Raw genomic sequence first — 143198 nt, forward strand, 5'->3', positions numbered from 1 at the left:
TTTTGGGCTAAGTTAATTAGTAGGAACTATTACAAGCCCATCATATCAACAAACACAAACGCCATCTTAGCTACGTTCTGTCTTCTCCTCTATTGATCATCCACGCCGGAGAATAAACTTTAGATGATGACCGAATCATGAGTTCAACAGATTAAAATGGTCGGTGGGTATCGGGTTCTCTATTGGCCGGTGATTAGATTAAGAGGTATAAAGAAGCTCTAATAATTTACCTTCTTCTATTGGCTTGTGAGGTGTACTCTGTCCCTTGCGTTAGGCTTGACCTCCTGACTGTCTTATATAGCAGTTGATTGAATTTATTATGAAATTAGGTAAAAGACTCATGCATGCGCCATGCATGAACAAAACATGTACCGTATGCTTCGTACAGTAGTGGCTTGCACATTATCTCATTACATTTTAGAAGGAAGAGACCAACTGGCACGTTACGCCGGGATACATCATGCATCTAACCGCTACGACCAATAAAATCTCAGTCAAAACTAATCTGCTCTCGTAAAAGTGATTATATAGAACCTTGTTGAGGTGGTTGATGGATCCATTAACAAATTACTGTGAATGGTCTACTGATAGGGAAAACTGCTTTAAAAACATGCAGTTTGATTGAACTAGGAATGAATTTTTGTTTATGGAATGGAAGTGCCTGCAACTTAAGAGCAATCTGGTTACTCACAGGATTAAAAGGCTTTAATAACATGCAATTTGATCATCCAAGAAATGAATCTCCACATATAGAATGGAAATGCTGACATCTAAAGTTATCTTTTTATAGATTCAAACATCTCTCTCTCTATATATATGTATATATATTGAGAGAGACAGTAGCATGCAAGTCATTCTTATGTCAAAAAGCACTTCTGTGCAGTATCTTTTGAACTTGCACAGGTCATACTGACGCATCATTCGCTTATGCCCGTTTCAGAGTAATTGAGATTACTCTGTAAGCTAGGATGATATTGTTCCATTTCTCCCAGCCTATATCTATGAACCAATAGATCATATCCAAAGACAGATAGAGTACGGGATGAATACAAATGTAACCATGCAGCATTTGGCGAGAATCTTTTTCTTTTGGGATCCCTAGCTCGTCAATGAAACGCCTTTTCAGATTGAGCCCGTTAATTCCCCAATAAAATTAAAATGCTTTAGGGACAGTGCACGTCAGTCTTGGATTATAGGTGAATAGATCACTTATGCTCAGTCACGGATTATTTTCTTTATACGATCATTGTGTGATATAATTATAAGAATAATCAGGAGTTGACCTTGAAAGGGTTTTACTTTTAGGTTCAAGAAAGTACCATAGATGGTAGGCAAGTGGATTTATTTATTTTTTTTAAAAAAAAATGGAGCTGACATATGATTAGAATTATTATTATGGCTAGGGAAACCGACCATCGATCCTTCTCATTTCAGTAATCGGTTTTGGAATGTGCAACATGAAACAAATTTCTCTAGTTGACCATAAAAATTTATCTAAAGTATTCCCAACCGCCACCATCGACGTTAGCTTAGTTTTATCATCTTGGTTTATAATCATGAAAGAGGTTTTGCACGACCAGCTTAGTTTAGTAGAAACACAGGCAATGCATTATTGGTTTGAGAAATTATCATTGCCTAGCTCATCAGAAACGTAAGCTAGTAAGGCTGTCCCGATACTCATTTTCTTTTCTTTTAATCTTGAGGTGTTGTTACATAAAATAAAATTAATACAAAGACACAAGAATGTAGCATATGATCAAAGAATATAAAGTATAAACGCATGGTAGAAAGTAATTCCTCTTGTCCAAACACATCAAATTAAGATATTTTTGTAAGAAAATATAAAATATATAAATAAATCTACCTCATCCTATCAGCTTAAGCTTTTAGAATAAGTGGTGATTTCTACACTTTTAGGTGAACATCATGTGTTCTCCTTTGCATGAAAATGTACGGTAGGGTACGGGGGTTTCATTGGATTTTATTCAAAGCCTGTATTCATTGTCCATATAGTAATGATGATTTAAACCAGTTCCCAGTATTGTGCAAAATTGGACTTGATCATAATGATTTTAGTAAAAACGACGGTCGAAGAGTCTGGAACTAAATGCATAAAACTGTTCTCCATCAGAAACTCTTAGCTTGTTCTTAACCAATAGATAATGCTAGACAACTAACTCTTTCTTTGGAAAGTACTCTTTCCTCCTCTGATTCAGTCTGGTCATGAAGTAGTTCTGAGACTATAATCACAATCATGCATCCATACCACCTTTCACTTTACATCACATCAGTATTATTGTTTGTATGCAACAAATTAATTATTTCTTCAAATAGAAAGGAAAACCGGCAAAAATAAGTTAAACAAAAGGAAAGTTAATTATTCTTGTGAATTCCCAAAACTTAAGAAACAACACCTCTGCCTAGCTACTCTCTCTCTCTCTCCCTCTCTCTATCTATCTATCTATCTATCTATCTATCTCTAACCTCACCTTTCTTTTGTATTTATTTGTTTATTTTTCATTGGCAAAGGAAAGGGGACTCATCTTAACAAGAAAACAAAGGAGAAACAGCTGTACCTTAGAAAAATAGCTAGACAGCTCTAGGCATCCCCTTGAGTTGCCAACAATACCTATGCTGGGCTGCTCTACTTGACAAGTATGATTGGCTGAGAGTTTAACACACACGAACACCTTATTGACCCTTCTCCTCTTGTTTCAACTGATCGTAATAGAAGAGTTAAAAAAAAAAAAAAAATCCTGATTGGATCGCAGAGCCATCTTCTAACCATATTTCCAGCCAACGTCCTCTTTTTTTATTTATAATCTCTCTTTAATGAAACTAAACTGTGATGCATGCATTCATTCACTTGTATTTGTATAGATGAGAAAGCTCCCTGCAAACTGAGAAAAGGGAAAGAGAAAAAAAGAAAAAAGAAAAAGAATGAAATAAAATGAGATGTCAGGTTTTGTAAGGTTTGTTCTTCGTAGAAGAAGACTATACAGTCTTTGGAGGTTGGCTAAGCGAAACAGGATAGGAAAAGTTCATAGCAATCCTTCGCCCATGCTTTTCCTCACATCCATGGCATGTGAAGATTGACCGAAAGTAAAGGAAGATCCTCATGAGCCTCCTTTGCCTCTCACTCCCCAAGTTGGCACCATTCGTGGTGGAGGTTGGAATGGGTCTATTCCATGGGACCGGCTAACCTTTTGCTCGGGTTGCATGGTCGAATTGGCCAACCTCTCCATGCCTCACATCTCTTGTCGTCGACTGCATAAGTAGGGAGGGGTCCAGGGTCCATACTGCCGGGAACTCAAGATTGGCATCTCTTTATCCCCTGATGGTGTCGGCTATTCCTTGCGGGTTATCGTGAAATAAAGAAAAATTATTCTTCCTCTATTCCTGGTTATTCCATCAAGCAATGTTTAACAATCCACTTTAAGATATAGGAGTTAAAGGAACACGAAAAGAAAACGAAAAATATCATTTTACCATTAATGCATAATAAATTCGTTCTGTATTTTCTTCGATTTGAACTAAAGTTATTTTGAGTCTATCAGTCTTCCTGCAGCCAAACAAAACTTTACGGAAGAACCTTCCGGGAAGGCAGCGATGATGAATTAGGCTACCAAGTAAACTATCGGTGATCTAATTAGATAGAAAGCCAATTAATTCGAAAATGAAAATGATGATTTTTTTTTTTTTTGATCGATTGTCGGGAAAAGAGGACCATTACTATTGCTACAACCTGATACAATCTGCAGGCCAAGATTGATTCGGTCTATGGATCGAGAACCCGCACGAGATGTACTTTCTAAGGACTTGCTCCTCAGGCTATACTAAGCGGCCTTCGTAGATCTACTATTTCGACGATCTGCATTATACCAATCGCAGTAATTAATTTGAATGTAGTGTAATCGAGCAGTTGTTGTTAGTACAGTACTCTTTAACCATATCCAAAATATAAAATCACAAATTATATGGATTTTTTCAATTGGAGAATTATGATGTTCAAGAAATCTATCCAGTATTATTGGATTATCGATCTGAATCTAAACAAACCATATTTTTCAGAAAAAAAGAAATCCAATCTACCATCGAATTGGATCCGGAACTCAGACTTGCTTAGATTCAATCAATTTGCATCCTTAAAAGAGCGACATAGTTCACCCGACCGGCGCCTTTCTAGGTATTGCCCACACATGCCACAAAGACTATAAGAATGAAATCCATCAGCCTAATGAATTGAGTGCGAGCATGGGCAAGACACACAGCATTCAATAAAGAAACCCTCTCCTGGCCAAGCACCACATCTGCTATATTTGAAGCATCATCAATGATAGGTCTTTAATATCGTGCCGGCCTTACCTTTTAGCTCAGGCATGGCCAAGTATTGAAGTCAGATTTCATCTAATTGGCATCACATAATGCCTTGGATCATTCTTTCGGCCTAAGTAGTGGGAAGAACTGCAAACGATAGCAACATCTCTCCCTCCCTCCCTTGGTCTTCAGGTAAGACCTTCCCCAACTATATCTGCTCCATCAGTTGACCTTGTGGTAGCCATTGCAGGTTATGTTACTATTCCCACCCAAAATATACCATCACACAATAGTTTGCCTTACCCACTCGGAAAACAGGTGTATGGACGTTAGTGATGCACTTGATAACAATCCTATTCACTTGTAGCCATCTGATTTCCCTTTCACTCTTTGTTTCTCCAACACCCACCCCAAGAACTTCGTGGTCCCAAATCATGCACTGTTTGCTTCCATTCCTCCGTTCTCGATCCGCAATCATTGGAGGCATTGCTAAGGCCGGAAGCAATCGAAGCCGAGCACAGCTTTGGACTGTTCGAGTTTTGCTCATTAATTTTACCATCGAACAAGCTTGTTATCTAGTGGAATCGAGCCCTCATGTGAGAGTTGAGCTTGACCTCCTAGTAAATCTAGTTCGAATTCACTTGTGATCAAATCGAGCCTCAATTATTCATGAGCAGTTCGTGTCATTTGTAGCACTACATACAGCCAACCTACAACAAACAAGATATATAAACAGAGCAGGATCGAGGATGATGTTGATTTACGTCTATTGAACTTTGATCCATCTTACGCCACGTGAAACACATTAATTAGTAGGCATAGATAAAGATTAATTTCAGGTGAAGTTAGAAGAGAACATAGTTCCAAACACTAACTGAAATGCTTGTCACTATCCAAAGGATTGGCATGTTTATGAGCATGCTCGCACTTCATAGGAGCTGACATTTCCTAGAGAAGGACTTGTGAGAAGAAGTTATTGATTGGACCAGATCTCCCCCAGTTCAGTGGTGGACCAGTCCAACCACGAAGCGACGTACACATACAGGAAAAAAAAAAGAAACAAAAGGAAAAGAGCGCAATATAGATGTGTCGCTTCGTGGTTGTACTGATCCATCGTTGAGCTGATGAACCTGATTTGGAGCGAAAAATTTTCAAAGCGTACCATGGATGTGGCATTTGTCGCCTATCCATCGCGCTAGGGTTGGCCCCGGGGTCACCATTTTCCGCGCGTGAAGCCAAAAGAGTGGGGAGATGCTCCCAAATATGTGGTTTCTATGCACTAGGGCCGTACTTGGAACGTGCACTGTCCCCTTTGTGAAGGTTTTGGAGAGAATCCCCTTTGTGAAAGTTGACTCCTATGCTTCCCTATCAAGGATGGGGAAAAAATTGGAAGAGAAGTGTTTGTTGATTGCCTTGGCCAAAGAAAATAAAGACTATGTAAATGCAACAATCTGAAGTCTCACATTTCATGGAGAACAAGTCACTTCCCATTGACAATTTAACATAGACTGAGTGAAGCGAGGTAGAAGCTTAGGTATCAGTAATTGACACTAGATTAAATGGGAAAAAAAATCTTAGTATGTCTTATTTATGTTACCGGTCATCCACAATGAATCAGTTTTTATATATGTTATCAAATTTAGAAGCATTATGAAAAAAAAAATCACTAGAAAGGTACAGGGACTGACAAGTGTACAGATTATGAATCTCAGATATTTTTGATATTATAAATAATGAGTTGTGCATGTCATGTCATTTCTTAGTAACTTCTAAATAATTTCTATTAAGGACTCATTTGGTTCGTAGAAAAAGAAGAGAGAAAAGTATGGACAAGAGAAAAACAAAAAAAAATACCTCTTATTTGGTTGGAGTTTTCAAATGAGAAATATGAAAAAATAATATTCCCATGAAAATAAGAATCGCATATTTCACGAGAAAGAGAAATTCAGAGAGGATATGAAAAACTAATTTTTCACTGGTTGAAAATTAGAATTTTTTTTTCAAAAGTACCAAAAGTATCTTTAAGCCATCAAAATCTATAGATAAGGTTTTTTTCTTTATTAAGGGTATAATAGATATTTCATACAACTTTTTCAGAAAAATACATACTCAACCAAATATAAGCCACTTTGAAATGTACCACTTTTTTATGATCAACCAAACATGCTAAAACTATTTTTTCCAACATTGTATTTTTAAAAATATTCTTTCCAAAAGAAAATTAGTAAAAAAAAAATTCTGCATACCAAATGAGTCCAGAGAAAACATGCTTTAGTGATTTCTAATCGGTGAAAGAAGAATGCCCCGCTGCATCACCCCAAAAAAAAATAAATCTATCAAATGTTAAACACGTCTACCTCCTTTAATTTCTTTTTCTCTAATGTCACTTTCAACTTTCAATCCTTCTCCCACTTTAAATTTTTATGCTCCCTTTGAGGTGCTAGTTTATGTGTTTTTTTTAATTATAAAGTGATAATATTTTAAAATATTGTGATTTAGAAAATTTATTGTATAATATAAATTCTGATGTTGATGTGAAAGATTTACGTACTTAGATATAATGTTTTACCTAAATTGTTTGAATGAAGAGTTCTTTTGCTTATACATGCAACGTTTTGCCAATTTTGCATATTAGACCTTCATATATTTCTATTTGCAAATCGACTCAGATAATATTTTATTTATTTGCAAAATACTCATTTCTTTTAGGCTTCTGACCCCCATACTAATTACATCCCAGAGTAAGTTAACTAGTCTTGCTAGTTTTTTTGGAGCCTACCCCACTGTAGAACCCTAACCCCCTCCCCTTTATTGCTTCCTAATATCAACTCCACTTGCACCGCCCTTGGCCTTATCCTCTTCGTACTCAAGGTCATTTTGTACATAAATATTATATTATCTGAGTTGATTTGGAGATAAAAATGAGGTAGGTTTAATATGTAATATCTAATGAATAACCAAAAACATATTAGCATTTTTAAATAAAATTAGAACATTTACTATTTAGAGAAAAATGCAATATATATAATTTTCTCATTAATAGTTTTTGAATTAAAATTCATGCAATATTTATATAATAATAGATGTGTTGTCTTTTGCATAATGTACTTTCATTTTACTATCCTAAAACATGATCCATGGAAATTTAGTATATTATCTACTACTGTGATGCAATGTTCACGAATTAAGTAAACTTATTTAATATCTAAACTCTCTATTATATCTATAATAAATAATCAATGTTGTGCTAGTTTGTAGACTTTTGCGTGTAACTGAACTTGGTAAAAGAATTCGAATATTGTTACTAAATTATAATCAATATCTTATGAAAATGTGTATAATGCATCACCGCAGATGTACTATTAGATTGTAAACAAAGAGAATTTTGCGTCACTTCCTTCAAAAGACAAAAGTTATAATGGTAAATAACATCAAAAAGTTATTAAAAGTTTTCAATTGGTTACAAGTATGTAATGTCGGTAGTAGACAATTTCTTAATTTTCTTTTACGATAGTCTGACTGGTATTAATTAGTCATTCGTATCTTTTTTGAACTTTCCGCAATGTTAGCAGAATCAATTACTTATATGGTTTCTAGTAATTTCTATCACATAATTTTTGTATGATTGCATTTCATGAGAAAGCTCTATATATCTTTCTCAAGATAACGGAAAATTTCATATATCATGAAATTAAATATTGAAATTATCTTTGCAAAAATTAAAATTGATAGATATTTTAGCAAACTTTCCTCTATATATAAGATATGTTGCAACAACTTTTCCCAGTCTATATGTCTTTGAAATTGATTAATACTAATAGTCCTCAAAAAATCATTGCAACCTAGAAGTATAACTTTGGATGAGTCTGCCTTACTCTATTGACATGACAAAAGCTCAAAAATGTGACTGGCATGAGAAAATGATAAAAATCTTGACCGTCCTGCATCATACGTGTTTGTATGCCATAAAAGTTTATATTTACAATTTAACAGCATAAATAACTTCATCTCTAATCAATATTATCTTAATTCTCCTCAACAGTGCATTTTGTGAAGGAATCTTCACTTTTCATAACTATAGTCTCGAATTTTCTACCAAAAAATGTTATGATGGAGGCTCCCATATCAAAAAGGATTGAACCTGTCAACTGGCTGCCTAAACTCAAAAGTTGTGTCACAAAGTGCAAACATATGGTGGCTCCTTTCTGCCAAATCTTGCAAAGCTTATTATCGTGGACTCTAGGCTTTGTATATATACACCAAAACTTGATTAACCTAGTTGAACAGAACATGTTTAAATAATGAAGAACTCATGCCATGTGAATGAGAAGCAAGCTAAATATTTCAAGCAACCTGAACCTTGCTCCACTCGAGTGTTTGTAATGATTGTAATTACTAGCTTAGCAATGGTGAACATATCTAACTTAGCCTTTTGGTTACCCATCTTACTTTCAAAAAAGGTGCCATGGAAACCAATGGAAAAGAGGTATCTCATGAGATTCCCCCCAGTGTTACACTTGGCCATTCGGTGATAGCTCACTCCACTATGTTATAATAATATACATAAATTTTGCAACCTTTCTTGTCACAGAACGTTGCTAAGGAGGAGTGCACCTTCTTCTGCCAACAAAGCTAAAATGTTTCACCACAAAAATGAAAGATTATCGGACGACACGGCTGGAAGATCTTGATGACCGGCCAAATCACCGTAAATCCGCGGGCGTCAGCCTGCCCAAGCCCAAACCCAAATCCAAACCCGCGTTGCTGCCAAGGAAAGTGCCATTGATTGGCCACCCTTGGCCAGGCCTAACCATCCCAATCCCATGCTCATTCTTTAAGGCCTTAAACTAAAGGCCTCATCAATCCGAAGGATCCCATCCTTGGATTTCGAAAAAGGTAAGGTAAGACGTGGAAGATCCGAAAGATCACATAAAAATCATCCAATTAGGATCACTTCGGAGATAAATAGCTAGGATCTACTGGCTTTGAATAAAAAAATATTGACAAACAGTGTAAATTGGATGGCATTTCTTGCGACTCACCACTTCGGAGGTTTTATTTAGGATAATCATTTCTTGGTTCTGTCTTCATTGTACTCTCTCATCCTTTTTGATCTTATGAGCGACACTCGTACCACTCTGTGTGAGTCGCGTTGTATCAAAATAATAATAATAATAATAATAATTGAAGGAAATGGACATATTGTGGTGGTCCCTAGTCATTGGTGACACAGTGACCAAGCTGACCAGTTTTCTGGGCTTCTTTATGTACATGGCATGGTATACTTCGGTGCCTTTCCCTTCTACAAATAGAGGGCTATAGGAACGCCAGAAAGCACAAAGCCAATTGAGCTCGGAGGGTGCTTTAGAGTTAGAGCTAATAGAGAGAGAGAGAGAAAGATGGCTTCCTTTCCAAGGCCTACCCGCTCCAATGAGATCCATGACATGGCCACACCTCAAAACCCCATTACCTCGAGACCTCCTCAGTACAAATCACTTGAAGATCTCTTCCCACCCTTTCTCCTTAAAAAGGTAGTGATCCAGTCTTTCTCAATACATGATGATGCCTCGGCAATTTTTTTTTTCTTCCTCTTCTCGTCTTTTCTTTTCCTGAGAAGACTCTTCTAGTAATGTTTATCTTTTTCTTTTGTTAGTTTGGCAGAAGTATTTAGTGAGCAAAACTTGACGTTTCTGAAGAAACATAGGTTGATGATTCTTCTTTATTTTGTTTCGTGGCCTCTTTGTGTTTTTGATGGAATTGCAGGTCGTTGCCGAGATGATATCTACATTTCTACTAGTATTTGTGACCTGCGGCGCGGCTGCGTTGTACGGTAGCGACAACAGCCGGATTTCACAGCTGGGGCAATCAGTGGCCGGAGGACTGATCGTGACGGTGATGATATATGCCGTTGGGCATATCTCGGGTGCGCACATGAACCCAGCCGTCACCTTGGCTTTCGCTGTGTTGAGGCATTTCCCTTGGATTCAGGTTAGCTTTCCTGTACCCCTCCATAGCTTTCGTTGTGATCTATATGGACATATGTTTCTTTGGGTGAAAGCTAGTGTAGCCGATTCCTAGTTTCCATGCCATGGAAAGTATGCTACTGTATTCTTCCTCTAGTAATAAGGCCCATCATGGCCACCAACTCCTGATTCCTGTTGGTTAACGCGATTTAATGAATTTATTTTCATTCCATGCGTTTATTTTTCTGTTTTTCAGCAGATAAGTGTTTATGTTTTCTCCCGATCGAACTCCATTTTTGTGCCTTTTGCAACTAGATATGATTCGAAACTGATCAGATGGGAGGCAATAAAATAGAGAGCTTAACAGGGAGAAAAGAAAGTCAAATGTTTGGGTGGCGAGTTATTGCACCCCGAGCATGCCGCATGTTTTAATTAAATAATAATGTTTTCTGTTCACCTCTGTATTTTAAAATACCATCTTTTCGTCGAGCTTTTCTGATCCGCTGCGCTGGCATGAGCTTGAAAAAATCAGCTGAACAATTTGAAGCCTTCCATGCCTTCCTTCTTTTTCTTTCGTTCTCTTGCGTAAGAGTGCTAGCTGCAATGGTTAAGAGTTGTCATCACAACTATGTGGGCTTCTTCCATGCGTTCTTGGACAAAGAGATTCGCATGGCCTTTGCTTGCCGTGCTACTCCATATAAACGCAGGTGCACCACCTTCTTCCTGGTGCCATGCTATAACTTGGGAGGTTTATCTCTTCCAATTCTTAAAGTCATAACGCACTCAGACTATCTGTCTTTATAAAACCATTACTTGTTTCGAAAGGAACATCAAAAATGATAAGCTTATAATAATTCTATAATATATATATATATATATATATCCAAATGCACTCTCATTTATTTAGTTATTTATTTTGTTGCTTAAGCCTTGCTTACTTTAAGCTCCAACGGGAAAGTAGAATCCATAAACCTAACCCCAATTAGAGTTGTTGAGATAAGGCTTCCCTTACTATTTGTAAAACACATTATAGACAACATGAGGGTTTAGCTTACTCAATAATGCCACGTTCTGATTCTTTAATTATTTGAAAGGGAGAGAGAAGAAATGTTCTTTTATCACTATTCTTTCTTTCGTCACTATTCTTTCTCCATGAAGCCATTTCCAAACTAGAGAGTATAAAAAATCTCTATCAAATATTCAATCATCCAACAGTACAGCATATGACCTGGTATAATAGGCCAATTCGATCGGCAACCGACGACAGCAAGGACAATACAAGGGTCCTATCAGCCATGTATGGTTCAAAGAACCTTATCATGGAAGAAGATGCTCATGTTTCAGAACCTCTGGCAATTATTCTGGCAATTGGATGGTGCAGCGATAAGGATAGGGTAGGTGCCCTCAATGGGCTGTCACAGTTATGCATCGCATGTTGGGAGCGGAAGGCATCTTCTGAGGCCTTGATCTCCTATGAACGTAGGAAGCCCTTTTGGTGCTTCAGGTAGATTGATTTGACCCAGAAATTAAAGAAGACAAAAACTATGCTTGGCTGTATTTATGAAAAAATAGGGAGTGATAAGGCTATAAATAATTAGCTCTAGGCTACCTTGAGGAGGCTAAGTTGATAGATAAGGATGTTTTCTTAATTAGTTTTAATTCCTAGAAGTCTAAGATGTTGAACAATCTCCAAGTCCTTATTATCTGAAAAAAAAATCAACTAAACAGTACTCATCTACTTCTCTGTGAGATGGTAGAACTAGAAACAGTTGACAATCAAAGTAGGTAAATGAAAAACAGTTCAAAGACTTTATTTTAAGAAAAAATTCTGGAGAGTCAGAGCTACCCATACCAAAATAAGCTGAGCACAGCTAACTTGTAAAGCAAACAGCTAGCCGAAGTAGTTCCAAACAGGACGAGTCAGAGAAGGCATGCAGAACCAACCTGTAGTGAGCCCAATCCACCACTCTTCTCAATCAGGCTCGGGACCAGGTTGGATATGATCCTAATGGTGCTTCAACAGGGCCCAAATCTCACCTGTCCGCACGCGGATCTGAAAGCTTTAATCCATTCCACCAAGCGTGCATGCATGCCTCCGACATGGTCAGACAAGTCACGTCATGGCTAACCTTTGCCAGTTAGTGACTCGTGATGCCTTTAGGCCAGAAAGGGGCCTTTGGACCCCAACGAATATCTAGATTCCTTCAATCTTTGCTTTGTAGCGATATAGCATGGTTACAATAAAACGTAAGAGTACTATATATACTACCAGTTTCTATGCACCTCTTGATTGAAAGTAGAATTGATTTGAATTTTGGAAACTGCTTCCAATCATGCACTGCTATATCATCCTCCTGAAAAGTGAAAACTATGCATTGGCATGACATTACTCTTTTATATTCATTAGTTCTCACTGTGTACATGTTTATATCTGGGAGTAGGATAAAAATTTGGGACTTACGTGCATCTCGCCAATTACACTTGTAGGTCCCCTTCTACTGGTCAGCTCAGATCTCAGGGGCTGTAATCGCCTCATTCATCCTCCGCCAATTGCTCCATCCGATCACCAATCTTGGAACCACGACGCCGTCGGGTACACCATGGCAAGCATTGGTCATGGAGATCGTTGTCACATTCTGCATGATGTTTGTCACGTTAGCGGTGGCGACGGACACAAAAGCTGTAAGTCTTTCAAAGATTTCTACTTCTAGTTACGTAATTTTATACAGATCTTCCTTATGTTTCTTTTTTTTTCTCTTGATTCATATAAATGCAGGTAGGGGAGTTGGCAGGCTTAGCAGTTGGATCATCAGTTTGCATTACTTCTATCCTAGCTGGGTAAAAAATAGAAATATCGCACTTTGATCTAACAGTAAAGTGAATTAGTTTAGGAACATTTCAGGATTATAACTCATAACTCAAGCCCAAACTTAGTCCAGAACCATATATATAAATGCACCCAATATAACCAAATCCTGACAATCAGCTGGATTACTTGATTCAACCCACTTCATTTTTTTTACAGTTTAGATGAATAGGGCAATTATTGGGCACATATTACTAAAGAGTGATGCATATAATTATTGGTTCGAGTTAAGCAGCCTCTTCCAGGCTACTTAATTAACCTCAAAATGGGTATATTGCAGCCCTTGATTTACTTCCAAAAGGAATTATACTAAAAAGACTTTGGCATTTTGCCAATGCCGACATACATATACCCATCTTGAGATCAACTCATTATCATTTGGAAGGAAGACACCTTATCTCCAACATATTGACCTAAATTTTAGGGAGTCTATGAGGCCCAACCCATGGCCTTACTGGACCCGGGCTTCTTGGGATTCCCAGCTTAAGAAGGCCATGGGTACAGCACATTGGCATCTATAAGTTCACAAATTGGGTGTATTGCAGAAGGCACTATAACCCCATTGATAATGCCACTTATAAAGACAGTCCAAGCCTAACAACAGAATATCATGGAATCAGGTTTTGTGCTATAACCTCAAAATCATGTATGCATGACCATTAATTTGCAATCCAACCATAGACATCGAACTTAACCCAATAGATTCTAATGTGCAAGTGTAGTCCTAAAACTTGAACCTAGCCTAATCTAGCTGCTACAAACTTAATTATTAACCTTTAAACCATGAAAATGCTTAAAAATTAAATTCTTAATGTAAGAAATGTAGCATGATAAGGGAGTAGCTAGGTTCACGTGTCTTAAGATGAAATCGAGTTGTGCAGGCCGGTATCAGGAGGATCGATGAACCCGGCAAGGACATTAGGACCTGCGATCGCGAGCAAGAGGTACAATTCGCTTTGGGTGTACTTCCTAGGCCCAGTGTTGGGTACACTATCTGGGGGGTCAGCCTACACTTTCATACGTTTAGCTGACTCCAAGTTGCAAGATGGCAGTCAGAGATCATCTTCACTCAAGATGCGCCGTTTACAGAGGCAAGGTTCATCTAATATCGATGAAGATGTTGAACTGGTAGACGTATGATGGATCTAAGGGCTTCAATCCTGGAGGCCACTTTCTAAGGGCTTAGCCCAAGAAATAACATGGCGTGGCCAACCATCTTTGTATGCAGTTGTGTCTCTTGGATGGAAAGATCTTGGTTAAAGAGACCTCCATCCCTGAAACTATTGTAAAATGTCAGCTTTAAGGCATTAAGATATATCTCTTTGCTTGTTAAGGCATTAAAAAGAGAACTCCTTTTTTTTCCGGTGGAAGTAACAATATCTCTCTGCTTTTTAAGGCATTAAGATATATCATTTTGCTGCTTATTCTAAAACTTAAACCTTGTGGATTGCTATCGTCCGACATTTTTGCACCTCCGGTTCCCATCTCGTTATTTCGTATTAAGGGCTTGTTTGGATGTTGCTGCAGGATTGAGCTAAAAATTCTATAGGTACCGGATCTGGCCCATCCAGAACATATCTTCTTAATAATATGCATAAATTATGTCTAATGTTATCGAATATGAAGCCTAGCACAATTCATATCAATTGGATCTCTTTCAGTTCGATCCTGTAGGGTGGAAAGAAAGATCGAGTAAGATCATTTCTTTCTTTCTATGAGATTCGAATTTGCCTACTTGGAAAAAATATTTGTGAATACTGTGAAATGAGTCTTGTCTGTCCTAATTGTTGCGAAGCCTGTTGGACTGCACCAGATTATCCAAACAGGCCCTAAACTTTGGGGTGATTCTTTTATTTATTTTCTCATTTTTTCTTCAATGAATTGAGCATTGACATAATCATAAGTAGCATATGAAGGTGGATATTTTAGGCAACTTTAGTTTCATGCTCTTATGGTGACAGGATGAGATGACGAAAGGGAATAACAATATTATTATATCAGCAAAATTGCCTTATACCTGGGTTATTGGTTATCTCCACGAGCTTTCCTATAATTTTAAATCTAGACTCCAACTAAACATAGTCGGTCAATTAGGCCCATAGATTCAGAAAATAGACTTACATTGTGATTTCCGGCATCTTGACCATCCCTATTGGAAACGCGTTTCTAATTCTATTTCAAACTATATCATTGAACGTGTCAAAATAATTTTTTTTGATGATAGAATGTGTCAAAAGAAATGAAAAATGTAATTGGAGATTTCACCAAGATAAGGGTGATCGCTGTCATCTCAATTGGTTGGCATCGAAGCTCTCCATTGAAGAGGTCTCGAGTTTGGTCTTGAGCAGCAATGAATAACCACTATAGTATCGAAAAAGATATGCAAACTTTGTATTTTCTAACGTTTTTATTAAACGTGACAAGACTTTCCCAAGTTAGGTACTTAGGCCCATGAATTTAACAGTAGAGGCCAAGACTGACAATCCTCGCATCTCAGCCATCTCATTTGGACTTTCAAACCATATTATAAGGCATGTTAGCGGACATGAAAATATATGTGGAGACTTCTCCAAGAGAAAGGAGATATTTGAAGCTTGTAACGAATAATTATTAGCAATAATCACTATACACATATATTGCTTCTTGCATTGGAACGATATTCAAAATTTATTATTTTAAAAATTTATTATTAAATATAAGAAGCTATTTTTAGGGTTTGCATTGTACACAAAAGTTAGCAATATTTTATTTTAGAAAATAATTAATTTTTTTTAATTTTTAAGAACATATTTGATTTGTAATTAGAATCGAAATTCGAATGATTAATGTGAGAATTAAAATAGCTGATATATTTGGCCGGTGGTAGTCGAGATAGAATTATAATTAAAATAAAATTTAAATATTAAGAATATAAAAATTAAATTTTAGAGAATTAAAATATATATTTTTTTGGGTTGAAGTAGGGAGGAAATTTTCTTCAACCAAATAGCCAAAAAAAAAAGCCACTCATTTTCGTTCTCAGAGTACAACTTCTTCAACCACTTATACCCTAAAAGTTTATAAAGCAAGTCTTCGATAAGAGTTTTTAAATAAATAAATTTAAAAAAAAAAAAAAAAAAAACTCCACAGAAAACGTGTGGGCTCCGTAGTCCGAGAATTGGTCAAAGAAAACCTCTCCCTCGGGCGCGTTGGTCTTGATCTTCTTCGAAGGTCCCTCCCAGCCCACACAACCAAGCGCACGGTCCAACGGGTACAAATGGGGGCCCACCCGAACCTCTCCTCTCCATACCGGACTGATGCCTCCGTTAGGCACCAACCTGGCGTCTTATGTGATAATAATGTAGTAGTTATATTTGCAGTAATTCTTTTTTTTTTTTTTTTGGAAAAGAGGGGTTGGAAATTACGAGTACAAAAAGAAAATGAGTAGAAAAGGTATTGTCACCCCTTAAATAGAGTGGTATTAATATTACTCTTTACCCTTATACTTCTTCCTAATCTATGTACACTATCATTGTCAAGATAAAAATATTAAAATAAAATAATTTAATTAATAATAATAATATTTTATATGTATCTATTTTGGAATTTTAATAATTCTCTATGGCTTCGAAACTAACTTGTTGATGCGGTGCTATCATCCTTGACTGCCTAACGAAGAAACTTGTTTGTGTTATGACTGCATTGTTAATGGCCAACCTATTAGCATGGTCTTCCAAAAGGCAATACTCTAAACATGATAACTTGTTACAATTATACTCGTAAAGTCCAATGTTTAAGGTTAATGCATCTCTCTTGGAGATTTTTATCGAATACGTCCTGTACATGTGTTCTAGGCAAGGATGTTGAAGTAAAGGGCAAATTTGGGGGCATGGACATGGATCAGTTAACCAAAAGCGGACAATAGAGAACATATCCATTGAGGTAGTTTTAACGCTGATCTAGTTACTATATTATGCTTCTCTATGTAGGTATACGCCTACTAATCAAGCCTAAGCACACACTCGTATGCTCACCACGAGATTTGGCTCCTTGTCAAGCAAGGCTCTTTATCATGCCCAGCACGAGTTACGAGCCAGCTCTATTATCATGGAGGGTGACTCTACCACGGTTATTACTTGGATTCAAAGGGGTCCAAGCTGTGACCACCCATTGCTCCGAGATATCTGGCCAATGTTAAAGGACGGAGGGATTTTTCAGGCCAAGTATGTGTTCCGAGAAGCCAATGGAGCTGCGGATTGGGTGGCTGCTTATGTGGCCAGTCATTCCGGTAGTACCTTATGGGCTGGAGATTGGGAGTTGTTCTGGGCACTCCAAGGTATTTTGTTTTCTGACTTTTTTGGGTGCATCCATACTCGTCAGGTATGATCTACCTGCTTTAGGAAAAAAAGAAGAGAATTCGCAAGTATTTTGATAAAAGTACTACCAAATTCCACTCATTAAGTCTCCACCCTGCTCATTGGTAGGTTTTATGTAGGAGTTAAGGTCTGGGGGGATACGCTAGGAGTGGATGGTTTGGTAGGGTTTTAACATTATTCTGCTAATCATGGGCTGCCATATGAGATTGATGAACCGACCAGCCTTGGTTTCTATCATAGGAAACTAATGCATAAATAATGCAATAAGAAAATGGAAATGAATGGTGCTATCATTTGTCATAGAGCATTTCAATCACGGTTTATGGTCTAACTCTACCTGTACTCTAGGATTTCATGGTATTTTATTTTTTGATTTTTCTGAATGTACTCATGCTCGTTAGATATGAACAATCCAATTTAACAAAAATAAAAAAAGAAAAGAAAAATGGAGGTTAAAAAGATTCTAATAGAAATGGCGGGTTCTTCCATGTGTTGAGCATTGATTCTTTTTTTTTAAGAAAAAAAATGCTAATCACTCTTTATCATGGAATCAGACTTACAAATTACTATATGTAACTCATAGGTAGAATGGAACGCCAAAATCAAAAAAAAAAAAAAATACTAGAATTGTTTTAAATGGATTTCTATAGATTTCTCAAGTAGAGATCAATTTGGCAAGCTATAAATTAATTCATGAATATTGGTGAAGGCTTCTCTTTCACTAATACTTCTCTTTTTATAAAAGTTAAATAAAATCAGTATTTTATTTAATGATTTTAATAGGATCATCAAGAGAAATCTTTGATTTAGATTTTTTTTCCTCCTTATCTCCTACCACTATGTCTTCTCTTGCTATGCCCTTATTTTCTCTTTTCTTTTTTTCTTTTTTTTTTTTGCTAAGGTTGGTGGATCATACCAGACGAGTACAGATGCACCCAATAAAATCAAAAAACAAAATACTTCGAAGTGCCGAGGGCAACTTTCCATCTCCAGCCTATAGGATACTATCCGAGTAACTGGCTACATAAGCAGTTACCCAGTTCGCAGCCCTATTAGCTTCACGGAAGACATATTTGACCTAGAAGACCCCTCCATCCCTCACAATTGTCTAGATATCTCAGAGCAAAGGGTGGACGCAACAGTTACCCCTTGGACCCCCCCGAATCTAGCTGATGATCGTGGTCGAGTCCTCCTCCACGACGATGGAACTAGCCCTCTCTTCATAGCTTATTCTTTGAAGCTCAATATGGATGTTTCTTTTCTTTCTAAATACAGATTTGCTGAATTTTGAAAAAAAAACTGATTTTCTAATTCTATTTCCTGAAAAACCTTCTACTTGAATAGCAGAATAGGTAGGGGTGTCTGGAAACCAGACAGGTAAAGTTTACCATCATCCTTTTGTAAATGGTCTAGGATTTGTATTTATATCTTTTTCTGCTGTCAAACATGCCACATGATATCCGAGTTGATATCCAATTATATTACGGCCAGCCCCGGCTCTGCTCTATTCTTGATGTGCATGCATAATGGCTGGGCCAGATCATAGCCTGCTCAACCTAGCCCATATCGTAAGTAGACTCGGCCAATATTTCTATGGGCTGGGCAATTTGGGTCTAAACTCTGTCGGCCAATTGTAACTCGGCCCGAGGTTCGGCCAGATTTTACGATGTCGATAGCCCAGCTCGGCTCAATCTGAACTCTATGTTACATGTATATTAGACATATATATTGCATGTATATTATGAAAACATATGAATAGATATTGCCTCTCATATAAGAAAAGGCAATTAATTGGTTTAAGAAGTATTCTTCAAATCAAGCTTCGTATATAAATTTAGTGAAACTTATCTGGAAATATAAATGTAATTGAAGAGAGGAAATGAGAAGCATTTTTTGTTTTGAATTTTGATTTGTTTACTAAAAACAGAATCCTAATTCATTTATAAATTTAAAATTAATTCGAAGTGCCTCGATAGGCAACCCGAGAAGCCTAACCGGGCTAATATCGGCGAGTCCTATTTCAACTTGAGGTTGCCTATGGCTTCTTGGGTGAGCTTGGGTCCACAAATTGTGGTTTAAGTATGAGCTGGGCTGAATTGAGCGTAAGAATTTGGTAATTTGGCCTGAGACCGACACCATCTGTATCCCGGTCCAACCAGCCCGATGTGCATCCTAAACCTTTTGATCAGGATCCGGATTTATCCACTCCCATAAATACAGTTAAGATCCGTGCGCGGTCACGATACGCTCCGACCCGAATCCAACCTGTGGATTCGGTGGACCCACCAAGCGCCTCCCCACGGTCTCCCCTATAGAAATTGTCGTATGCTTGCGGTATCATCACCAAAGAGAGGGACCCTAGAAATCATTCAACGGTCTGATGGCCCCGATGTCTTTCAACTTCTTTTTAAGGATGAGGAGATGAACGTACCTGGAAGTGAATGTATCTCCAGCTAGCTTTACCGGGTTACGTTTCCGCGTGTCCCCACGTGTATGCTTATCTTTCTCTGGTACAAAGTACCCTTTCTACTTAGAAAAATAACAAGGCATACCATTACACTCTGTCCTATTATCCTAAGCTTGATGATCTTCTCGATATTTATAGAATAATGCGAGGGTAATTTCGTAATAGAAGAAGAGACCGCTCCATAGTTGACGGGGGGCAATAGAGACGACTCACTGCGGTCGTTAGTCCAGTTGCCCAACCGTCTCTCTAGAAGGATGCTAACCGGACGTTACCGAACCTAGAGGCTCGGAGGCTCCGAGCCTCGGACGAACGTTACCCGAGCTTAGATAAAACGGAGTTCTCCTTTCTCCCTTTCTCACGAACAGAGAGAGAAGACGAAGACGCGAGTTTGGGACTTATATTCCAAGGTACGTCGATTCTCGTTTTCTCCCCTTTTAAACGTCTAAAGATTGGATTGTCTCTGACGATCGCATGTTTTGATGGATTCTAGAGAAGAAGCTTTTCGATTTGGTGCAAGTTTTGTTACAGATCGACCGTTTTAGGGTCTAATTTCTGCCATTAGAGTTTTCTAGGGTTTGAGCACGTTTGCATGAAAACGTTTCCCCGTCCTTTGTTTCTATTTATTTGAAGATTATTTTTTTAAAAAAATGATTAGAACTTAGGATTTTTTTCCCTTGGAAAAGCTTGCGGTTAAGGGTTTTCCATTAGATTTTTTTTCCCGTTTTTGTTTAACGCCCGATGATTTTCTCGCTTCTTTTTTTCCCTGGAAAAAAGATTTTAGCTTTCTCTGGAAGTCGAATACTTTACCTAAGTTGGGGCCTTTTCCGCATGCAGGAAGGTGAATATTAGGTTATTGATACCTAGGTTGGTGATTTCGAGCTTCAAAAAGGAATCTCTGTGGCGAAGCAATAGAAAAGAGGGAATTTTATTGTGAATTTTGCTGAGCTTGTATAACACAAGGTTTATTTTGGTAATGGGGGGCCATCTTGTGTTGAATGTTGACCGTCTCGTAACGTCACAACCCACTGAAACAAAAGAAGAAAAGGAGGGTTCGAGTTCCTCAGAAGAAGCTGCACATGGTCCCTCCGATCCTTCGCCTTTGCCGGTTGGTTCTAACAAGGGTAAGGAGGAGGAACGTATAGATGACGATGAGGAGGAGCCTCTAATTCAGATGGTGGAGTGTCGTATTTGCCAGGAGGAGGATCACATTAAAAATCTAGAGACCCCTTGTGCATGTAGTGGCAGTCTGAAGGTCTTTATCCTCGAAACCATTTCATCTTGTTAGTTTAGATTACCAAGTTCTTGTGGATAAAGGTAGTCGATGGCAAATGATTAAGTGTTTTCACTGAAAAATCACTTTTTTCTTAGATAAATGATATGGATGTTATGCTTGGCGTTGAAGGTCATATGCAGATTATTGTGATACAAATATTTTAAGTCTGTGTTGCATTATTCTGTAAAGTCTGGTGATGGTAGGTGAATTACTATGGCAGCATTAAATTTATGGGGCCAAGGATCACCCTTAAAATGTGCTTCTTTTTGTTTAAGATTTGCTGCAGAGTTCCCACTTATAATGTATGAGTTTTTCTCTTCTATACCCTCATTGTTTCCTTTATGGAGAAGCTGGATTAAGACCTTTGATTAAAGGATGATGTTTTACATTTCTGGGTCTTGTCATGATATGTTATATCTTTAGATTTGCCATGGTTTTTTATTTGTCAAGAATGTCCAGTTAATTACTATTGTTGTTTAGGTATATGGTCTCTTCTTCTTATGACCTATTAGTTGTTTTAGTTAATTGTATGATGAATATTTTTATTCAATATCCACTGCAACATTTGGATATTGTGTTGCTTTTGAATGAATTCAATGTTGTTAGGTTGTCCTTGATCGGTTCCTCTTGTTTACTATGTTTTGTATAAATACTCACACTAGTTTTTCCCTGGTTATCAAACATGATCATGTACAGTGGCACGATAACATCAGTTGTGACATATTGTAGTTTGTCCCTATCTATGACTTTTGCTTGACGTTTGCATGCTTTATGTTCTTTGTCCTGTTTTAATGCATGATCAGAATGTTGTGCATTGTGAAGGACTTGTGAATGAAATTTGATAGAAAAAAATGTTAGAAGTGGCACAACAAGGAACTAAGAAAAAAGTGGCACCAATAGGAGGCAGGTTTTCGTCTTGGCTGAGATATTGGTTTATTTGCTATTGGTAACCCACTGGTGATATATGTTTAGAATCTTGGCTTTTTATTTTATTCAATGCAAACTGATATAACCTGAGATGTCAGCCAATAAGATATCTATATGTCATGCAAGATTTTTCTCTCTATGTTATTGCCTTTTATAGATTTTTAATCATTAACATCTAAATAAAAGGCGCTGTTTACGTCTGCTGCAAGATGGAAACATGGTTTCTGCTAGGGGCCCATCTCTCAAGAGTGTCGTTTAGATGGAAACGTAGTTTCTGCTACAGGCCTGCCTGAAAATACATGGCTGACTTTTGGATTCATGTTTGCATGTTCTCAGAAGAGATGAAATTTACCAGCTGGCCGTGCGATTCTCAAAGTCTTCCTGTCTTACAGGTGGTCTAGCAGAAACTGATTTTGCTTCGCAGCAGATCCAAACCAAACCCCTAAATTAATATCTTGAAGTTTTAGCTAATCTTGATTTTACTATGTTGGCTAAATGCTATATTTTGGTCTTTCAATATGTCTAAGATTTCGCAAATCTCTCATATCTTCCCATGGTTTCCACATGTACCATATTGGCTGAGATAAATTGAGATCCTGATTCCTCCCAATGTGGGTCACTCACAGAGATGACCTAAACCTAAGGTTTTAAAGCTCGCTTCTGGTTTTGGTTTTGGTCTAGTGTTTTGGCCTCAGCAGTTCTGTTGTTTCTGTAGTTTTGCTGTGAGTGTCTATCAAAAATCCAAAAAATATGAAAATTAAGGAAAAAAAGAAAGAAACCAAGATAACCTATTTCACATCGTCGTGGTGTGTTATGAGTTAGTTAAGATCATAAATTATGTAGTTTGGATAGTTTTAAGTAGAAATTTAACTATACTGGAGCTTAATGCCTTAACTAAAAGATATCTTTTCAGTCCAAATGGTTGCATAGTTGCATTGCTATCTTTACGAGTTGCAATATTCTTCAAATTTAATATGTGCATGCATCTTTGTCGTTGACATCTTACAATGCTTTTTCACTAAACAAACTACTTTCAGACAATCCTAAGTTATGCTGCAACCTTTCAAATCTGAGATCACATAAACATGTTGATAGCTGATGCCTTGATAGAAATGTCTAATTGAATAAGCATATTGGTGAATAATATTAATGAATAGTGCTTGTAAAAAAATAGAGTAGCAGACACATTACCTTAAATAATAAACACATATTTATAGCTATAAAGATTTTAATTGTTTAAAAAAATAGAACAGTAAACACATTACTCTCTTTTTTAATTAAAAAAAGAAAACACTTTCAGTTGGTTTTGGCCAAAACCGATCAAAACCAGCCAAAATTGGCTGGGATTGACCGAAATGGAAAATTTTGGCCAGTTTCAGATTGGTCTTGGCCAAAATTGGAACTTTAAAACCTTACCTAAATCTTAGCATTTGGAAACTTTGGGAGGAGGATAAAGTGGCGACTGCTGTGCCATATATTATGGATGGCCTTAGCAGACAGGAAGGAGGGGGACAAAAGAAGGCTTGGACAGCTATAGTGAATATTGATATGAAATTTAAATCCCAAAAGAGGTCTGGCTACTCAGAAAAAGGATAGACTGGGGAAACAGATATAGCCCCAACGGTTGCAACTGGAGGGTTTCAGAGGTTGGCATCATTGTGATTCGGCAGTGGCTGGGTTTCGATCATGGTCGTTGCAAGTTCAAAGTCTTTCATCGCTTTCACTAGAACCAGAGTCATAGGGGCACTTTTACTTTTGGCTTCCCGAGTAGTGCCTTGTAAAACATGTCGGCATTGATGATGTAGAACTTCGCCTCTGACTGGAGACTGGCCAGCTTCCTTAGTGCCATATTAACATCTAGCAAGACTTGTTACCCACTGAGCTGAAAATTCTCGCTGCTTGAAATTGAGTGTAACAATTATGTGTGCTTATGATTTCAGAATTAAAATAATCTTTGGTTTAAGTTTTTTGTAATGTAGATTTTATAAAAAATCATGTCATGTCCATTTGTTCCATACTTTTGGCCATCTCTTTGTCGGACTAAATACCAGACTTAGACTTTCTTCTGTGTGTAGTGTATTTTTCTGTACAAAATTTGCTTTTCTGTTTTAGGTGTCTTTTATGTCTTGGAAATTTTGCTTTTGCTAGGATTCTTCTGGACTTAAAATCTACTGCTTACTATCTCTTATCTTTTTTAACTCTCGCTGTTTATTATTTTAGTGGTGTGGAATTTGAACTGTATTTATGATTTCCCTCCGATGTCATACATGGATTTGGCATAAACAACAATTTTCAAATGTTCTTTTCTTTATGGTATGTATGACATGGATGTTGGATCTTACTTTACAATTTTGTCATATGCAGTATGCTCATAGGGCATGTGTGCAGCGCTGGTGCAATGAGAAAGGAGATATAACCTGTGAGATCTGCCATGAGGTGAGTATCTTACTGTAGTTTCTGAACATCCAACTCTAATTTGTGTGCTATCATTATATCTATAAATGTTAAAAGAACAGGAATCTCTCTCTCTCTCTCTCTCTCTCTCTCTTATATAGTACATGTCCTCATGCCTGATTACTTTTAAGGAATGCTCAACCAGTCATTTGATGCCTAAATTATTAATTTGGTGTCTCCACCACTTCTCTCTTTATTACACAATGTAGAATTTGAACGCATTAAGCAGTAACATTTTCTGTATGACAATATTCATTCATATTGTAATACTGCATATTTCGAATGGCATGGTATTTACTGTTTTGACTTGACTTGTATAAGCTAATATACATACCATGATAAACATCATGATATGAATTATTAAATAATTGCTGATTATGGATTGTTCTTTTGATAAAGCAATACAAGCCTGGGTACACTGCACCTCCTCAAGTCCACCCTGATGAGACCACTATTGACATCAGGCAAGTCGCTTCTATGTGTATCATTGGCCCACTCAAATGTTGACAGTGAACTATTTAACATTTTTAAATCAAGCATGTCTTCCCTTGCAGTATCATGTTGATCATAGATCAGTACCATATGTATCTGAATTTCAATTGTCATGTGTGAAATATTTTATTCTGATGATATTTTTTGTTGGAATTGTAGTGGAGATTGGAACATCACTGGTGCCCCGTTGGATCTGCATGACCATCGGATCCTTGCGATGGCAACGGCGCAGCGCCACTTCCTTGAAGCTGAGTATGATGACTATGCTGATACAAATGCTAGTGGTGCTGCATTTTGTCGCTCCGCTGCTCTAATTGTATGTCCTTATCAAAATACCACAAGATGGTTTTCTTTTGTTTCAAGATGCAGTTTTTAGGTTTTGATTTATCCATACTCGGTAATTTGTTATTTCTAAATGTAAACACAAATTATATGGAAATATGAACTTGTTTCTTTAAAGAAGCTCTTTAAAATTTAAAAGCTTGGATGGAAACTAGTCCTTCGATTCAATTAATTTTATACTTTCACTTGTCTATATTTTATGAATTAAAAGCAGAGGGAACTTTTTCTCATGGTTATAATGAAGATTATTTTTTTATTGACCATACAGCTTTTTGTTTTGTTTTGAACTTTTTGTCTGTTTGTTGTGTGTGCGCTTAGATGTTTTGTGTCTGTGTGTGTGTTGTGTTAGGTGTTTTGAGAACTATGCTTCTTAAAGCTAGACATCTGATTTTACCAGTGGATATTTGAGATGTATGGATATACACATTGACTTTGTTAGGTGGCTTGCCCCATACTTGTCTTATTGTTTCGTCTGGATATCTTCTTTTAAGAAATATCCTTCTTGTGAAACATATTGAAGATCATTTATGTCTTTCGGACTAATCATTCTCTTTGTTGTCTTTTTGCAGTTGATGGCTCTTCTGCTGTTGAGGCATGCACTGACCATTACCAATGGTGATGAAGATGATGATGCTTCCACAATTTTTTCGGTAAGTTAAAATTTGAAGTGCACTCGCATATGACCTTGGTTTTGCAGTTTCCTTCTCTCCAGGTATAATAATGTTTTATTCAAATGTTTATCAGCTTTTTCTACTGCGGGCTGCTGCATTTCTATTACCATGTTACATCATGGCTTGGGCCATAAGTATCTTGCAGCGTAGAAGGCAAAGACAGGTTAGTGTAATCCCAGAGAAAACATAATTGTCATCTTATTTATAGCTCTCCATTTCCGCTTTCTCCCTCTTGCGTCTATATGTTGAAATTTATCCATAATGGCCTGTTTGGATGTCAGTAACCAAAGTTTGATTTTGTTTGCAATATATACTTTAACTTTTCCGTCTTTTTTGTTGTCTTAACGTATATTTGCTATATGATCGGTCATTTTATCTTGTTCTCTTGCAACTGCCTTAGTTTAATTAAATATATTGGTACTTGCATATACATGCCAAGGACAAGTTATGTGTTGCTATTGAAGGTTCTTGAAGAGTTAAAATGTATAAAGCATGGAGGAAGAACTGGGTCTCTGGTATTGTATCTTTAGTTAAGGTATTTTTGTGTAGATCCTCTCTCTCTCTCTATTGCATGTGTGTGTGTGTCCCCCCACCTTTTCTCTTGGGTCCATTCCTTAACTTGACTTAAGATGACCATCATGAGAATTCCTCAGAGTTCCTCTTGATCCTTCATACAGTTCCCTAGTATTTGATAGCTGTAGCTTTAATCATGGCCATGAATTGTTCCTCTCTTGTTGGTTGTGAGTCAAATTCTTTTCAAGCCATGAACATGAGAACTTGAAAGGAAATACAACAAAATTCATGGCCTTTTCCAGTTTGCTTTTCGTGGCCGGCCACCTTTTTATTGGTGGCATTATGAACTGCTGGCAGTGGATATGTATTGGCCCAATACCCTAGAGAAACAGAAGACGAGATCACAACTCTTTTCCTATAAATTATGCAAGGAATTAAAACTCTGAGCTCCCTAGGCAAACAAAAATGAAGTTCTTATAGCTTATTACAACTCCACCTGGACCTTGCTCGTACCTTGTTGCAGATAATGTGGGTTGCTTTGAGGCCTAGGATTGACTCAAAATGAAAAGGCTTAGACTATGGACCTTGAACAGTTTTGAGTATTATCAGATCCACCCCGCGCCTACCAAAACAAAAAAAAAAAACACAAACACAAAAAAGAACAAAAAAAGTATCAGGTACCAAATTGGCTATAGATCTGGTTGGGGTCGTCTTCTTGCATCTGCACTGGGTCACGAAGTTATCACATGGTCTTTTACCTCATATGTCCATTAGAAGACATCATGCAGCAGCTTGAGTTTTATATCATTTGCCGAAGGCTTATTTGAATTCTCTTTCAATTGGTCGTGATTGTGTGAGAAACTTCACATTAGTTAAATACCGCCGATGACAAATTTGGATTCATAGTTTGTCAGATTGATTTTCTTTGTGACGACAGTCAACTGGCATCCTCATCCTGTTGTCTTTCAAGATGGAGATTATTTATCTGCTACTTGAATTTAATATCCGTACTTGAAAAATGTTGTTCGGGGAAGAGGGTGCCAGCTTGGCTGAGTTGGTAAAATCTCTTGTTTTGATACAGGTTACCTGATGATGCGTTCTTTTATATTCATACTTCCGAATCTTATGATATTCTGTAAACTGATTTATACATTTATTGTGAGGAAATTTGTTTTGTTTTGATTTGAGTGAGTAATGTTCTAATAGTTAATTATTCACAAATACGAGTCTGTCCTCTTTTCTTACTATTTGGGAGTTGCATCTGACTTTAAGTTGCCTCCTCCAATTGGTCAGGAAGCAGCTGCCTTAGCAGCAACTGAGGTGGCATTCATACTGCAGTCAGGGCAAGCGAGGGGTCTGCAGTTCACCATTTCACCTGACTCGCCCACCACTCCCCAACAGGAGCCACACCAATAGGGGGGGTTGCCAACTTTCCTTGCTATACAAAGCTGGGATAAAGCTTTGAGACCGGTTTCAGCGGCAGTGAATTGTCATCCCCAGTGTACTGAAAAGAAACGAATACCTTTTTCCTCTGTTATTTATGATTCTGAAATTTCTCTTCTTAGATTCCGTATGCTTTAAAAAAAATTGTGTAAATATATTTCAAATATGATGAGTTTGTTTTCAGATTTCAGATGTTAATAAAGAGAAAAAAAAAAGAGGCAAAAAAGCATGTGTATTGTCTTATTGTTGTGATGCCAAGGCATGCAGCTCTTGGGGGGCGGGTATCAAGAAACAGCAGCTGCCTTTGAATTCTTTATTGGATGGCTAGATTTTTTCTTGAATAATGAACAATGCGTCAAATTATGTTGTCTTTGCGAGCTTAGTTTCTTCCATATAATCAATTACTTAAGAGCTGTTTCTGTGGTATGGGAAAGAAGCATGCTCAAATATCTAAACATACTCTGCAGCATCAAATGCTAACCACGGGAAATGCCAGTCGTGGAAATACAATTCATTCTGAAGATGAGCAGGATTTTTATTCAATTCCAGGTGTCCAATTTCTCAAACTTCTTACCTAAGCAGCTGATACAATCAGGAGGAGCAGATTCATGTGCAAAAGAGTGGCAAAGCCATGAGGGGACATCTGTTGGATTGGAAACTGAACAGTAATAAAGCCCTGGATGTATGATTGCATCATTTATTTAGTCCACTTTCTGGTAGTTAATATTAGTTAAGAAGAATCTAATTGTAATAAAAAAAGAATTTAGAAGAATCTAACGCCTTTTGATCTGACTTCATAAGAGTTATTCACCAGTGAAATCTAGGCAGAACTCATCATACACGTGATGCGTTTACAGAAAGCAAAACTGTAACTAAGCAATCATCTTGTTCGTGCCTGATCAATGTGTTGATAACTGAGATACGAGCAAACATGTTTGATTCTTACGAGTTACCGACTATCATGTGTAACTGAAATCTTCGAGAGTAATCTCAGTACAAGATAATCTACTCCTCAGAGTTCAAGATAATCATATCAATAACCCCCCCTCATTGGTCTGCCTTCCGTAGCAACCAAAAAAATGTTTGTGCATCTGCCTTCATTGTTGTTGTTCTTCCAGTCGAGCTGAATCTGAGAAATTTCTTCTACTTTTATTTGTCAACAAGAGTCTGTACTTCTAAAGAAAATATAAAGCATTTGTATTGGGGTTTCAAGTATTTTGCAACCATTGTCAAAGTCAAAACTCTGCTCTTTTTCCACCATCTAGGGCCTCTACAAAGCAAAAAATGCAAATAAGGACCTAGATTGTTGCCCTAGTTTAACAATGTATTTAGTTTACATACACTACTTAAATCCCTTGCCTGGACTAGTGGTACTTCAGTTATAATCAAAAGACAACTCTGGATCGTCTACTTCATAAGATGGCGTCGCTCACCATCATCATGCTGCACCCTCCCACTTATTTCGAGGCATAAGCCATTGGCTAATCTCTTACTTTCTTTTCCTTTAACTGGTTTTTTAGCAGGTCCTGTGTCAACAAACATGGGCTGTACAACAGTAGGATTAGGCTTTATGCGGTTTATGTCTCTTTCTTCAGGTGGTCTTAATATCCTGTACTCTGACTCCAGCTCTGAGGCTTCATCCTTGTTCACTACTACCTGCAATCAATGGTCCTCTATCATAAATACAGAATTACAGACTAGAAAGTACTCAATAATCTATATATTTGTGTAAATACTTTAATATTACTTCCAGCATATGTAGCAATTGAATGAAAGAAATGCGCAAGATCGGAAGGAAGCATATGTTTGTGAACAAGTGTACACATGCCTTCAAACTCCAATCAGAGATTTTTGCATGTACGCTCCTCAAAATTTTCTTTTTTTTCATATTTATTTTTCCATGTAGACCCTTCAGGTCATGTTGCATTAGCTTTTAACACTCCAGGCTTAATATGGTTAGGTCCAATCAGAAATGAGCAAGATCTGAAGGAAGCATATGATTGTGAACAAGTGTACACATGCATTCATACTCCAATCAGAGATTTTTGCATGTACACTCCTCGAAATTTTCTTTTTTTTTTGGGCATATTTATACTTCAAAATGAATTTGACAGTTCATATATACCCCTCTAAAAATCTAATTTTTACATGTAGACCCTTCATGTCATGTTGCATTAGCTTTTAACACTCCAGGCTTAATATGGTTAGGTCCAATCAGAAATGAGCAAGATCTGAAGGAAGCATATGTTTGTGAACAAGTGTACACATGCATTCAAACTCCAATCAGATATTTTTGCATGTACACTCCTCGAAATTTTCTTTTTTTTGCATATTTATACTTCAAAATGAATGTTGACAGTTCATATATACCCCTCTAAAAATCTAATTTTTACATGTAGACCCTTCATGTCATGTTGCCTTTGCTTTTAACACTCCAGGCTTAATATGGTTAAGTCCAAAAGTAATCAACTTGGCTATTTACTATCTTGCCCTTTATTACATCTTTCATAAGTTTTGAGCAAAATACTTGAAATTTCATGCCAATGATATTCATATATTTTACATTTTTTCACAGATAAACAAAGCAATTATGCACCATCTAAAAAGTTAATACGCAAAGGCTCATTAATGAAAAAGTACCATATGTTGCCTAATAGTAAAGTATGAAAATTTCAGAATTTTTGAAGGGATATATTACATACATACACACACAAGCACAGTTATAATACACAAGTTTCTAAAGAGAGGACTTTACATCCACTGAAAAATTCAATGTTGGATGCTAAAAGATGCAAATCTAAACCATTGGACTTCATCTATCTACATAATACATATCTACAAAAAATCACTGGGATGGAGCTTCTTGCCTATGCATCAAGACCCACTAAATATAGTTTGAGTGGTAGATATGTTTTGTTGATTTTGGAGTGACTTGATGCGCAGGCAAGAAACCTCTATAACATGTGATTTTTTTTTAAAACATTAGCATTTAAGCTTTGTATATCAAATCAATGGTTTAAATTTGAATCTTTCAATCTCCAATATTGAAATTTTTTCAGTGGATGTTTTGTTCTCTCTTTACACCCTATGTATAAAAAGTTTACAACCCCACCCTTCACACACAAAATTCACTTTTGAAGGGGTGAATAAGCAAATAAAAACTTTTCGAAAGGTAATCAAGAAAAACCTTTAATACTTATACAAGGAATGCACATTTTGATGCAGTAAAACAAAACCATAAAAATCCATAGTCTTTAGTGCCTTGTTTTCTTTCCTCATATTCTTCAATGTATGACTCCTATGAATAGCCATTCTAAGCCTTAAAATGGCATAAGGATTTTTCGGTGAATAATCACATCTTTTTCACACATTCTGCTGCAGGCCTATAGCGTATTACAAACATGATGCATTTGCATTTTCATACTTACACTAGCTTTTCTTCACTTGATAAAAATCTCTTGAGTAATGAATCTACAGGGTCCACACAACCATGGAAAAAATGTTAGAAGTTTCTAGCTAGAAGTGATACATTTCCTGTTTCCTGATCCACAGTTTTTGCATTTTGATTTGGCCTATTGTTTACCAGAAGACATATTCCTAATTATTAAGGGGAATTCATCAGGACAGCCAGAACCAATGAAGAAAACAAGTCCCGCATTCACATTAAGAGCATGAAGACCAACAAATTCAAAAGCATGTCAAGGACCTAACAAAACGGTACTCATGATTGATCCCAGTTTTGAAATTTGGAAGATTAGAAATATTGACTGAATATGGGCCTTAAAATCTAACCTTGCGGCCAACCAAATCAAAGGTAACAATCACTTTTCCTTTCCTAGCTTCAGCAGCTTCTTCAATTTCCTTTTGTTTCTTCTTTAAAAGTTCCTTCTCCTGAAAGGCAAACAATTTCATGAAGATCAAACCATTTCTACAGAATTCAGGCATCTTGCAAGTAAATAGTCACTGATGTCAAAAAGAATAAAACAATATGTGCTACTGCCGAATTTTCAGGAATCGACAGAGAAGATATGGCTTGTACTGTTTTTAGAATTTTGTGTGCTAATAGTTTACTGACTATGGCACTTCCTTACAAGCAAGCATTGCACACAGACATAAATAAATGAAATGCATCTAATCCAACTGCTTTAAGATAGCAAGCATCATGCAAAAAAACATATATGACATGCACAAAGGGACACATACTTGTTCTTTGGAAAAGCTGGCAAAAGAAGAATACAAAAGAATAGACAGCATAATGTTTAATATTGTTACAATTTTAACAAAAGGAAATCACTTTGACCAAATCGGCCACTTCAGGACCATTTGAGATATTCTGACCAAGGAAAGACATATATGGTTTGCTGCAACTGGCCAGAGGTAAAAGGAAATCAGAACATGCAACTTCCACGTGTTTGGTTTGGCAGTAGTAGTCCCAACAGCATCCAGTTCATGCCTTTAAGTTCCCAAAAAATCGCTGAAATGACTTAGGCTGAGTCAGTCTGAAGTAAATCCAGTCAACTTACATCCTTCACTTCTGACCACTTATGGTGAGCCCCAAACACACCCTTATCTAAGCTGATCTAATCCAGCGTTTAGAATTTATATCCTATATGATGCAAGTCTATAGCAATAACAAGTAAATCCTAGCAGAAAGGTAAGACAGCATCAAGAAAGTATCATTCTGTAACTCTATATTGTTAACAGAATAACTTTGTCGTGCATCAGCAGTGAATACTCGCATGATGTAAATCTTTTCCTCCCAGCAGGAACGATATCACCTATCACTTAGGCGAAGGCCTAAAATGATTGTCATGAAAAATTAATTAAACACCTAGGGGTTGCATGGGCAGTTGGGCCTAAGCCAGTCAATTGAGGAACAACCTGAGCCTAGGCAACCAATAGTGGAAAAGAGTTTCCATTCCATGGTTGCAAAAAGCAGCCATTTTATGCAGGCAGCCAAGATAATGCATAGTGTATACACGGTACACGGGTGTCTCAATAGTTGCATATGTGGATAGTATTTTACATATATTTAGAAAGGAATTAACATTCATAAAAGTAGATAAACATAAGTAAATTTTCAGGAAAATAAAAATTAACAACATACTCACATTTATTCAAGAGCTATAAGTCTCGTATGACAAGTTAACCGAAAAAATAACATCCCTCCATGAACTATGCTCAACTTTACGAATGCAACGAACAAATCTAACTATTACTCAATGATGAACAATCAGATTAAAGCATACAAAGAAGCAAGACTTATAACCAAGTCTAATGTATCTGTCACCATCACAATCTATATGTGCCTAAGATGCTGGATCCTATGAGGGTGCGCGGTAGCCTACTACTCATCTCATATATAGGGATTGCACTGGCCGTTCAGTTACCAAGCCATATATGCATATGCAGCAGCGCTGACAGCATTCTAGAACATCACAACTTTTTTATATAAAACAGATATTTTTTTAGAAAGATATTTTTCGAGCAATTCTACCCTTTTTTATATGATGCATGCATTTCCAAGAATGCCATGAGTGCCATGAAGCTCATCTCAATCATAAACATTCTTCCTTCACCAACAAAAAAGTGCATTTATCAAAAAGGTGTCTGGTACAATGCTTCCAGAAACACTTCAACAAAGATGTTTTTCTTTTATTATTTTTTGGAGTTTTGCATGCTCTCCCGTATATGCACTTCATGTGCTTGATGCATATGTATGTTAATTATAATTTATAAGTTATCAACTGAAGTTGTATGAAAATCTCCAGCAAACTTAAATTGAAAGAGATGAATGCTCAAACTAATCAGGTGTATAAAGTTTTAAACCCTCAAATAAATTGTTAGTGCTCACTTAATTCTATCACTATCAGTATCAATACATAATTTGACAGACAACTGACTAGGGGAAAAAAATTAAAAGCATCTCTTAGGAAGAGAACACTGTTTAGTTATAAATTTGTTATAAAAGAAACCAATAATATTGGATCTCTTTAGAAAGGACTTCAACATGAGGTTAAAATAATAGCAATATTTATGAGATAAATCCTGTTGGATTTTGAGAAATTGACTTTGTTGTTGTTGTTGTTGTTGCTGTTGTTAATTTCTCTCTCTTTTCATTACCTCCGCCCAAAACAGCAATATTCACTTTCAATGGAACTAGATGCTCAAGTATATAGTTACCTTCAGATGGTTCGAATATTCTGATAAGATGATTAAATTCTTTGACCTTCCAGTTACTTCCACACATGTTAACACTTAGGAAGCATAGGTATCCAGTGTCTAATGCATTGGTGTCCAGTTTCTAATGACTTGACACAAGGCAACAATCAAATTACATTTGACTTCAAACTTGGATATAAATCTATCATACTTTAGCCAGTTTATAGGATGCTCCTACAACAACCATAAATGATAACCATAACTAATCAGCTGTAATTAATTTGGGTTACCTTTTTGAGTCCTCCACTAAACTTGAGAGGACTAATAACTAGACCAAGCAATGCCTCCCCATATCCCTCAGTCAACCACCATATGGGTTTTCAGCATTTCCTCACATTTGATCCACCAAAACACTAATTATTAAGGCTTCCTATTTCCCAAATGTGCATGGTGACAATATCACAACAGATTCTTCTGTCAGTTTTAATCTTTTATTCATGCTCATCTTCTTCTGGTAAACCATTAAGCTTTCTTTTCGGAAGAGGCGCAATCACTTATAGCTTAAACACCTTTAGTTTATAGGATTCAAATAAACATTTTTGCAAAATGAGCCTTCTATCACAGTTCCATAACCAACAAAGTTCATGCACTGTGCACATGCTAGCTGAAGTGCTAGTAAATGGTAGAGTTATGCCAGATAATGTCAGCCATTATGCCAGTATGAAGCTCAAAGATCAAATATGAAGTTTAAGCATCAGCCCATATTCCAAACAAGGGACAAAGGGACACGTGGTCCAAAAAATGAGTACCTCTGCAGAAAGCCAGCTATTTCCTTCAATCTCATAATAGTCACTCTGGTCATCAATAACTTTAGTCCGTGCAGCAGAGTTTCGATCATATTCTACAAGCCTCTTTGCATATAAATCAGCTGCAGCTTCTGCCTCAGAAAGAGGAACTGCTAGGTCACTTAGACCAGCATATGTACTGTCTTCTCTCAACACAAGTGCACCACAGAAACTGCATGGACCCTCGCCTTCTTGTTCACATACTATTTTACCACAAGACAAACAGTTGCTCACAAGCTTGTGACGGCGAGCTTGGCATGAACATGGCTTTCCCTGCTGGAAAACAACAGATCCTTTAGCTGCCTCGGCAAGAGAGATGATCTTTCCACCTTTTTTCTTTTTGGGGATACCTTGGCTTCCCCTGGGAATGCTTCTTGACTCAGTAGTAGCCTCTTTTTGACCCTTCGTATCCTGGGTTATTGGTGCAGTTGTCTCTTTTGGCATTCTTGCTTGTTTCTTTGGTGCGACAATCATTCCTTCATCTGCAGGTGGCTTCATGTAGGCTTGAAATTTTGACGATTGTACATCAGGATTGCTAACAGAGGAATCTACATAACCTCTTCTCTGCAAGTATTCCTGAATCAAACCCTGACCAGCTTCTAGGCCTATAATATTCTGCAGCATAAACATTCCATTTGATCAGCATTGACTGAGAAAGTAAATAAACGTATAGTGCCAGATTCAAAGGCCATATTTAACTACAAATATGGTGTTCTAAGAGTAGGTAAAACAAAGAAACAGATCTACCAGGGTCTGAAAAATGAGACACAGAATAAGGGCCAAAAAAGAGAAAAACCTAAAGATTTAAGCTTTAAAAGAAAGATCTTATTCGTATTTGCACAGAAATAAAGTACTAAACCATCAAGGACTATCTAATTTCTATCATATTGCCAATCTACGACTTCCTACAAGACAAGCCAAGGTCTCTTTTTGTGTTTGTGTATGTCTTTTGAACAACAGCATAGTTTCCTTAAGTACTTTCTGAAAGGAACTTCCATCTTGTCATTGGCAGTTAGGAAGCTCTCATCTGAACAACCAAGCCTTTCTCTGAAGTCTAAAACTCCTGTAACACATAGAACAGGTGATGGGCAAACCGAGTAAATATTGTTTCGTAAGTACGATACTCAAAATGCCATTCACTGACAGCAACTCCAGATCTCTCTCTCTCTCTCTCTCTCTCTCTATCCCCCCTCCCCTCCCTCCTTCCCTCCCTCCCTCAATACAATTCTTTTTGTTCCTAGTCACTACAAACTATCTAATCTGATCACTCCAACTCTCTGTTAAAATATAGATAACTCACACCTACTATAGAAAGCTTCCATAAAAAGCTAACTCTTATAGATAACTTATCCATAAAAGAAACATAATAAAAAAGATGCAGATGAACACATAAAGGGAGACAAGAAACAAGGTCAGCAGCTCAGTTAAGTAAGAAGAAAGGAAAAGGGGGAACCGAACATCGAAGAAAGCAAATTAAGTGATCCATCGCCATTGCCCCAGCTCAACAAAGAGGGAAACAAACCTTTATGTGGGAGATGAAAAAATAATCCCGTTTATAATATTTCCATACCCTTTTCAAGATGCTTGATATGCAAGACTATAGAGAATGTCTGCATAAGGTAGATACATATGCAATGTGGAGGGCCTATAGTGTTACTTTTAAACAAAGAGTAGTAGATGTGGAAAAATACATGAAGGTATCTTGCTAGATCTTACGATCCATCGAAACTGATGAACAGGAAAAGTCTCGTGTTGAAGTAGCCTAAGTGATACGCTTGATTCGCTACCAGTGGAAATTCTACAGCAGCCTATGAGTGAAACACATAGGCTTAGGTTTGCAACCGCCAAAGCAAGAGGGTAGGGGTACGTTCAGAATTATGCTACTCAAATGGACTCTTTAATGCTCCCCCACGGAGAATAGTTAATCTACCACCAACCTGAGCAAACTCTAGCTTATGTGAACGTATACTGATTAGTAATGTTGGGAGACATGCATACCCAAAACTCTAAAGAAAACAGTTAAACAATTTTTTATAGGAATATTATAGCTTGCCGTTTAAAGATTTCTACTCGGAATCCACCACTTCTCTCGGAAACTTGTATCCCTTGGAAGATATTTTCACAGTTCAACATCCAGCCATCTCAGTGGTCGACCAATTCGAGGATAAACCAATATAGAGGTTTATGTCAATTGAGATAAAAGGCCAAAAAAACACCATGAAACCACCAAGAAAGAATAGAGATTTCTCAGTGTTAGCATGGGAAGGATAGCAAAAAAATTCAGAACAACTCCGTTTCAGGCTGAACCAGTGTAGACAGAGAAAGAAATTGGTGCATACAGGGACATATATCAGCGCACATAAACCCAAAACCAGTGCACATACACCTGGAACAACAACAGTGGAAATTTTTCTCTTTCCTCTCTAATATGCAAACAATAGGAACGAAAAATATGGAATCACATACCACAAGAAACAAGAGACCAAGGTTTCTACGTGGAAAACCCCAATTAGGAAAAACCACGAGACTGAGTCCAGATCAACCTTCCACTATCTCCAAAAAATGAGATTGTAAAGTTCCACTTGATCAAGCCAAGGACCACAACTTCAAGAAAACATCTCTCTTGGATTAACACCCCGTAGGGCATACCTAGAAGCTAACAAGTATAGAGAGATAACACCTCTTGGAATACAAATCACCTCACCAGATAGAGTAGATTTCAACATGCAAGAGATCGCATCCACTGAAATAAAGCAGACAAACCACGATCATCTCCCTCATCAAGAAAACAAACCTTGGTACCACCTGTCTGGTCCTCTAGAAAGACCACATCTCTACTTCTGACGGCGTTCCTATCCACCTGATCATACAATCTGCAGCCAAACTCCTCATGTGCATAACCCGAGAAAATAAACTGCTTGCATGTAGCATCAAGCTTTGACCTCTCATTTCTGGTAATCTGCACAAACACCCTGCAATCAAAGATTCTCAAGTGCTCATAGCTGACATCCTTCCCTGTCCAAACACTTTCTAGAAGATCATCATCAAGAGGTAACAATTTCAAAACATTCAGCTGACACATAAAGACATCCTTCTCATAAGGAGAGAGAACGAACAATCAACTGATACACAACGACCAAGATTTCAAAACACTAGCCAGTCTAGCAAAGGCGGGACAAGCTATGGCATGAGACATCGAGTTTTTTAATTTACTGAAGATAGATGACAGGAGATTATAAATTTCCTGGTCGATGAATTAAAACACTGCAGTCTATATCCACCAGCAAAATAGCAAAACACCATTTTATCTCATACTACGGTCTCGAATTATCTATTTGTCACATATAACATCACAAAATTTAGATGTCATAAAACTACTTCCAGGGTTAAATTTACAAAAATTAACAAAGTCGGAACTTTGGTATTCCGGAACATCCCAGATTGTCCAAATTCCGTATTGGAATAACACGCCGCCGAAACGCTAACAAAAAAACCAAAAGAAAAACAAAAATGAACAAGAAACCACTTATACCCGGCAATCAGGAGAAAGAACATGAATCTTGGATTTGGTTAAGACGATGGAATGGTAGGTATCGAACGATCGATAGAATACATACTGTGAGGTAATCGGCAGCATCTTGGGGTGGCGCGAGCTCGCAGAAGGAGACGAGGCCGCTGATGAGATCGGAGTCCAACTCCATGCCTTGTATCTTTCCGCGTAGCTCCAGAAGCGCCCTCTCTAACCACTCCCCCGATCCCATCCTCTCACCGGCTCGCTCGCTCGACCGACTCCGGCGGCAAATAAGTTGGGGTGGCTTGGGAGGGGGTAGTAGTTCACGCTTACGCTTAAGGGTCGCATCGATTTTGATCCGACGGTAGAGGTTATCCATCAAGAATTCATCAAAAGGAGAGTGGGAGATCCAGGGGCGTTCCGCGTGATGGAATTGTTGCTTTGGCTTTTTTTTTTTTTTTTTTTTTTGGTGGCTGAAACAAGTAGATCATGTCCCACGAATACAAATACATCCAATAATATTAAAAAATAAAATATCTTAGAGTGTCAAGGATAACTTTTCATTACCAACCCATAAGGTACTACTGGAGTGACTAGCTACAAAAGTACTATCTAGTCCGCAGCCTTATTAGCTTCACGGAACACATATTTGGTATGAAAAGCCCCTCTATCTTCCACCATTGCCTAGATATCTTGGAGCAATAGGTAGCTGCAACCATCTTGATTTTCTATTACTGATATGAATATACGAACAATTTCAGATTGTATTATTGATTAGGTTGTATTGGAGTTATTTTGTTTACGATGCAAGGAAAAAATAGGTATGGCCACTGAAGAGAGAGAGAGAAAAATTCGGTCTATGCACCCTAGTCCAAGTTTTAAGGTTTCCTCCCAATAAATTAAAGTTGGCAATTGGTTGGATTGGGTTAGGGTTATGTCAGATTGAGATGGATTAAGGTCACAATACCTCTTAACCTATACCTAACCCATATAGATAAATGTATGTCCAACTCAATTATTTTATATAAATCCATATTGGACTATCAACCTATTCAAATCTCTCTTACTTAAGGGTGGATACAAAATATTTTTTTTATTTAAGATAAAAACTTTAAATATTCTAAAAATAGGTACAAATTTAATTTTTTTATTTAAATGAGAATAAAAATACGTCATTGCGATCCAACTCGTTCGAACCAGTTGGCTAACAATTCTTTTTCCATTGGAAAAAAGTTTCAAATTGGAACAATAGTGATTAATGAATTATATAGAAAGAAACATAGCAGATTTTTGATTGGACGGCCGAGGTCAGGTTCTACTGAACCAGGTCAAACTACCCGATTTAGACAATACCAAGCCAACTTAATACAAAACTAGGTCGGTTTAGCTATTATATTTGGTTCCGTCCGAAATTATTATTGGACCGGCCGAAATCGATTAGAACTGACCGGCTCAGTCCGATTTTGAACCGGATTGGATATGACATTATTGCTACTATTTGAAAGCCGCTCTTCTACTTCCTCTTTCAAAAAAATCTATAAATAATATTGATTCAGGATATCAGAAGAAGGATCTAATGCTAAATAAGATTTGCTTTCTCTCCTCTATCTTCTTTTCTCTTATTTTTTGGGGGCTTGAAAAAATAACTCAAAAATTACAAAATAAGAAAAGATCATGCCAAATAAATATCAAAAAAAAATAATATCAAAATAGACTTGAATTTATAGAAAAAGTCCAAAAAGTAATTATCAATTAATTTTTTCTGAAAATTCTAAAAAAAAATAGGGCATGCCGGTATGCCTTGCTAATTCGATTCGGTTTGAATTTCGGTACCGGCTCATCTTGTTCGAGGTTATCCATCGAGCTTCAGTGATCGGACGGTGCATGACCAAGCGGCGCTGCACAGCCGGTTAAATTTGTTGGCTCAACCGCAGAAGATGGCGTCAGAATACCAGAGGACCGAGAAGGCCCTATGGAGAACCATTGAGAGCTCCGTTAGCAGAGGTACTCTTCTACTCGACCAAAAGAATCAAAACTAAGAGTGCCTCCTCCTCCTCCTCCTGCTTCTTCTTTGGTTTCATTCTTCTAGGGATCAAGGGATTGGTGTTGTCTTGTTCTGTTCTTGGTTCTATTTTGCATTTGCGGGGGGTGGAAGTAGGGGAATCGATGGAAACCATCTCCGTAGGCTGAGAAGGTAGAAATGACGGCATCTTTCTTTCGTTGCCCGTCAAAATCCATTAATTAGACGCAAGATGGCGCCTTTCTTCTATTTTCGTATCAAAAACTGATTATTTTTTTTAATTGATTGATTAGTTCCAAGGTAGCATCTTTCTTTTGTTTCCCAATTAAAAAATCGAGTTTTTGTTCTTTTAATTAGATAAACTTTAGAATGTGCTTGTTGTTGTGTAATAGGATGGTTATTACAGTTTCAAGTCCTGTGAAATTTGAGCATGTGATCTCTGCTTATTTGATCAATGGGTTTTGCTGTGGATTTTGTCCCATTGAAGGTGCAATCATTTTTTTCTTCTCCTCTCTCTATTATGTGTTTTCTTGTGTTAGTTGGTCAGTTGACTTTGATCTTCACTTTTCATGAAGATCAATCATAAGATGTGTTGGGTTCTTTATGAGCAGTTTCTTTACTGGAACATGAAAGCCATTTACTCCATTGATTTTTCTATTCATTGGAATGCCTCTTTATGAGCAGTTTCTTTACTGGAACATGAAAGCCATTTACTCCATTGATTTTTCTATTCATTGGAATGCCTAACTTCAGATGAATATGTTGATTTAAGATTTCAAATGGTTATCTGATTACTTTCATGAGTTTTATCTGTAGTGTTATTGATTATTATTCAGCAACGTTACTGTTCCTTGTTTATTTTTCCGCCCCTCTCCAGTTTGGCATCTTTGGAGTCTGCTTTCAATGTAATGAAGGATCGCAGTGTTTTGATTGCTCAGCTTCTTATTCGGTTTAAATGGGTTTCAAGAGGACTTAGTAGCTTGTGGTTGGAATGAGTCGCACTTTGCTTCCAAAGCATGTAGCCAGCGTCATAAAATACCAGAATGACCCACTTAGGGCTCTTGAGATGTTCAACTCAGCCTCGAAGGAAGATGGGTTTAAGCATACTATCTTCACTTACAAATGTATGGTAGAGAAACTTGGACTTCATGGGGAGTTTAAAGCCATGGAGAATGTTATTCAAGAAATGAGAATGAACGTCGACAATTCTTTACTTGAAGGAGTATATATTGGTGCAATGAGGAGTTATGGAAGAAGAGGGAAAATACAAGAGGCTGTGGATACATTTGAGAGAATGGATTTTTATGATTGTAAGCCAACTGTTATATCTTATAACGCGATTATGAATATTTTGGTCGAGTTCAAATACTATGATCAAGCCCACAAAGTATATCTAAGAATGCTGGACAAGGGATTTGTACCTGATGTTTACACCTTTACAATCAGGATTAAATCATTTTGTAGAACAAGAAGACCACATGCAGGACTGAGGCTTCTCAGAAACATGCCAGAGAGAGGGTATGATCTCAATGCAGTTGCATACTGTATGGTGATTTGTGGTCTTTACGAAGAGAACTTTCATATTGAGGCTTGCAGTCTGTTTGATGAAATGCTTGGGAGCAAGATCTTACCTGATATAGTTACATTTAATAAGCTTGTACATGTGCTTTGTAAGAAAGGAGATGTTCCAGAAAGCAGCAAGCTTCTTGCCAAAGTTATGAAGAAAGGAATATCACTAAATTTGTTCACATACAATATACTAATCCAAGGGCTTTGCAAGGAAAACAAATTGATGGAGGCTGTTTCTTTGTTAGAACGTATGGAGAAGGGTCTGGCTCCTGATGTGATAACCTATAATACACTTATCAGTGGTTTATGCAAGAACTCTAAAGTTGTTGAAGCTGAGAACTATTTGCATAAAATGGCAAATGAAGGCTGCATTCCTGATGATTTTACATATAATACCATCATAGATGGGCATTGCAAAATGGGGAAGGTACAAGATGCTTGTAGACTTTTAAAGGATGCAGTTTTCAAGGGGTTTGTGCCTGATCGAGTAACATATTGCTCCCTGATTAATGGATTATGTGAAGAAGGTGACTTTGACAGAGCGTTGAATATTTTTCATGAGGCTCAGAACAATGGGCTGAAGCCTGATATCATTATCTACAATTCATTAGTCAAGGGGCTCTCTCGACAAGGTCTAATCTTGCAGGCTTTGGACGTGATGAATGAAATGATGGAAAATGGCTGCAGCCCAGATATTTGGACATACAACATCATAATAAATGGGTTATGCAAGATGGGAAATGTTTCTGATGCCAATATTGTCATGAATGATGCCATAGCAAAAGGTTATCTTCCTGACATTTTTACCTTCAATACATTGATTGATGGCTACTGCAAGAGATTGCAGCTGCACAATGCTTTGGAAATTGTTGATAGGATGTGGACTCATGGTGTCACACCTGATGCTATCACTTTTAATTCTCTGTTAAATGGGCTATGCAAAGCTGGAAAGACTAGTGATGTCATGGAGATATTCAAAGAGATGGTTACAAAGGGGTGCTGTCCTAATGTTATCACATATAATATACTGGTAGAGAACCTCTGCAAAGCCCGGAGAGTAAAAGAGGCTTCTGACTTGCTTATGAAGATGATGAATGAAGGCTTGACTCCAGATGTTGTCAGTTTTAACACATTGATACATGGATTCTTCAGGAATGGTGATCTTAATGGAGCCTATGAAATATTCAGAAGACTGGAGCAAGACAAGTTCTCTGCTACAACTGATACATATAATATAATGATCTCTGCATTTTCCGAGAAGTTAAATATTCTTATGGCAGAGAAGATTTTCAATGAGATGGTCAGCAAGGGCTGTTCTCCAGATGCATATACTTATCGTGTTTTAGTCAGTGGCTTTTGCAAGACCGGAAATGTTGATCGTGCGTATGAATTTCTTATAGGCATGATTGGTAAGGGATTTATTCCAGCAATGGCAACATTTGGACAGGTGATAAACTGTCTCTCAGTAAAGGAAAGAGTTGATGAATCTGTTGGTATTATTCACATTATGGTAAGTAATGGTGTTGTCCCTGAGATTGTGGATACCATATTTAGTGCTGATAAGAGGGAAATAGCAGCACCAAAGATCCTTGTAGAGGAGTTGCGGAAGAAGGGTTATATTACTTATTATGCCTATGAACTCCTTTATGATGGAATCAGGGATAAGAAGCTATTAAGAAAATGGCGTCGCCTGAAATGTTTCTGAGGACATGATATTTGGTCTCTGCTGCTGATTTTAGTTTCCTAAAATAACTAAACAGGAAGTCTGCTTCCCTGAATGTGGAACCTTCTGCACACTCTTCTTATGCCTGTTACACTGGGGCACTCATCTGCTGTAAGCTTTATTCAGCAACATTAGTAACCAGGAATCCCTTTGAATTTGACAATGCTCTAATTGTATGGGTTATTCTTGGACCATTATCATTTTTTGGTTGTATTCTTGCAGATGCAGCCATCAGAGGTTTGTCTAGATATTTCTTCTGCTATAAATTGTACTTTTCACATGCTTGTTGATTGTACCATTCACTTTTCAATCATTTTTTCCCTTCCCCCTTCCAAAGGTAGTTCTTATCTGTCATCACCATTCTAATTGTTATCTTTCATTAAGAACAGACCAATTTGAAGATATCATGCAATTCATTACATATTGCTTTTATTATATTTTCAGAACCTAATTTACTAAAGTAGTGTTGAGATACTGGAGCACATATTGAAGCATCATGTATTCATGGAAAAAAAAAGAATATGTGAAAACTTATTATTTCTTAGCTGGCTTGACCTAATTAGCTCAGCCAAGCTCCACTTCAATAAGCATGTTTTGAACTAGGGTTCATGCATTACCCACTTATGCTTTACCTTTTCCTGATTCGCAAAAGCACCTCAGGAGTTTGATAAATCTTATGCTTTAATAATTGTATTGGTTGGTCTAGAGGTACTTAATATAATTTATATTACATTTTTGTGCAGGTCTGCTTGTTATCTCTGCTGATTAAATTATAGTCACTTGTGATATTGGGAGTTATTACTTGCTTAAAGAAAAGTAACTTATTCTAAAACGGAACTGTTTGATTTCTTCCTTTGAAGATTATCACTGGAAAATGAAGTGAAGGTGGCAAAGTCCCTCTCAAATGTGTTTCTACTACAATTTTTGAAGTTGAATTATGGTAAGTTAGAGGTTATGAACTTCCCTCCTGCTATTAATTGGGCATATGGATCCAATTAGAAGGATGAAGATGGCAACCATAAACACATTTACCATCAAGGTGAATCGTCTATTTCCCTGGCTATAAAGATCTTAATGTACAGATTTTGTTTTTCTTATACTGCCATATTTGTTGATGGTAGCTAAGGCAGCTACTACTCTTCAATTCACAAATGGACTGCATTTTATGGCAATGAGGGTTTGACAATACCAACGCATAGAGAAGAATCTGTAAGTATTTTTGATAAGTTACTTTTGGTAGAATTGAAATTTCATTTGATTTCTTTTTTTTACAATTTAATGCATCTAAAACTTGAAGTTTTGAAAGTTCTCCAAAGATTGCCTTTCTGTTTAGTTGAACAATCATTGTGCTTCAAGAATTGATCAATGCATAGCAAGATACTAGATGAAACATTACTGGGGAGTGAATTCTGACAGAAGGACCTTACACGAGATTTGTTTTTCCTCTCTTGGATACTCAGTTGACATGGAAGTCCTCAGAAATTCATGATTTCATTACCCCCAACAGAGAGCCATCAAAGCTGGAAAATGATATACTGGTAGCTAGGCATTAAGCTATCACCAACTACAAGGCATGTTAACCGAGTCAAGCTCTTACAAGTTTACAATCATTCATCAATTTATGAATGTCCATTCAAACTTTTTCATTATGTGACAGTTGTTTTCTCCTCTTACATGTTAACATACAGCTCCATGATTTGATTCCATACTTTGTAGGGCCTCTGACATTACAAAATTTCCAGTGAATGTCAATGGGATCAAAATCTGCCGGTTGGCACTCCTCTCCTGCGAATCTGTGGAGAGGTCGCATGTTTGAACATAGATGCTGGCACCCCCTACCATAAACAACCAGCATACTAGCAGTAAGATTTTTCTCATGCCAAGAGCCAATAGTTGCTGGTGTTGTTTATGTCAAAATTGATTGGGGAAGCAACCTGATACTAGCACAAGGAAGTAGCATAGAAGCCTTTTCTGAGTTAACTATGTTGGTATATTTACCTGGTGATATAAGCTGAATGTACTTGATATTGAATCAGTTGCTGTAATTGCAAATAGGCATATGATGCTCTTCTTCAACTGCAGGGCTGAACTGGCCACATATAATCCGGTCCTGACCGTATTCTTTTTCATGTATGATATTTACTGGGCACGGACATGTCTATGTGTATGGGTCCCGGATATTTAAATATTTTTGGACCTGGGTTGGATGTGGATATTGATTGGCTATTTGTATATCAAAGTACATATATTGGTACATCATAAAGATACTTTATCTACTCTTCGTGGTATATACGGGTTTTAATTTCTTTCTTTGTTTTTCTTTTCTTTTCTTTTCTTTTGGTAGATGATGGCTGTAAGAAACTTTGGTTGTATACTTATATTAGTTGTTTACAGAATAAATTTGAGTTTTGTTGGTTTATTTCATCATATTTATCATATCTTGTTCATTTTACATACCACAGGCATTGAAAATATCAGATTATGAATTATGGAAATTGCTAATATTTGTTTAAAATACGGAAATAATAGCTGTTATTTGTGTAGTTCATTCTGAGATGGGTTTATTGAATAGAACAGTGGCTGTTATAACAGCAATTATAATGAGAAATCACAAAAAAAAAACATTATTTACTGAAGACACTTTTAATAACAATGACCATTATTACATACCAACGGTTAATAACAACTATTATTTAAGTATAATTATAAGCTTTAGCGATCATTATTAAACCTTGCCAATTTTGCATGCTTATTTGTCCACAATATGGATAACCAATAGTACTTCAGTCGTTTTTTGTATTTAAAATTTTATGTTTTAATTTATTAAATAGAACTGGATATATCTGTGGATGTAAGATAGCTGCTCATATGCAGTCAATTTTCAGCCCCAATTTCTCCTATTTTGCTCTCATCAATGTTGATATTTAACTCAATTCCAATCCAAATTGATCTACCATTTCGCACCTAGTGGTGCTTTCGTGCTCACCGGGGTTGTTACTGGGTTTGATGGAGCCTGGTCCAACTCATTTGCAGCTGATGCATGATCAAAATTTTATGGATTCTTGTACCAAGTGTAGACATCAAATGCTAAGTTATTTCTATTTAAGTTGAGGATGGATATGGCAGAATTGACAAGATATAGTTAGACTAGTTCAAATAGTTTTAGCTATGTTTGGTCTCTAAAACACATCCCAGCTTGATTTAATGGGCTGGAACCGGAGCTGACATTGGCTAGATTTTGTTTCCTCTATACTTGACAATCCTACTGCATGCGACAAGTAGTGAACAATATGATCCGTTTGATGTGGATGAGAAAAAAAATCTTTTATTGTTTGCATTAAATTGTCAGATATACTTTAATTTCAGATTTTGACCACTTTTGTTTTAGAATATATTAGTTTTTGATTTGTTGGGATGGATTCATATTGCAAATAAAATTGTTGCGGATCTTAATAAAGCCGCCAACAATATGCCGGCTTCATATAAGAGGGTCAAATGCGGTATGCCGACTTCATGTGAGAGGGTCAAATGCCACGTTTCAGGCATCCATGTGGTTTACATTTCAGCGTCTAGATTGCGATCGAACTGGATGGATGTCCGATGGATAAAGGATCTAATCGAATCTTAAGAATTCTCAAGTCTCTCAGCTCCTCTCGGCACCCTTTGTCCTACCTTATCTCCTCTTCGAGCTTCCGCCCCTCGCGGTCTTTGAAATAAAATAGCTCAATGGTCTCCTCCCTCTTCCTCCTCCGGCCGCCGCCGGCGGATCTCCTGAGGCTTCCCAAGCTCGCCGCCTCAAGAAGCCATGGCTTGCTTTCGAGAAGGAGCGTCCTCCCCGTCCGCATCTCTCTCTTCTCGGAACCCAGGGGACCGCCATTGGTCGGGAGCGAGAAGAGGAGGCAACTCACCTTCACCTGCTTCTATAACGCGAAGGAGAAGTTGGAACCCACTTCTCCCGAAAAGGTCTCGCCTTTTAAGTTCCGCGCTCTGAAAACTATGTTGCTCTAGATTGGTTGGTTGCCTAGGAGTGGAGTTGTTAAAGTTAGTCATTACTAATGATTTTGAAAGAAAATTTGCTTTTATAAAAGAAAATTACGATCAACATGGGTTTTATACAAACACTTGTAGTGATACATTGGAGGGAATGCAAGTTTCAGACAAAGAAGGTTTTCTAGTGCAACATTTTTGACTTTTAGCTACGAAACTATGGAACATTAGAAACGTGATTCGGATGGCTAGTGATTTTTTTGTTCTCTCAAGCTTAATGTTACCTTATAGATTTCTGCCTGTGCTGGCTAAAATTGGATTTTGGTTTCTAATTTTCCATTTCTTTTTGAGGTCTGATCTTGGCAAATTTGTGCTAATTATTTACATTGTAAATTTTTGTTTTATCGATTTTGGTTCTTACATACTGATTTTCTTGTTGGCTATGGGGATATTGCCCCTGATACATTACTCACGAAGTTTGATGGTCCATCATGCTTACATAAATTTTTGTTCCTGGAGGACCACGATATAGAGGGCTTCAGCATTTTCCAAACAAAGTAAATTGCAATGAAGCTTCGGGTGTGTCAGTTGATACCTTTAAATTTACCATGTTCAATATAAAGCGTTAGTTTTTATAGTAACCATCAATGACATTGCAGAATTTTAAAGTTTTAAAGCATGTTGAATTGTAGAGTTTGTCAGGTTTATAATTTTTTTTTTGGGAAAGGGAAAATGAATTTTTAGATACAAGTAATGCTTTGATATATTCATGTGCTCTGTGCAGGCCTTGAAAGTTGACTGGCCCATCCTTCAGCGATGGGATGTGCCTTGGGGCTGGCAAACTGCTACACTCACTATGATTGCATGTGGAGTAAGGTAATTTGCCAATATACAGTAGCCTACCACCTAGAAAATGAGAATTGTTTCATTAGTAATTTCAACATTGCATCCTGCTTATTGCATGGTATTTCATTTGATATGATCATTCATGTATTATTTGTGCATCCTGTATCAAAGTGCAACTTTGTCTGTTTTACATAAAGATTTATGCATAAATGTTTAGATGTTTCAATTTTATTTTCTAGTCTGCTATTGACTCTTTAGGGTTTTTTTGCCCCTTCCTTTAGTAAGCTACATAGTCATAACTATGAATGGTGTTGCTACATAGTAATAGATCTTATTCTTGATTTTTTAATCCGAAAGGAAAATCTCTAGAATTTTTTTTTGGATTTTGGCATTTTCTTGGGCTTTACACAAGGAGTTGTTTGAATCAAAATTATATAGCTGATACTATTAGAACTAAGCATGCCATCAAAGAAAGTCAATAAGCATTTAAGAGATTGTATATATTAGTAATTATTTGTCATAATATCATAAATTCATAACAATATAATGAAACGATTAATTTAGCTTGTTGATTCTATTTGAAATTTAGAATTACATCAAAGTTGAAACACTCAAGGGTTACATATGTTTGCTTACCAAAGAAAAAAGGTTACATATGTTAATGATTTTTCCATAATAATATCATGACAATATTCTGAAATTTTTAGATTAGGATGTCATGAAGCATATATCTGTATGTTTATAAAGAAGACTATTTGTTATATATACAAAAATATTGTCTAATTCTCTCAGCTTTCAATGCTTTTGCAAATTCATGGAAATTTCAGGGTTCAGGATACTTTCCAAAAAACTTAACAAAAATTTTTGCTTTGTCCTAGTGCACTAAAAGTTTCTTCTATCTCGCCATATATACATTGCCTCTTTTTGTTAGTCATGAAAAAAACTTACCACTGAAATGAAATTAAAAGTTGTTTAGACAGCTTTGTTCTGACAGGGTTGGTGGAGGCATCGGTTTTGCCATATCTTGGTTTTCAGGGTGGAGAAGTAAGTTTAGAGGAGAAAGCAGAAATACTGTTTGCTGGTCAATTGTAAGTGCTAATCTCCGTAACATCTGCAATATGGCTAATGCTATTTATGCTATTCATGAGGTTCATTAAGCAGAAAAGGCATGTGAGTATGGCTACTTAATAACTACATGTGTTATATTTTAATCTTGCAGTGCCGTGACGGCAGTCGTACTGGGAGTCATCTATGGCATCACCAACTCCTTTCGACCACTTCCAGATGATATTTTTTGCTACGGTTGGTGCTTGTAGATTTCTCAATTACCTTATGCAAATACATCAAATTTTAGCATATTTTGATATCTCCTGTTTGATCATGTTCCTGAAACCTTTTAGTGTTGTGATTCAATCTTGATGTTCCCAACAAGCCCAAGGGGTGGGAATACCAAAATAGTTGCTGAAGACCTGTACTTGTTTGAGGGAAAACAAAATGCTTCTTTGGGAAAACAAAAATAGTTGCCGAACACCTGTATTTATTTGAGGATGTGTTGACAGATATATTATATATATGAGACAAGAGATCCTGACCATGTTTTCTTTTTCCTTCTCTTTTTCTTCTTTCACTATGAGAACACATCTTTCTTTCTTTCTTTCTTTTTAGCACTGGAAGAATGATTTATAATTCAGATAGATGAACAAAGTTTTGCTAAATGATTGCGAAACACAGTAACTTATGATGTATATTGTATACCTCAGATTGGAAGAATCCATTCAGTCTGCAAAATGGTTGGCTTATGTGGGCAGGAATTGGTCTCGCGAGTGCATTAATTGCTATTGCATTAGCAGGAGTTGCATTGACCACATTTAGTGGTGAAAATCCACAACGAGAGGTTAGATGCATCATATGTTTCATATCAAATACTAACTTTTGTATAGCTGTATTATCATTTGTTGAACTAGGTTATTGTATTCATATATGGTTCCCATTTTTCCATCTCTGCATTCAATTCAGTTTTATTATAGAGCTTATAACTGATCAATTCATATTATAGCGATTCAATTCTCCTTTTGGTTATGGTCAGGTGGTTTGTTGATAAGAATGAAGATATGTTTTAATTTAAATGTTTGAGCACATATGTCACTCATGCATCGTGTAAATTTTCTGAACTATTTATCACACGTTCAAATTAGGTGGTGTTGTTTTTGCTCGTTTCATAATTTTGTGGATTGCCAATGAAAGGAAACAAAATAAAAATTTTATACCTTAAGACACACCATTTGAAAAAGCCAATTAGCATTGAGTATGATGATGCCAAATTACATTACACATCTTGATAAACTATGGTTGCATTTGTTTGAGGTTTGGAGGAGGGTTTAATGGAACAAGGCCTCTTTACTCCACTTATTTGACTTTAACTTGCCAGATGCTGGAAAACTGACCAATTTCTTCCAAGGGTAAAGAGAACATTTTGCAAAGTTGGTATAGCAACTTGTTCCACCTAACTTGGAGTAAACTATTCCACCATGTACTATGGCATAGGTTTATTCCAGAGTAAAGTATCTTAGGACTAAATTAACTCATTTACTCTGGTTAACTTATTCCACTATCAAATGCAGCCTATGCGAACTTTTCTCTACATGCCATCTGAACAGGCAGTGAGGAGGAGCTTAAGATCTAAGATTTAAGTTTAGATAGGTTTATATATGATAAAGTCTTGCCTTCACAAAGGTGAGGGTGATTTCCGCTTCTCCTAGCGTATATTGAAGGAGACAAGGCATAAATAAGCTTACCTGGGGGTTACAACCTGAAGTTACCATTAATATTATCATATACAAAGATATGTGCGAAATTTATTTTTCTCATTATAGGAATGGTTATCGGTATGTTGATATGTGGATTAAATTATCAAAAATCCTTTATGAGGCACTCAAGGGCTCATGATAATGCCCATTTTCACTAATTTTTGGCTTATCAATATAAATTTATTCGTAAAAACGTGAAACTATGAGCCAGCTTGTGCTTTCACTTTTGGTTTGTCTTGACAATCATCATGAGGGAAATCTGTTGTCTTGTTGACTATATGACATGCTAGATTTACATCTCCACTTTCATTCTACCCGAGTTTTTTAATATGTCTTTGTCTGAGTTAGATTGCCAAGTAGGGAAAAAGGTCCAAAAACATAATATGAGCACGACAAAAATGAGAGTGCCAAAGTATGCATGTGACAGAATTAGGAAAGATTGGGCTGGAAATCAATACACTAGGCGAAGCCTAAAAGTTTGCACCAATTGATGATAAAATGTTCAAGAATATTTTGAAGACCTATGGAATGAAGATGCAAGATGACCCCAATAAGATGAGCAAAGGATTGAAGCATCATCTGCCAATTATTTGTTGGCTTGACATTGGCATTGTATATGTCATGTTTTGGGTTGTGTTTAGTGGAATTGAAAGGCCTGCAACGAAAGCCCTTTCTAGGTTTGGTATCTAATAGAAGAAAAGGGGCGGGGGGCTGGGTGGTGTGTGTGTGTGGGGAGGGGGGGGCGGGGGGAGGAGAGAGAGTAGGGTTGGGGATGGAACCCTTAATTCTCTTTGAGAAGGAGAGTCTTCCTCTTTTGGGAGACATTGTGGAGGAAAACCCAGCAGTACCATTTGGGAAGAGCCTTTTTCTGAAGAAGGCAAGGATAAGGTGTGCTACTGAATCTGTGAAATTCATCCACAAATCCATATCTTTGTTTCTCGACCTCCCCAAATTGGTGTTCTTGAAAGGATTTTGAGATCTTCATCATGATGGGTCTGTTTCATACCTTGCATGTTGAAATCCATCTTTTTTTGGTGAGAAGATTTCTATGTTGTATGCCAAGAGGTGTTGTCACTTGATTTTTGATAGTCTTTAGTTTGCCCTGGAGGGGATTCTGATCCAAGAGGAGAGTTCTCATGAGTTGGATCATCTAGCTTGTCTAGAGTAGAAAAACAAACATTATAGGGCCATTATGGTCTCCTGGTTCTTCCCTTAGAGGTTTTCGATGTAAAAATCCTTGGTCTCTTGTAGTCTTGCGGCTTTGCAGTGTGTACTCACACAGAGGGGAAGATGATATTTCTGCTGCTGCAGTTTCACGTTGCTTGTGAACTGGTTTCAGACTAATGCTCACTAAAATTCTCTTTTTGTGTGCACTTGTTTGACCTTCCATGTGCATTATTGTTAACATGAAACAGAGTTGCCTCTTTTGTGCTTCCTTTCCCAACACCATGCTGTGCCAATTCTTGCCATGCACTGGTACCATGAAGTGCAGAGCACGGAGACATAGGACCAAGGATTTATGTACCAGACTGTACCAATCTATACTGGGTGTACTGTACTGTACCAGTAAGGAACCGATATGCAATATGCTGCCCACCTCCCCATCCATTAATTGAGTGTTGGTACTAAGGGATGTACCATACTGATGTTAGATAGGGGGTGTACAGCGTGGGCACTGGTATGTGTCTTGAGACTAGCACTTATAACCTTGGTTAGGACCCTGCCAATCCTGCACGTTGTAAGGCAATGGCATGATACAAGCTGCTCCAAGCTGACCAGCATGGATTGCAATTCAAACTATGAGATGAGCTTCTTGCTTTTTTGTAGAGGGCCATGAAGGAGGACAGGTATACCTACAGTAACATGGAAGGAAGTTGTGGAAGAAGATTCCGGAATGGTTGACACTTGACAGTGATAGCAGATGTCTCTTAAATGCTAGTGAGTGACAAATAAATCTTAGTAATGTTGAAATTTGATGCTTTTTTCCCTGTTTGTAGGCATTAAATGTTATTATCTGCTTGGTATTAATTTGTTTGTCAGTAGTCCATTATGCTAGTCCTGTACCTGTTTTGCAGTTGGCACAAAAAAGTTATTGATGCAATTCTTTCACTTGCACTGAAATTGAAATATTTACTATTTTTTGGCTTTCTTCCTGTAATTCCTTTCATCTGCTCTTTTTTTTTTTCTTTTTTATGTTGCAGTTACTGTAAGGTTGATGTAATTCATGTGTAAAATTTGGGCTATACAAACTAATTAAACCTTGAACTATCTTTGATATGATTCTAACTTTTTTCAGCTGTAACTCTGTTTCAGACTGATGCCCTAATTCGTCTGTTGCCATTGATTGGTTCTTCAAGTATCAGGTATTTCTTATTTAGCTCTGCTTTGCATATAAAAAACTTTAGTTAGTCTTGATGGAAGCATCAGATATCTGTTCTTCTAAAAGAAGTCTATTCTGTTGGTAATAGCACTGCCTGCCTAGTGGGTGTTACAGGTGTTTTGGCCCCAATTCTTGAGGAGACTGTGTTTCGGGGATTTCTGATGGTCTCCTTAACTAAGTGGTAATATCATTCTTTCCAAAAATGCCAGATTACTAATTCTTTTTTCTAATTTTTGTAATATATGTCTCCTGGTGTTTTTGTACTTTGTTGATTGAATACTTATTTATCAGGAGCAGATGCTTTTGTGATTTCATTTCATCTACTTTGTTTCTGAGTAATAATCTGGTGCTGATATTTGTTGGTATTCTTTGGAACACTTTTCATAACTGTATTTGTGTTTATTAACTGTGTAATAGTATTTTGAATGGTTGGTTTGATTGTTTTGATGCAAAAGGATATACTTTGAGGACTGAATAAACTATAATCTAAAATTCTAAATTAAGGCAGTTTACCTAAATTGGGAGTCTTTACTGCTTAGAACTGTCAGAATGCTGTATAAGACTTGCTTCTATAGCAGCTTCTTTAATAGTCCAGGCCATTGACTTCAGAGGTTTGGTTGGGGATGACTATATGGCTTAAGTTTTGAAGGTGTTGGTCCCTACCAAAGGAGATATGAAAATATAGCATGGATATCTTAGGGACAACCCTTTCTTTTGGTAAAGGAAAACTTTCTAAAATCTTAAAGACATGCAGCAGGAAAGATTAGAGCATCAATGTAAGCTAATTGATATCATTGGGGAGGGAAATTATAAAGACAAAAATAATGCTTATCTACTTTAACCATTCTCTGGCCAGGAGGTCAGCACACTGGTTCTCCATAAAAGTGAGATTTTTGGACCGACCGAACTCTTCCAATAATGCCGCTAATATCTTGCACTCAGCAGTGCTTGAGGTCCACTGATTCCTGGTCTGTACCGCGAGCAGATAATGGCTGTTATAAACTTGTCTAAAATCCATGTGGATGACTATTCAGACAACATCATTATCATGCACCAAATAATTTGAGCCATTGCAATAGAAGAGATGGGCAATGACAATGTCCAGCCATCAGGAATCTACTGGTTTGATCTCTTATGATAAAACGAGCACAATCTCAAAACTTAGGCACTGATCCATCAAAGTTTAGTTCTGCTAGCCAATCTCATTAGGAAAATTGGATGGACCTATGGAATAGGAGAACTTCTCATGGAACCCCATCTCATTATGAGTTCGCTTTACAGAAATCGTAAATTAAGCAATTAGAGCACAATAACCACCATCTTTATGCAATAATTAGATGAAGGCATGATATGACAAGAAGCTAAAGAGTTTCATCCATAACAATACATCTGGTGTGAGAAGAGGAAATTGCAAGGCTCTTTTGATGGAGAAAATTGCAGGAAATATTTTTCTTAAGCACATGTTTCTATAGAAAGAGCTGAATGCAGGAATGCAGGGCATTTTTTCCAAACCCAAGCCAGAGATGGGATTTTGAAGAGTGCTGTCACTAATGATTGATATACTTATCTAACAGTAGTCTTAGGTGGCAAACTCAGTCCCCATAAAAGAGTGACCACCAAGCTTTTATCCGATGAAGTGGTATAAAGAGAAGATCCTGACAGATCTATAGGGGGAAGACTGCTAAGATAAGAGATCTGTTCCACATTAGGAGCAGGATTCAAAAGAACAAGATCATAACCTGGGCCTTTCCCTATTTGAATTCATTTTAAGTGGTGCATGAGATTGACATAGCGGGTCAGAAGACAACTAGAGATCAAAAAACATGGAAATAATAGTTATAAGCAAGGTCTCAAGTACCAGCAAGACGTCCTGCAGGACATCAGGATGGGATACTATTCCGAGTGTTGGGACACGACCATCCTGCCATTGGCCCAGCATCCCGATCAGCACATCTTGGTACATCCCTTGTCCTAAGTGTTGGGACAAGGTTGGACGGTAGCACGTTCCGTTCCATGAGAAAATTGGGACAACTTCGTCCTATAGGGTTTAAAACCTTGGTTATAAGAAACATCGCTACATCAATAGCCTGCCAAGCCCAAGATTTTTTTTTTTGGCTTCTTGTAATAATCCAATCTCCATTAAAGGATTATTTAGATCATATAAGAAGTTTCAATAGTGTTTGGCTACAAGATGTGCTATGACATATCTTGGCATGAAGATATATACCAAAAAGCTTGAAAATATGAATGCCAAGTCTTATACGAGACTTTCATTGACAAACCCCCTCCCAGTAAATGAGATGGATTTTATCGGAGTAAGTCCAGAGACAATCTCTGAAATAATTGTCCATGTGATAAGCACCTATTTCAAAAGCAAGCGATTACTTTCTAAGAGTAAGTCTTTTGGCTATGGATAAGTTTCTTTGTTTCCAAGAGGCAGACAGGTTTCTTTTTCACTAAGAGACTAGTGAAATTATACTTGCATGGTCTAGCTCTACCAAGAAGAGAAATACTTGAGTAAGTTAATGAAGCTGTCCAATCTGGCCATCCAAGCTATGACTGAAGACTTATCCAGATTGACTTATGGACCAAAAGTCAAGTAATAATCTAGAAAAATCTCCTTTAAGTTGTAAAAATCATCAACAGTGGCCTTGATGAAAAGGAGACAATTTTTTGCATATAAATGATGAAAGAGAGAAGGGCCTCTGTAGCCAAATCTTGTTTTCAAAATAGATATTTGAATAATAGTCTGGTTTAGAAATTTGGAAAGAGTATCATCTCATGACCTTGAGGCAACCTTTGACTCATAATAGTTAACCTGATGATTTATAATAGCTAACATTTCTCTTTTACCTGATTATAATCTTTGAACCTAACTGTAATAACTGTCCTTTCCCTCTTACCTGTCATGGACAAGGAAAGAGATGTGGTTGAAGCTAGCAAAAACAAGTAATAATGGTTCAAACCCATTGATTTTTGATTTCATTAACAATGATGACCAGTTCAACTTGTTCTCAAGGAGTTACAGAAGTAGTGCACTAAGCTAAAATTATGTAACTGACGGCAACCTACATACCTAAAGAACAAAGAAGCTCAAGACTCTTTTGCTGTTTCTTTGCATACCTGTTGAGATTACCTTAGTAAGACAAGCACTTAATAGTTATTAGCATAAAAATGTTTGAGAATGCCATCATGTTTTTTTTATTTCCATTGGAACAACTGCATTATTTTAATATAATTTCTGCATATTACCACATATCTGATTTTTCAGGCCCCCAAATAAAACATTTTCCCCTTCTGCATGCAGGGTTCCAACACCAGTTTCTGTGCTTATCAGTGCTGCGTTGTTTGCTATTGCTCATCTCACCCCTGGAGAATTTCCCCAGCTGTTTCTGCTTGGTAATGCTCAGATTAAAATACTAATCAATAATTTGAAATCCACCTATTGCCTTCAGGCTACAAACAATTTATCAACCTGGCCATCTGCCCAAGGAACTATGTTGACCCTCATGGTACATATGTCATGACTAATAGTGTCAGAACTTTCTTGATAGCTTTTCAGTGTAGTCGTTGAATCCTTTATTTTTGGTTGACAATGTACTCGTTCATGTGAGCTTAGTCAGAATGACTTATTTCTGCAATTTGTTGGGGGTAAACTCTGACACTCCTGGAACTCAGGGATATCAGGAATTGACAAAATATGGTCCCCCATTGACATTCGAGTTCTTATTGACTCACCGTTTCTAAATATTACTTGCCTGGTTGAATCTGCTTTTATAAGTTGCCTTCAAAAGTTTAACTGTAAGTATCTTTTGTTTAACATTCCGGTGAGGTTGACAAGATATTGTACGAGGGTTGTCTAGTGATAATAGATTCCTTGACTCAGGTCTAGCATGTCTATTTGAAGAACCATCAACAAGTATCTACCCCACCGCATTTTTACTTGATTTTTTATTTTGCTCTTTCAAATCAACAGTTCAGATATGGGCAGAAAATGAGTAAAATGAGTGGTGTTTAAGTGCTTATCAATTTCCACTGTCAATTGGGAAGAGATATATCCAGCAGGAAGTTTGAATATGATTGCAGAAGACCGTGTTTCATTTACTTGGTGAATAGGATCTCCTGCCATTACTATTTGATTCAAAACTTGCTTTAGGCAAGGGTTACTCCACTCTAGAACTTCAAATATAATGGGACGCTGAGCACATTTCAGATATTTCATTATTGTCAACAAGAAAATAAAGTAATTTAATCACGCACTTTCTACCCATCAACAGTAATGATTCTTCATTTGGCTTAGCCATGCTACCTACTACAAATAAGTAGACTTCACTGATAAAATATACTGCCTGTCTGATGAGTTAATGAGTTGAAGTGCAAGTAGTTGATCTGTTGTGTGAGGATGGCAAGAGGACCAGGTGTAGGATTTGGAGACAGGAGACTGGAATTGAAGTGCAAGTGGTTGAATTATATGTGCTTGCTGCAAGCGGACTAGACTTATTAAAGAGCCTGATAAATTATGCTGCCTGTTCGATGAGTTGACAGGCTGAAGTGCAACTGCAGTTGGACTGGGCTTAGGATTTGTAGATTGGAATGTGCTGAAGGTGACTGTCCAAACATGGCTTGTCTGTGCATTGCATCATTGTACTGTTGCAACCTAAAGAATATTTCTTCTCTGCCTGACCCTTGATTATAAGAAATAAGCAATTTTCAAGCATATTTGGTGACAGCAATTACTTTTGCATGACATCATATAGAAAACCTGGCTTGCTTGCCCATGTCAATCATTTTACCGGGCTTGTGCAATTGTATCAGCTAGAAAGCAAAGATTCTGGGTATTTTAGTTGGCATCGGACTACATTATGATGGAAGAAATGAGTGCTGGCTTATGTTCCCTTTATAGAAAGCAAATACAGCTTTGATTTCAATAGATTTGTGTAGCGATCTGGTGTTATCATGTAATTTACACAGGATTGAGTGATCTTGGTTTCTTGTTTGTTGGGTGCAATTGAAACAGGGGCTGCTTTAGGATTTTCATATGCTCAAACTCGTAATCTCCTCACGCCCATCACCATACACTCTATTTGGAACTCAGGGGTGATTTTATTGCTCACATTTCTTCAGGTACATCCAGGTTCCTTTGCTTCTAGCTTGTTTATTCTAGTGATCTTTGCTACAGTTAAAACCCTGATGGTTATGGTAGCTGTCCTTTTGAATTATTTATTTTTAACAATTTTGCTATTATTAGTATATTGGATGTGTCTTTGGGCTTTATGATCACTAGGCTAGAAGACTTTTTGTCTTACAGCAGGATTATTTGATTAGTTATCTGGATATTGGTTTCTTTCATTATAAATCATTTATAAGTGATTTCTGGTTGGTCCTCTTTGCAGCTCCAAGGGTATGATATAAGAGAGCTACTGCAGGCATCGTAAAAAGAGGTCTCTCAACCTCGACTTAGGTCGTTGAGCTTTGGTCAGGTGCCTTTCCATGTTTTCAGTGCTGTGCACGCGAAAACAAAACAAGCAAATGAAAAGAGGTGACACAATGATATCAGGATGCGTACATTGGCCGCTCGCTGAAATTTCCATCTGCTGAAACCTTGACATCTGGATTCTGGCCAAGCTCCAGATTATTTTCATGCTTGTAATTAAAGCGTATAGAAATGAGAAAGAAATATATAGTCTCAACTTGAGTTCATAATATCTGAATCAGCATGTGCAAAAAGTACTGAGCAATAGTGCTAGTGTATTCAAAATCTAGAAGTAAAATTCAAATATTTTAAGTCAGTTTTATTTTAAAATTTTGATTTTATTATATAAATTTCATATGACATTTATCAGTAAAGAAATTATAGCTTTAGATAAAATCTTCCCACATCTGATTTTTTAGTGAATTCTAAAACATGAAGAAGCAAAATGGGGTACATACAACCACCATGATGAACTTCCTTTAGGGATATAATCTGTTTTGATGGATGTTTTACTATTTATTGTCGTATGAAATTAAAATACAACTGTCTCTTTGAGGTATTTCTGATAGTATAAAGCCTAAACATAATAAACATTGACGTTACACTATTCCCCAAGTTTCAGATGATCATTAGAATTGGTATTTACAACTTGAACAAATTCAACCCTCTGACTATTTCAAGAACTATTTCACTGTTCTGACATTATATGGTTTGGTCATGGCCTCTTACCTTCCTTTTTTTCTCTCTCTTTGCTAGAGGCATACCTGCTGTTATTCAAGCATAGATTTTTCTTTGAGAATGACAATGGAAGAAATCAATCTGCAGAACAGCAAGGCATAAATTTATCATTGAAAGAAATTATTTAGCAGGTAGCTTGTGCTACCTGGCATTTCAGCTTGACGATTGTTTTCAAATATCACAAATAAGTTACAGTCTTGGCCATCCACATCGCATTACTGGCAATACAAACACAAATTGGCAACAACCTTAAGAATGTTACATCTTTCTTTATGTTCTTATTATTTAGTCATATTGATCATGTGTGTTCTACGTGAACTTTCTGCCCAGATGAAATGATGTGTTACATTTGGCCTTATGGTCCTATTTTTTAACTGCCCATAAAACTTGTTTAATGGTTTTCATTGCCTACTGAAAGTAACTGCTGGAGAAACTGCAAATTTTGAATGGAGAACTGCATTGTTATTATAAAAGTATAGTAGTTGTTACAGTCTTCATTTTTTTAGTTTCATTTATAAAATGCTATCAGTAAGTAAGAGGAAAAGCTTGACATCCAGCCAAGCCATTGCGTGTACCTGCACGGTAAGTATGAAGGGGAGAGGTGCCAAGCCATTACAATCATCTGTCTCAGCCTTATCATTTGATGCAGAGCAGGGTTATTTGACCTGATTCTAAAATATTCTTCCAGTAGGTAAGATTGTTCAGTTCCTTGAGGTGTTATCATTGAACGTTTTCCGAAAATTGACAAGTGATCTGGATGGCTTTGAAAACCAGTTAACGTATGCTCCTTTCTTTCTATTTTTCCTTCTGAGTTTGCAAGGTCTATAGCTTGTTATTTGTGCCTTAAAAAATTAAATCTCAAGCTGCTATCTTGGACTTCTACCCAGATCATCCCACCTTTCCTTTTTACCAGGGAAATTTCCCAATGTGCTTCCTAGAAATTTCAAAGTATATATAAACTCAAAAATTCCTATTCTTTATATTACATTCCAAATTGTTGAAGTGTGCTTCTTGTCATGCTATGTCAAAAGTTAAACTCTATTCGAGTGTTCTCCTTTTTATCTGGTGGCTTTTCTAAGCAGCATCTTCCTGTTCCCCTTTTGATTTGTGTTTTTTATTATTATTCTGCTTAATTCTTATGTTTCCAAAGGAGCCAATGAACCATGCCACTAAGCAAACAAAAATGAAGGAGCCAACAAAACTGCAGGCTAACTTGCTAACAGGATTCAGAAATGCAGGATAGAAGAAAAAGCATCATGCAGCTAACTTCATATAACACATCACTTTCAAATTAAATTTTTGTAACCATTAGCTCCAATGAAGTTGACCACTCGTCAGAATGATAATACCTGCAGAAAAGTTAGTTTCCAAACTAATGTCCAGAGAGAAAAATCCATACTACAAAATGGCGGCTACGTGGCTGTTCATCATCTCCGGTGGTATCCTTTATCTTTTATTATACTCGGCGGCATATAAATCCATAAATCCAATCAAGCTTTGAGATTTTGTTTTCTTTTTGTTCTCGCAGCTAATAATTGAGTGCAGGCCCCATCTTTATCATAGCTGTCATTAATATATCTCAATAACAAAATCTTAAGATTTAGTAGTATTAGATAATCATAATAAGATGCCTTGCAGAGCCCTTTCTATACCTGTATTCAATTGAGATAATGCTCTGGTTCGTAGCTTATCATGGAACTAGGTATCATAAACTATTATGTGGTGGTGGTTTTTAAATTGAGTGGTTTGCAGGTGCAAATAGACCCAGGGGATGTTTGAGTGAATTGGAAGCATTCATGCATTAATTCTTGGCGTTTAGGGGAGTTAATGTGACATAAAATGAACTAAAAAAAATGATGGATATATTTTTTTTCTCGATACAGTTATTAGAAGATAGTGAAATTTAGTTCGTCCATCAGAAACGTGTATGGTTTTCTCACACTAAGCACTATAAAATTGGAGACCTCACCATCACAATTCACAACTCCAAGCAGATGGAAAGTACAGAAGAATTTAAAGACTGAAGACTTTCATGCACACATTGTAGTACCCCAATGCTCATATTGCAGAACCATATGCATCCAGTCTTCTAAGTCATATGCCATCCATTTCTCAACCATCTCATTTACTGTATAATAACATCATGTTCTCATGCAAAGCTTCTTCAGATCAACAACTTAACAAATAATTTCCCCTTAATAAACTACTAACATGATGCTTAGTAGCAAGTTTTTCTTTAGAAAAATGGCTCGTTTGGAGTTATATATCTATGTAGGAGCCAAACAGGCAGCTCATTCCACTGCAAATAGAGGTAGAGGCAGGCTGATGGATATCTAATGACCAATGGCCTTCGAGTGCAACTTGAATATGTTATTCATGACATGGTCAGTTGCTTAAAAACCTTAAACATCCAAACTATTTTAATGCTGACATAGGTGCATGGAGGAATATTTTAATGCCGACATGGGTAGATGCATGATGCTATCCTCCAGTATAGCAAAGATCTAGCTTATGTAAGGGTACCTAATCTAAGCAAGTAGAGAAGCGTCACACTGAAAGGTCACCTATGGAGATTGCATCACATAATTTGAAGTTATGCTGCCATTAGCCACTTGCTTTTATGTATTAAAGAGCATCTACAAAATGAATTCCTTTTACGGATTAAAAAACATCCATAAGGTCTGATAAATGCAACGTCTACAAGATCTTGTATGCTTTTCAGAATAGATGTATGGTTGACTATCTACGGGGCACCTTTAAGAAATAAAGAAAGGAAAACCCTAGAGCATGATTAACTATATGACTCCTTTATTACCTTAGTAGAAGGCAATAGGAAGACCTGCAACCTTCCCTGGAAACCTAACAATTTAATCTCGCATTCCCTCCAGATAGTCCCTAACCCTTTAGTTGCAAGCTTCCCATCTAGTAATGTATTTATTGCGCTCAATTATCCAAAATGTTCAAGCTCATTAGATCATGACTAGGTGAAGTCTTCTGTACAAGTAGTGATGAAACAACAACATGTTTCTCCTTAAAAAAGATGACTTGGAAACATTTTATCTCCTCTTGAAATTAACAATAGGTCAGCCATAATTATTTGTTAATTTTGTTGAGCTCCGATAAAAGTGTCGGCGAATTAGGTGTAGCTACACTAGCAACTACCTAAGCCTGCAATAGCCATGCAAGCAATAGCTTGTTTCAATTAAGTTCAGTAAAGAAGCTACACTTTGAACGCATGGCAAGCTCTTCTTAATTTCCACAAGAAATATAAAATGAATCTTATTTTCCCAACTCCAACAACAAAAATATCATTCCTTAAAACGAAAAAAGACTCATTACTACATGAAATTTTGGTAGGTGTCACCTATTAAGGTACCCACTAACATTTCTTCAGTCAATGCACACAACTATGTCTGCTCCTGAATCGTATGTCCTACGTTTTTAAAAGTCTAATCTAATGTCCGCTTCAGACAATTCATTTACGGGGCGATTAGATTACAACTTCCTAATGATAAATTAATCAATGGAGCAATCACAAAATTTAAAAAAAAAAAAAAGAACTAAATGTGGAGTTGTTCCATTGGAAACATGGCATCTTTGAGGGGGATTAGTGTTCGCATACCAAGAGAGGGGAAACTTAGTTTTGAAGGGTCTGACCCATTTCTTAACTTGGGTTGCACGCTTGGGGCGGGGTTTGGGGTGCAACCCAAGGTCAAGGAACAGACAGGAGGGGTTCAAACCGAGGGGCCAAGTTTGGGAAATTTCAATAGAGATTTGGGCTCTCAAAGCGGAGATTTGACCCCGACTATCCTCCCCACATTAATTAGAAGGTTCTCCACCTGTTCGCAGTTTGGCAGACATGGTTAGCAAACTTTGGTCATAGAAATTGGTTTAAATACTGGGATGTGGGTCCTCCACAGCCCCTTCTTTCTGCTGAATTTTGCTCACACGGCCAAAACTTTGTCTTAAGTGAATAAAACACACACAAACACCCAAGCTTATCTTCCTACCAATACTATACTTTGTTGATGACCAAAGTGACCCTTGTTGTCCAATGTGAAGTTCGTTGGGTGATGATTCGACTATTTAATATGATCGATGACTGCAAATTGGATCATCAATCAAATTAAAAGGATCTACTATATTTTGACGAGCAATTATAACTCTGATGTCAAATCCTTTAATAACTTACGCTACTGAAACCCTAGCAGGCAAATCTATTGTTTGCATGCTGGCGTTTTTCCATCTTAGAAGCTTGCTTATAAGTTCGAAAAGTTTACCGATTGGTCAACATTCCTAAAATTTGATGATGTTCACTAAAAATCTAAGTTCCCAAGGATCTGAGCTAGATATGATTAAATTATGAAACAACATCATCCAATATTATTTTCCCCCTTTCCTTAGAAAAATAAAATAAGGGAAAAAGTTTCGCTTAGCTGGCTACCTTAAATTCTGTATCAAGCTGAAAGTAAGGCCTTCTGGGATGTATGGATGAATCCCATGAACCAATGGCTCCATGCTATGGTGCTAGTGTACATGTACATTATCATTCATCCAAGGCATGATTTGGTTCATTTGGTCATCCTCATGATTGTTTTGGCCATTTTCAGACCTAATGAAATGTGTTGCTGTCACTTTAAAATTCTTATTTATGAAGAAACTGCGGACTAAGCTGGATAAAGCCTACTTTTTTTTTTCCCCCTTGAAATACCATCTAAGATTGTTAAGGTCCCTGAAGTAGTCACCGGCTCAACCTGCCTGTCCACCCATATAGACCAAGACTTTCTTTGTGAATCCAAATATGTCACTTTTAAAAAGCTATTAGTTAAATAATGGAAGTTTCTAAAACTACTGGCAGTAAATTGCACGTTAGGATGATGCTACAGGGGAAATCACCATCCCCCCCCCCCCCCCAGACCTCATCAATCAAGCTCAGCAAGCTGGGCTGTCACTATTCTAATACTATTCTAGATATTGGCAAATTACGACTCTGTACATCAAACCATTGGCTCCCAAGGACTCCTAATCATAGTAAAGGTATTCTCCAAATTATTAAATATTTTACTTCATTCATGAATTTTGAGGATACTTTGTCCTCAAACTATCTTCATCAATTTCCATCCCTTTTATTCTACTACTTTGCTCTTCGAACAAATTTGAAATCTAACTATTTAGGCTTCCATCATTCGAATCCGAGAAAGAAAAAAAACTAATCGAGAGTTATACGATGATTATGAATTCTACCGTAGAATACAAATGACTGATTTGAATTGTTGTTGCTGGTCGTAGAGTTTTTTTTTTTCTAGTGTTTTACTGTTCTTGCTTCTTTCATGCTTGTTATTATGTAAATTAATACATAATATCAATAACTCATAGTTTTTATTTTTGATTTTTTTTTTCATTTAAATCATCTTTCTTTTTAAACCTTCTAAGAATTATTGGAGTTTTTTTTTCTTTCTTTTAGAGAGAGAGAGAGAGTTGTTTGAACTCCGAGACATTGCCGGCCAAATTGTTCCCAAACTCGACTTGTAATCATGCCGTGGTAGGCGCCCATATGCTACCAAAATCCCAGGGACAAATTAGTCATTATATCATGAATTTCACTTTCTGCCTGTCTCAAGGGTGTGATAGTGAAACAGTATCAATGGGCGGCCAATGGATTTGTCCAGCACAAATATTAACTTAGTCAGGAGACTCACCAATTTGAGAGCATTTTGTTTGTTCTTGTTTTGAATTTGATAGTAAAGGAATCTCCATGAGACCCCAAGATATACACTGACAAGCAGAGAGCATGTATCTGAAAGGGAATAGGGATTGATATGGGGTGGGATTTTTGGATCAGGAGAGACAAAGGAATATATATGGAAATCCAAATAGAAAAGGGGATATCAGAAGAATTTTTCAGACTCTTGGGGATTGAATATACATAACTATTTGAAGTTTCTTAATGTGTTGGGAAGTGTTCAGTTCCCCCCCCCCCCCCCCCCACACAAATAATCTAATAAAGACTATAAAATGGACTTGCCTAGAAGCTAGTCTTCTCTTGATTTGCTTAAAAGATATATTTGAACTCCATGAAATTAATATTATAAGTGTGAAAAGAAAAGGATTGATTATCTCCATAAGCTGCTAAGTTTGTCTTTTCGAGATGCCCTTCCTCTAGATTAAACTACTCTAATGGATTCAAGAAGGGAGGGGCTGAAAGAGTATTTTATTCAAAATAATAAAATTATTGTTCTGACTTGGGCTTCTTGGTGATCGTATTATAAGAGCACTGCTCAAGCTTCTTCCTCGACCAACACCAGAGGCCCGAAAGATAAGCCAGACATCCGGAGGGGAAACCCTTTAGAGGAAGCACAAGAGAGCATTGAACTAAATGAACTATGAGCTGGGTTTCTTGAGCTCTTCACACAGTTCATGCCACATGTCTTCTTAGACAGCCTTTCTTATTGTTTGTAGCTGTTGAGGTTTTCATTAGTGATTCTTGTTTAGATTTGTAGAATATCCTTCTAATCATGCTTGCTATCATTGGGCAGAAAGTGGCCTAGATCTTGTTAGGGGCTTAAGTCATTCCATTGTTAGCATATTTCTGGAGATAAGGACCTGTAAGTCTTGTTTAGGTTTTAATGACTTTGCCTGAAATGAACTAGTTACTGTTATTGTGAAGAAGAAAGAATTTGTGATTTTTAGATTCTAGAACCAGATTAATGCTGTATTTTAGCTCTTTATTGTGGTGCTGTTTTTGAGTCCACTGAGTGAGCCAATCTTAGTTCATGCTGCATACTTTTCTTTAGCTGAGGTGGTTCCATTTATAGGTTCCTGTAGTAGGTCTAAACCATGCAATTTAGGTTCATAGAACCCTAGAGTGCTTCTGTTTGAAGGGATAGGAAAACATCTCTAGCATCTCTCTTCATCTCAAGGTGTTTGCTAACAGCGTTCTGCGATCAAAGAAGCAGCTAAAGAGTTATGGATGAGAGAAGTGATATGGACAAGGGAGATGAAGTGATGTTGCCAGGTTTTCGATTTCATCCTACCGACGAAGAGCTAGTGGGGTTCTATTTGAAGAGAAAAATTCAGCAAAAACCTCTCTCCGTTGAGCTTATCAGGCAACTGGATATCTACAAGTTTGATCCATGGGATCTGCCAAGTAAGCTACCATCTATCTGAACAAATCCTCATTGCTTTTATATTAGAAGGAAAGCTTCCCTGGCTTTTCAATATCTCGTTATCTCTTTGTCCTCTTTCTCATTATAATCTGGGTTTTGCACTGCTTTCAGCTGTTTTTCTGATTGCTAGAAAACTAAACGAAATTCCTTTGATATTATACACCTTTTTTATTTTTTATGTTTTTAAGGTGTAAGTATTATATCCCTCTTCTTCATGCCATACTCTGAAAGCACCAAGCAGTAGATGATTTTTCGTTTCAGTCGTCATATAAGTAGCATTCTTGAACTTCAGTTTTCTACGGTTCCTTAAAATTTTGCAGATATTTTATCTTTAGTAAGTTCAGTTCTCAGGTTCCAAGGTTTAAGTTTTCTATCATCTCACTTGTTTGGTTTCATCTTTCAAATTTCTCAAGTTCCTTAGCAAATGTTCACTTCAGTTTAGGACTCAGCTACAGCAAAATAGATATACCCTTTCATGTCATCTCTTTATCCAGGGTTGTTTTCAGTCAATATAATGAAAATGCTACCTCTGTAGAAGCATGTCATAAGTCAAGATTTGGTACCAGAGCAATAGTACTAGTTTCTCCTATCCTCAAACAGGTTTAAAGAACTTTCTCTTTTTAACTGTCTTTCTAGACTTTAAGATAACACAAAATAACTCGATTTTTAATTTAGGTTTCACAAATAATAACATGTAGCAAAGAGAAACTCCTCTTCCATATTCTCTTCTGTTGTCAGTTTTGTATAGTTGTTTGTCTTCTCTTAAGAATAAGTGGGGAGGTCTTTTCTTCTGCATATTTCATGATGATAAAGTAAATCATAAGTGACTGCTTCTTCTTAAATTACTAAAAGAACATTTTATTTCATGTCTACTTACCGAGAAGAGCTGGCAACTACGGGGGAGAAGGAATGGTACTTCTACTGTCCGAGGGACAGGAAATATAGGAACAGCACCAGGCCAAACAGAGTCACAGGAGCTGGATTTTGGAAGGCTACAGGAACAGACAGGCCTATATACTCCTCAGAGGGAACCAAATGCATAGGCCTGAAGAAGTCTTTAGTCTTCTACAAAGGAAGAGCTGCCAAAGGAATCAAAACTGACTGGATGATGCACGAGTTCAGGTTGCCTTCCCTTTCAGATTCATCACTGCCCAAGAGGCCTCTGGACAAAAATATTCCAGCCAATGTGAGAAGTTCACTTAACTCTTCTTCCATTAAAATAAAACTAAAATTCTCTGAAATAAACTTACCCTTCTTGGTGTCATAAACAGGACTCATGGGCGATCTGTAGGATCTTTAAGAAGACTAATTCTATGGCACAGAGGGCACTATCTCATTCTTGGGTATCTCCATTACCCGAGACCAATGAACAAGATTTGTTCTCTGCTTCCCAGACTGCACGTGGAACTCAGTTTTGTTCTGAGAATATCTCACGCATGACTGAAGCTGGGTCTGCAATCCAGTTTGGCTGTAACAATAGCTTTCAGCAGCAGGCCTGTACTACCAGTTACTCTCCTTTGGATGTTACCTCCTATAAGCCCATAGACCAGATCAGCTGCAAACCATCACAGTTCTTTCCTGTTTCAAGTGCAGAGATGCCCACCAACTTCATGTTCTCACCAGCTGAAGTGTCAATGCCATCCAAGTGCACAGTGGATGTGGCTGCAATGCTTCTTAACATATCCCCCACAATACTTGGTGATGTTGAAAAAGCCTCTGAAAGCATAGCTTATGGACAGACGCAGCAGTTTAATGGATTCACAGTTGACTTTCCATTAGACATGAGCACAAGCTTGGGAAGTGGGGAAGAAGAAATGTATGCAAAGAAGACTGCCCATATATGTAATGTGAACAACAATCAGTGGGGAGCTGGGAAGACCGTCAGCTTTCCCTTCAGTCTGCAGTCAAATCTTTCTGATGAGTGGAAACCCAACTTGGCATGGGACTCTCCACCGTGCCCCAGTGAGATGCCGAAGAGTTACTCCACAAACAAATGCTATACCTAATTAGATGCAGCATAAAGCGAGTCACCTTCATCTGTTAGCATTGCTGTTAGCATGAAAAAATTGAGTGTTTATTAAGTGATAATGTACATCTTCAAAGACATGTCTGTTAACAGCAAAGCTAACAGAATGACAAGAAAACTGTGGCTAGATTTAGTCTTCAAACAATTATATTAATGTTTGTATTTTTGAAGTTGATATTATTTTCATAATCATTTTGAGTTTTGATAAACCATCTGCCAGTGCCACCAGATAACAGAGCAACTCATCAGTAGACTACCAAAAGTGTTTAACTCTTCTTTATTTTCTTTTTTTTCTAAAAAACTTTTAATAATCCATCAACATGTAGAACAAATGGCTTGGTACAACCTCTAATTCAAGAAGAGAATTCGAAGCCTGTGCCACTTGAAGTATGTGCTCAAAGCTTGAAAGCTGTCAAAGAAGTACAGAAATTAAATGCCTGAGGCCAGCATAACATGCTGAAGTCCACATGATGCTTCATTTGGATGCAATGTTGCCATTATTTGGTTGCTTCAATCTCACCTCACAATAAAATATTGCTCCACACTTCTTGAACAGTAAATTATCAAGAACTTTATGGGTAAAATCCCTGTCATATTGTTAGCTCAGCAGCAGGTAACCTCTGTTATTTTAATTTTAACCTAAATGCCAAATTTGTTTTTCTTTCTGTTTCATTGCTCTCGGTAACCTTAAGCACATACCTCTCCATACTCTGCGACTCCACAGAGAATGGCTAGGATAGACAGACAGATTATCTATCTTAATCATTGCAATCAACTGGAAGATGAGTATGACTCTTCAGATATGGAGGCTAAAAGGAAACTTTCATCTTAAATATTATACTCCACCCAGGTTCCTTTTTTGTGCCTCCTCCTTTCATTGAACTTCTAATCCTCAGAACTTCTTCCCGGTCCCCCATATCTGCAGAGATGTTTGACAGAGATATACAAGTCCCATAATCATGAGGAGCTAGCTCAAGAACCTTCTTTGCAAGCAACAAGCAATGTGCTCCGCACCAGATAATCGGGTTCTGTAGGAATCCTGTCAATGAAATCTGTATCCTCTTTAAGTCTTTCAGATTGACCAAGTAAATCAACCATGAATGCATAGTGATGAGCTTCCGGTCAAATCCCATAATCAGTGCTCATAGAATTAAAATAGCAAATGTCTTCTTCTAGAAAACCATCATGGCTACAGGCTGATAAAACACTATCTAGTGTCACAGAGTCGGGTTTTCTTCCTCATTTCTTCATCAGCTCGAAGATTTTCAGAGATTCTAAACCACTTGGATGCTGAGCATATCCATCCATTTGACTAAATGAGGGTTTTCCATTTCATCAAATACTCTACGAGAATCATAAATGTTGCCATAGGTTGAGAGCTCTGAAAGATACAAAGTTATGGCTGCTTTGATTGCATGGGCATATAACTGCCTATCCAAAACCGTCCTTGATATGTTAGCACATACCAAAAGAATCGATGGACACATAAAGTGGTCTATTTTCAAAACCGGCAAGCACCATACACTGGAACTGTGACAGTGCCTCATCACTAAAACCATTTGTGGCCTACCCTGACACCAAGGATGACAACGACACCCATCTGTCCTTTAAAATTCATCAAAGACTCCTTGCAGATACTAGTTTTGCATTTGGAATACATCTACATGAGAGCACTACCAATAAGAGTGCCAGCCCAAAATCCAACACGAATAGCATGCCCATGAATTTCCTTCCCTTTCATTAAGTCACAGCGACCATTGCAAGCTGTAAGAACAGCAGATAAAGTCATTTCATCAGGTTTGATAGCTTCAAGAAACATATCCTTGGATAACTGAAAAGCCTTATCTGTATGACCATGTCCTGCAAATCCAGAAATCATTTAATGACCATGAAACTCTATCTCTTTCTTGCATTTGTTTGAAGAACTCATAACTATCTTTGATGCTACCGCATTTGGAGTACATGGTGAAGAGTGCACTATCCACAAGCATATCAAGCACTAAGCCAGCTTTTGTGACATAAAGAATGTATTGTCTCCCTAAATCTATACGGTCAACAATGCTAGGAGCAGCAGAGCTGCATTTTTATCAGGTTTTTTAGACCTTCCCAAAACATCTTCTGAAGATTTAAATTGGTCTTCTCAAATTCTGGTTCTGAGCAAGGACAGGGATCATAGCTGACCAAGTACCTGGACTTTTTTCACAGTATCAGTCTCCTCAAACAGTTTTCAGTCAATTGAATATACCCAATTTTTGCATATGTGCTGATCAAAGCATCTTTAAGCACAGAATCCATATGCAACCCAGTCTTTAGAATCAAGAAATGGATTTGTATTTTCTCTTCCGTCATCAGAGACTTAGCACAGGCAAGGAGTACAATGGTAAGATTTAACTTGTTTATTTCCATGCCAGTTTGTCGAATTACTTCAAAAAATATCATAGCATCAATAGCCTCCTCCTCCTGAACAAAACAAGAGACAACAGTAGTCCAAGAAACCACGTTGCAAACCAGCGTGCGTGAGAATTCCTTCACTGCAGCATCAATATCACCACACTTAGCATATAGATCAATGATTGCTGTTCCAACAAAGATGTCATCTCCATCATCCCATTGAATGACCATGCATACCCACCTCTAATTCTGCAGCCGCAGCACAAGGCAATAAAACACCCGAGAAAGTAGGACAATTTGGTATAATAAACTCATCCACCATCCGACCAAAAAGTCCAGAGCAATCAAACTCTCCATATCTTGAACTGCCCCAGCAATGAAAGCATTCCAACAAAGCCACATTTGAGCTGGCTTTCTCGGAGAACACACTTAAAGAACCATTGAAACCATTACTTTTCGCAAACAATATATCAGCCCAGTACAAACATAGCCATTGGAAAGGAACCCGTTTTTCAGGACAAGCGAGTATATCTGCTCGCCAAATTCAAGGTTTTGGGACGCAGGGCAAGCATAGATCACACTTCCGTAAGTGAACTGATTCGGCTTGAATCCTAACGAAACCATGTGCCTGAAAGTTCTAAGAGATTCTTCAAACAGAGAAATCTGATTGTAGCATGATACAAAGAGGTTCCATGATTAGATATTTGGGTTTGGGATTTTGCCGAGCACTTGAAGTGCATCGAACACAGAACCAGACTTGCGGTGGGCCTCGGCGAGACCGTTGGTGGCCGGAGGTGTTTGATCGGGAAGGCAGTGCATTTGTGATATGGGTTTCGTTAGTTTTGGCTTTCTGCATGGCCATTGATGGGAAGAAGAGGGCAGACGAAAGCCAGTTTTCTCTTGCAACCAAGGTAAGGATATGGTAAAGTTTTTGGCAAAGGAAAGGGAAGAAAGAGCGTGGGAATGCCAGTATCTTGATAAAGTATTAAGAACTTTTTGCTAGATGTTAGCGATATGTGAGCACGTCAAGATGGCCGAGTTGGTCTAAGGCGCCAGTTTCAGGTACTGGTCCGAAAGGGCATGGGTTCGAATCCCATTCTTGACACATTTTTTAATTTGAAATTATTTTCTTTATTTTTTTTATTTATTCTTATTTCAAGAATATTGAAAAACATCAGAACAAATTTTGATTTATTTTTATTTTTCGATTATTTTTAAAATAATGATTTCTTTTTAAAAGGAGTCTTTGATTTTAAGAAGAATGAATTGCCACGTGTATTTTCAATCAATAGAATAAATTGCACAAGTATTTAAAAGAAAAATAAAATCCCATACTTAAGTACATTTCTTATTTTTAAATTATTTTATTTATTTTGTAATTTATTTTTTTATTTTTACTGAATTCTATGTGCATTTTAAATTTTGGCCTTTCTCAATAGGATAAACTGCATGGGTATAATAAAAAAGAAAAATAACTAAATTAATCATACTAATAATAATGGAAAATGTTTTACAAAAGACTAATGATTTGCATTCTCCAACCAACTATATATATATATTTTTTGAACCTTGTACTTCCCTTTTTCCAAATTTTCTCGCAAGCAAGTAATATTTTGGCATTGAAAAATATGCAAAAAAAAAAATGCAGCAAATGCACGTGTCTCCGCAAACTAATAAGTAGTCAAAAAAATTCTGAGATAGTCGATAATAAAAAAGAAATAATATAAATCTAATAATAGAGATATGATAAATAATTGGAACAACATAAGATTATAGATTAACAATGAAGTGAACCAGGGAAATCAGTTGAATTTGTGCTACACACTTTGATTGTCATTGATGGAACTAGCTTATCTTTTAATAAGCTGGTATAGAAGAAACTATAAGAAATTTGAGAGTGAAGGCCAAACTTTTTTTATTCCTCCCTACTGCTTTGTTTTGTTCTTTCTCTGAATCTCTCTCTTCCCATCACGGATAATTGGTGGCTTAGGATGGACTAGCCATAGACTGTGATCTTCCTTTCAATTTTGTATTACAGGATTAACAACCAAGAGACCCATACATCCTATGGAGGTGTCATCTGGGAGTTTATTTCTTCTACACCGGCGCAATTTCGAGGTATCTTGTTTTTTTTTTTGGTACAAAGGCGGCTCACACACGACAAATGTGGGTGCAACCAAAAAAATCAAAAAAATAATAATAATACAGAGAATAAGGCACCGACACATGGTCTTTTCAGGTGAAGCCTTCAGAGTGGTGAGCTGTGAAGGAGGCCACCCAGTTAGCAGTGCTATTCGCCTTTCTGTAGACATGTGTGGCCCGATGGAGACCACACTCATCTTTCATGGTGAGTCCATGGCGAGCCCTTGATTTTTCTAATTGACGGTGATCTTCATGCATCATGAAGGAGAGGTGGGATTGAGGAATATATCTATAGTTGACAAAATATAGTTGATTGTTGATGTCTCCATCATAAGACCAACTTAGGCCATTCTCAAGATGCCATCTTGACGAGTAAAGTATATGTTACACAATTTGTGTTCTCAGGCCCAAACTGTACATTGATGGCCAAGCATACAATTTCTTTTTCTTTTGCTAAACCGGATGTATCATGCAGCACTGATACGGATATAGCCAAAAAAGTCGAGAAACAATAGGTCCCGAAGCGCACCAAGCAACTCCCTCTCCCCAACCCAAAGAGTATTTTCGGAGTTGTTGGCCACATACGAGGCCACCCAATCTGCTGCCCCATTAACCTCTCTATACACATGCTTCGCCAGTAAGGCCATTTCGTCACAGATCACAGCTCGAATATCTCTAAACAGCGGATGATAGTCGCCCACACCTCCCACGCTCTATTGAATCCAATCAATAATTGTTGTCAAATTGCCCTCTAGCAATGCAACTTTGGCCTGCAATGCCCGCCGAGCGTAACTTAAGCCAGCCCAAGCCGTCCTCAACTCAGCCTCCGGGACCGAAGGCGTCGAAGATCTGGCAACCACCAGCCGCAATCACCCTGAACTTCGGACCTTTGATGATAAAGCCAGCACCTTCCGTCCTACCGCCATCCAATATGCATCCGTCGAAATTGATCTTAAAAAAATTCGGAGGTGGAAGCTCCCAGGTGAAAAACCCCAGCATACAATCTTTATAACATACTTTTTAAGTACTTACCAAATAAGCAAGCCAGCATACTCAGAGATCTAAGCTCTTCAGTTTTGGTCTGGTGTGAGGATCCTTTCTCAGTAAATGAAGTAGGCAGAAACGATAACAAGCAACCAAATAGAAGAAATAAGTAAAAAACTTATGGAAGGTCATATAATAAATTGACCAATGTTCTAGAAGGATAAAAGGAAGAAAATAAAATAAAAAAATCTTCTTTCAGAAAAAAAAATCAAACATGTATTAATTTATACTGATAATACAAGTAATACAAATTCTATTATTAAAACAAATAATACTTCGTATCAACCCACAGCCTTCAACCTTCCACCCATGCGAAGCAGTCCACCACGGTGGGGCCAGCTAGAAAGCGAACTAATTGGAAACGACTCCGAAAGTCAATGTCTACTTTTCAAAAGAGGTGGCTTCCTTAATTATACTACTCAAAGGAGAAGTTTAGTCCGCAGGATTAGCAACTAGGATCAAGACAGGTGACACAAAAACTTATATAGATACTCTCCATTACGTGTTCTTTGCTTCAAGCTTCCTAAAAAGTAGGCTTGGAGATTGTTCTGGGAGAAGGCATAGCGATGGGAGAGGTGAAGGAGGTGAAGTTGTATGGGTTTGTGTTCAGTGGCTACTGCACCATGGTCCACCATGCTCTTAAGCTCAAGGGCGTGGCCTACGAGTACGTGGAGGAAGACCTCCAGAACAAGAGCCAGGCGCTTCTTAAGCTTAACCCTGTTCACAAGAAGGTGCCGGTCCTGGCAGTGGATGGAAAGCCAGTAGCCGAGTCGCTTGTCATCTTGGAGTTCATCGATGAGATGTGGAAGGACCCTCCTTTTCTCCCGGAGGATCCTTACAAGAGATCCAAAGTTCGTTTTTGGGCTGATTTTGTCTACCAAAAGGTACCATAATTGCAAAGCTTCCTAACTCCTCTTTTTTTTTCCTTCCTGTGGAGCATGTGCGTAGGGTTCGGGTTATATCTTTTGCACGAAGGAATGATTGTTGTTCTTTCGCAATTCTTACCATTGGATCTCCGCCCCTGCACAGCTTTCAAAGCATTCCGAGCTCCTTCATTCATCATATATATAGATTTTGAAGCGACCATTGCATGATCCAATGATAGATTAATTCGTGCGAAGGAAGACAAATCCTTCTTTTGTGCGAAAGTTGCAACCCCCCGTCCATGTACATATGCACACATGCATCTGTGTTATTTTATCTCATGTGTAGCGCCATCTATAACTGCTCCATTCACTATGTAGACTCTATGGTAGTTGAAAATTGGTGCGATGCACGAGGGTCTATTATCTCTAGCCATGACTTGGTGCAATTTAACCATGCTATGAGTTCTAAATCAACATTAGTTGACTCCAACATCGGCATCGATTAATGGAGCAGCGATGTTTAGCATTTTCATATCCAAGAACAAGTTTCTAGGAAATGGTTCGACCTAATAACATCGCATGCCAGCTTGTAACAAAGAATCCACAAGCCAACTCACTTGGGAGTTGTTGGCCCTATTTTATAGGGATGATTATCCTAAAACCTAATTGAGTTGGTAAATCCGAACCTAGTTGAGTTTGATTTCCCATTCATAAGAATAAATAAGTTCAGTTTTCTGGAGATTAACAGCCCAAACCTTATCATTAAGTCTAGTTCAAGGACACACGTACATGTTTCTTTTGCCCATATGCTTTTTTTATGACTGAAACTTCTAGGTTACGGAAGAAATTTTTATGAACTAAAACAAGCTTAAATCCAAATATGAGTTAATTAAACTTGTCTTTTTTTTTCACACCGACCATTACAATCACCTGTGGACATCCTCCCTAGTATCACACATGAATTATCAAAACGACGTCAGTGTGGGAGTTTTTCTTTGTTTTTTTTTTTTTTGTTGTGTTGTTGGTGATTGCCCATGGGAATTATGAGTCAGAGAGCTTTTATAATGGGCAAGCAAGGATGCAGTAACTTTAGATTTTTCTTTTGATTGAAGAACAAATCATTACCTTAACAAGAGATGTATGTTGCTCCTGCAGCTGGTGCCTGGCACTTACGCTATTCAAAACACAAAGGAGAGGAGCAACAGAAGGCAATCCAGGGACTTCATTGAGAACTTGAGCACATTGGAGGATGGAATCCAGAGAGATTTGTTCAGTGGAGGCCCATTCATCAATGGTGTGATGCCCAGCCTTCTCGATGTGATCCTGGGCTCATGCCGTGATGGATTCAATTAACCTGGAAGGTCTTACTGATGTGAAATTTCTGGAAAAGGAGAGGACACCACTCCTGTGCTCTTGCATGGATGCTTTTGCAGACCTTGATGTGGTCAGAGAAACAGCAATTCCTGATGCCATGTTGCAGGAGCGCATTCGAGCTATGAGAGAGAAGGCTTCAGCATCATCAGGAGCTTGATGGTTCCTCTCAAGTCTTTGTGGCCTAATGTGATAATGTTGAGCTTGTAAGGGAACTTTGTCCTGCTTTGATGCTAGATGAATTGATATATTATTGTTGTAATAATAATAATAAGAGGTCTATGTTTCAGCCTTTAAATGGGTTGTGTTCCCCTATGTGTTGATGAGCTGCATTGGTTAACCACCATCTTGTTCCAAAAGGGAGTGCTACCGTTTCTTAATTTTATAAATAAAAATAAACTTATGAAAAAGTTACAAGGGCTAGCCTTTTTCGTACTTTTCGCATAGATTTTACTTGACAAAAATCCTATTAATTTGGATAGTGAGGATTGTGTCCAAGTTCTTCAAAGAAAGGGCAAATTTGGGGAGTGTTGAGAGTATTGGGGAGGAGAGAAAAAGACATTTTCAACTGCATGGAATGAGAATAAATCCTATCTAATTTGTGACAATCACATTAGTTTAACCTATGTGCATATGTGCACACGTGTATGTGTATATAGGTCTGTATATTTTGGTCAAGAGTAGAAGTGCAAATAAGCTGAGCTACTCGAGTTTGACTTGGATTCAAGATCGACTCGACTAGACTTACATCCAAGCTTGACTCGATTCAATTATTGTTGAGCCTCGAGTCGGGCTCAAGAAGCTTAAATAATTCTGAGTCGAGCTCGAGGAACAAAATACTCGACTCGAAGGCTTACAAGCCAATCAGGTAATATATATTTCTAATTAATACTGGCATTTTGCTTATTATGTATATTATTAATTTAATATTTTAAAATATAATATGATTCTATAGTTGTTTAACTATACTTTTAATTTATAACCAAAGCTCGATTTTGAGCTCGAGTATGGCTCGGTTGATATTCAAGCCAAATCGAATCAATCTCTTGAGTATTGCCTTTTTTTATTATTGACTCAACTTCAATGCTTGGATATTAAGACTCGATCGATCTCGAGTCGAATTTCGAGCATGAGTATTTTGAATCTCGAGCCTCTAGTTAGTCGATCGAACTCAGTCAATTGCACCCTAGTCAAAAAGCTTAACCAATAAGTCTCGGATTAAGATTTAATGAACAGAGCTGAGTACTCCATGACCTAGAACGGAATCAAAAGTTTTGGAAGTGTTGGCAACTCTAACCAGTTCGCAATTAGCCGGTCCGGAGTCAATCTCAAGCCAAGAAATTTCCCACCTGCAACCTGCAACATGATACAGTCATATAGTTTGCTGTGTGGGCAGTTGTTGGCTTGCCACCATTAATATAAGAGCATATTTGTTTCTTGGTGCCTAAGCTTGTTTCCCATTCTTCGCAGAAGAAGACCAGGACTAGATTTACTTCTCCCCTTAATTAAAATTCCTTAGCAGCTACGAATACGCTTGGTGGCCACCCAAATTTATGACTCCATGTGTGACCCAGACATTATTTAGGTTTTCGACACTTGAAACTAATGTAGCACATGAACCCCATATGACATGTAAAATGGGACCCGCACAAGAAAGGTAGAACCTAGGAGCTCAAGTCGCGTGCAGATTAGCTTCACCTAATTAATATGATATATCAAAAAGAATGAGTTGAGTTAACAGTCTGTTAGTTTTCTATCAGGCTATCATTAATTTTTAAACCATATGTTGCTTGCTTAAATTTTTTCATGATATATTAATGTAAATACTTAAAAGAAAAATATTTTCAATGCTTAACATCAGTGTCATACAATCTTGATGGATCTTATCTCATTCAAACTATATCCTTCCAGACTAATCTGCATTGTTAAAAAAAGCCATGATCTTTTGCTTCTAACTGTGTAATGGACCAACTTAATCTAGGATTAAAAATGGAGCAGGTGAGATTGGCATCATCAACAAGTACATGACGACTCTTCATTGGTATAGCCACAGCAAGAGAGTTTTGCGAGCTAGAAGCCCATCTCATAAAGGTCTGTTTAATGTTTCTGTGTTGGAGCATCTAGTGGTTGAACATCGGCTATTTTATTCTCAAACAAACACTCGTTTAAGATCGAAGAAGATAACTAACAATTTAATACATGTTAAGTAGGTAAAAATTTCATAAGAGGGCTGTCATCCATGGACATTGGCAATATTAGAAGCTTAGATCAAAGTCCAGATCGTTGTAACATGTCAACTTGGATCAGTTCTCAGTTTTGTCCATATGGACGCAGTCTGGAGACGCCACTTGACCCGTTCCCACCATAGGAGTTCATGCACCATGTTTGGTGATTGTTTGTTTACTTGGCAATAGAAGAGGTTACTTGGTAACGTTGTCAAGGATGTCAATTTATTAAAGTCTCTTGTCTTGATATATGTGTGAAGAGTGGATTGCCAAGGGCAAACAAACTCATATAGAAATGGACTAGATGAGAGTCCACTTAGTTAATTCTAAGCTCACACACACACACACACGCACACAGAAATTCTGGTTAGTTCTTAGCCTTGTCCATCCAGATCCAATCCAAACCTTGACCGAATCAATTCCAACCTGGAAGGTGGGACAATCACATTAATTATTAGTTTTCATTTATTGTTTCTTGAACCTTGTGCTAACCAATGAGCAAAATAACATATATGCATCAGCTCCTATGAATACTCAAATTTCTGATCAGTTTCTCTACTTGACTAAGCTCAACCATAGGATCAAAAGTCTCTCCTATGAATAACTCCACATGTTCCCTTATAAAAGACAAACTTTGTCCTTTTCCATTAGTTAATAAATTCACTGCCTAAGCCTATTGCATATATTTTTCAGGTTTTTTGTTGAAAGAAGGATAAGAAATCCAGACTCATATGATCAGGATATACTTGAGAGGCAACGTTAAGAGTGTCCCTTGTGGGCATCTAGTCCACCTTGCACTCGTCTATTTTCTTTCCGGTTGTTGTTGTTGTTTGTACTAGTCTATTATGAATTTAATACGTACCTTTCCACAAGCTGACCAAACTTAAGATACAAGAAAAAGAATGAGGAAGAAGAGCATCAGCACAGAGAAATTCTATATATTATAGGCGTTGGAAGCTTTGCTTGCAAGAGAGTTTTTGGAGATCATTGGGTGGAGAGAGCAAGGATGGCAGAAGCAAAGGGAGTGAAGGTGCACGGGTTTTGGGCCAGCCCTTACTGTCTCATGATCCACCATGCCCTTAAGCTCAAGGGCGTGGCCTACGAGTACGTGGAGGAAGACCTCCAGAACAAGAGCGAGTCGCTCCTTGAGCTGAATCCGGTCCACAAGAAGGTGCCAGTCCTTGTGGTGGATGGCAAGCCAATAGCGGAGTCGCTTGTCATCTTGGAGTTCATCGATGAGATGTGGAAGGAACCACCCCTCCTTCCGGAGGATCCCTACAAGAAAGCTAAGGTCCGGTTTTGGGCTGATTTCTTCTACAAGAAGGTACAGCACTCGACTCTTCTAATTCTATTATTGCATGTATCTTAAAAATAAAGTTGGAGGAGGCAGGTTTTTTATCATTCTCCAAAATTGACTCAGAATAAGTACAATTTTAGCAATTTTTAATTTTGGTGAATTGCATTTATTAAACCAATTTAGAACAAATACGTTCGTAACTATTTGAAAATACAATATCTAACAACTAAGGATGGATATCTATCACCACAAGATAGAACTCGTATAATTTGCAATATATGATGCTATCCAATCTGCTGCACTATTAACTTCTTTGCAAATATGTTTAATGAGAAGTCTTTAACATTTTTATTACACAGGATATATTTTCTCATGCAGCACGCAACGCTGCTATTGGAACTATGATATCAAAAAATTTTAACAAAATTTAGCAAATTTACAAAATTTTTAGCCCAAAAAAAAGGAAGATTAGCCAAATTTTTTGTGATGTGAATATGATTGTCGATGAAGCCAAGGAGTCTGAAAGGCTATGTAGAAAATGGAAACTGAGTTCCCTCTTTCGTATGCCCCTCGTACATTAGATATGAAGCAGGAAGAGAAAAAGTATCATACGCCTGTTTCAAAAAATCAAAGTCTTATGTCCCTAAGCAGGTATATCTCCAATTATAACTTTTACTAGCTAATCCTCGAGTTTTTAGTTCAGCCAAACAGGCCAAATTATTACAAACTTTTCAGTATGGTAAATGTCAGCTTTCAAAGGCACAATCTTTCAAGGATTAGATGCATCTAATAGCATATCTTTTATGATCAATCTCATTCAAAATTGTGATTGTGACAATAAACACTGAACTTGCAGTTTGTGGCCGCTTTCTATGCTATCACGGAGTCTGAAGGCGAGGCACAGGAGAAGGCAACCAAGGAACTCATAGAACACCTGGCCACTCTAGAGAATGGCTGTCGAAAGGACTTATCAAGTAAAGGCCCATTTATCAACGGAGAGAAGCCTGGCCTCCTCGATGTGATAATCGGCTCCAGTTCTTCAGGATTTAGGGTTCTCGTGGATCTTGTTGGAATGGAACTATTGGAGAAGGAGAAGTTGCCACTCCTGCACTCCTGTGTAGCTTCCTTCGTAGACCTTGAGGTGACCAAGGACACGGTTATTCCCCATGAAAAGATGACCGGCCTCATCCTTGCCGTGAGGGAGAAGGCTCTTGCATCTGCTCCAAAGTAACCTATTTCTTTGGCCAAGCATGAGAATGTTTACCTTCCCTGAGTTGGCAGCGCGCATGGATGCTCTCAGCTTTATTGCGATGTTTGGTTTCAGTACTTTGTGGACTTTTTTATTTCCTAAGATAAGAGCTGTGTTTGTTTGTTTTTGTGAAGTTGAGTTTTGGTAATGTTACGAATAAACTAGTAAGCATAATAACAAATCTAAGTCCCGTGTTTTTTTCTTTTACCGGCAACAAGAAAAAGGTCAGGAAGTCAGAGAGATTTTGATTTTCCTCTTATATATGGAATTGAATCAGGATTGCAGAGAGCTCATGCACGTTGAGTGAGGAGGAAAATAGGTGCACATATTTTTCATCATAATATCATGACAAGAATAAAAAAAAATTATTAGAAGATTGTGTGTCATTATTAGCATGCTTTTGCCTACAAGGAAGACATAATTAGTTATACATCACAAAAAAATATTTACCCTGTTACTCTCAAAACAGGAAATTTTCGGGTAGGGGGCAGCTGGAAACTTGCAAATCTTGTAAGAAGCCCAGAGTGGGCTTCTCTTCATCAATTAGAGACCTTTCAAGTTAGAGGGCTGGGCCAAGCTCTATTAAATCTCGGCTCACTACCAAGGTAAGCTTCCCACAGCTACAACCTCTTCAATTTGGCATTATCCTAAATGTCAAATATTTTTCCTATGGCTTTGGATCCCTAGGTTAAAGACCTCTGATAGTTTCTTCACCAAGGTTAAACAAAAATAAAGACAACTTTGGATAGCATAAAATTTAAACACTACTCAAGCGAAGAATTTAATCCTAGCCGTGAAAGCACGAAGGGACGATATGAAGGTGAGTGCTCAACATCTGCAGAAATGGTGCGAGCTCAAAGTGCTATGCAAACAATTTACGATGCATAACAACTGCTATCAGTTTCAGATTCGAGATGCTAACCTTACATAATAATTCTACAATTTAAAGAGACATGTCCATATTCCATCTCAAGCATCTCATGCTATGAACATTAGCAGATGCACACGTACTATATAATGAGGGGTTTCCAAGGAGCGTACATGATAACTTTCAGCAGCAGTGACGCTTGGAGAAAATATACTACCTTATGCAAATGGCAGACAATAAAGAATGGCCATAGAGCACAAACTCCAGAATATCTGCTTCTGCGAGGATGTAGACAAAATATGGTTGAAGACAGTGACCCAAGCAGGACAACTTAGTGGGGATAAAGCTTGGAGCCATATCATCAAATAGAATAATGCAGTAATAAACATCGAAAAGTACAGCTATATATTGCATGTCAAGCTCATGGGCCAAAAGCCTTCAATAATTGCAAAAGCCATTCCTGAGTTGTCAACAATTTAATTAATAGTTGATTCCATTGGGACAAGTTGCATGAGCAAAGTTTGTCTAAATAATGAGACAACCTTGGTGACCATCAGCTATAAAACTTTTGTCTAAATGACCCAAAAGAAAAGCAGTGTACTTGAATGCGACAAAAAAACGGATGATAAGATCAATGTAAAATATCACCAATTGATGGAAGTATGAGGTTATATCTTTTCCGACATAGCATACAGAAAAAATATCCCAAGGTCAAATCTTCGATCGTTCCTTCTTATACCAATTCACCAGGGTAAACTGATGCAAAGAGTAACGTTGGTAGGACTGGAATAATAATTATAAATACGACCAAATGTGATGACATGGCATTTTCACAGCCTAGGTCATCAAGCTCATGACATTCTAGCAGTGGAACCACTGAAATGCCTTCCATGAAGAGAATGGCAGTAATAGAACAAAGGGGGATCGATCTGGGCCTAATTAAGTAAATGAAATTAGCCACAAAAAAAAAAAAGTACTGCAAGCATTGCCAGGAGGGAATTCAAAACGGAAGCTTCAGACATAAACAAATAATCAGTACAAAGCAAAGGGAACAGATGTCCCAAAACTTCTAGAAAACGAATCCATCACAAGCTATAGGAAACAATCTCTAAATGCAATAGTAAACTCACCACACTTCCACCCAATCACTTTGCATCATTAATTATCGCCCATAAAATCAAAAATTTCTTTTGAGTAAACAAAATCTCAAAAAGCATTGTGCTTTTCTGCTTTTACTGTCTCAGCTCTTTGAGGCCTGCTTCTCTTTGACCTTCTGGATCTTCAGACTTTCTTAACAATCTTCTGCTCTTCCACCAGAAAAGCTCGGATGATCCTGCAGAAAAAGCTAGGAGATGAGAAACAATGACAAAAGACATGAATCACCAGCAGAACGAGTCAAAGAACAGTTACTTGACCTTTCTCGGACTGCACCTCCAGATAAAACACCACCATAAGCACGATTCACAGTCCTCCGATTTCTAGACAATCTGGACCTCTTGTACTCAGCAGGCCTTAAGTGAGGAATCTGAAAGTAATGTCCAAATATTACAATATATCATGTTCTCAAGGTTATTCGTAACACAGAACTTGAACATGAAAATTCATTTAAAGGGTGTTTGGTATGGGGTGGACCCCTCCCCAGATCAAGAGTGATATGCTTGGAGGTGATAAGCTCACCATGTTTAGTTGCACTATAGTGATCCTATATGGCAGCCATTCCAAATCACCCCCCACTTCTCGAATCACCTTCCAAACCGGTCATAAGAAACCATCCTGGATGGAAATCCAAGATCACCCCATGGTAGTGATAATGGGCTGAAATTTGGAGCAAAAATGCCCCTTAATCCAGCAAGAAAAATTGGTATATCAATATACCATTATTATACCATATCATATATCATATTATATTGACATTATATATGTAATATTTATGACATATAATATATTAGTAATAATATAATTATGATATTATTATTCTGTTATATTTTAAATTATAATAAAATATATTATTGCATTTATATTATATTATGAAATTATTAAATATATTACTTCTATTTGCCTCATTTTATATTTAATATATTACTTCTTTTACTTCTATTCAATAGTAACAATTAGTATATTTTTGTAGGATTAACAAAATTATAGGATCAATAAATATAATTTTATAGACCATATCCGGGGTAGTTTTGATATTATATGGTTAACAATCTTGGATTCCTATAGAATACCAAACAAGTTATTCATAGATACCTAAGGATCTTTAATCATTGGAACATAGCATACCAAACGCAGTAATCTTATATCATCGAAGATCAAAGTACCTTAGAATAAGGATCAGGAGTGATCTAAAATCGATCACCTTAGTGATCCCATTGGATCACCAAATGCCACCTTAAGTAAAACAAAAAGAATCAACCGTTTAAGCAATTCAGACATATTGATTCAACTTCAAATTCTCACATAAATGTCCTTCAAGAGTCACAACTCAAATTAACAGAAATCACCGAAACAACAGGCTCATAAGAACAACTACACTAAATCCATAACAACAAGCCCAAACCTTAACCCGTTCGATGTCATTTTATCAAAATGAACAGCAAATTCAACAACAATTGCCTTGCATATATGTCTTGAAACAGCGGTAATAACAATAATGACTAACATATCACAATGTAGTCAAGAATCCACAAAAGATGCTGCAACTTTGATGACTAGTCATCAACATTACATCAGCCTTCCAATTGTATGAACCAACATCTGAGATTTGCAATAGCAAATACACATTTTTTTTCAAAATATATATCATACCAGTTCCAAACAGCAAATTCCAAATTCAAAACTTCTAGTATTACCAACTTTGCAAGAAAATATCATTAGTGGAGTATATCCTTCTGGAAAAATAATTCCTACCATTTTTTTGTTTAAAATGTACTAAAAAAACCAAGCTACTCGACTTTCTTATTGATGGAAGGACAGATATTTATATCCTACGTCAGAATTAGATTGCTATTTATCCATAAACAAAAAAAATGTGTATATTTTATTAGATATGGATTCTTGACAACTATACACTTAATAGAAGTTGTTCTTTTGGATACACTGACTCAAAGAAAATCAAAAGAACTCACACTACTCACTTGTATAATTCTCTTAATTTATTCAAAATCTCATATACACCGCATCAATAGTGTCTACATAAAACCCTCTGATTCTATGGATAAGTTAAATGACAGTGTAGAATATTACGTCCAATACTTGATGATTAAGCTATTTGTTTTTATTTTAGTGATGTGATAATGAACAAAAAAAATCATCTCTAGTCTAAAAGGAACAGCCAAAAACCACCTAGCATATGGCATGCATATGACTATGGAAACACAGAGGAAAAATGGACATATTAGAGGTGAAAGTGGATCGGATATTATCCATTTGGATCCGTTTTCGTATGCAAATCTATTCAGATATGGATAGAAGTTTGAGTATCTGATTAATATCCCTATCCATATCCATATCCATATCCGTCAAAAAATGGAATATGGATATGGATAGACAACTATCCGATCCGTATCCGAATATTCGATTCCATTTGTAATTTTTTTAAAATTATATATAGAACTCATGAACTTTTAAGAAAAACAAATGACCATGTTAACATGTTATTAACTCAATTTATCATCCACTTAGTAATATCTTTGATTCTGTGGTAATAAAGTTTAATAATCTGATTCATATTCATATTTATATTCATACTTTTGGTATCCGATTTGTATCTATATCCGTTTAAAATAACTATGGATATGAATTTTTGCATCCAACTAGTATCCACATCCGTATCTGCATTCGTCAAACAAAAACAAATATGGATATGGATATATCTGATCCATATTGCATTGGACTTCAGCCCTAGGACATATGCATGGCTGCAAACAATATGGAGGAATGCCACAGAGGAAAAAACAGCTTGTATACAGAAGGCCGATAATATGTCCTTAATAGCAAAGAATCTTTACAAATAGAAACATCAGATGATAAAACCTATAATATAGGTATTATGTAACATGGAAATACAAAGGTTTGCCAAATGAATAAAAAAAGGAGCACAAAGTATGAAGGCATTTGCAAGAAATAAACTAAATGGCAGCTAACATTGACAAATAACATTAGTGAACCACACCAGCACCTAAAGTACAGAGAATCTTTAATTGATCACTCTGTCCTCCAATTTTAAACATAAGATAGCATATCACAAGTTGTCAATGCCAATTTTTTGTGAAACATTTCATTCATTTACTATCTCATTTTACATTCAACACTCCTAATTGCCTAAGTAGCATCTATTTGACTTACCAAGGCAGCTCTGCAAAATCTAGGTTGTAATTGAAGGCCACACTCACAAACTCCGTGGTCTACAAAATTCTCTTTTCATGTGGGATATACTATCATTTTCCATTAGTCGATCCTTTTCCACCAAAAGCTTATATGCCATGAGTGCATCTCTGCAACCTTGTACCTCTTGGTACTAATTTCTAGAAGATTGAAATCATAATTTTTAAACCAGTGACTTCTACAACACAAAAGGCAGCTGAAACCTTCTAATCAATGCAAATTTTACAAAATTGCTTCAGAAAACTCTGAATTGACCATAAAAGTATAACATATCACATGAATCTAACCACATGGTGTGGTTTGAGCCATACAAAAAAGTCCAATAAAAAAAAAGATTAAAGAGAAGATTGAGCAACAAACAATATTTGATGCCTTACATTGTTCACACTAACATGACCTCAAGGAAATGCAATTGCATTATAGTTAGCATAACTCAAACAATTGTAAACTGTCAATTGGAAGGGATATATTTGCTAACATTCTAAGACATGAATTGTCTTTCAGATTTAACAGGCTTAACTAACGTAATGGAGAGTGCATTTGGATACCAAAGTATGTGCTTCACATCGGGATGATCTGAATGTCATAAGGACTTTGTTATGCTCCAATTTTGCTTCATGCTACTAGATATATAGGAGATTGTACGCATCTTATATTTTTAAATGAAATATTCATCGTCACTTCCATCTTGAGTTAACCAAGGTAATTGACTAAATCCATAACTACCGCACTAATCTACATTTTTCCAAGATTGATATTTTCCAACATAAAGATCATATTAGTATCCCATACATCATAAACATGGTAGTATCCTAATGATACACTTCTGGAAAAATTAACATAGTTTTCACGTATTATCGTAGCAATCATCAGAATGTAAATCTCATAAACATCCCAAGCATATATCTAAGCCCTAACATCAATACAATTACATACGCAAAGAACTAATAATCCACAAAACCAATTGCTCAAATTAAAATGCTAATTAGGGGGAAAGAAACAGAGTGAACTCAAGCAATACACAAGTGTCAGTTCTAGAGAAGATAACGGCGAATAGGATCGCATACCCCTTGGATTCTCTTGCCAGTGACCGGGCATTTCGGTCCGCTGGCTCTCTTTTTGGTGTACTGGTACACAAGCCTCCCACCTACGTTTTCGAATCAAATCCAATCAATACAATCCACTAAATTCCACAAAATCCATAACAAAACATGGATCCAAAATCCCATAAACCCTAGCTTCCCAATTAAACGAGATTATAAAAAAAAAGCACAACCAAACTCGAATCGGAACGGAAGAAAACAAAAAAATGGATCAAACGAAAGCGGAAGCCCACGAATAGATCTGAGACCCCCAAAACCATCCAAGCAGGCGGCAAGATGAGATCGTTACCTGGGGTTTTGACAACCCTAGTCTGGTTCGACTTGGTGGCGTAGCTGTGGCGTTTCCGATACGTTAATCGCTGCACCATCTCGGCCTCCGCACTCTCCCTCCCCCTTTCTCTTCTCTACTTCGAGGCAGCAAAGAGCGACGCACCGCGCCGGAGAGGCTATAAATAGGCGGTGTTGAAAAGAAAAAACCTAGATCCGACGGATCAAATTCATCTGATTTAACGGATACAATCCGCTCTATAACTTGCTCGCTTTGGACTGGTTTGGTGTCAATCTATGGACGGACTCTTGCTTATATTTTTCTGATTTTTGCTGAACCAGTAAACTTGCGCGAGCTTAAAGAAGAAATATAGCCTATGACTTATAATTGACTATAAATAAATTATTAAAAAAAATATTGTACCGTGCCACTAGTTGGATGGCGATATATATAATATAAAAAAATTATATAGAAACTATCTTGTGAATTGCAGTATTAGATTGGTATAAATAAAATATAATTTTATCAAAAAAATAAAATTATTTAAAACAACATGTTACTATTAAAAGTTTGGATTTTTTTAAAAAAAAAAATATTACATGGCATTGAGGCTACTTCTTGGCCAAAGGCATATTATAGCTTGTGTGACATTGAATATTTAAGTAGCCCAGAGGAAATAGAAAATATTATATTTGTCAGAAAAGATGACCGGCAGTTGATATGAATTAGACCAAAACTAACAGTCAAAAAACAAAAAAACTAAATTCCTCCTTCCTCTTATGGGTATAAGTAGCTCTTGGACACGATGGGGCTTAATATTTTATTAGAAGGTCAGCATCCAATCTAGGCTTCAAGAATTTTTATTATGATATTTTAGATGGCGTGGATTTGCCTTATTATTTTGAAAGATCAGCAAGTTTCTGGATAGAAAGTAATTGGCATTTATATATATATAGATAAATGATTTGAATTTAACAGATGGGTTGAATCATCTTGAACCAACAATGTCTAACTAGGGTTAAGGTATGGTCAAAGTTGGCAACAATGATTGTATTCTTGAGTTGTCGAAATTTACACAATAACCAGCATATAATGAGAATTATGATAATTATCTAACAGTTTCATGGGAAAAGAAAGATGATAGAATAAATTCACTTTTTCCAGGTAGATGAAATGAGGCTACTAAGTTCCATATATTTGAGAGCGAGAGCAAGAAAAAAAGTTGCATATGAGCGTCGACTAGTGTAATTGATAAAAAATTTGGGTTTGGTACCGAGGATCTTGGTTTGATGTTCACCTGCATCTCGATTTTTGCCAGAATTCCCCCTACCCTAATTCTTGGAAAAAAGCGGTTGGAATGAAAAATGGAAAAGGCGAAAAAGATGAGCAAAAGTGGGGTCCTATTATTAGTAGGATGGTGAATCCTTGTAAAATAAGGAAGTGAAGGGAGGTGGAATCTCAAATAAAAGAGTTGTTATTTGCCTTTCATTAATCTTTTTTAGATTATGTAATGGAACATAATTCTCGTGATCATCTATCTTAATCAAAATTAAATTACATATCTTGTTGTGGTTCAAATCTGGCCCGAGGGTGACCATGCCGGAGGAGTCAGGGGAGCTGCGGAGCGTGGAGGAAAATGAAAGGGAACCACCTCCTGCAACTGACGGAGTATCTGCACAAAGTCTCATCAGTGTTTTCCGGTAAAGGTCCTCTGACGATCAAGTTAGAGTGGGAGTTTAGTAGGTCCAGCCAAAGTTCCTCAATATATATTACTTGTCGGAAATTTTTATAGTCATGATAGGGGTACTCAGGTAGCGAAGGCATGGCCCGTTCCCATCATGAGAGGGAGTGGCGCGCAGCCAGAGCTTGCTTGTGGTGCGCGGTGGAGTCCGTTCTTGGAAACGGTAAGGCATTGACAGTCGTAGTAGGGTATGGCCAGAGTAATATAGCGTTGTCCTTGGACTGCCATGGGCCAGCTAACAAGCGTGGCGAGAGCGGTGTCGCGACGTACGGCCACGTAGGAGGGCGTGGGCACGCATATGAGTGCGCGGCTATCGGCAAGGCCGAATTCATTGAGAGGTCGCATCATGCATTTGGCGAGAGTCGGCTTGACGGGTGCCGAGGTGTGTCCGGCGAAGTGCCCCGAGCTCAGGAGTCGGGGCATGTAATTGGAGAGGGCGCCCCGAGCTCGGTCGGAGGCGTGTCAGCGAATAAAGAGGGCGCCCCGATCTTGGCCGGGGCACGTCAGCGAATATCTGAGGTTGAAGGAGCTTTTGGCGAAGTCCGAGGTCGGGCTGATTCTGAGCCGGATTGAGGACACGTCTGGTTGGCATTGGTATCTGTTGGACCGAAATTGGGTGGCCCTTTTATTATGGGCTGGACGATCCATTTCGCCTCCCATCATATCTCATTCTGTAAGGCTCATAAGCAGGCATCTCACGTCAAATTATGGACTCGAATATGAACCAAGGGAAGACCATGCCTCAAGCTTGGCTAGGAACTGGATTAAACTTGTAAGGCTCAAAATTTGTGTGCACATTTTAAGCTTCGACATGCCTATGCTGAGTGCCGAATTATTTTTTGCCTGGACATCTATTAACTCAATTGATAAGTTTTTCATATGAAAATTAATCCTCACACAAAAATTTGTACTTAAACATCAAGAAGGATCTCAAAAGCCTTATGTGCCTAAAGGAATGGCATTCAAAGCCTACTTGGAAGACAGCAGCACTTATCCATGAAATATTCTTTAATGACAAATGGGGAGCAGTGGCAGAAAGGTAATCTCCTTCGGTAGGGAAGACCTCAAATTGTAAAATCCAAAGAGGTTAAATAATTTTGAAGGACTAAATTGAAAAGAATTGATGAATCTTCACTCCTCCGGCCATTTTAGGAATACGTTATGCCATCTCCGGTGCATCCATCCATAAAAAAAGCATGCCTCCCTCATCAGCTTGGCTACCCGGCTCATACAAATATTAGACTTTAGGATTAATCCACATAACACTAGTAAAATCTTAATGCCCTATTAAGCAATATTATTGAATATCCGGTTCAACTACGCTCTGCGAAAAAACTCAGAGCCTAGTCTGCAAAAATTCTTTTATTTGTATTTTAGATTTTTTTGCATGAATACCCTCCTAAATATCAGATTTTGCATGAATACCCTTCCAAAATTAATATTTGTATGTATACCCCTCGTAAAATATTTGTTTTTGCTATTCTATTTTTTTTAAATTTTTGATTTTACATATGTACCCATACTATCTAACGGAGTTAAAAAATTAACGGTTTCTAATTAAAATGACTAAAATACTCTTAATGGGTAGACATGTAAATGGATCGCGATCCCAATAGCAGCAGGGGAAGAATACAGGAACAATAGCATGATTTTAAAATTTTATTTTCTTTTAATTAATATAAATATGATTTATTTTAACATCGTTAGAACAACCGTTATATTAGGGATATTTGTACAGTAACAAATTTTACGAGGGTATATATACAAATATCAATTTTGGGAAAGATATTCATGCAAAATCCGATATTTAGAAGGATATCCATGCAAAAAACTCTTTTATTTTTTTTGATTGCAAAGGCCATCGAGAGAGGATGGGGCTTCACGAAAGCTCTTGGCACTACTTCAGCATCTAGAATTCTAATGTACAAGGATGCTCAAGAAATTTTGTAGCACCACTTGACAACAATTTTTGTGCAGACTTGCTAGTGGTTGAGACACTTTCTATGCTTCATGGCCCAGCACTTGCAGTTTGATAACCTGGCATCTGTGGAGGATTCCCAGATGATGGGCTTGTACATCACCATCCTTGAACTGCTAAGGCTATTAAAAGAGTGAAGGGAATTTAATTGTCCATCTCAAATGCTATGCTCGTTGATAGTTCTCCACTTATAATTCCCACAATCGTAACCACTCAGTAGTCAAGTACAATTAATTAGTGAGGTCCAAAAAAGAGGTCCACATGTTAGGAAAAATTATACCGAGTGTATGCACCACGTGGCATTGCATGAAGCCACTCATAGCAGCTTCTTTATAAGCTCCGCTCATTAAGTGCTTATCTCGATGTACTGCTACATAAATGAGTTATCTACAAGCACAACCATTTGGGGCATGTAGTCTTATTACGGTTACACGTGGCAGGGCACAGAGTCTTGGAAATCCAAGAAGATTTGGAGAATTCGATAAAAAATTTGGGGGAGGATTTAGATTATCAAAATTCAGAAAAATATTAGCAAAACTAAAGAGTATGACTCACCGACGCATCCTTGCATTTGTTAATGTGAAAACAAGCATGAAAGATGGAAGGAAAACGACAGTGACAAACAGCATAACCGACACCACTGATTTGTGAATCACAAATGTTTTCTGCAGAAGGAAGAATAATTTGTGACAAATCAAAACATTTGTAAATCATCAGGCAATCTTGGTTAATTCGACTTCTTGAAAATAATTTGGAAAATTGTTCAGCCAAGAAAAAACATCAGTTGAGAATAGTTCAAGATTTTTTTAGATATTTAGGTGATTATTTCATATATTCTCCAAACTTTTGGTCAAAACACCAACCCTTGGACCTACAAGGACTTCTAGCTGGCACAAGCTCATCTCTCTACTTGTCGGTGACAACTGATTGAGCCTCTATGCTCTGGACCTGTATTTCAAGGACTATTTTAATTCTCATCTTGATACTTAATTTTGGGTTTCAATCCCAAGCTTGCTGATGTTCATCATATTTTTTTCAATTTAGTTTAATTCCTAAGCATGCTAAGTTGATCATATTTTAATAATCTTCTTTTTCCTGTGATGATCACCAATAGAGAGTATTTCTATTTTCATTTTTATGGAAAAACTAGCAAAATGGGAAGTCAATAATTCAGAATCAGAGGTCCTTTCCTTATCAGAAGTAATAAGACTGTCATGCTTTAGAAAAATATCTCCATACAGGCAGTGAATTTGTGCACTCTATACCCGGTGAAATTTATACTGCTTGATGAAGTATCCCACACATTTATAGACTTATTCTCTGATTTGATGAACTAGCTTAGTTAATCTCACATTCCCAATGCTACAAAACTCTTGTCAAGAAACTTGAGCCAGGATAAGGATACTGTTCTGAGAAGAATTGGAATCGTAGAAATAATCTGTTTTTTCGATGCAAGAGATGGGAAAAACCAATCAACTCATTCATCAAACAGATGGAAAGGGACCCATCACAAGGCATGGTTAAGAGAGGGGAGGGCAAGAGGAAAGCAAAACAGAAGATGGAGCATGCATTATTAATCTTGTCAGGTTTCACATCTTCTTTTTTAATTATTTGTTAATAACACATTATTTGTTTATAAATTTTATATTGTATGAACAACAGCAGAAGTCATTCTGCACACCCCAGGTTGAAGATCAAACACATAATGGCTAATTACCTTTGAGTGCATGCCGCCATCTAGCTGATAGCATTAGGAAAAAAAAATGTTCATACAAGTAGACTGCTATGCTATTAGTTAATTAAAAATCTAAACAAAGGTATGGTCCATTATTATCAGTATAATGAACCCTGCAGAACCTATGTGGAGAACTGCATATAACAAACCTGGTCTCCTAGGTTTACATGCAAATTACACTTAAAACAAGAATAACATCAATCTCAACATGGAAATAACAAAAATGCAGGCTCCCTATGGGATCTTTCTATCTACAAAATTAATCTTGTTCAGTTTCTTATGACACCACACCAGCTGTTCCAGTTTGTAATTCTGGACATTTTCAGTACCCTTGCTACCAACTTCATGTCTACCTGTGAGAAGAAAGGTCTTGATTGGTTCTGTCTTCTTTTGGCTTTTTGAACTTCTTGACCAGGGCAATTACCAGTTCTCAGTATGTCTTTTAACTTCTTCTCTTTCTGCACCACAGGAAAAAGGATGGTTAGAGAAGAAAAGGTATTTGGTGGTGATCTTTACTATCGATATGTTAGGAACTCCTTCAAAGTATCGATTTTCTTTTAAACAAGGAGGAATCTTAAAGATGCTAATGTCATATAATCTAACAGGATACATAAAGTTTGAATTCATTTATCTGAACAGATCATTAGTTTTATACTAGCAAGCATCAAAGCCAGTTTAACGGATTTTGTAGCTCATGTCATGATCTTGTGCTAGATCGATCAACAATTCCGAGTAAGCTAAAGACCAGAAATAGATACAAAGTAATGCAGAATATCTAATTGCGAGGAAAATTGTTAAGGCTACCTTCTGCAAAATGGCTTGAATATCAATCATGAGTTCATAGTCTGATGGGTCTTGAAGTTCAACCTGAGTTCTCAACAGGCCCTTTAAGATCACTGGAGTTTCATCTTTGTCTGGCCTTGACAAATTCCCAGAAAATTGTAATCGATTCTTCCATGATATCTTCCAACATGTCACTTGTAATTGCATCATTACCCTTTCTTTGTTCTTCCAATTTATCCTTCAAGCAATCCTCTGCAACATAACCAGTTAGGGCTTAAAATTTATCAAGTAACATGGAATTCTTCCCAAGCTAATATCAGAAGATGAATTTGCCAAAACTGATACATGGATGCATTTCATTTCAAGGAATGAAAAAAAAAAAAAGCAAATAGATTTGTCAGAAAGCTAAGATCTGGTGGTGAGCCGATGCGATCTGAAACATTGTTATTATGAGCAAAGTGAGATTAATGATAAGGCAGATAACACAAAAAACCTCAATACAAAAGCATCTTATAAACTGTTGGCAAGCACCAAGTATCGCATCAGATGTCTGTATTGAAGCATTTTATCGCATGCTTTGTTCCTTTCAGTAGAAGTTTCTTTTGGTTTACCTTTAATCACAGGTACTCGAAGAAGATTTTGAAGACGCATCGATTTCTTCACATAATTTGGTAGCCTTGGTCCCTGGAAGGACTCATTCTCTATGAACCTTTGCAGCATCACTTGAAACTGTTGGAATTCTCCAGCCACTTGATTGTACTGATGGCTCCTGTAAGGATCAGATTCTGGTAGTTCCCGAGCCTTTTCGTACTGCCAGCGGAGGAATTCCCATGAGAGGCATGTTTGCCCAACATATACTGTCTCCAAGTCATCCCGGAGCTCCTTGATGAACTTCTCTGATGGATCAGTGTTGGATTTATGACGAGAAGGCAAGAAACTTTTGGGAGACAATGGATGTGATTGTAGAAATCAAGGGTTTTTGAGACCCCATTGATTGAAGAGGATCCTTCAGCTGGAGAAAGCCTGTGAACAGATGAGAAAGAGAAGTACAAATATTAATGGCCAACTAAGGCATGTGATTTTAAGTAAACAAAGTTGGTCAAAAGAGGGTGGAATGAATGAAATACAAATTAAGCACTGAAATTTTGATGACATGCTGCTAAGAACAAAGGAAATAGATTTGGACTCACCTATTGCATACATCTTTTGATAGTTTAAGATATCAAATTTCCTCATCCTTTCTCTATAGCTCTTATAGAACTTGGTGCAACTCGTCCATCGGATCCTCACGCAAGAACTGCTCATCAATCCTTCCACGGCTTTCAGATCCTCGACTGTCTTTGGGCTTTCTGATTCTTCTAAGATGGTTGGAAAGACCAGTGGCCCTTGCTTTCTTCAATTCAATTTTAGCTGCTCTATCAAATCTTGGTGTTCCCACAGAGACTCCAATTCATCAAAATCCTCATCATCCAAATCCTCATCATTTGAATACTTCAAATTGTTCTCTCCACTTTTCTTTACATCCTTCTCTGGCGATTCCTTTCCACTTCCAAGTTCTGATTTCTGTACTGGTTCATCCATCTCTCTTCTGAGCTCCACTGAATCCTGTTGCCCCGCAACATGAATTGCTCGCAAAGGGCTGCCATTAGAGATATCACACCTTGTTTCTGAAGACTCAGATTTGGTTTTCTCAAAATTACAAATCTTTGCCAAATCTTCTTCCTCCTTTCCATCTAAATTCTCGAGTACAGTTTCTGGGTTGACCGAATCACTTCCATACAGGACTTCATCCAAGCTCTTCCTACAGCTGCCAGAATTTTTAATTGAATAAAGCTCGTCGTCACTTGAATCAGTGAAATTCTATGTGGGATGCATCTGAACTAGGCCATTTTCTTTCCTTGACCTTCTGAACTACTCTTGATTCAGCCTCTCCTTCATTCAGTTCCTTTTGTTCTGATTCAGGACTGCTCAACTCATTCTCTGACCAGACATCATCCGACTCAATATTCTCAAAATTAATTCTCCCTCCAGAATCTGTTGACTCTGCATCAGTAGTGTAGCTAAATGCAGCTGGGATTCTTCCAATTTGTGGATATCTTCTAATAATTGTGCTTTATATCTGTTAGTATCCATTGAAGCTTCTGTAGTATCTGATCCAAGCTCGTGCCCAACAAATTCTCCCTCTATAAGAAAACCTTCACTGTCTGAATCCACGATGAGGTCCTTTACTGAGTAACCATCACTGAAACTAGGAGATTCAGAATCTGAGTCCAAGCCATAGAAATCCTCTGAAAAAACCTTGCTCCACTAAAACTAGTGCCAGAACCGATAGCCATTTCCTTCTCCAAGAGCTTGTTTTGATCGATATCCCATGTTCTGACTTGCCTTGCTTCCTTCTGGCACGTAGACCGTCAGTATGAACATCTTTCACCCTGCGTTCTTTTATTTTTTTGGCTGACAAAGAACCTACTTCTTTGTTGTAATTGATGGCCTTTCCCTTCTTCAGCATCTTATTTTTGATCAATTTCCCATCTTCTGACTTCCCTCGCTTCCTTATTGCATTCAGATTATCAGGACAAACATCTTTGGCACTGGGCACTTGAATTTTTTTCCTGACAGAAAGGCTACTTCTTTCTCACCCAATGAGCTAGTCTCAGAATTAATGGTTTTTTCCTTCTTCAGCATCTTGTTTTCAATCAAAATCCGATCTTCTGACTTCCCTAGCTTCCTTATTGCATTCGGACTATCAGTACAAACATCTTCGGCGCTAGGCTCTTGGGGAATTTTTTCCTGACAGAAAGGCTACCTCTTTCTCACCCAATGAACTAGTCTCAGAATTAATGGCTTTTCCCTTCTTCAGCATCTTGTTTTCGATCAAAATCCGATCTTCTGACTTCCCTAGCTTCCTTATTGCATTCGGACTATCAGTACAAACATCTTCGGCGCTAGGCTCTTGGGAATTTTTTCCTGACAGAAAGGCTACCTCTTTCTCACCCAATGAACTAGTCTCAGAATTAATGGCTTTTCCCTTCTTCAGCATCTTGTTTTCGATCAAAATCCGATCTTCTGACTTCCCTGGTTTCCTTATTGCATTCAGACTATCAGTACAAACATCTTTGGTGCTAGGCTCTTGGGAATTTTTTCCTGACAGAAAGGCTACCTCTTTCTCACCCAATGAACTAGTCTCAGAATTAATGGCTTTTCCCTTCTTCAGCATCTTGTTTTCGATCAAAATCCGATCTTCTGACTTCCCTGGTTTCCTTATTGCATTCAGACTATCAGTACAAAACATCTTTGGTGCTAGGCTCTTGGGAAATTTTTCCTGACAGAAAGGCTACCTCTTTCTCACCCAATGAACTAGTCTCAGACTTAATGGCTTTTTCCTTCTTCAGCATCTTGTTTTTGATCAATATCCCTCCTTCCGACTTCCCTAGCTTCCTTATTGCATTTAGACTATCCGTACAAACATCTTCCACACTGGGTAATTGGAAATTCTTTGCTGACAGAACGCCTACTTCTTTCTCACCCAATGAACCGGTCTCATAATTAATGGCCTTTTCCTTCTCCAAATGCTTGTTTTGATCAATATCACATTTTCTGACCTACTACCTAGCTTCCTTCTTGCATTTAGGCTATCAGTACTAACATCTTCCGCACCGGGTTTGTCGAATTCTTTTGCTGATGGAGAACCCACTTCTTTCTCACCCGGTGAACTAGTCTCATAATTAACAGCCTTTTCCTTCTCCATATTCTTGTTTTTGATCGATAGCGCATCTTCAAACTCGCCTTGATTATTTAAATTAGCAACATCAACAACTTCCACATTAGGCTGTTGGAAATCTTTTGCAGGCACTAAACTGGCATCTAACCTGCTGTTTATTGTATCTTTATGACATAAATAATCTGTTTCAGAGCCAATATACGACTCCTCAACACGAAAAGTCTTGACCTCTGGCTCTTGTACAAAGGCCACTGAAATCTTTCCCAGATAAGAAGCGGGTACTTACTAATGCTTGGTGGCAGTGGATGGTTCTTTTCCCTCGGCAACAGGCGCCATGAATTCTTCATTTTGAGCAATAGGAGAAGGAGATTCTTCATTGCTTCCTCTCTGGTCTTCAGAAATCTGGTACTGGAACTTGAAACTGAAACTTGATGTCTCTTTCTCCTGTAAGAAATCAGAATCCTTCTCTTCTAACTCGGCAAAAATTCGCATTCAGCCTTGACTCGATTGCCGAAACGTTGGAATCATCGTCCTGAGAACTATCCTCTATCTTAAATATTCTACAAAAAAAAAAGAAAAGAACATATTAGTTTCTACATAGCAAAACAATTCGAACATCAAAAGAAAACTGGGCTTGGAATTCAGTTACCTGAAAACTTGTCTGGCTATAGAGCTAATCAGAAGGATCAGAGAATTGGTGATGAAAAAACCAACAGGAACTGATGAGAAGAGCCATTCTTCTGAATATGATATCATTCAGCGTCTCTTTATCCATGGAGCCCATAAAAGTACCAATAAGAGCAAATTTTCTGATATCCAATGCTGCAACCCACCCACCCTTATGAACTCATCTCATTTAGAAAGCAATCATGGAGGAGTAATTTGAGGCCTCTCTTATTCTTTCATGGAAAATCTGCAGGAGAAATAGACTCACCACCTGTGAAGAAGAAAGCAGAGCATGATTCAAATGAAAGGATCCGAAGCTTCGCGTTGAAACATGGCTGTAGGAGGTCGAAATCCAACCTAATTAACGAGATATGAGACAGGAGACATTTGAGGTGAAGTTCACGGAAGGAGCAGGGTGGGAAAAGAACATGAGAACAACTTGGCCCGCGGTTAATTCCTTGGTTGCATAAAAATCTCCGGGCTGTTATTATTTTCTTAACTAATTGGCGGATTTGACCGTTGGGAAGTCCATCGTTTCCTGCCAAGTGTTTCGAGAATACTGGGATCATATCCGACCAGGCCAATGCACCCCCTGGGAACCTACCTTCCTATAAAAACTCGTCTGACTACAAGATTTGGAAAATAATATACGGTGGAACAAGGTAGATATAGTTCTTCCACATATCACTAATCATAAAATTTCAGCCTTATAGAACTCGTTTGGTTCGCGAAAAAAGAGAGAGGAAAGTGTGGTCAACGAGAAAATAATGAGATGTCTCTTATTTGGTTGGAGTTTTCAAAAGAGAAAAAAAAAAAGTTGTATTCCCATGAAAATATGATTCCTACATTTTATGGAAAAGCATGAGAAATGCTTTCTCATGAGGCGAAAATCACTCCATTTTTATTTTTTTCCCAAAAAGACCCTTCAGTATTAAAGAAGCATTAAAGAGACATTAAAGATCTAATTTTTATTAAGGACATAATAGGAATTATACATAATTTTCCAGAAAAGTAGATGGTAAACCAAACATAAGCACTTTGGAAATTTCTCACTTTTCCATGGCCAACCAAACATAAGCATTTTGGAAATTTCTCACTTTTCTATGGTTAACCAAATATGCCAAAAGTACTTCCCTAGGCATCCTTTTCCTAGGAATCTGTTTTCCATAAATCATATTCCTAGGAGGAAAAATGCTTCCCGTAAACCAAACGAGCCCATATTTTTATACCCTCTCCTTCTATCATCATTACATTGTACTCTTTCCTTTTATCTAAGATTGAATCTACTAGTTGTATATTTCTTTGTTTTTTGGTTGTTCATCTCTTTAACATATTTGATTAGCCTTATACTACTATTGATACTAATAAGGTATCGTAGTCATGAACTCATTTTATTTAATCAATAACTTGTAGATTCTATTGACGCAGTTCAAGAATCTCACCTGCTAACCACAACACTGCTCCAGTTCATTGAAATAATTATATTCGCCTAATAGTTTCAGTATGCCGCATAAGATCACTAAACTATTGAATTCACCTAAACAATCTCATATTCTGATGATGTGTTCTCAGTGTTTCAATAGCTAGGAACCTTCTAACTTGTCCATAGTTATGACCCGGCCGGCATTGTAGGCCAAAGAAAGGACGATATGTGCACCTCATTTTTTTCAATGGTTCACACTGAAAACAACAATATGTAGCAGTCAATAAACAGAAAATAAAGGAAAAAAACAAAATTTCCACCGCAATAGACGGTACAATGGCCACAATTTAAGCCATACTTTTGTTCAAGAAATCCTCAAAAGTCTTCACCTGTCATTTTTGCTGCAACCTAATATAAAATTCCTGTCTATATCATAGTAATAAAATAAGATTGGACTATATAGACACGTCAATAAACTAGAATAATTGATTGTATTATAAGCATTTAGATTTTAGAATGTTACACATGATGTTGAAAGGATGGTTTCTTCGCGCAATCCCGCCGAAGACCTATCACTGAATTGATGTTATATTCGAACCGCGTTTAGCATGCATTTCCTTAATTCTAACTAGGCCAAGGAAAAACAAGCTTAAGTGCAGTGCAAAACTTGGCAACGAAGGATGTTTGAGAATTTGCGTCCAAGTTGCAAGGAGATTAGTTTTCCAATGATATATGTATATATAATTTGAATATGTCACCCACCTAAATTTTCAATGGAGAAGAAAGGAAGTTAGGAATTTTTTAGTTGCGGAAGAAATGTACAATAGGGTGGTAAAAGTCTTTAAAGAAATAACTTAATTAGGAAATCTCTCAACAAATCTATGTGAAGTGTTTGTCTTGCAGGACATTCACAGAGTTAGAAGACTTGTGATCGGGGTTAGACTTTTGTTTTCCAAGTTTGGGCACTTTCCATGAGGACTATTTGTCATTCTCCTCTTTAATTCTCCACCATACATAGCCCCCACTAGAAGCTCAATTAGCTTTTAGTGCTCTTTAATTGTCTCTATTCCCTTGGAGCCAAGGGCACGGTGGAGGAAAATTAGAATGCAAACACAATGTCCAACGGGACTACGGTCCCCCTAAAGGACCCGGAAAACCATGGACCAGCATATATCTTACTGTTCTATTAAGTGTCAATGGTTAGGTAATGATTTAACCTGGCCATGAATTGCACGAGAGTGGAAGATGATTAGATGAACAACAATCATATGGGAATATTTGTAATATAAGTTTTAAAAGTTAGGATGGAAAAAGGGTCTAATCAAGATTAGAGCGAGGACTAGACTCCAACCGAAATCATTGGTATCCAATAGCTAATAATTTTATTAGGCCAACCGGTTTTGATTCTCAGATATATATTTTTTTTCTTTTCTTTTTGGTTTTAAAGAACTAATTAGGGGGTCAATTCAAGATCGAAACATCAGCAAAGTTGATCCCAAGTTTTTGTCTTTAAAAGAGGTCTATTGAGTCCAGGCCAACATTCAACAGCAGATTTGCTGGCCTTCCTTTGAGACAAAAGGCATTCGCTTGAGATAGTCCAAATTCTCCTTGCAAAAGGACACCGTAAGAGAGGACGACGACTCAAATTTCTAATACAAGTTATAAAGTGTCTCTAGATTGATGAATAGGATACATCTGGTTTGGCACCCTCTTCTCTTGAAATGAGTCGGTGTCCAATGGATCGAGGTTGTATCTTTCGTGCGAAAGAAGAATTCATCTTCTTTGGTAAAATCCACCGTCAGATCATGACTGCACAAATCTCAATACACTCCGAACTCATCATTCATCCACTTACATAAATCTCAAAGCAACCCATGTATAATAATACTTCTTGTTGACTCTACATATGCTACTTGGTTGCAACCACCTATCTTTACTATTCTAGTTTGTTACTGGAACACTAATAACTGCATCTTGAAAAAAAAAGAGGAGGAAAATTTTCCCCTTTTCTTTTTTGGAGAAATGCTGTGGAAATTATACACCACTGCTGGGGTTTAAACTTTCAACCAACAGGGATAAGGTTGGTTGAGAAGATAAATTTGATTCAGGCGAGGCTTCTGAAATGTTAGCATGGAGACAGGTTATTCCTGGCTCATCTGACCAAGTTATTTGGTTCAAACCCCACCACCCCCACCCACCCAAAAAAAAAAAAAAAAAAAGATGATAGTAATCTCCTGGCCGGATTGCCGAGACTAAAGCTACTTTTTATTTGAGAATGCAGCTAACTAGCCGAACTCCCCATATTCCGCCAAACAAAATAGTTGAGCTTTTTCCTAAGGTTTTTGTCCCATTAGTTGGAGTGGGATATAAGTTGGCCCATTCTAGTCGTGTTACAATTTTGATTGGCTAACCATATCTGAGCCTGGCCCGGTCAAATGGACCCAAACCTTACCCATGTATTAGTGTCCTGACAGGTCAGTGATTATTACCTAGGCACAACTAGTGTTCCATTTTGTGACACGACCCGTTTCTCTGATCAATCTTGGACATCATGCAAACAGCCCTAGGTGACACGGCCAATTGACTTGACCTGATGTGCCTTCAAAAGTAAGCGACTAATTGGTCTAGTAGCATAAGCAACATTTTGGATGGAAAAGTCCAAGTCTTGCCTGAATGTATAGCCACGGCAATCCGTAATTGTCCCACACCGAACTTCCTAAATTCTTAGCGACGTTGAATCAAGCACCATGGGAGCACAAAGGATCGAGTCGTCCTCACTTCTGTGGTCAGGTTTCAGGTGGAGCTTTCCCCTGCACCGGAGGTGGGTGGAAAGGGACCGTTGACGGTAATTGCCCCACTTAAAAAAAAAAAAAGAAGAAGGGCAGATCCAGGTGCACTTCTCTGGGGTCCCCTCAGCTTTCCTTTTCTCCTTTTTTTTTATCTTTCCTTTTCTCCTTTCCCCCTTCTTTATTCTGTTCTTGTTTTGTTCTGTTTTGTTTATTATATTTTTAGTTTTTTGAGAAAGTGGGGGTCCTTTCCCCTTTGAAGGAGGTCTACCTGCAACTCCAGCCTCTTCAGAGAATTTTATTTAGGTGTAGAAGAAAAATGCTCTTATTCTTCTTCCTATCCTTCTTCAAATTTTCTATAATCACTTTCTCTTTTTCAATTTTTTCAAGATGATGCTCATGACTAATTTTAAATTAAACGGCAGGAATAGATCTTCCATCCAATATTTCTCACCCTCTCTATTTCTCACAAAAGTGGGATATGCTCATGGATCTCTAGTACATCAACAAGAGACCATACTAATTTGATAATTTTAGATCAAACAATTAGAACAGCTTCCACCTATGATCCTTGAACCCCTCTATTTAAGATAAAAGCAAAGGGTTTGATCATAGATCTCTACTACAACTAATAAGAGGCATCATCGATGAAATATATTGAATAATACGATGTTTTTGTTTCTTTATATCAAAATTTAAGGATTGCATTTTGAAAAATATTAAAGAACAGTAGGAATGGAGAGAGACGTACCTATTGTTGCGTTTAAAAACCGATATGAAATCCCCTAGCCCAAAACAACCTCCCTTCCTCCGGTCCACCAAGCTCAACATATATTCTCATTGGAGTGTGCAAAATTGGATCAACCATATCTCCGAGAATCATCTAAAGAATTCCTTACCCATTAAGGAGTCTTGTGCGCATCTTTCTCAATATGAATTCTTAATTGCCTTACCAAGAGTTTCTTTTTAAAGACTTTGGTTTTTTGGTCCATAGATTTACTTCATGTAACCTTATAAAAATGATAACTCTTGTTGGCTTAGAGCAAGCTTAAAGAGATATAATTGGCATATTCTAGAAGACTCTTTTAGCTTTTTCTTTCCGATCAAAATATTACAAGTGTTTCTATATTCTAAAGCTGGTAAAGTCTCTTATATTGAGTTCGTGGGCGCCAACTGGATTAGTTGGTAAAGTTATTACTAATAAATCAAATTTGAAAAAAATACTAAGAAAACCCTCTCTTACTTTTCTCAACAAAAAAAAAAGTATTGGAAGAAAACATCAAGCTCTTATCGGATGTGTTGCTCATAAGCGCTCTTATTTCAATTGAAACTAAGTGACTCGTTTGAGCTTGGTTTGTTTTATAAATAGCCAAGCTCAAGTCATTTCACTTAATTTCAAGTAAAATCAGGGCTACTTATGAATATGCATACTAAACTCATAGGATTGATTACTACATGCTGCTATAAATCCAAATTTAGTTGTTTGTTAAATAAGGAGAGAAGTTTAGAAGTAGAGAAAGATTATGTTCGAAACATTTTTAAAAAAAAAATTTATCCTAATACCTCTTTTTTAAATTCTATGATCTAAAACCATTCCAATTACATCCCTAGTCCCTATCGTTTGTCCTTTTTTTAAAAAAAAAAAACCTTGAAATTTATCCAAGGTAGTCTATTAGGGCATACAAACGGGCCCTCTCTCTACAAACATGCCAAACGCTGATCCTGGTCGTCTATCAATTATTCCCGACAAACACTGTGACTGATTGGATTTTAGACCACGTTGATACCATCCATCATTAACAAAGTTCACAGATCAATGGTCAGGATCATCCAATCAAGTTGAAGCAAAGTTGCCCCACGCGGCTACGCGTGTAATTTTCTTGCTCTTCAAAATATCAAACCTTGTGTTAGAAACTTAGAATTGTTGTGGAAAAAAAGATAGAGAACAAAAGTCAGCGGCATGGAAGTCAACCACATTTCCTACTCTCATCCTCCCTGCTCTTCCGATTCAAACCCTAACCCTAGAATTCTCCTCCCCCGCCATGGTGACTTCCGATGCTCTCCCGTCCCCTCGGGCTTCTCTGGCCTATCCCATCTTTCTCGCTCTCGTCTCCTTTCCCTTCGTGTCGTGAAGCTCATCCGAATCCGGTGTATCTCTTCTTCTCTCCACTCTTCCAACGCTTCCGCTGTAGCTGAAAAGCCCTCTACTTCATTGAAGGTAATCAATGCTCGATGACTCGCATTCTTTCCTTATGACTTGCATTTCTTTCCTTAGTAAGTTCACGCGCATGTAGATTTACTGGATGGAAGTCCTAAATTGAAGTTGGAACCAGTGAAAGGTTTGTGGAATTTTGTGAACGAAGTGGTTTTATTCGATTTGTAGATCTGTTTGAGCTAATCAAGTTTGCGAATTACCAAGATTTCGTGTTTGGAATGAGTTTTCTATGAATTGGTATTGTTTTAAGATGCTGCCGTGGAAAGAGTGGCTGGGATTAGCTAAGGGAGTCCCTTGTTTGGCGGGGAACTGTGATTGCTAACTAGATTGGGTGTTTATAATGTCTAGTCAATTGGATTAACGCTTGCAACTAGCAAGATAAATAGCTTGTGATGGCTAGATATTTCATATTGGATTATTTGTCCATAAATATAGTTCCAACATTGCCTGATTCCAAATTCTGAGCAAATGTCTGTTCATTTGAATAGTTTGTGCACTTCAAAATGGAGTTGGTAGCCAATTATAATTGAATGATACAACAAAAAAAAGGGCTAAAGCTGTGCATTGAGCTGGTAATCAATTACAACTTGGTTTGGGCAGTGTAATTTTTCAGTTGCCAATTCCTTTTCTTGATGCTGGTATCCTCTGTTTGTTTTATTTGAGGTTTTAGTCACTTGTATAAGGATTAGGAGTAGATTGCATATTGCACATATTTGGAAATGAATTGATTCAAGGAAAATATGTATAGATACATTAGCCACATAGTTGTCGCATTTTCTTTCCTTTTGTGCACCTGTCGTGTGCTTGTGCAATGCGTGCAAAGGTTTGATGTATTAATTGGGTCAATTTTCAAAATTCCAATCTCTGTTGCTAACTAGCTTTTATTGTATTTCGAACCTTGAAGTTTCTAGATGCTGATAGAAATTATGCTCCAACATTCATTCGTGATGAAATGCTGACCATTGTATTGCTTTTGTTTCTACTTCTTATTGGTGTAAACTGTGACAAGATATCTATGTGCCTTCTCCTCATCATAGTATTCCTTGTTGCTTTCAGACTGGTAAATGGCAATGGAAATTTGATGGCAATTCTGTCAACATCTACTATGAGGAACATGAGGGGAAGAGTGCTGCCAGTGCCAAGAATATTCTAATGGTACCTACGATCTCAGATGTTAGCTCTATGGAGGAATGGAGAACAGTTGCTAAAGATATTGTTTCAGTGAGATTGAGGAGTTAAATACCATGCTACCATAGTTGATTGGCCTGGTTTGGGTTATTCGGATAGGCCTTCACTTAATTACAATGCTGATCTCGTGGAAGATTTCTTAGTTCAGTTTATGCATGCTCCAGATAGCCCTTTGACACCTTCAGGTATAAATATCTTTATTTCACTCTAATTGTAGCTATGGTGAATTGGTGATAGGACGGTCCCTCATACCAAATATTTCAATTTTTTATTTAGCAAAGCTTGAAATACAACTTCTAAAGAACTTTCATGTGGAATGGTTTTCACAATCCTCAAGCTATTTTCTAGCTGGATGGGAAGATACATTGGTTGTATCAACTGCAAATGCTCCCAAGAGGTCCAAGGCTAAGATGGATGATCTCAAGGAGGCCAAAGGTGTTGCCGTATTTGTGGAGGTACCAGGGGCCCTCCTACCACAGGAGGAGTATCCTTTTACAGTTGCCAAAGAGCTCCACAAGTTTTTGCAGAAGAGTTTTGCAGCAAGGAGCTGATGAAGATGCCAATTCTGAACAATAGCAATCCAATTTGTTGTTCTTTACAATTTATATTTTCTTACTTGAATAATAAATTCATAAAATTAGAAGTTAATCTCAGAATTGGGAGTTTTTAAAGTTTTTGGATTTACACCGACTAAAAATTATCTCTGTTATGCTTTATTTCATTGTGATCCTTTATGGCTTTTTATGAAGCTTAAATGTCAAAATGCATTTGAAATGTTACACACAGGAGTTTTCCATACTCCATAAAGTTTTTAAAATGGTATTTTCTTGAAAGAAAGAGAAAAAGAAAAATGTCCAAGACCTTCAATGAAGAGAGAGGCAACAACATGAAGTCAGAAGAAGGATAGTTGAGGCCTTGAATCACAAATGCTACCCTGCTGCTTTTAAATTTTAATGATTAATATTTACCTGAAGTAACTCAGTTGTGGTCGAGACTGTCAACATGTCAGATTACAAGTATCACATCCAAGAAGATTTGCATTCACATGGGAAGCTAATCGTATGTGCCATCAATTCAGGTTTGCCTAGGATCCAGACCCCATCATTATTGGATTTTAAACTTGTATTTGATGAATCTTCTCCAGCTATTGTTTCATTTTAATAAGTCAGTTGGAACATGAACACATCAATAGATCTGTTGTCAGGTTATTTAGTTCAAATCTAGTCATATGTTTTCTGACAAAAAAGCCTGCGACCCGACCACGATCATTTGCTAAATGACGAGGTCGTGGATGAGGGGATTTGCCGCATGAGCATCAACCACCACTTGCAGTGCGTCTCCTTGCTGAGAGACTGCAAGACCCTCAGCCACCTCAAACAAATCCACGCCCGGGCCTCCAAGACCGGCCTCGACGCCGACCCCCTCGTCGCCGGGAAGCTCCTCCTCCTCGCCGCCACCACCCTAGCCGACGCCTTGGACTACGCTCGCCTCCTCTTTTCCCCGCACCCCCTCCCCTGACCCCTTCATGTACAACACCCTCATCCGCGGGCTCTCCGAATCCGATCACCCCCACCATTCCCTCCTCACCTACAGCCAAATGCGGCGGGACTCGGTCCCTCCTGACAGCTTCTCGTTCGCCTTCGTCCTGAAGGCGGCTGCCAATCGTAAGTCTCTCAGCGTCGGGTGGCAGCTCCATACTCACGTCATTCACCATGGGCTTGAGTCCCATCTGTTCGTTGGGACTACCCTCGTCAGCATGTATGCGGAGTGCGGCTGCCTGGCTTCTGCGCGGAAGGCGTTCGATGATATACCCCAACCAAACGTCGTTGCTTGGAATGCCATCGTGACTGCTTGTTTTCGGGCGGACGATGTAAAGGGCGCGGAGAGGCTTTTCGAGCGAATGCCCTGGAAAAATTCGGCTTCTTGGAATGTCATGCTTGCGGGTTACACAGGAGCCGGTGAGCTGGGGTCTGCGAGGAGTTTGTTCCTTGCGATGCCTAACAAGGATGCTGTCTCCTGGAGTACGATGATCACTGGCTTTGCCAGCAATGGGCTTTTCGATGATGCTCTCAGCTTCTTTCGGGAATTGCTGAGGGAGGGGTGCAGGCCGAATGAGACGAGCTTGACTGGTGTCCTCTCGGCATGCGCTCAAGCAGGGGCTTTCGAGTCTGGCAAGATTTTACACGCGCACGCAGAGAAGGCTGGTCTTAGTAGCATAATCTCTGTGGGCAATGCACTCTTGGACATGTATGCAAGGTGCGGGAGCATTCTCATGGCATCCAGGGTTTTGATTGGGAGATGGAGAAGAAGAGCATTGTGTCTTGGACATCGATGATTGCAGCACTAGCAATGCATGGCTATGGAGAGGAAGCAATCCAACTTTTCCATAAAATGGAGGAGCATGGGACAAAGCCTGATGGAATAACCTTCATCTCGTGCTGTATGCTTGCAGCCATTCAGGATTGATAGAACAGGGGCATAAGTTTTTCCAGGAAATGGAAAATACATATGGAATTGAGCGGTCGATCGAGCACTACGGCTGCATGGTTGATCTCTACGGGCGAGCAGGACTGCTGCACAAGGCCTATGAGTTCATAACCAATATGCCTATAAAACCCAATGCCATAATCTGGAGGACATTGCTTGGGGCCTGCAGCATTCATGGTAATGTTAGATTGGCAGAGCATGTGAGGGAAAAGCTTTCAGAGCTTGATCCCAGTGACTCTGGCGACTACGTTCTACTTTCCAATATCTATGCTGTGGCTGGAAAATGGAAGGATGTTGCCAGTGTGAGGAGGTCTATGATCGTAGAGAGAATTCAGAAGACTCCTGGCTGGAGCTCATCGAGGTTGACAAGGTTGTGCACACGTTTGTTGCGAGCGATGATATAAATGATGTGAAAGAGGAGGTTCATAAGAGACTGACAGAGGTAATGGCGAGACTTAAGATGGAAGGCTACGTCCCGGAGATCACGAGTGTTTTGCATGATGTTGAGGAGGAGGAGAAGGAGGATGCCATTTTGAGGCACAGTGAGAAACTTGCGGTGGCTTTTGGGTTGGCAAGAATGCCTGGGGAGAGTGTCATAAGGATTGTGAAGAATCTGAGGATATGTCCAATTGCCATACTGTAATGAAGCTGATATCCCAAGGTGTACAAAAGGGAGATTGTGGTGAGGGATCGCAGTCGGTTTCACTCTTTCAGGGAGGGTTCGTGTTCTTGCAGAGATTACTGGTAACAAATTTGGCCCTCAATAAGAGTTCTGAATCTATTAGCAAAAAAAATAAGAGTTTCTGAATTCTAACTTAGACTTCATTCGGTGACACCACCAGGCTTCCCTGCTTACAGACATCCTTGTTATACATTATTAATTGAGATAATCAATTTAGTGTCATATACAAGTGGAGATATGATTTAAATTAAAAAGAATGCGGAAATATTGAATTCTACTTGGTTTTTTTTTTGAGTTACACCAAAACAGTGATAAATGAGCTTGCTAATCTCTGTCCCTCATGTTTGCTTTATTTTCTTATACTGTTACAGTTGGATCTTTATGCTATGAATAAGGGAGATGAAGAAAATTCAGCCTTGATGGTATTTGCACCAAAAAGAAATAGACCAAGTGTTTTAGTTGCTCTAGCTATAAACCCAGAATCACAAACTATTACATTATCATTACCCTGGTTTTGAAATGCTTTAGATTCAACTAGACATGATGATATACATGAAAACAGAAACATAAAAACTGAGAGGAAAAACACATGAGAAATGTTTTTTTTTAAAAAAAAGTAATGGAAGAATAAATAGAACTGGAATCCATCAAAGCCAAAGTCAGATTGGTACATGAAGCTTGCTATCATAATCCTTCTCTTGGCAATTTGCATAGAATTCCAAAAAAAATCATATTCTGAATATCTATTTGCGGATTAATATCTAGGAGATCTATCAAAATACGAAGCATTAGCTAAATTAAATGACTATCCACCAAGTATACATCCCTCAGTTATATGTGACACTTGTGACTAATTTTTAGCCTCTACTGCATTTGTTGACTGAAGGTCCCTATATTAAGGATAAAGCCGTTTAGTCAACATTAAATATCAAATCACAATATTATGAAAACTGAATATATATTTTATATAGATGAAATGCCTTTGCTTTGGGCTGCATCGTCCTGAACTCAAATGACTGAGACATGCTTTCATTTTGCTTTGAACCATTTTTTAATGACTGCTCTTACACTGTTCTAGGGAATTGCTACATAGGCCAGTTCTGCCTTAGAAGCCCATATCGGGCCTTGACTGCTATACCTCAGCAGAAGTTTAGGAGCCTAGGTCCACTCAGAATCTCGTCTTATTTAATAGCCTAAATAGGCCAATTAACAGCCCAAGTTGTCTGCTGCTTTCCTTGATAAAAAATTAGCATGCAAACAGGCATCTGTTTTCCAAAAGGACTGACCTTTTTTTTTCTGGTATTAAAAACTGAAAACTAGTTCCATCCTCTAATTTCTGTCAACTTTTCATGTGTCCACGTTATAGAAATTCTTTGACTAGTTTTGTTATCTTATCTCAAACCCGCGAGTGTTCATTTCATGGGTTCTATGGAGGATTTGTATGGATATGTGTTTAGTCCTACATTAGTTATGCATGAGGTCAAAAAACAAAATAATATATTTTAGCCAGCTTTTTTTTCTTTTTTGCTATAGCGGTTACTCACACTAGTCGTGTGTGAGCGCACCCAATAAAATCAGAAAAGAGTATATAGCGAAGAGGTGCAAGAGTCGATTTCTGATCCGCCTAAACTCAAATAATACCTTTTGGCTAGCTCTTTTTTTGATAAGATGTTGGATTGTTACAAATTGGTATCAGAATGGATCCAGTCCATTGCTTATATGGACTAGGAAACACTTTAGTACATAAGATTGACCATGAGCTGATCATGGTATTTGTAATTAGATTTGAATTGGTTTTGGACTCTTAGTCCAACAAGAATGTCATGGTTTAAATGAAGAGAACATATAAGAACCTATGTGGGCGTGTCTTTAGTTCCATATTGGCTATGCGCTAGATACATCTTAGATACTTATATAGGGTTAAGGAACCTAAATAATACCTTATGGCTCGCTTTTTTAAATGAGGTCTTGAGTTGTTGCAATTGGTGTTTGAAATTATGCATGATTAATTTATCTCAAAAAAAAATGCAGATTGGTTGGAAGTCCCCCTTGTAAGGATTCCCTTGAAGGTGCACATGAACTGCCTCGGACATAGAATAGACTAAATCTCATTTTCTTATGATTAGAATGGAATTAGCATTGACTTGCGACTAAAAACACAATGATGGGAAGAATTTTTGTGCACTGAGGAATTCTTATCAATTTGATTCTAGATGCTATTTATCATGCAAATTAATCCTTCTACTTTCCAATTAACCAAGGATAAAACAATTTTTGATAAAACTTGAGAATCTTGTCCATTTCTATGTATTTTGCACTAATAAAACTACCAGTACGCACATTCCTATTTCATGTGATGTGATTTTATATTTTCAGACTAACATCAGTCACGAATTTTATAAGACTGGATCATATTTCTCTCTCTGCAGTACCCCATGCCAGTGCGGTTGCTCTCTTTCGTGGATATGTTGAAGCCTATGGAATATCTCTTAAAAGGTTTCTCTGAAGAATCCATATTGCTTTGCTAATTCATTTTCATTGAAAATCTTGAAACCCTCCAACTATTGAAATCTCGGTAGCTGATATAAAATCTCGCACCACTTTAATAAACTGTCGGCTTGTAGTCTGAGAAATGATATTGCAATTGATTCCCTTCTGAAACCATCGTTTTTCGCTTACCAGAACTCATTAGATCTGTTAGGAAAATGGCACCAAAGACATTGAAGGTTGAAAGGGACCAACTGCAGAATATTCATCACCTCCAAAATAATATGATCTCAATGAGGCTTTCATGCTATACTGATTGGAGCAAATAATGCGTTGGCATGGTGAAACTATTGGTTCACCAAGAAAAGTGACAGCATACCAGCAAGCCAATTGAATTTAAAAAGATTAGAGGACTCGATAGGGATGATTCTCTCTAATGGCACCTACTGCATGCATCCACACGTAAAGCAACCTCACCTACAAGTGAATGCTCATTATATCTCCAAGACATGGTTGCATGTTTTGATGCATGACCCAATTGTGATGCCCAATGTGGAGTATTCATCCATATGAGTACTAAAGAAGGTTTGGTGGGAGGTGCTGCAAATGATCAATGCTTGCTTCACAAAAGCTCAAAGCCATTGCCTGCATGCATGTGATTGTGAACGGATTTAAGAAGGCAATGTTGGAGAAGCTATTCCAGTTCCTTGTAAGAAAGTTGTGGTTCTGTTCTTGGAGAAAAGAGTTGAAGTTTTTGTTGTGTTCCTAAGAGGTCCAAAGGATGGAGGATTGCCGGCTAAGTTTCATTGACACAAGGCTTCTTCCACTATGGACCACAAATTAAAATGCCGGCTAAATGCTTTGTGTTCACAAGAGGATATTGAGATTGGTTAAGTTTCATTGACACAATGCATTCTTCCACTGTGGACAGCAAATTAAAATGCTTCGTGTTCATAAGAGGACCAAAGGATAGAGGATTGCCGACTAAAATGCTTTGTGTTCACAAGAGGATTTGAGATTGTTAAGTTTTCATTGACACGAGGCATTCTTCCATTATGGACAAGAAGGTAGCTCCTTTTCTTCCCCTTCCATATTCTGCTTAAATTCTACAAGGCACTAGCTAACTTAGTCAACCTGGAGAAATCTAGGGTCATTATTGTGATGATACCACACACATAGCAATTGAAGCCACAATGGCAGCTCAAAAGTTATTATTATTATTATTTTGAGGAACAGCTCAAAAGTTATTGCCTGTCCAAACTTGGTGCTACTTCAAAGAGGTATCTGGCTGTGGATAAGGCAGGAATTGGATGGAGTCGCTTAACCAATTCTCTAACCACATGCATTAATTTGACAAACTAATTCTACTTTTTAAGTAAAAGTAAAGGGCGATTTATATAACTTTTTTTTTTCCTAATGCAAGGTAGATTGGAAAAAACACCGAGTCACCCAAATTTATTAAAAACGAGAAGGTATTTAAAAGAAAGAAGAAAAATTTACAGGATGGTTAGAGAAATTACAACCAGCACAAACAGAAGAGAAAGTTTCGAGGTTTATATCGATCTTAAGGATAAAAACAAGAAGGCAGTTGTTCATATCAAACAGTCCATTCTGGATTTTTTTTTCTCCTCTCTGTAATTTTCTTTTTTTCTTCTCAATAAATTCTGATGGCTTTAATTTTTTTTCCTTTTTTCAAAGAAAAGCCTTGTACTAAGTTGAACTAGCCCATGCTAGGTCAAAAAAAAAAAAAACTAGTGCTAATTTTTCTTTCAACGCAGCTGGGTTTGTACTTCCTAACTCTTTTTTTAAAAAAGAAAAAGATGAAACAGCATTTTGACGCCCTCAGCATATTGCAAGGACCTCCACACCCTTGTCCATGTGGTATCCACTACTCACTTATACTCATTTGCTAGTGAAGATTCAAAAGAATAATGAAACATAATTATAGCCATAATCATCAAATCTTACCTCACCTATTCATGTCTCGATTCCTAAATCTTCATTCATCAAGTATTCTATGGTAATTCACAAATATCATTCACTTTGTACCTTCATACTTGATGATTCTAATTCAAAAATAGCGTCGTACGAGATTGCAGCACACTAGCAAAGTGGTTTTGTAAGAACGATTTTTTGAGTTGCTACAATATTGATTTTCAATTCAAGATTATGTTTTTAAGGTAGCAATTCAAGCTTACATTCGATATTATCAAAGGCTCCGAATGTGAAGGTGATTAAAGACTTAGGTTAAAATTCCACCGACGCTAAATTAGTTCGAGGGATTAGAGATATCCATGGGACTCGTGTGTTACCTACTATACACACATATGGCAGGACAAGTACTGATAAACCCTTACTATTGTCACATTAGCCATACCATTTAGATGGTCCAAATGATAGAGCCCTTATCACTATTGGCTTTGTTAGAGTAAGCGGTTCATATTAAGATATTCTTATTTGAGTGTTACACTAGTATTCTAACGGAACAAAGCGAAGCAATGGAATATATTTATCTTTGGAATATTTTATTCTACCATAAACACTGATAGGAGTTGGAACTCTAAGTCAGAATTCAATTATAAATATCTTATAATTTTATTATTGAGAGAGAGTAAAAGTTACAGTCGTTTTGCTTCCATGAACGTATGCATATTGGCGAATCACATAGTTCAATTTTTTTTTCTCTCTCTTTCAATTTTATGCATTGTTTTGTTCGTCATTTGGATTCTGTACACCTAAAGTACCGGCTTCGGCATGGATGGATCATGAAGGACCACCCACGAAAGCGATACATGTCCATCACGGTCCCATCTCCGGACCACACCTTGCACGAGGTCTCAGCGTCACAAATCATCGATTAGCTATAAATTTCATGACATGGGTGTCGTGGCTCGCCACACGCAAAGCCTATGGTTCCTGGTCGGCCACGTCACACCCAAAGCCGAGAGAAATGGCTGTGCGTGTCGGCTCATGGCCGCTACCTTATGAGTTAAATTGGTCCAAGATCACTTAATCGCCTTCGCCTTACACGTGGCTGAGTATCTTGTTTGCATCCACTGCTTCATCGCCACGTGGAAACCAGATGTCCCCAGGTTTTGACTGTTAGAATAATTTCAAAATATGGGCTTACACTGATTGCGTATTTTTGTTTTATAAAATGGGTTAGACGTATGGCTCAGAATGGTACTATGATTAAGCCCAATATGATGTGTGATCATTTTGTTTTATGGGCTTTGGTGCACCTTGGATGTATAGGATTGAGTCCTATTTATTGTGGTACTTTTGGTATGTAGGCCAGGAAACCCAATTAGGGTTTTGGAGCCTTTAATGGGAAGGCTCCTCTATGTTTCCTATATATAGGCTAGGTCCCCCTCTCCTCTCCATATGGTTGTTGATAGCTTGCCCCATTGACGGCTATCTTTTGTGAGGAGCAAGGAAGGGAAGATCCAGCCGCTATTATTCCAGGTGATTGAAGAACGTATTCAATATGTCTTCCGCAGGTATATCCCTTAAACTTGAATACAGTATTATTTGTGATTCTAAATCTTAGCATGTTATTATTTATGACTAACAATTGGTATCAGAGCCTCCATGCTAAGATTAGAGTCCTTCATACACAATTATGATTTCATCTAGACTTACGGATTAATTTTATGCATCGGTGAATGGATCTTCTACATAAATCTGCATACACAGATTTTTCATTGATAATCAAATATCAGGTTTGATTTTAATTTAAATCTGCCATTGTATATTATTTTCGGATTAAAAAAAAAAAAAAAAAACTCTGTTTTCCTTCTCCCGCATACATCCTTCATCTTCTTCCCGTTCTACAACTCCTCTCTTCATGGGCTAAAAGAAGAAGAAGATGAAGGATGGCAAGGGGCCTTCCTCGCCGCTGGCCGGCGCCTCTGTGCCGTGCGACGGCCGGCGGAAGGAGGCCGAGGCGGCTCGCCCGCCACCACCGCGGGCGGACGGCCGCCCCACGGTGCCACAGCAGGCGGACGCCGCCGCCGCTGCGGGCCGCGGGCGCGTCCCAAGCCACCCCACGGCCGGCCGCAGGCCGTGGGGGCCTCTCGGCGTCGGGGGCTTTCTTTCGGCCACCCCACGGCCGGCCGCAGGCCGTGGGGCCTCGCGGCTTCGGGGGCCTTCTCCCGGCTACCCCACAGCCGGCCGCGCAGCGGCCCGGGGAGCCTCGCCGGCCGCTCGCAGTGGCCGGCGTGGGTGGCAGCCATGGGTGGCAGCCGCGGGCTGCCACCATGGGGCAGCCATGGGTAGCAGCCACGGGCTGCTTCCCAAACAAGAACAGGAAAAGCGGCGGCCAAAAAAAAAAAAAAAAAAAAAAAAAAGTTTTAGGGTTTTGCCCTTTGATTGGGCTTGGGCCTACTAAGCCCAACCTGAATGGGTCCATGGTTGCAGGTTGGGCTCTTTTATATAACCAACCCAATTTTATTTAATGGACCATAATGGGTTTTTAGACCTGGGGCTAAGAGTTAGTAACCTATTTAATTATTATTTAAATATTGAATAAGCTGAATCAAGGCCCTCATGCATATTAATTATTGAGGTGTTAAATTAATAAATTATTAAATTTTGGACATCTCTTGCTGCCATATATGTCTTTTGTAATTAACATTTTTTGTTTAATCAATCACATATGTTGTTTTTGATTATTTTTGTAGCATGTTTAATGGTTATGATTTTGTCACATAACTATCATTTTGTGATTGAAATTGTTGGGCATAAAGACTATCCTTATTTTCCTATTTGAGAATATTTTGAAATTGAAGTGGGTGGTAGCCGCCAAAGTGGCACACTCACTATATTTATCTGATTTTCTCAAAAAAAAAAAAAAAAAAAGGGTAGCATTGCATTTTGCCAGATCATTGAATGCAATATCTTGCCCGAAGGTGTTATTGTGTATAATGATTTGGAAAAATGACATGAAGTGATTAATGGGATTACATTAGCCTAGAATCATTCTTCTGCCCAAAGGTGATGGTGTTTTTGACAGCTGATGTGATTTTGTTAATTGGCTTCATGATATGTCTTAAGAGGACCTTATAGCGTGTTGTATTGTTAGCCCAAAGGTGACTTTACAATGATGCACCAAGGCTCTTACCGTAATTAGACTTATATGTTTTTCAAGTTTGATTACGGACTATCTAATTAATAGCCCAAGTTGATTAGATAGATATGTTATCATCCATTGATTGCATGCATCACTTTTGGATGATATTAAATAAAATATGTTGTTTCCGCTTTTTTTTTTGAATGCCTGTTCCCTATCAAGCCAAATGTCTGTCGTTGAAACCTTGACTGGAAATAATATGTGAGATGGAAACGAGGCATAGAAATAGCACTGAGTTTTCTTGGGTTTAGATTTTGCTTTAGAGGAGCAGCACCGAGCTACGACCTCTCTAATGCACTAGTAATTTCAGCACCTCTTCACTAATCTGCAGATCCTCTCAAGTCATGAGCTAGGCTTCGGTTCAATTTTGATAGTCAAGTAATGGTTTAAGTTTTATGTAGGCAAACAGATAGATCCCAAGCTCATCTACTAGGTTTTATTGGGGAATTAAGAATGTGTCGATAAGCATTAGGCTTTTCTAGGCAGAAGTTAATGAGGGTTTTCAAGATAAAAAAAAAAAAAATAAATAAATAAATAAATAAATAAATGATGATGGGTTTCTGGAATCAAACAACAGTTGAACTGATATGGAAAACAAATCGCCCGCTGATCACAGATCCATACTTAGCAGCAATGGATGGAGTGATGTGAGCAACAGACCAACTTGCTAATCAAAAATCTGCACTTAGTAGTAGACTGGTCACGGTTAGTAGACAATTAAGAGCTGAGTATTGAGACAGCATGTTTGTAGACAATTAAGAGATTGATTTGAGCATCGGAAAGGGACTATAAGGGGCTGCTTTAAGAGCAGACCGAGCTAGTATAATCAAATCTGAGCTAAGTCGGACCAGAAACCCTTATTCAAGCTGGTGGCTACTTCTGATAGTTGAGGTTATATGCATGTAGAACTTGAAGCAGATTTAGGCTGGTTGGGTGCAGAAAAGGGAAAAGAATAGAAAATATTCTGAAGAAAGAAGACTTGCTCCAGACTCCCCATCTTGGTCAAGCCTTTTACTGAAACAATAAAGCCCCTAAGTTGGTTCAAACTTGAAATTAATTTTTAAGGAATCGAAACATTAGAGAAAGTAATATGTGACCTTTTCATAACCAATACAAAGGTCAACTCATCTCAACATTTTTGTCGAGATTCATCCAACATCTTTAATATGTCCTGAAATCATGGCAGACTCCATGAGGACTACTACAGCTAATTGATATGTCCTAAATATGTGGTAGACTCCACAAGTCCTACTACAGTTTATTGGCATGCCCTATCTCCTTTGGCAACCATGACATTCAATATGAACCTGCTAGCATGGTCGTTTTATGGTCCAATTTCATGATATAGTCACCTGCAATAAGGCATGTACTATACCTACTATTAAAGGCAAAATGCAATTTCCCCAATTGCTTGGAACAAAAGATTTGGTCATCGAGCCTCTGTTGGTTTTGATGCAACTGACATATTTTAAGCCATCAATAAACATCCATTTTCTGTGTTGTGGCATAAGCATTTATGCCACATTTCAAAGGAGCGAATGGAAAGATTGATGAAAGCTGACATTCTGCCCTCTCTGAATTTTTCAGATATTTACACTTACGTAGATTGTATTAGGAAAAAGCTGACTAAAACTATAAGGAAGAGATCCACTAGGAGCGATGGTTCTTTTGGATCTTATTCACATCGATATTAGTGGACCGTTACTTTCTACTATATGTGGGAACAAATATTTCATAACCTTCATTGATGATTTCCCGCATTATAGTTATGTTTACTTGAGTAATGATAAATCTCTCGCTCTTGAGAAATTCAAGATATTTAAAATGGAAGTTGAAAAACAATGTGGGAAAAGTATCAAAGTTGTGAGATCTGACCGTGGTGGTGAATACTATGGTAAGTATGACGAGTCTGGTCAGAACATGGGTGATTTTGCAAGATTTTTACAGCAAAGTGGGATAGTCCCTCAATACACAATGCCAGGAACACCTGAGCAAAATGGTGTTTCTGAAAGGCATGATCGGACTCTGAAGGATAAGGTTAGCAGTATGATTAGTAAAACAAATTTGTCAGAATTCTTATGGGGTGAAGCATTGAAATCTATCGTATACATTCTGAAAAATGTTCCTAGTAAAGATGTTGAGAAAACTTCTTTTGAATTGTAGACATGACGTGAACCCAATTTAGCCCATTTTAGAGTTTGGGGCTGCCCAGTTGAGGTTAAGATTTATAATCCTACTGAAAAGAAATTAGACCCCAAATCTACACCAGAATTTATAGATCAAAGGGCTATAAGTTCTATAGTCCTAATCATGGCACCAAAATTATTGAGTTCATTATGGAGAAATTTCTTTCTTGTACTTGGTACTAGTGGGAGTTCTGTATTAAAGAAAACTTTTACAGAACCGAGTCAAGTTGTGGTTTCAATTTTCGTTGTACAAGAAAGAGTTATTTTTCAGCTGATTGCCACAGTTCATGAAGAACGTAAGCATCAAGAAGAGCCTCACGTTCCTCCTCAAACAGTGGTTGAGTTAGTTTTTTGAACCACAGGTTAGGAGACCACAAAAAAGAAAGAATGTCTGCCCTGCCTAATGACTATATTTTCTATTTACTAGCGAGTGATTTTAATATTGGGCGTAACATTAATTCCGTCCCTTTTAAAGAAGCATTAACAAGACCTGACTCAAATAAATAGCTGAATGCCATAGAAGATGAAATATTTTCTATGAAGAGAAATAGAGTTTGGAAACTTGTTGGGCTTCTACCACATGTTAACACCATAGGTTGCAAATAGGTTTACAAATTCAAGTTAGACTTAAAAGGAAAATTTGGTGTGTAAGTTGAACAAATCTATATATGGGCTCAAGCAAACATTCCGACAATGATATTTGAAATTTGATGAAGTTGTGACTTCTCTTGGTTTTATTGAAAATACAGTGGACCAATGCATTTATCTCAAGATCAGTGGGAGAAAATTCATTTTTCTCGTTTTGTATGTGGATGATATTTTACTTGCTAGTAGTGACTTAGGGTTACTTCATGAGACAAGGAAAATATCATTGCTAATTTTGAAAAGAAAGATCTTGGGGAAGCTTCTTTTGTACTATAAATTGAGATACATCGTGATAGAGATCATGGCTTGTTGGGACTTTCGCAAAAGATATACATACGACGCATCCTAGAGAGGTTCAATATGCAAAACTGTGCACCTGGTGATGTACCTATAGTAAAAGGGGATAAGTTCAGCAAAGCCCAGTGTCCAAGAAATAAACTTGAAAGAGAATCTTTGAAGAACATACTCTATGCAAGAGCTGTAGGGAGCCTGATGTATGCTCAAGTTTGCACTAGAGCAGACATAGCCTATGCAGTGAGTGTCTTTTGTAGATTTTAATCGAATCCAGGACAAGAGCATTAGAAAGCAACTAAGAAAGTTTTGAGATTATTGAAAACGACTGAAGGTTATATGCTTACCTTTCAGCGTACAGATCATCTTGAGGTGGTAGGCTACTCAGATTTTGATTTTGTAGGATGTCAAGATAATCTGAAGTCAACTTCAGGTTATATTTTTATAATGACTGGTGGTGCTATTTTTGGGAAAGGTATTAAGCAAACTCTAGTGGCTTCTTCTAACATGCAGGCTGAATTTGTGGCATGTTATGGAGCTACAGTCCAAGCCATTTGGTTGAGAAATTTTATTTCAGGACGAAAAGTTGTTGATTCCATCTCGAGACCAATTACCATCTATTGTGATAATAGTGTAGCGGTATTCTTTTCAAAGAATAACAAGAGTTCTGGTGGCTCTAAGCATATAGACATCAAGTACTTGGTGGTCAAAGATAAAGTTAAAGAAGGGCAGACAAAAATAGAGCATATAAATACAAAAGCAATGATTGCAGATCCATTAACTAAGGGACTCGCAACGAAAGTCTTTAAGACACATATTGCTAATATGGGCATTGTGGAAACCTTTGATGTTTTTGGTTAGTGGGAGTTATTTATGTAAGAGAACTATATTTTGGCTTGATCCTTTTTACAGGGTATGTAGGCAACCCATATGCTTCGGGTACAGCCTCTTCCAATTATAAAAAAAAAAAAAAATATTTATCTTCCTATTTATAATTCTGTATTTTGTGCACAGAAATTATAATTATGTTTGAGCATGCATTGCACATATGTCTTTTATTATGATATCATTTTGATCTCGAGATATAATGCATAAAGACATGATGTGAGTCTCTTTTGAGACATGTGGCTTCTTTTGAAGCATTTATGAGGACCAATATGAATTAGCACACCTTTGATCACATTTTGGTGCTAAGTTCATACTACATACTACCACATTGGTTGGAGGATGGGGATCCATGTCGATAAGGATGTTAGCATTTGTAGCTGTGGAGTGGTCTTACATCGATTAAATGGTGTAACGACTTCCATGTTCAATGTTGATGTTCTTGTTGGACCGGATCATGTATCCAAGGTGATTATCATTTGAGCTATATGTGTGGCCACTTTTGTAGTCTAACCCGAGAGTCGTTTTCAAAACAAAGTTTTTAAATTAATATGACAATCCGTGTTCGCCCAAGTGGGAGAATGTTAGAATAATTTCAAAATATGGGCTTACACTGATTGCGTATTTTTGTTTTATAAAATGGGTTAGACGTATGGCTCAGAATGGTACTATGATTAAGCCCAATATGATGTGTGATCATTTTGTTTTATGGGCTTTGGTGCACCTTGGATGTATAGGATTGAGTCCTATTTATTGTGGTACTTTTGGTATGTAGGCCAGAAACCCAATTAGGGTTTTGGAGCCTTTAATGGGAAGGCTCCTCTATGTTTCCTATATATAGGCTAGGTCCCCCTCTCCTCTCCATATGGTTGATAGCTTGCCCCATTGACGGCTATCTTTTGTGAGGAGCAAGGAAGGGAAGATCCAGCCGCTATTATTCCAGGTGATTGAAGAACGTATTCAATATGTCTTCCGCAGGTATATCCTTAAACTTGAATACAGTATTATTTGTGATTCTAAATCTTAGCATGTTATTATTTATGACTAACATTGACAGCTTGTTATCTTCTTATGGTGCTCCCTCACATTGCCTTTATTCTAACATTTGAGAGCTGCATGAATTTGTTGTTTCTATGGCAATAAATTAACTATTATGTTAAAATTATTAGTGATTCTTGAAGGAAAGTCATCTTAATATATATCCTCAGTAAAATAATAAAACAATTTAAAATAAATGAGAAAAATAAGAGATGGAAAATGAGAAAAAAAATAGCTTAACATAGGGTAATTAAGGGACCTAACATCACTGCCTAGTTCACCTGTCACCAGCTCACTAATAATGAGAATCCCGAGTTGATTTATTTAATATTTGATTTTATTTTATTTTTGACTGATTCAAGTTGGGATGGATGTTAATTTGTTATTTATCTAAATTGCATGCGGCTATTCCAAACTATCTTTTAAAATGTTAAATGGTTGAAACGGATGGTTCGTGGCTTAATTATTTCTATTTTTAGCCGATACTATAGTTTTCTATTTCATTATTCAACCTTTTGTTTTCCTTGCAAGAGATGTACATTATGTCATATGTGTGCATTAAATTTGAAAGAAGCTCCTCACTAACTCCACATGAAATAGAAAAGAAAAAAAAAATTACTTGGTGTAAAATTTTCAATTTACAACACCAGTATTAACAAATAACGGACCCCATAGAAACTGTACTTGCTAATGACCTTTGCTGCTCAAGACATTTTTTAGGTTTATTTGAGTATAAAAAATAATGATTTTTATGATGGATGTTATTTACTATTATTATTGTAAATGTTGATGTTATCTTCTCTTATTTGCTCCATATACTGTTTAACTAACATTATCATTATGTTTCCGGTCGGCATAGATATTTGAATTTCTTTTGAATAATAAATGGTTGAAAAATATATATTCAGATGGATACAAAAAAATGTCAAATGATGGCTGTTATTGCTAATTTTATATGACATAACAAGAGGCCTGGAAAATCGTCATATAAAATGACCATTTCTTTTTTAAATCTTTGCTTAACTTTGACCAATCCATGATGGAAGAATACAAAGCGAGGGTCTTTTAATTTGTTTTTAAAATATTGTACCTTTCTACATGTGAAATAAGTTGGTCCAAACAAATGCATTACACATGGAAGTGGTCCATATAAACCATGATGGAAGTCCAAACTTCCAACTTATTCCACATGAAACAAACAAATCGGTTCAATCCATTATATCGCTAAAGGAATTACACAACGACACCTCCCCTATTTCTTCCCAACAATGCCTGCCGAACCAATACTAGAATACGTACCAATTGGCGCTCGGTACGGTTTAGTGCTAAGAGGGCAGTGGCAGGTGGTTCATATCCAATCCGATTCGAAACTGGATTGACTTGGTGCGAACCGGCTGATTTCGATTGGTTTCGGCTGGTAAATGACTAGTTTTGACCAGTTCAATATCGGGCTAGAGCCAAATATGAATGACGAATCAACCCGATTTTGCACCGGATCAATTTGGTACCATCTAAATCGGGCAGTTTGGCGATGTTCAATAGACCTTATTCTCCAACACAAAAAAATGGCAAAAAAACTCGGCATGGGTTAGGTTCACGTTTTCAACAATCTCTTGAAGGCCCTTTTTTACCACTTTAGAACCCTCATCACAAAAAGAGTTACAGGAATGCATCAACTCCTTTTTTTTTTGGCTAAGAAAAAGGGGTAGGGGGGAGAAAGGGACCAACCCACCCCCGCGTAGCAGCCCCATGCACTGGGCCCCCGCTCCGCCAGGAGAATGTTCGATACGGGTGGATACCGTTTTACTCACATCCTCTCCATCCGAAGGTGAGTACGTCACACCTGGCATCACCAAGCTACAAGTAGAAGGAAAGCATAACCGCCAACGAGCCAACCGGGCGTGGGACATTCGGTCCCCAAATTTAATCGACGTCCGCGCGTTTCGAACCCGGACAACTCGGACGGAATTATCGTCCCCTTACCAGGCTACCACCTCGGTGGCAATGCATCAACTCCTTCTGAGAGTGAAGAATTTCTCAATGCATCAACTCCTTCACCCTAGAAGTTCCCAAAGTAAAGATATCTACCACCATAAAGACAGCGACGTGCATGCAATCTATCTTGGCTTTAGAAGCCTTCACTCTACGTTTTTTGTCTTTCCTTCTCGTCAGGATCTGGAGTGACTTCGCTCTCTCAGCAGAAGTCAAATTAACCAGACCATTGGAATACATCATCCCAGTACATAGTTAAATATTTTTAATAATTAAACAAAATTATAGACCACGTATTACTTCAATTTGATATGTGTTTCCATAAAACACAATGTGCGTATTGACAAGGCATGGGTGCGTACCAATGAACTGTTGGGCATGTATTAGCACGCTGAAAACGCTCATGTGCATTACTTGAACATATGTTATATATTAGCGAAATAAGGATTTAGAGCATGTATTACTTCACTTTGAGGCATGTATCAATACACTTTAAGGCGCGTATTGGGAGAACAATGGGTGTGTGCGCCAATGAATTGTTGGATATTGTTAGAGCAGAAAAAAAAATTGCGTCCCGTCACGAGATATTATCCGCTTTGGGGAGTCCCCTCGCCTTTTCAGAACGGAAGATACCCCACACGGCTTTGTCCAAAAGGCGCCTCGCGAGGAAAAGAGAATGGAGTCCTCTTGTAAGTACAATTCTTTTCACTACTCAAGCAGTATAGGACTAAAAGTTTGTGGCATCCTTTTACACCCGTAACAGATATGTATCATTTATCACAAGAAGTTTGTATTAGGGTTGACGGTGTGTCGATACCCTAACAGGTTTTGCATAGACAAAAGAGGAGAAATAAGAGGAAAGAACAAAGCGGGAAGATAGATAATATCCTAATGTTGATTTGGAGGTGTGACTAGCTTCAAGGAGAGACCAATGTTGAATTTGGCATTGGAAGGCTTGGAGTTGAAGAGAGGATAGAAGAGAGTGTAGAGAGAGCTTGAAAGGGGAAGGGGAGGATCACCAAGAAACTCTTCCTCTTCTACTATTATTTTTTCTAGTTCTTGCTTTAGCCCCACTAATGGAGCCACCGGTAGGTTGGGCGAGCAAAGAGTGGTTAGCACTTTAAAAGCTGTGCAATAGGGCATGTGCTGCGGACACAAGACTCCTCATATGCATCCTTTTATGACCTGATCATTAGAGGGTTTTTTTTTCCCAGTGCTATAGTAGTTTAGAGAAGATTGAGGATTGGAAATAATAATGAGAGACCTATAATTAAAACAATTTGAAGTTTGAGTTTTATAGCACTTGCATGTGAACTAGAGGAAAGGCTTCCAAAGGGAAAAGTAGAGTTGTTCAAGGAGTCCTTCCTCCAGCATTTACATTATAATAGTAGAGATCATACACGCAGATACAGTAACAGAAAGGGAACTAGGTGGATGGGATGTATTTAGCTATGCTTATGCTAGATACATGCGTATCAAATTTAATATCAAACATAGTTTAAAAACTTATCGTCCGATCTTAGGTCAATCTCGACTCGCTTGTCTCGTTCGATTACTCGAAACTCCATCCATGTTGTTTGACCCAATTGAATCCTGAACATTAACTACAATACATTTTAATATCATTTTTTTTAATATTTTCGTTCCAAACAAGTTATTGGAGGATGACTTTTAGTGTATTGGGTATGAAAATATAACAATATAAATTGAACGTGAAGTATTGGGGCTTCTAATCCTCACCTATCCGATAATTTATCGTTGCTAATTTACGTCATGCATTGAGTGCCGGTCATGCCGAACTAGCACTTAACATGAAGATGCAAATAGTAGAGGAGAACATTTCAAGTAGTTATTAAATCTTTTATTTTTTATTTTAATTGCTAAATTAATTTATTAATCATATGTTGATAATAAATTATTGATTAGGGATCTATATGTCCATAAATATAAACATCTTTGTTTAGGTTGTTAAAAATTAGTATTCAATTAAATATATATTTAATTATATATCTATATATTGTTGAGTCTTGATGTTCAAGACTCATTGGTACTTGGCTGAGTCCTTGAATCGGCTTCACTTGGTTGACTTTTGAATTGAATCAAAGTTTTTGCATTTTTAAACTATGGCCTTGTGAGTAAAAGGATTTGACAGAACACCTAGTTGCAGAAGAAGTGTTAACTTAGTCCTGAGAAAATGTCCCCGGGAATGTTTTAAAAACTAGAGTCACTTGAGGACAGAATTATGCCCAAAAAAAACAAATAGGTGAATCCATTTATAGAACAAATTGATTATTATTTATAAATTAGATGAATTAATATATGTGATGGTACATTAATTGGGTCCACAAACATACATGTGTGCGAACGTATTTTCATACAGGCATATTAAATTATAATGGATTTAAAAACAAAAAAAATGGCAACAATTATACCTAAGGAAGTATTAAATGCTTACCGCAGCCTTACAATTTTGAAGAACCTCATATTATTTGGGCTCACAAAAACTTTTAAAATTTGTGTTGGTATACATGTAACACCCAGCCCAGTTAATAAGAAACTGGATCTGGTCCACTTGATTAGTCTAGATGTAAGTTGTAGTAGGAGATGGAAAAAAAGATAGAGTCCTGTTCGATTTAAAGTAGGAGATAAAAAAAAAAGAAGAAGATAGAGCCCTTTTTGACTTGGAGTAGGAGATGGAAAAAAAAAGGACAGTGGTAACTTGGAGTAGGAGATGGAAAAAAGATAGAGCTTTGTTTGACTTAACAGATAGATTCCTCTTTCATCTCGATTTCCTACACTAGCTAGAAAATCTAGCCTCCATCAGTCCCACACCCCTTTTTACCTCACCACCGACAGGTTTGTCGAAATTATATGGACCTATAGTTTGGTTTTGCTTGCAAGATAAGTAATAATCTATCTTTTCCAAATTCTTCATTTATATAATATTATTTTTATATTTAATAAATTGTTAATCAATTTACATGTGATTTATGAATTTATGAAATGGTGTTTTAAATGAATTATGATCTATATGTTAGTTTATAAAAAGAACTTTAATATGTATCAGATTGAAACTCTCGATCTAACTATGTATTGGATCCTGCCAATTAGGAGTTATACATTGACATTCTAATTATTATTGAGCTTATTGATTTTGCTTTTGGCCCGCCACAAGGTATAAATATGGTATTCTTACCCACTCCACAGGGTATAAATACGGTATTTTGGTCCACTCAGCAGGGTATAAGTGTGGTTTTATTTCTGGCTTAACCACAGGATATAGGTGTGGCTATAATTAAAGGTTGTTGAGTTAAATGTGATTTATTTCAAATTAGATTTATAATTACATATATAAATATTTGAAAGATATAAAGTTTAATGTATTTGTGTTTTGAAATGAAATTGGTTATGTCTTTACATAGATTCGTGGCAATTTATATTTTACTATTGTATCTTATGCTATTATATGAATTATCTAGTTAGGGTATTTATTACTTACTAGGTCATTAAGCTCATTATCTTTTTTATTTTTTCAGATTCTGAAAATTAAGGACATGAGGTGGAGGTATGATTCAAAGAGTAACTAGAGTCCGAATTTGATATGTTTAATTTAGATTTGTCTAGAATTTGATGCAAGCCCTAGTTTTTAAATATTATTGATATCATGAGGCATTAAAATTTAATTGTAGTTATTTAAATTAAAATTTGAGCATTGATTATATATTATTTTATTATTTTTTACGATCCTATATTGAGATGCCTTGCGTGAGGGTGTTTTATGAGTATGCTACAGTTACTGGGATCTCTGACTTTAATTTTGGGTTGGGGTACTGTGACAGTTGTGGTGTGACAATACGTCTTCTATTTTCCTTTATCTTAGGAATGCATCACAAACGGGTTTTGACAATAGTAATCCAATTAACATCAGGACCAAACTTGATGGAAGGAGTTAACTCCCGTGTACCATGCCGGAATAGAATCGTCGCTGTCCTGCGCCAGTACAGTGAATTCACATCATATTACTTCTCCATGCACTGATGACATGCATTCCATTCCATGAAAAACTGAGAGGCCCTCCAAAAGATGAATTCATTCAATGCACGCGGTTTTGCAGATCAGAGAGAGAGAGAGGGAGAAAGGCAGGGAGAGGCCTTTCGCTTCACAGGCTGACCTTTGGACTCTGGAGACCCTAGAGGGTAAATGCACCTTGCTGTCTTCTTTTGACTCGGTGACCTCCATCCCAGCCCTCCTCCCTCTTTATACCACTTTTGGGCAGCGGCCAGTTGCCGCCGAGCACAACCTCTTATTGAGTGTATATATATGAGAAGCAACTTCTGCCTTGGAACCTTGTCTTTGCTTTCCAAGAGAAAAGGAAAATAGGGAAGAAGAGAAAAAACGGAAGAAAAGAGGTCCCGTATATCTATCTCGAGTCGTTTTTAGATAGAAGAAGAAAAGGCGAGTAGAGGGTATACATGGGGAGACCTCCTTGTTGTGATAAGGTGGTGTGAAGAAAGGCCCTTGGACTCCAGAAGAGGACCTCATCCTAGTCTCCTACATCCAAGAGCATGGTCCCGGAACTGGAAGGCTGTGCCTACAATACTGGTGAGATCCTCTACCCTCTTTCCACCCCTTCCGCTTGTCCATGACATCCAAAGGCCGATCTAGCTAGGTTCCTAGTATAGCAATCCATTCCTTTGATTAGAAGGTCTCTTTCTCTCTCTCCTACACACACACAGCCTGCCTAGTCATGAAGTGTATAGCTTTGTTGATGTGTCGATTAAATATCCAGTGTGTTTTCCAAACCGATATCTCCTACATGGTGAGTTAGTACTACCTGAGGCCTTGCTTTAGTTTGGATTAGTGGTTATATATAGAAATCTAGATCTAAAAGGCTGGTCTTCAGGGTCTAATTTTGTCTATGTTATGTTGCGATTTGTTTATTAAACTATCTCGTGTTTACCAGGGCTGATGAGATGCAGCAAGAGCTGTAGACTAAGATGGACTAATTACCTCCGGCCAGACAAGCGAGGCAATTTCACAGAACAAGAGGAGAAGCTCATGATCCATCTCCAAGCTCTTCTTGGCAATCGTAAAAATACCACCAAACCAATCTTCCATCCAAGAAAACTTTTTCCTAGAACTTTATTATATAATATGAAGCACTTTGATCTAGGCTCTCACTTGCCTATATATGTGTTAGATGGGCAGCCATAGCTTTATCTCCCAGAGAGAACAGATAATGACATCAAGAACTACTGAACACCCATCTGAAGAAGAAACTAAAGAAGCTCCAAGCTGGCAACGATAGCTCGATGAGTGCGGGCTTTCGAGTCGTCAATCTATCCAAAGGCCAGTGGGAGAGGGCTCCAAACTGACATCCATATGGCAAGCAAGCTTTAAGAGAGGCATTGTCTTTAGGCAAGACCAGTTGCCAACTGAACTGAAGCCCTCAAATGGCAGCTGCTCTCTTACAAGACCAACCCAGCCAGCAACACCATCATCAACCACAACCTACGCATCAAGTACTAAAACATATCTCGATTGCTCGAAGGGTGGATGAAGAATCCACCCAAGCCAAGAGCTGCTCGCGACAATTCAGAGTCCACTAACACATTCGATCAACAAGGCGGCCGAGACCGACTCATCCTCGTTGCTCAATCTCGAGTCCTCGACACCGGATATGTCTAAACAAGCCTCTTCCAATGCGAGAGAAGCCGAGCTCAGAAGCCCAAGTCCCGCTTTCCTTGCTCGAGACCTGGCTCTGGATGAAGTTTGGTCAGGAGGTAGAACTACTTGACATGCTGTTAGGTGATACTCCTGAGCTGATCTGAAGTAAGTGCTTCTCGACGGACGGGTTTTTGGTTCCTTTTTGTGCAGGCCTTGGACTGAATTTGATTAAAAGACCCCTCAATGCAGATGAAGTTTAAATTCTAAATATCCACATAGGCAATGTATATAGGTTAATTCAGTGGAGTTCCAGAATAATTTTCATCTATGGGGGCCTTTTGTGAAATTTATCTCTCCTTTGTATGGCTTCTTATCTTGGTGATGTTCATAGATTAGATTGTCAGGATTTCAATCTTTATCAGTTTCTGAATTGTACATCAAGAGATGTGTGTAATGGATGGGACTGTTATAGCCATAAATATGGTTAGTTGTTAAATCGCGCTTGCTAGCTTTAATGTGTTAGGGATGAACTCTTTGGATTTTCCTCGAGACCATATCGTCCTGCTCTTTGTTGCAATGAATGGAGAGTCGGCGAGCAGATTGCCACGTGGCTGTGAATCTGTGGGAACGAAGGGGGTTTTGACTTTGTTTTTTAAGACCTCTGTTTTCGGTCTTGCGTGCACCTAAAAAAGGCTGCATCCAAGAAAAAATCTGAAGTTCCGATGAGTGCATATTTGATCAGGACGAATTAACCACACACAACTGACAAAAGTCATTTAAGTTATGACCAGTTCAGATACGAAGATACAGCGGTCGGAGACTGCCCATCTCGACAAGGTTCACATCCGCAAGCCATCGGTTGGATTGGCTTCCAGACGTAGACTTCTTCTGTGAGATACCGTATGGGCATTTATTTAGTTTCATATCAATCAATATTTATATTAAATTAAAAAAAATAAAAAAAAAAATTTGCTAGTTTTTCTTAGATGAGATCTCAAGCTGCTATAATAGTATCAAAGTACATCGGTCCCTATTCTATGTAGATTAAAAAAATACGTAGCATAATTCATAGAGACTGACTACAGAACGATCGTAGTGCATTGATTATAATTGAATGGATATAGATTATTAACCTAACGAGAATGTCAAGACTTAAATAAGAAAAGTATGTGAGGATATGTGCAGAATGTGTGTTTAATCTCATATCGGTTATTCGCCAAAGAATTTGGGTACTTATACATAACTAAAAAATCCAAAAATATCTTCTAGCTAGTTTTTTTTATTGATGTTCTGATTTGCTACATCTTCATCCTACTTTCTTGTGCTAGACCTGCACCTTTTACTTCTCTAGAAGGCATGGTAAGCCCATAGGATTTTGACTTCCAAGCAAAATACAACTTGCAGTTGAGGGAGTCTATAGATTCAACAACGAAGAAGAATCTTATTAATATTTTCTAATTTTTCAGATAATTGTGATGGATCTACTTGATAATGGACTAAGCCTTATGTGCTACAAGCTTTTATTACAAAACCTTAGGGCTCTTTTATTCTGGAAATTGCATTGGTGCCTTCATCTTTTGCAGTAATCTAGAATATACCTTATGGCTGCCATCATGAATGGTAGCATTTGTTTTAAAGTGTTATTGAAATCTTGAGTCTCGTTTGGTTACTAAAAGCTGATGCTTGAATATATGATATCTCCTAAAAATATTTTTTTATAGTTTTGTTGATCATAGAAATAGGAAAGTTATGCAACATACTTTTTAATTCTTGATAAAGAAAAAGACCTAACTCTATATATCTAAGGCTTATAGCTCTTTTGGCAAAAGAAAAAAAGAAAAACTCTAATTTCTAGCATGGAGAATTGAACTTTTCATGTTCATATGATTTTTTTTCATGAAATGTAAAAATCTTATTCTATGAAAAAGTAGTACTTTTCTATTTTTTTTAAAAAAATTCCAATCAAATATAAATTATTTATCTATTTTTCATGCTTTTTCTCCCCTCTTCCAGTGAACCCTAAAGAGTCCTTATGGGCTTCGTTTGGTTCGCGGGAAAAGAAGGGGGAAAGTGTGTCAACGGGAAAGTAATGAGATGCTTCTTGTTTGTTTGAGTTTTCAAAGGAGAGAGAAGGGAATTATATTCCCATGGGAATGTGATTCCCACATTTCATGGGAAAGTCTTTCCCATGAGAAACATGGGAAAGTTACTTTCCCATGAGGCGGGAATCACTCCATTTTTACTTTTTTCCAAAAAGTCCTTTCAGCATTAAAGAAGCATTAAAAAGGCATTAAAAACCTAATTTTTATTAAGAGCATAATAGGATTATATATAACTTTCCTAGGAAAGTGGATGGCCAACCAAATATAAGCACCTTGGAAATTTGTCACTTTTCCATGGTCAACCAAACATGCCAAAAGTACTTTCCTAGGCATCCTCTTCCTAGGAATTTGTTTTTCAGGAATCATATTCCTAGGAAGGAAAATGCTTCCCGCGAACCAAACGAGCCCTATAATCCCTTACAGGAAGGGGAAGAAAAAAGAGATCTAGGGCAGTGATTTCCTGAATTTAAGCAGAAGGTTTTTTAATGCACTTCATGTGAAGTGCTTCGAACTTTTTCCCGTTCTATTTCCTCTTAACCTACTGGCTCCTGGCCGACATGCAGCCCGAGCTGTCAAAGAAAGAAAAGAGCCCAAAGGACTCTCATGCATGCCATGACCTTATGGCAAGGTAGCCGCTTTCAACTTCTGAAGAGAGAAGAGAGAGAGAGAAGAGAGAGAGAGAGAGAGAAGAGAGAGAGAGAGAGAGAGAGAGAGAGAGAGAGAGCGCGAGCATGGCTTTTTTTTAATCATGGTATCTTAGTAATCTCGATGGGTGCCCAACACTAAGATGAATTGAGGAACCTTGATAATTTGGCTAATATTTCACAGTCAAGATACTGAGAGATCAGCCAAGAGTTGGCAATTATTACATATATTCATCCTAATATTTACTGGCCAAAAATAAGATATATTTACATGATTTTTTTTTTTTTACACTAACATATCGATACAGTATACCAGCTGATGTTTTGGGGTATATCTTTCCCTACTAGCTTAAATTATAAGGTTAATGTTTTCTTTTTTTATTTTTTAGCTTGGCAAAAGCCAGCTGATGCAAAGAATATAAAAACCAACAGCGAGAAGGAAACAGTTAAGAAACCTTTTCTAATAGGAAAAAGAGAGAAGAAACTTACTAAAGAGGTACTTAAATGCTCAAAAGGAATGCAGTAAATGCACGGCGCCTACGCCACATGTGTGGCCTCATTTTCCTTAGCTGTAAGGGAGGAGCAAAGGGGTTGGAAGTACACGGACCCCTGCCTTTAGGAATCTTCCTCCCTCGTATACACTGCAATGGGTATTTCAAGCATAAATGTATTCATCTAGAGCTGGCAGAAGGAAGCATGGGAACCCATCTCCATTCCTCCAAAACAGCTGTTCAAAGCTAAATCACTATAATTCTATAATAATAATAATAATAACTCATTTGATTTATGAAAGAATTTTTTCTCATCAAAATATTTTTTTTTAAAAAAATTATTTTCTATAAATATGATACTTGAAAAAATAATTTTAACATATTTTTGGTCATGAGAAAATGATACATTCTAGAGTGGCTTATATTTGGTTGAGCATTTGTTTTCTTAAAAATTTGTGGATTTCCTATAAACACCTTATTTATGGATTTTGATGGCTTAAAAAAAATTTTGGAAAAAAAATCTTAATTTTCAACTGGTGGAAAATTAGATTTTCTATGTTCCTCATGAATTTTTCTTTTTCATGAAATATAGAAATCTTATTTTTATATAAATGCTACTTTTCTATCTCTCATGTTCGAAAACTCCAACTAAATAAGAAGTATTTCTTTACGTGAACCAAACAAGTCAAAGCTCTAGTTATTCTCTGAACCGTGTTCTCTATTGGTACTGCCACCATTTTCTACCCTTGCAGACACCTCCATGTGCACCTAACACTCGTTTAAATGGACCATGTGGATGAGTTTTCATGGTTGGCATCAAGCTATCATGAATGGAAGTAATTTAGTCCCCAATTTTATCTCTAGGCCAAGCTTGGTTGTCTTGGCCCCATGTTTGGTATCCTGGTTTGCACTGTTTGGAGGCCCTTAAATAGGATCATATGATGAGGGGAAAAAAGACAATATCATTAAACCCGACGACAACATCAGAGTTGTGGCTGATGAACTTACATTAGAAAGATGACTTGTTTCATTGCAACCATCACAACATGCTGTCCTTTCATTACATGGTGCCATAGTAACCATGGAAGCAGCCTTACTTGGCTTCCTCAATGCTTAACTGGACTCTTGTTTTCTTGAATGCAATTGTAAGTTATTTGTAAGTAAGATCCAAAAACTCTCTCCTATTTTAGTCTTTGGTTCCAAAGTTCGAAGGAGTTTCCTAGAAATGGCTGTAACAATCAAAGGTAATGTCCAAAGCAAAGGTTATGATTTGACCTAACTGATGCCCAAGTGATTTGATTAGATTTATTCCAACAAAATGAAGCTGTAACACCAACATTATGTACGTAAAATGGCATGCAGGTTGGTTGGCGTGGTGTGGCAAAAGCATGAGTCCATTATAACATCATAACAGCCTTATTAAGATCTTGGAATCATTGGAACTTGATCCAAACTACTGCCCTACTTAGAAATGGCTAGCTGTTGCCATCCAACAAGTGACTTGAAATTTTACTCAGATAACGTAAAGATGATGAAGGATTTTAGCATGTTATAATGCGCAGCGGAAGTTAGGAATTTTAAAAATTTCTTGATAAAGTTCCTTAACATAAAACCCTTATAAGCCAAGATCACCTTAATGAAAGCAATCAAATAATATAATATAAATGCAGAAATAGAAGAATACCTCTAACGCTAATCCAATATGCAGAATTTCCACTAGGTGCCCAAGTGTTCACCCTCCAACGTTGATCCACACGAAAACTTGATTTAAGTCTTAAGCTCCAAAGACTTTGATCCTTAATGCAGAATTCTTAAAGAACTCTAATGGCTTGCTTTCCTTTCTTTCTATTTTTCTTTAACCTTCTAAAATCACTTCTAATCCTTTTGTCCTAAAGAAGACCACCTTGTCTTGGCTTAGGACACACTAGAAGCAATGCTAGAAAGAAAGAAACTAATGTAAGAAAGAAAGAAGAGAGGAGTGGGGTGGAGTTGGAATGATGAAACCCATGGAGTGCTAGCCTATTTATAATAGGTGTAGGGATGCATCTCCAAGGGATGCATCCCATCCACACATCCTTTCATGAAAACATCATAAAGGGCCATATCAAATAAGAGGAGGTGCAGATCAAGTGAGAGGTGTATCAAATGATATGTCCTTTCATGTGGTGCCATATTTTGACCAAGTCAACATCACATGCTAATCACATGTCCATCACGCCTCACCTCTGATCTTTCATGATTGATGATCCAAGGGCTCCAATGCAGCGCCATTCACTTGACCCATTATGTCTTCACTCCAATGGTGGGATTAAGATCAATGGTCAATTATGGTAGCCATCCTCTAACCCAATTCAATTGGGTTAAACCAACTCTCCATTATGTCTTCATCCAACGGCTTAGATCAAGATCTAACGGTCTAGATTGAATATTTATTAAATCTAATCCAATTAGACTCAAACCAAGCCAATTAGGTGCCAACTCTTGGCTAACCATATTGAAATTGATCTAATCAAATTAGATCAATAAGAATCCGATTCGATCCAATCGAATCATTCGATCCAATTCGAATCAGATTCGAATCCAATTCGAATTAGGAGCTAAGGTTTGCAACACCTGTAGGATGTTATCTTGCAAACATGATCTAATCCAATTAGACCCTTGATAAGTTTTCTTGTGTGTGACCCATTGGGTTCCATACTTAGCCAGCAATAGGTGTGAGTGCGAGTTGACCCAACTTGATTAGAACTCTTCTAATCGATTTAAGTCCAAACTGCGCGAACCCGAACTTAACAATTAGAATCCTTTCTAATTGGTGATCGAATTAACTCTTTAATTTGATCAACCTATAAAACAAGATTGACGTCTAGCAAAGTGTCATGTCTACCCGGAAAATATGGAAATTTGGTGAAATACCAAAAAATACCTTCAGTAGCAAGTTACCATGCAATTTCAATCCTTTAATCAAACTGCATCCCAAATATGCATATGAGTATGAATATATGTCAAACTCAATTTCATATTCATATTTTTCTCAATCTTTTAATGATAATTCAAATTAATAAACATTAGAAACTCTTTCTAATTTTCATTCTACTTTGATCAAAGGTTTCCTGAATTATCATATGATTAGGAATAAATAGGATGCTATCTTCTCTTACTAGAAGTGATTAATTCCTTGTTGACCTACTCATAATCTTCGTACACAATTCACCATATCCAGAAGACCTCGTACATAACTTATTGTCATGAATGAGTGTAAACCAAAATATGGGTTCATGTGCACAAGATACCATGTGATCTCAGGTCATAGGATCAGTTGCACAACTCCCACTAAGAGAATCATCTTTTGACATGTAAGTAAGACTTCATAAGATTTCTCTTTGTAGGTCAATTCAGTGAACTCATTCCTCTAATGAGCACCCACATCTTTGTATTAGTGTCTCCACACAAATGATTGTGAGATCAATCATCCTCTGCATCGAGCATACATAAGACATGCCAGTCTTTCCGGTAATCATTGATCCCCGACTCAATGTACCAATGACTGGGAATATTTAAGATTAGGATTTTAGGATTTTAAGTCTCACTAGTATGATCTCATCATAGTCTTAAAACCATTGCCCTAAACTAAGGAGTTTATCATAAATATAATCAACAGCATATGATAAAACATAACGCCTTTATTCATATTTAAATGTCATGTACATGATTTGGACAAATCAAAGAAAAACCTTTCGCAATACATATTGCGATTGGCTTGTAGGGCATCTACTCTTTCAATCTCCCACTTGCACTAAAGCCAATCGCTCTTATATTTTATCCCCCATACAATCGAGGGTGGCGATCGAACTGCTGTTGTGGTAGAGCTTAGTGAACGGTCTGCTAAGTTGTTCTTTGTGTCTACTCCGTTCATGCTATGTCTTGTCTTCGCGATCGATCTCTCGAACGAGGTGGAAGCGTCTTAGAATGTGCTTGGATTTGTGATGAGATCTTGGTTCCTTTGCTTGAGCAACAGCTCCAGTGTTGTCACAATAAACTGAAACTGGTCCAGCAATCTCAGGAACTACTCTCAACTCAGCGATGAACTTCTTCATCCAGACAGCTTCCTTAGCGGCTTCACTTACAGCGATGTATTCTGCCTCAGTAGTTGAGTCAGCTACAGTTTGCTGCTTGGAACTCTTCCAGCTCACTGCACCACCATTTAGGGTAAAGACATACCCTGAAGTGGACTTGCTATCATCTGGATCTGATTGAAAACTAGAATCAGAAAATCCTTCTAGTTTCAACTCAGATCCTCCATAAACTAGAAAAATATCTTTAGTCCTTCTTAAGTACTTAAGAATATTTTTCACAGCTATCCAATGATTTTCTCCTGGATCAGCCTGGAATCTGCTTGTTATGCCTAAGGCATAAGCAACATCAGGCCTAGTACATAGCATAGCATACATAATTGATCCTACTGCCGAAGCATAGGGAATAGAATTCATTCTATTCCTCTCTTCAGATGTCTTAGGAGACATCTTCTTAGAGAGACGTATGCCATGACTCATAGGTAAGTAACCTCTTTTACTTCCTTCCATGCTGAATCTTTTTAGCACACGATCTATGTACTTAGACTGGGACAAGCCTAGCATCCTTTTAGATCTATCCCTATAGATCTTTATACCAAGTATATAGGATGCTTCTCCCAAGTCTTTCATGGAAAAGCTTTTTGATAGCCAAGTCTTGACCGATTGTAACATTGGAATATCATTTCCAATGATTAGTATGTCATCTACATACAATATTAAGAAGACAACGGCACTCCCACTAGTCTTCTTGTACACCACATGGTTCATCCACATTTTTGATAAAACCAAACTCTTTGACTGTTGTATCAAAACGGATGTTCCAACTCCTCGATGCTTGCTTTAATCCATAAATGGATCTCTTAAGCTTGCATACTTGATTTGCTCTCCCACTTGAGACAAATCCTTCTGGCTGTGTCATGTAAACCTCTTCCTCAAGATAACCATTAAGGAAGGCGGTTTTGACATCCATCTGCCAAATTTCATAATCATAGTATGCAGCTATTGCAAGCAAAATCCGAATAGATTTAAGCATGGCAACTGGTGAAAAAGTTTCATCATAGTCAATTCCTTGCTTTTGCCTGAAACCTTTTGCCACCAATCTAGCCTTGTAGGTTTCTACTTGGCCATCTGCTCCAATCTTCTTCTTATAGACCCATTTGCAACCTATAGGGTTAACACCTTCTGGTGCATCAACCAAAGTCCATACTTGGGTTGGTATACATAGAGTCTATTTCGGATTTCATAGCTTCTAACCATTTGTTAGAGTCATTACTCATGATAGCTTCCGAATAGGTCAGAGGATCATCATTTTCGATGATGTGGGCTTCATCATTCTCAATGATAAACCCATACCTCTTAGGTGCATTTCGCACTCTATCTGACCTTTGGAGAGGAGATGTGTGTTGTGGTTGTACTTCATCAATGGGTACATTTGGTTGAAGAATTTCTTGTGTTTCTATTTGTAGGTCTTGAACTTCATTAAGTTCAATTCTTCTTTTCACTGCCCCTTTTCTAGATAAACTCTTTTTCCTAAGAAAGTGGGCATGCCTACTAACAAATACCTTTTGTTCAGTAGGGTGATAGAAGAGATATCCAATACTTTCTTGGAATAACCTATAAATGTACATTTATCTGATCTAGCACTTAGCTTATGTCCAAAATTTCTTTTGACATATGCTTGGCAGCCCCATATTTTAAAATATTTAAGATTGGGCTTTCTACCTCTCCATATCTCATATGGAGTACTAGATACAGATTTTGAAGGTATCCCTGTTTAGCACATATGTAAGCAGTTTCTAAGGCATAACCCCAGAAGGAAATAGGAAGATCTGTAAAGCACATCATGGATCTTACCCATATCTAATAGAGTACGATTCCTCCGTTCAGCTACACCATTTAGTTGTGGCGTATACGGAGGTGTCCATTCAGAGAGAATGCCCTTTTCTTTAAGATGATTTAAAAATTCACTAGAAAGGTATTCACCTCCCTCGATCAGATCGAAGGATTTTAATACACTTTCCGGTTTGTTTTTCAACCATACTTTGATACTCTTTAAACTTATCAAAGGCTTCGTATTTATGTTTCATAAGATACACAAATCGAACCTTGATAAATCATCAGTGAATGTGATGAAGTAAGAGTATCCACCTCTAGCTGGAGTTGTCATAGGACCACATACATCTGTATGTATAAGTCCTAATAACTCACTTGCCCTTTCTCCATGTCCAGTGAATGGAGACTTGGTCATTTTTCCCATAAGACAAGATTCACAAGTTCCTAATGATTCATAATCATAAGGATCAAAGAACTCTTCTTTGTATAACTTGTTAATTCTTGATTCACTTATGTGACCAAGTCGGCAATGCCAAAGGAGGGTATTATTCACTTCCTCTCTCTTTCTTTTATTGGCTTTTATTAATATGAAAGACATTGTCATTAAGTAATAAAACTAGAAGACCATTTTCCATAATGCCATTGCAAAGATGCTTATTAGAAAAATAAATAGAGCAACCATTGCCCTTTTCCATTAATTTCAAAACCTTTCTTTAACAACAAAGGAATGGAAATTACATTTCTAATAATTTTGGGCATATAATAACAATCTTCTAATTGTAGGAGCTTTCCCGAAGGCAATTCCAAGTTGTAGGTTCCAACAGCTTCAGCCTGGATGGACTCTCCTCCAGCGCCATACAGCTCGAAGTCACCTTTCTTCAAAATTTTAATTTTCTGTAGTCCATGCAAAGATTTGCAAATGTGAAAACCACAGCCGGTATCCAATACCCATGAATTTGAATTTGAAGAACTTAATGACAAGTTGGCATGTAACATAAACATACCTTTTGATGCAACTCTTGCATCGGTCTTCATACTTGCCAGAAAACTCTTGCAATTCCTTTTCCAGTGGCCAGCTTTGCCGCAATGAAAACAGGTACTTGATCCGGAGTTTTTCTTTCCTTTTTTTCTTTTTGATGCTACTCCTTGGGGTTCAATCGTTTCTTAGAACCCTTATTTCCCGATTTCCTCATAGAGGTGCTATTTATAAGAAGGAGTGGACCTTTATCCTTCTTAATATGCCCTTCAGCTGTTTTGAGCATATTTAACAGCTCGGGCAGGGAGGTGTTCAGCTTGTTCATGTGAAAGTTCACAACAAACTGAGAGAAATGAATCAGGCAGTGATTGCAGGATCAAATCCTGACTGAGCTCACTATCCATAGCAAAACCTAATTGACTTAATCTGGTGATCAAGTCTATAACCATAAGAACATGGTTTTGCACTGGAGTTCCTTCATTCATTCTAGCACGGAACAACTGCTTAGATATCTCATACCTAGCAGTCCTGCTTTGTTCTCCATACAACTCTTTTAAATTGAGAAGTATGGATTGAGTATCCATGCCTTCATGTTGCCTCTGTAATTCATTGTTCATAGAGGCAAGTATGATACATTTGACAGTCACACTGTCATTTTTCCACATCTTATGTGTGGCAACCTCCTCTTCTGTAGCATCATCCCCTAGATCTCCAAGATCAGGGGTTTCAAGTATATAGGAAATTTTCTCCTGAGTGAGTACTATCTTTAAATTCCTCAACCAGTCACATAGTTTGGTCCGGTCAACTTGTTGGCATCTAAGATGCCTCTTAGTGAAAGTGAAGAAGCCATTTAATAATTCTACATATGCAAACAAAACTAATATAAGCAGACCAATCATGATGACATGTTTGCAACTAGATAAGGACTTTAATCTAATTTGTCTCCTACTATTTTTATCGAATATCATAGCCCTCTCCTATGATAAACGTGAAAATATAATTTTTCTTAGTAGGGTTGAGATCCTAATTCATCATAAAAAGCCTTGTGTTTACACAACAAACTCTTATGAGTTCAAAGGTAGGAAACTCTTTCCAATTGCATCTCATGCAATTCTCAACTTTATCTTGTCCTCTTAAAATACTTATTGCCTTGTGTTAGCACAACAAACAATAATATTTTAGTTAAGTCCAAACCCTTCATTTCCATATAGTCATATTCGAATAATATTGCCCTTGTGGTTGCACAACAAGGCAATATATTAAAAATATGCCATAAGCATCTTAATGCACCAAGACAGTATAAACATCAGTCCCCATTGCAAGTCTTGTGTTAGCACAACAAACTAGCATGGATCTTGACATAATAATATCGAGGCATGAAGGAAGGCTATCAATAGTGTTATATCAATATTAAGCTTATCCATAATAGGCAATCAAACAATTGGCCAGGTAAGCAGGTGGGAGGCTCCCCTTACTCAGAGAGTAAGGTCCTAATTAAGTAACCACCTTTAGTGCTTTCCTTAGACACCAATTAGATTAATTGTTCTAGAATGGGTTAGTTCAAAGTTTTTCAACACTATGACTTAATATAATTTTTATTGAGGGCTTACTAGTCTCTAGCACATTCTTTAATTGTAACATACATTTAACATGTCTAAAATAAACTATTATGCATCATGGCTATCTCATAGCATGTATAAATCATAAGCAATTAATTAACATGCTTCAACATATTTTCATATGGAAAATTTCATATCATGATATTTTATTACATAACATATCATATATTAATCATACATTTCAGCATTTCTCTAAGAATATGACATTACTATCTCATAGTAAATTAATAATCATACATCATACATAATTATTTGATTGAACCAATTAAACCTGGCTCTGATACCACTTGAAGGATTTTAGCATGTTATAATGCGCAGCGGAAGTTAGGAATTTTAAAAATTTCTTGATAAAGTTCCTTAACATAAAACCCTTATAAGCCAAGATCACCTTAATGAAAGCAATCAAATAATATAATATAAATGCAGAAATAGAAGAATACCTCTAACGCTAATCCAATATGCAGAATTTCCACTAGGTGCCCAAGTGTTCACCCTCCAACGTTGATCCACACGAAAACTTGATTTAAGTCTTAAGCTCCAAAGACTTTGATCCTTAATGCAGAATTCTTAAAGAACTCTAATGGCTTGCTTTCCTTTCTTTCTATTTTTCTTTAACCTTCTAAAATCACTTCTAATCCTTTTGTCCTAAAGAAGACCACCTTGTCTTGGCTTAGGACACACTAGAAGCAATGCTAGAAAGAAAGAAACTAATGTAAGAAAGAAAGAAGAGAGGAGTGGGGTGGAGTTGGAATGATGAAACCCATGGAGTGCTAGCCTATTTATAATAGGTGTAGGGGATGCATCTCCAAGGGATGCATCCCATCCACACATCCTTTCATGAAAGACATCATATAAGGGCCATATCAAATAAGAGGAGGTGCAGATCAAGTGAAGAGGTGTATCAAATGATATGTCCTTTCATGTGGTGCCATATTTTGACCAAGTCAACATCACATGCTAATCACATGTCCATCACGCCTCACCTCTTGATCTTTCATGATGATGATCCAAGGGCTCCAATGCAAGGCCGCCATTCACTTGACCCCATTATGTCTTCATCCAATGGTGGGATTAAGATCCAATGGTCAATTATGGTAGCCATCCTCTAACCCAATTCAATTGGGTTAAACCAACTCTCCATTATGTCTTCATCCAACGGTAGATCAAGATCTAACGGTCTAGATTGAATG

The 143198-nt window shown here is 37.5% G+C and overlaps 11 protein-coding genes, 3 long non-coding RNA genes and 1 other non-coding gene across 22 annotated transcripts; 10 read left to right on the forward strand and 5 right to left on the reverse strand.

Moving 5' to 3' along the window:
• Nucleotides 1–9628: 9628 nt before the first annotated feature.
• LOC103703092 (aquaporin NIP2-1-like) lies at nt 9629–14553 on the forward strand. Its single transcript, XM_008785804.4, has 5 exons — nt 9629–9848; nt 10081–10305; nt 12768–12962; nt 13057–13118; nt 14028–14553. Exons 1-5 carry the CDS (start codon nt 9717–9719, stop codon nt 14284–14286), a joined length of 873 nt encoding a protein of 290 aa, XP_008784026.2. The 5' UTR covers nt 9629–9716; the 3' UTR covers nt 14287–14553.
• Nucleotides 14554–20252: 5699 nt separating this feature from the next.
• On the forward strand, nt 20253–28326 carry LOC103703101. Its single transcript, XM_008785815.4, has 8 exons — nt 20253–20375; nt 20803–21220; nt 24533–24604; nt 25022–25086; nt 25274–25430; nt 26026–26106; nt 26201–26290; nt 27934–28326. Exons 2-8 carry the CDS (start codon nt 20942–20944, stop codon nt 28054–28056), a joined length of 867 nt encoding a protein of 288 aa, XP_008784037.1. The 5' UTR covers nt 20253–20375; nt 20803–20941; the 3' UTR covers nt 28057–28326.
• An 887-nt stretch (nt 28327–29213) lies between these two features.
• On the reverse strand, nt 29214–39064 carry LOC103703109 (activating signal cointegrator 1). 3 transcript variants are annotated; one of them, XM_039127235.1, is made up of 5 exons: nt 38708–38920; nt 37885–38062; nt 35055–35705; nt 31876–31974; nt 29214–29739 (listed from the first exon to the last, which is right to left on the reverse strand). In XM_039127235.1, the coding sequence occupies exons 1-5, from the start codon at nt 38725–38727 to the stop codon at nt 29491–29493; spliced, it is 1197 nt and encodes a 398-aa protein (XP_038983163.1). In that variant the 5' UTR covers nt 38728–38920; the 3' UTR covers nt 29214–29490. The 3 variants fall into 3 exon arrangements, with proteins under 3 accessions (XP_038983163.1, XP_008784049.2, XP_026658910.2); XM_008785827.3 differs by lacking the exon at nt 37885–38062 and having other exon boundaries at nt 38708–39064; XM_026803109.2 differs by lacking the exon at nt 37885–38062 and having other exon boundaries at nt 38623–38919.
• Nucleotides 39065–40456: 1392 nt separating this feature from the next.
• On the forward strand, nt 40457–46330 carry LOC103703118 (putative pentatricopeptide repeat-containing protein At1g74580). Of its 5 annotated transcripts, none has more exons than XM_039127237.1 (5): nt 40457–40605; nt 41499–44150; nt 44657–44952; nt 45035–45122; nt 45374–46330. In XM_039127237.1, exon 2 carries the CDS (start codon nt 41613–41615, stop codon nt 43893–43895), a length of 2283 nt encoding a protein of 760 aa, XP_038983165.1. In that variant the 5' UTR covers nt 40457–40605; nt 41499–41612; the 3' UTR covers nt 43896–44150; nt 44657–44952; nt 45035–45122; nt 45374–46330. The 5 variants fall into 5 exon arrangements, with proteins under 5 accessions (XP_038983165.1, XP_038983167.1, XP_038983168.1 ...); XM_039127239.1 differs by having other exon boundaries at nt 44774–44952; XM_039127240.1 differs by having other exon boundaries at nt 41499–44024; nt 44774–44952.
• A 1211-nt stretch (nt 46331–47541) lies between these two features.
• Nucleotides 47542–59736, forward strand: LOC103703133. Of its 2 annotated transcripts, none has more exons than XM_039127241.1 (10): nt 47542–47876; nt 48685–48776; nt 49727–49834; nt 49966–50048; nt 50507–50640; nt 53867–53916; nt 54022–54114; nt 57241–57332; nt 58951–59057; nt 59327–59736. In XM_039127241.1, exons 1-10 carry the CDS (start codon nt 47640–47642, stop codon nt 59366–59368), a joined length of 1038 nt encoding a protein of 345 aa, XP_038983169.1. In that variant the 5' UTR covers nt 47542–47639; the 3' UTR covers nt 59369–59736. The 2 variants fall into 2 exon arrangements, with proteins under 2 accessions (XP_038983169.1, XP_038983170.1); XM_039127242.1 differs by lacking the exon at nt 47542–47876 and adding an exon at nt 47897–48479.
• A 6436-nt stretch (nt 59737–66172) lies between these two features.
• LOC103703150 (protein FEZ-like) lies at nt 66173–72644 on the forward strand. The gene is made up of 3 exons (XM_008785901.4): nt 66173–67291; nt 68195–68496; nt 68582–72644. Exons 1-3 carry the CDS (start codon nt 67111–67113, stop codon nt 69314–69316), a joined length of 1218 nt encoding a protein of 405 aa, XP_008784123.2. The 5' UTR covers nt 66173–67110; the 3' UTR covers nt 69317–72644.
• Nucleotides 67298–68671, reverse strand: LOC113462495. Its single transcript, XR_003384939.2, has 3 exons — nt 68561–68671; nt 68188–68472; nt 67298–68100 (listed from the first exon to the last, which is right to left on the reverse strand). It is a non-coding gene; the product is annotated as an uncharacterized LOC113462495 (long non-coding RNA).
• Nucleotides 72645–72751: 107 nt separating the features above from the next.
• Nucleotides 72752–72832, forward strand: TRNAL-CAG. The gene has a single exon. It is a non-coding gene; the product is annotated as a tRNA-Leu (tRNA).
• A 2560-nt stretch (nt 72833–75392) lies between these two features.
• On the forward strand, nt 75393–77448 carry LOC103703143 (glutathione S-transferase U10-like). The gene is made up of 2 exons (XM_008785890.4): nt 75393–75797; nt 76935–77448. The coding sequence occupies exons 1-2, from the start codon at nt 75480–75482 to the stop codon at nt 77130–77132; spliced, it is 516 nt and encodes a 171-aa protein (XP_008784112.2). The 5' UTR covers nt 75393–75479; the 3' UTR covers nt 77133–77448.
• Nucleotides 77449–80133: 2685 nt separating this feature from the next.
• On the forward strand, nt 80134–82128 carry LOC103703156 (glutathione S-transferase U10-like). The gene is made up of 2 exons (XM_008785911.4): nt 80134–80699; nt 81529–82128. Exons 1-2 carry the CDS (start codon nt 80382–80384, stop codon nt 81901–81903), a joined length of 693 nt encoding a protein of 230 aa, XP_008784133.2. The 5' UTR covers nt 80134–80381; the 3' UTR covers nt 81904–82128.
• Nucleotides 82129–83780: 1652 nt separating this feature from the next.
• Nucleotides 83781–88897, reverse strand: LOC103703165 (60S ribosomal protein L34). Its single transcript, XM_008785923.2, is given in 5 exon segments — nt 83781–84076; nt 84079–84122; nt 84205–84314; nt 88243–88322; nt 88568–88897. Coding segments are annotated over 5 exon segments (360 nt in total). The 5' UTR covers nt 88647–88897; the 3' UTR covers nt 83781–84029.
• Nucleotides 88898–94440: 5543 nt separating this feature from the next.
• On the reverse strand, nt 94441–95429 carry LOC120110996. Its single transcript, XR_005512145.1, has 3 exons — nt 95395–95429; nt 94805–95035; nt 94441–94458 (listed from the first exon to the last, which is right to left on the reverse strand). It is a non-coding gene; the product is annotated as an uncharacterized LOC120110996 (long non-coding RNA).
• Nucleotides 95430–95600: 171 nt separating this feature from the next.
• On the reverse strand, nt 95601–96092 carry LOC120110997. The gene is made up of 2 exons (XR_005512146.1): nt 95974–96092; nt 95601–95806 (listed from the first exon to the last, which is right to left on the reverse strand). It is a non-coding gene; the product is annotated as an uncharacterized LOC120110997 (long non-coding RNA).
• A 9205-nt stretch (nt 96093–105297) lies between these two features.
• Nucleotides 105298–107333, forward strand: LOC120111159. Its single transcript, XM_039127721.1, has 4 exons — nt 105298–105597; nt 106651–106815; nt 106931–106967; nt 107131–107333. Exons 1-4 carry the CDS (start codon nt 105340–105342, stop codon nt 107331–107333), a joined length of 663 nt encoding a protein of 220 aa, XP_038983649.1. The 5' UTR covers nt 105298–105339.
• A 558-nt stretch (nt 107334–107891) lies between these two features.
• Nucleotides 107892–110236, forward strand: LOC120110998 (pentatricopeptide repeat-containing protein At1g74630-like). Its single transcript, XM_039127243.1, is given in 7 exon segments — nt 107892–108288; nt 108290–109076; nt 109079–109216; nt 109219–109617; nt 109620–109892; nt 109895–109926; nt 109928–110236. Coding segments are annotated over 7 exon segments (1917 nt in total). The 5' UTR covers nt 107892–108090; the 3' UTR covers nt 110018–110236.
• Nucleotides 110237–143198: the final 32962 nt, after the last annotated feature.

Source organism: Phoenix dactylifera, chromosome 6 (assembly GCF_009389715.1).
Source record: "Phoenix dactylifera cultivar Barhee BC4 chromosome 6, palm_55x_up_171113_PBpolish2nd_filt_p, whole genome shotgun sequence".
Taxonomy (NCBI): Eukaryota; Viridiplantae; Streptophyta; class Magnoliopsida; order Arecales; family Arecaceae; genus Phoenix; species Phoenix dactylifera.

What these genes read in the sequence shown, in the direction of transcription:
- LOC103703133 (XM_039127241.1), top strand. Translation starts at nt 47,640, where the DNA reads ATGGTCTCCTCCCTCTTCCTCCTCCGGCCGCCGCCGGCGGATCTCCTG. An exon ending in AACCCACTTCTCCCGAAAAG is followed by an intron (nt 47,877 to 48,684) that starts GTCTCGCCTTTT and finishes TGCTCTGTGCAG; the next exon opens with GCCTTGAAAGTTGACTGGCC. An exon ending in GTGAAAATCCACAACGAGAG is followed by an intron (nt 50,641 to 53,866) that starts GTTAGATGCATC and finishes ACTCTGTTTCAG; the next exon opens with ACTGATGCCCTAATTCGTCT.
- LOC103703150 (XM_008785901.4), top strand. Translation starts at nt 67,111, where the DNA reads ATGGATGAGAGAAGTGATATGGACAAGGGAGATGAAGTGATGTTGCCA. An exon ending in TGATCCATGGGATCTGCCAA is followed by an intron (nt 67,292 to 68,194) that starts GTAAGCTACCAT and finishes CTTACCGAGAAG; the next exon opens with AGCTGGCAACTACGGGGGAG. An exon ending in ACAAAAATATTCCAGCCAAT is followed by an intron (nt 68,497 to 68,581) that starts GTGAGAAGTTCA and finishes TGTCATAAACAG; the next exon opens with GACTCATGGGCGATCTGTAG.
- LOC103703101 (XM_008785815.4), top strand. Translation starts at nt 20,942, where the DNA reads ATGGGGGGCCATCTTGTGTTGAATGTTGACCGTCTCGTAACGTCACAA. An exon ending in CATGTAGTGGCAGTCTGAAG is followed by an intron (nt 21,221 to 24,532) that starts GTCTTTATCCTC and finishes TGTCATATGCAG; the next exon opens with TATGCTCATAGGGCATGTGT. An exon ending in AGCGTAGAAGGCAAAGACAG is followed by an intron (nt 26,291 to 27,933) that starts GTTAGTGTAATC and finishes CCAATTGGTCAG; the next exon opens with GAAGCAGCTGCCTTAGCAGC.
- LOC103703092 (XM_008785804.4), top strand. Translation starts at nt 9,717, where the DNA reads ATGGCTTCCTTTCCAAGGCCTACCCGCTCCAATGAGATCCATGACATG. An exon ending in CACCCTTTCTCCTTAAAAAG is followed by an intron (nt 9,849 to 10,080) that starts GTAGTGATCCAG and finishes ATGGAATTGCAG; the next exon opens with GTCGTTGCCGAGATGATATC. An exon ending in ATTACTTCTATCCTAGCTGG is followed by an intron (nt 13,119 to 14,027) that starts GTAAAAAATAGA and finishes CGAGTTGTGCAG; the next exon opens with GCCGGTATCAGGAGGATCGA.
- LOC103703156 (XM_008785911.4), top strand. Translation starts at nt 80,382, where the DNA reads ATGGCAGAAGCAAAGGGAGTGAAGGTGCACGGGTTTTGGGCCAGCCCT. An exon ending in CTGATTTCTTCTACAAGAAG is followed by an intron (nt 80,700 to 81,528) that starts GTACAGCACTCG and finishes CTGAACTTGCAG; the next exon opens with TTTGTGGCCGCTTTCTATGC.
- LOC103703143 (XM_008785890.4), top strand. Translation starts at nt 75,480, where the DNA reads ATGGGAGAGGTGAAGGAGGTGAAGTTGTATGGGTTTGTGTTCAGTGGC. An exon ending in CTGATTTTGTCTACCAAAAG is followed by an intron (nt 75,798 to 76,934) that starts GTACCATAATTG and finishes TTGCTCCTGCAG; the next exon opens with CTGGTGCCTGGCACTTACGC.
- LOC103703109 (XM_008785827.3), bottom strand. Translation starts at nt 38,980, where the DNA reads ATGGATAACCTCTACCGTCGGATCAAAATCGATGCGACCCTTAAGCGT. An exon ending in ATGCTGCCGATTACCTCACA is followed by an intron (nt 35,706 to 38,707) that starts GTATGTATTCTA and finishes TTTATGCTGCAG; the next exon opens with AATATTATAGGCCTAGAAGC. An exon ending in TTGATTTGGTTGGCCGCAAG is followed by an intron (nt 29,740 to 31,875) that starts GTTAGATTTTAA and finishes CATTGATTGCAG; the next exon opens with GTAGTAGTGAACAAGGATGA.
- LOC120111159 (XM_039127721.1), top strand. Translation starts at nt 105,340, where the DNA reads ATGGAAGTCAACCACATTTCCTACTCTCATCCTCCCTGCTCTTCCGAT. An exon ending in AGCCCTCTACTTCATTGAAG is followed by an intron (nt 105,598 to 106,650) that starts GTAATCAATGCT and finishes TGTTGCTTTCAG; the next exon opens with ACTGGTAAATGGCAATGGAA. An exon ending in TAGCCCTTTGACACCTTCAG is followed by an intron (nt 106,968 to 107,130) that starts GTATAAATATCT and finishes GCTATTTTCTAG; the next exon opens with CTGGATGGGAAGATACATTG.
- LOC103703118 (XM_039127236.1), top strand. Translation starts at nt 41,613, where the DNA reads ATGAGTCGCACTTTGCTTCCAAAGCATGTAGCCAGCGTCATAAAATAC.